General features: G+C 45.9%; 1 protein-coding gene across 1 annotated transcript; it reads right to left on the bottom strand.

The window, feature by feature from the left end:
* Positions 1–15,250: 15,250 nt before the first annotated feature.
* Positions 15,251–93,252, bottom strand: ahnak (AHNAK nucleoprotein). Its single transcript, XM_078428214.1, has 5 exons — positions 93,130–93,252; positions 43,641–43,747; positions 40,966–41,119; positions 39,195–39,385; positions 15,251–37,339 (listed from the first exon to the last, which is right to left on the bottom strand). Exons 3-5 carry the CDS (start codon positions 41,117–41,119, stop codon positions 16,652–16,654), a joined length of 21,033 nt encoding a protein of 7,010 aa, XP_078284340.1. The 5' UTR covers positions 43,641–43,747; positions 93,130–93,252; the 3' UTR covers positions 15,251–16,651.
* Positions 93,253–144,179: the final 50,927 nt, after the last annotated feature.

Below are 144,179 nucleotides of genomic sequence, written 5' to 3' on the forward strand. Positions count from 1 at the left end.
GAACAGCACCTCATATTTCGCTTGGGCAGCTTTACACCCCAGCGGTATGAACATTGACTTCTCTAACTTCAAGTAACCCTTGCGTTCTCTCTCCATCCCTCCCCCTTCCCAGTTCTCCGACCAGTCTTACTGTCTCCTACTACATGTTTTCTCTGTTGTTACTTTCTTCCAGCTAACAATGATCTATCTATTCTACATTTTTCTTGATCTCTATTCCCTTTGTCCTATTTTCATACCTTACACCTCCTCATCTATGTATCTCCCTCTCCCCTGACATTAATCTGAAGAAGGGTCTCGACACGAAACGTCACCCATTCCTTCTCTACAGAGATGCTGCTGAGTTACTCCATCATTTTGTGGCTACATACAAATGTCTATATAAATATATATATATATATATATGTATACACACACACACACACAGATATCTCTAACTACATGTAACCCTTGCATCCCCTCTCTCTCTCCATCTCCTCCCTCCCACACACACACTCACACAGCCAATTAACCTACAAACCCTGTACGTCTTTGGAGTGTGGGAGGAAACCGACGATCCATGAAAAAACCCTATGCAGTCACAGGGAGAACGTGCAAACTCTGTTCAGAACAGCACCCATCGTCAGGTTCAATCCCGGTTCTCTGGCGCTGTGAGGCAGCATCTCAACCGTGCTGCCCTCATTACAGTCATCCAAGCATTCGTCCCGGCGACAGGAAAAGGCCGAGCAAGGTAAGCGGCATCTAATGCAGAGAATGCAAAAGGTTTAGGAAAATGTTCAAAATTCAGCGACGGTTTCTTCCCAGCTGTTATCAGGCAACTGAACTATCCTACCAACAACTAGATAGCAGTCCTGAACTACCATCCTCATATTGGAGACCCCTGGACTATCATTAATCGGACTATACTGGCTTTATCTTGCACTAAACATTTACGATATTCCCTTTATCATGCATCTGTACACTGTGGATGGCTCGATTGCAATCATGTATAGTGTTTCTGCTGACTGGATAGCATACAACAAAAGCTTTTCACTGTACCTCGGTACACTTGACAATAAACTACTGACTAGGTTTAGTTTTATTATTGTCACATGTACTAAGGTATAATAAAGAACTTTGTTTTGCTTGCCATCCAAGCAGATCAGATATACCATACATAAATACAGTCAGCTCAACCTCAAGTTTAGGCCAGTGAGCTTAACATCTGTAGTTGGAAAGTTTCTAGAGAGTAATCTAAGAGATAGGATATACAGGCATTGAGATGGACAAGGGCTGATTGGGGATAGTCAGAGTGGTTTTGTACTTGGGAGAACGTATTCTCACAAATCTGATTGAGTTTTTTGAAGACGTGATCAAAAAGGTCGATGAGGGCAGAGCTGCAGTTGCATAGCATTCGACAAGGTTCTGCATCGTTGGCTGCTCTGGAAGGTTAGATCATATATGGGATCCGATCCAAGGAGAGATAGCTGAATGGATAGAAAATTGGCTTCATGGAAGGAAGCAGAGGGTGATGTGGAAGGTTGCTTTTTGGACTGGAGGCCTGTGACTAGTGTTGTGCCTCAGGGATCGGTGCTGGGCCTGATACTGTTTGTCATCTATATCAATGATTTGGATGAGAACATTCAGGGCATGATTAACAAGTTTGCCGATGATACAAAAGTGGGTGGTTTTGCAGATAGTGAAGATGGTTGTGAAAAATTGCAGCAAGATTTTGATCGATTGGCCAGGTGGGCTGAGGAATGGTTGATGGAATTTAATACTGTACTGAGAAATGTGAGGTATTGCATTTTGGGAAGTCTAACATGGGCAGGACTTCACAGTGAATAGTAGGCCTCTGGGGAGTGTTGTAGAGCAAAGAGATCTAGGTGTGCAGGTGCATGGTTCCTTGAAGGTGGGGTCGCAGGTAATTAGGGTGGTCAAAACGGCTTTTGGCACATTGGCCATCATCAGTACAGAAGTTAAGAGGTCATGTTGCAGTTGTATAAGACGTTGGTGAGGCTACATTTAGAATATTGTGTTCAGTTCTGGGCATCATGTTACAGGAAAGATGTTGTCAAGCTGGAAAGGGTACAGAGAAGATTTGCGAAGATGTTGCCAGGACTAGAGGGGCTGAGCAATAGGGACAGATTGGGTAGGTTAGGACTCTGTTCCTTGGAGCGCAGGAGGATGAGGGGTGATCTTACAGAGGTGTACAAAAGCAGAGGAATAGATCGGGTAGATGCACAGAGTCTCTTGCCCAGAGTAGGGGAATCGAGAACCCAGAGGGCATACGTTTAAGGTGAGGGGGGAAAGTTTTAATAGGAATCTAAGGGGTAACTTTTTCTCACAAGGCATGGTGGGTGTATGGAACGAGCTGCCAGAGGAGGTAGTTGAGGCAGGGACTATTCCAACATTTAAGAAACAGTTAGACACAAAAAGCTGGAGTAACTCAGCGGGACAGGCAGCATCTCTGGAGAGAAGGAATGTGTGATTTTTCGGGTCGAGACCGCTCCTCAGACTAATCTTGACCCGAAATGTCACCCATTCCTTCTCTCCAGAGATGTTGCCTGCTGAACAGCTTTTTGTGTCTATCTTCGGTTTAAACCAGCATCTGCACTTGCTACACATTTAAGAAACAGTTAGAGAGATACATGGATAGGACAGGTTTGGAGGGATATGGACCAAATGCAGGCAGGTGGGACTAATGTAACTGAGACATGTTGGCCGGTGTGGGCTAGTTGGGCTGAAGGGCTTGTTTCCACTCTGTATCACTCTAATACTGTAAGTGCAATCGATCGGAAAACAGAGAAGATACAGAGAGCGGAATATAGTTCATAGGAGCAGAATTGAGCCATTCGGCCCATCGAGTCCGCTCTGCCTTTCAATCATGGCTGATCTGTTTTCCCCACTCAACCCCATTCTCCTGCCTTTATTATCAAAAACTTATCAATCTCCGCTTTAAAAATCCCCAATGACTTGGCCTCCTCCACCGTCTATGGCAAAGAATTCCTCAGATTCACCACCCTCTGGCTAAAGTAATTCCTCTTCTTCTCATATGTCCTTTTATTCTGAGGTTGTACACTCTGGTCTTAGACTCTCCCACTACTGGGACCATTCTCAGCATTACCAGTTCAAGAGACAAAATCCAATGTCCGCAGTGGGGTAGAGTTGAATCGGACAGTACCCTGGCTTATTGAAGGACCGTTCAGAAACCTGATAACAGACGGGAAGAAGCTGTTCCTCATCTGGTAGTTTGAGCTTTCAAGCTTCTGTACTTTCTGCTGGACGGTAAGGAGGAATTTAAAACGTATGGTATCGCAGAAGAATGGGGCCATATCGTGACTGATTTTTATGTCTGAAGAAGGGCTTATTAATGTCCTCCAGAGATGCTGCCTGACCCGCTGAGGTACTCTAGCACTTAGTGTATATTTTACATTCTGACTGCAATGGAATCACAAGGATTGAAGATTAACCCCATGGCGTGTAACCCAGTAGGTGATCGTGTATTCATGTGCCTGCGGAACGTATTCTTCAATGTGGTAAAGGTTAAGGAGGTGCGTGCTACCAGTGAAGCCAAGATAAATAACTCAAGTGACATATGTAGTCAACACGTATGCTGCCTCCAAAACACGTTGGTCGTGGCTGAAATGCTAACACGTACCAGCAAAGTACTCCTGATAAGTTACTGTGGCAGCATGCCCAAGGAGCATGGTATTATTGTGACCATCTTCATGATAGGCTGCAGGTCCAATTGCATTAAGCACAGAGTGGTCGATATAATGGTTAGAAGCACTTTGCTACAATCCCTTTGCAGTATTTTATTTGAAGAAAGGAAACTAACCGCTCACGTTACTACACGTGTGTCATATGAGGAAAGATTGGAAACACTAGGCTTGTATTCACTGGACTTTAGAAGAATGAGAGGGGATCTTATAGAGACGTATAAAATTATAAAAGGACCAGGCAAGCTAGATGCAGGAAAAATGTTCCCAATGTTGGGGGAGTCCAGAACCAGGGGATACAGTCTAAGAATAACGGGGCGGCCATTTAAAACTGAGAAGAAACTTTTTCACAATACAATGGGCGGCACGGTAGCGCAGCGGTAGAGTTGCTGCTTTACAGCGAATGCAGCGCCGGAGACTCAGGTTCGATCCTGACTACGGGTGCTGCACTGTAAGGAGTTTGTACGTTCTCCCCGTGACCTGCGTGGGTTTTCTCCGAGATCTTCGGTTTCCTCCCACACTCCAAAGACGTACAGGTATGTAGGTTAATTGGCTGGGTAAATGTAAAAAATTGTCCCTAGTGGGTGTAGGATAGTGTTAATGTACGGGGATCGCTGGGCGGCACGGACTTGGAGGGCCGAAAAGGCCTGTTTCCGGCTGTATATATATGATATGATATGATAATACAATACAATACAATATATCTTTATTGTCATTGTACCCAGGGGTACAACGAGATTGGGAATGCGCCTCCCATACGATGCAATAATTTAAGTAATTTAGACAACAGCAACCCAACGAAACGAAACAATTGTGACAGTTTTAGACAGGGTAAAGTGCAAGTTGATCTATGCGTTGTGGCCATCCGGCTCAGCAGGACCGGTTCATAGCAGCTATGGCCCTGGGGATGAAGCTGTTCCTGAGTCTGGAGGTGCGGGCGTAGAAGGCCTTGTATCGTCTGCCCGATGGAAGGAGATCGAACAGACTGTTGCAGGGGTGTGAAGAGTCTTTGTGGATGCTGGTGGCTTTTCTGAGGCATCGTGTGTTGTAGATGCCCTCCAAGTCTGGTAGCTGTGTTCCGTGGAATTCTCTGCCACAGAAGGCAGTGGAGGTCAATTCACTGGATGAATTTAAAAGCGAGTTAGATAGAGCTCTAGGAGCTAGTGGAATCAAGGGATATGGGGAGAAGGTAGGCACAGGTTACTGATTGTAGATGATCAGCCATGAATGGCGGTGCTGGCTCGAAGGGCCAAATGGTCTCCTCCTGCACTTATTTTCTATGTTTCTAAAGCCACGTGTCTTTCTTCTTCACCCTTTCTACCTGTGATGCCACTTCAAGAGTCAAGAGTATTTAATCGTCCTTTATACGAAAATTGAACAATTAAAGTCTTACTTGCAACAGCATAACAGGTCTGTAAACACAGTAGTCATTAGGATCAGAATTAGGCCATTTAGCCCATCGAGACTATTACACCATTCAGTCATGGCTGATCTATTTTTACCCCTCAACCCCATTTTCCTGCCATAACCTTTTAAGTCCTCACTAATCAAGAACCTAGCAAACTGCTTTAAAAATACACAATTACTTGGCCTCACAGCCATATTTTGCAATAAATTCCAAGATCCACCACCCTCTGGCTGAAAAAATTCCTCCTAATCTCCATCCTAAGAGTAAGTTCTTTTATTTTGAGCCTGTATGCTCTGGTCCTAGACTCTCCCTCTATTGGAAACATCCACTCTATCCAGGCCTTTCATTATTTGGTAGGTTTCAATCAGACTCTCCCTCATCTCCCTATATTCCAGCGGATACAGGCTCAGGTCAAACGCTCCTCATACGTTAACCCAATCATCCCTGGGATCATTCTCGTAAACCTCCTCTGGACCCTCACCAACGCCAGCACACCCTTCTTCAGACATGGGGCCCAAAACTGCTCACAATAATCCAAATGACTACACCTTGTTACGCTGTATTACATTTGCCACTTCTGTGCTAACTCTCCCAATTGTCTGAGTCCTTCTACAGACTCCCTACTTCCTCAATACTACCTGCCTCTCCACCTACTTTTGTATCATCCACAAACTTGGGCACAAGCCATATAACGTCAAAAATAACAAACCCAACACCGACCCTTTTGGAACCCCACTAGTCATTGGCAGCCAACCAGAAAAGACCATCTTTATTCCCACCCTTTTGCCTTCTGTCAGTCAGCCAATCTTCTACTCCTATCTTCTTTAGCAGCCTCATGTGCGGCACCTTTTCAAAGGTCTTCTGAAAGTCCAAGCAACATCCACTGATCTTGCGAATCTATCCTGTTTGTTACTTCCTCAAAGAATTCCAACAGATTTGTCAGGCAAGATTTCCCCTTAACAAATCAAGCTGACATTGGCCTATTTTATCATGTCCTTCCAAGTATCTAGAAAGCTCATAATAATAATAATAATAATAGATTCTAAAATCTTACCAGCCACTGAAGTCAGGCTAAATGCCCTGTAATTTCCTTTCTTTTCCCTTGCTCTCTTAAACAGTGGAGTTACATCTGTGATTTTCCAGTCCTCTGGAACTATTCCTGACTCTAGTGATTCTTGAAAGATCATTACTAATGCCTCTCTAATCTCTATCCTGCTTGCTTTTACAAAACTCTGGGGTGTAATGCACCTGGCCCAGTTGACTTATCCACCTTCAGACCTTTGGATCAACTTTGGCCAGCTCCTCCCTAATGCCTCTGTAGTTACCTTACTCAATAGTAATATTGATACATTTGACTTCAACTTCTTCCCAAACCACAGGTTGAATTCTATCATATTATGATCACTCTCTCCAAGGGATTCTTTCACCTTTAGCTCCCTGATCAAATCAGGTTCATCACACAACACCAAACCCATAATTACCATGTCCCTAGTGGGCTTGACCACAAGCTGCTCAAAATAGCCGTCTCACAGGCATTCTACAAATTCCTTCCCTTGGAATCCAGTACTAACCTGGTTTTCCCGCCTACTTGCACATTGAAAGTCACCAGGATAATTGTAACATTGCCATTCTTGCATTGCCTTTTCTATCTCCTGATGTAATTTGTACCCTTCATCATGTCTACTATTCAGAGGCCTGTATATATCTCCCATCATGGTCTTTTTATCCTTGCAGTTTCTTTACCCACAAGATTCTACATCTTCTGATCTTATGTTGTTTCTTGTTAAGGATCGAATTTCATTCCTTACCAACAGAGCCACCCCTCCGCATCTTTCTACCTACTTGCCTTTTCGATAAGATATGTAGAGTTGCTGCTTTACAGCGAATGCAGCGCCGGAGACTCAGGTTCGATCCTGACTACGGGTGCTGCACTGTAAGGAGTTTGTACGTTCTCCCCGTGACCTGCGTGGGTTTTCTCCGAGATCTTCGGTTTCCTCCCACACTCCAAAGACGTACAGGTATGTAGGTTAATTGGCTGGGTAAATGTAAAAAATTGTCCCTAGTGGGCGTAGGATAGTGTTAATGTACGGGGATCGCTGGGCGGCACGGACTTGGTGGGCCGAAAAGGCCTGTTTCCGGCTGTATATATATGATATGATATGATATGAATCCTTAGATGTTCAGCTCCTAGACTCTGCAATGTCCACAACGTTGTACCCGCCAATTTCTAGCCATGCAAAAAGTTCATCCACCTTGTTCAGTATACTGCGTGTATTCAAATACAATATCTTCAGTTCTAGATTCACCACCCTTCCTCTCAAATTGAGAGGTCATGTTGCCTGATTTAGACTCATCCCTTTCTAAACTTTCTGTTCATTCCTTATTCTGGGGACTTCAGTAATTACTCATGTGCTTTCCTTCTCTTTAACTTTATACATACTGATCCAATCTGTTGAAACCCCCCCACTATTTAGTGTAAATCCCTATCTAGATTTTTTAGATTTAGAGATACAGCGCGGAAACAAGCCCTTCGGCCCACCGGGCCGGAACCGCCCAGCGATCCCTGCACATCAACACTATCCTATACACACTACCTGTACGTCTTTGGAGTGTGGGAACTGCGCCACCGTGCCGCCCTCAACCCTAGCCATGCGATTTGCCAAGACCCTGGTTTCAACAGGGTTCAGGTAGAATCCGTCACAGTGGAACAACTCCCTAATTCCCAATGCTGATGCCAACGTCCCAATAAATAACATCACTTTATAGATAACATAATAAGTGGTGTTTGAAGTGTTCAATAGCTTTGATGGTTGTCGGGAAGATTCTGTTCCTGATCCTGGAGGTCACAGTTTTTCGAGTCATATATCTTCTTCCCGAACTATGTATTTGTACTCCTAGCTCCCTCTTCTCTTCAACTCTCCCTGGGGCCTACAAATACTATGAAAGTCCTAACTTAATTCGACCTCACAAATTGTTGCACGTCACACATCTGAATTTACCTAGCCATTCGATATTGCTCTATAATTTTTGATAATATTCTTCACTATCTATGATACTACCTATTTTAGTGTCATCTGCAAACTTATTAACTATGCCTAGTACATTCTCATCCAACTTATTTATATAAATGACGAACAACAATGGGCCCAGTATCGATCCCTTTAGCATACCACCAGTCACAGGCCTCTAGTCCAAAAAACAACCATCCACCATCACCCTCTGCTTCCTTCCATGAAACTAATTATGTATCTAAGAAGCTCTCTCTCTTTGGATCTCATGTGATCTAACCTTCCAAATAACCTAACGGGGATCTAATCAAACGACTGGCTCAAGTCCATATAGACCACATCCACTGGTCTGCCTTGATCAATCCTCTTGGTTAGCTCTTCAAAAAACTCAACAGATTTGTGATGCACGATTTCACGCACACGAAACTGTGTTGACTAACCCTAATCAGTCCATGCAAATGCTGAGAGATCCCGTCACTTGGAATCCTCTCCAGTAACTTACCCGTCACTGAGGTCAGACTCACCAGCCTGTAGTTCCTTGGTTTCTCCTTGCTGCCCTTCTCAATAACAATGCAATATTAGCCATCCTGCGTTCTTCATTAGTCAGGATGTTGAGTTTAGGGGTTGGGATGTTATGCTACAAATGTACAGGACGTCGATGAAGCAACAATTGAAATATTGTGTAGGAGTTCATCCATGTTATCTAGAGATGCTGCCTGAACTACTGAGTTACTCCAGCACTGTGTCCTTTTATGTTTTTTCAAGTTGTTATTCAGATATAATATAAATGTGGTGAGGGTTTCTGTCATAGAGAGTCCCAAATCCCTACCAGTTGGTGAATGAAATAACTTATTTTCAGCTTCCCTCTTCTACCAATTAACTTAAATCTCTGCCTCAGTTGCTGACATTACACTAAGGGAAATTAATCCTTTCGATTCATCCTGTCTAGACCTCTTACAATTTTATACATTCAGTTAAATCTTTCCTCGGTCTCATTTGTTCCAGCATTAACAAATGTGGCCAATCTGGCCTCATAACTATAGTTTTGCAGCTCTGGCAGCTTTCTCATAATACTTCTCTGCACCCTTTCTCATTTCATAATGAATAGCCAGCAGAGGTTTTGTGTGTTCCCTTTTAAAAAGTTCTGTTGAATCTTTATCTACCATATGGAATCCAAAACACCTCATTAAAGGAAGGATGTAATGGTTTTGAGAGGATGCAGCATAGGCTCAGTAGAGTGGTTTTGGAAAAGGAGAGACTTCAATGAATGGACTGGAGAAGTTGGGTTGTCTACCTTGGAATAGAGTAGTCAAGTCAAGTCAAGTCAATTTTATTTGTATAGCACATTTAAAAACAACCCACGTTGACCAAAGTGCTGTACATCTGATTAGGTACTAAGGAAAAAAAATGAAACATACAGTAGGACGCAAACAGTTCACAGCGCCTCCGCAATGAGCCTCAAACGCTAGGTTGAGAAGCAATTTGATGGAGGTGCCAAAATCATAAAAGATTGAGACAATTGAATAAAGAGAAATCTATAGATTGGAGGAAGGATAAAACAGCAAAGGATTCAAATGATTGGCAAAAGAGGTAGGCGAAAAAATATTTCTGCAGCAAGCAGGCATCGCTTAGTGCTCACGGAGTAATGATACATATTTGACGGAAAAATATTCCAGGGCACCATCAGAAGATGTGGACAATTAGACTGACTCCATTGCTGTTGCCAGAAGCCAGGTTAGTTTGATTAGCAGAATGCTGTAACCCTTCTCTGATTCTTAGGATAAGATGAAGGTCCAAGATCATTTGTTAGAACTGGGAACAAGAAAAATACAAGTTAGTTTACATTTATAAAATAGATTGGGAAGAAATGGGTGAGACAAAGTAAATATCTGCTGGAGTAAGACTGAAAAAGATAATGTGGCATCTAGAAGTTGACAATGTTTCTATGTTTATGTTATGTGTTACTAATAGCAGGGCTCGGGGAGAGTGCTGGAAAGGCCCCAGCAGGCCATACTACATGTAAGGAAATTGAGCAACCGAGCCAAAAATGACAGATTTTGGCTGAATTGGCCATTTCTGATACAAACAGAAAGACCAAGGATGGAGAATTTGATATATTGAATCCAGAAAGATGCATTGTGCCCAGATGAAGATGAGGTGTTGTTCCTCAAGCTTGCCCTGGGCCTTGTAACAGTAGAGGCGATTGCAGACAGAGGTCAGAGTTTTGTGGATGATATCCAATTTCTCCGCAGAGCAAGTACCCAATCTGCATTTAGTTTCTCATTTCGTGTGAATTCTGGGTAGAGCACACAAGATTGGAAGAATTATTGGTTTGCCTGGAATAATTTTATTTTTTTTAGATTTAGAGATACAGTGCAGAAACGGGCCCTTCGGCCCACCGGGTCTGCGCCGCCCAGCGATCCCCGCACATTAACACTATCCTACACCCACTAGGGACAATTTTTACATTTGCCAAGCCAATTAACCTACAAACCTGTACGTCTTTGGAGTGTGGGAGGAAACCGAAGATCTCGGAGAAAACCCACGCAGGTCACGGGGAGAACGTACAAACTCCGTACAGTACAGCACCCGTGGTCAGGATCCAACCTGAGTCTCCGACACTGCATTCGCTGTAAGGCAGCAACTCTACCACTGCGCCACCGTCCCGCGAATTATTTGGGTCCCCCAGGTAATGGGGAAGAAAGAGATGTTGCATCATCTGTGTTGCATCATCTCTGCTTGCAGGGGAAAGTGCCACAAGATGGGGAGAGGATGGTGGAGATGGAAGAGCAGACCAACGAGTTGAGAAATGAGTAATCCCTTTGAAATGCAGAAAGGAGAGAAGTGTCAGGTGATGGAATCTTGTTTGAACTGGTGAAAATTGTGAAGGATGATCTGTTCAAGATGTGGTTGGGGAGATAGAAGATAAAATCCAGGGAACTCTGTTCTTGCTCTGTCCAGGAGGAGAGTTGAGAGCAGAAATGCAGGAATAGATGTGATGTAGTCCATTTGTGGTTCAGGAAGAAGTGTACCTGTGTGGAAAATCTCAACATTGAAACAAATACACTGGAGATGGAGAACTTGGAAATTAGAATGTGGAATCCGCTTTTGTTTCGATGATGAAGTTTCACAACCTAAATCCCTTTATTCAAAATGGTTGATCCCTAATTTTGAAACTATGCCACCCTGGTCCTAGTTCCACCATAAGGGAATACAACCTCTTGGCATCTATCCTGTTGTTATCTCAAAATTATATTTCATAAGGAGTTAGTGGTGGACTTTAAGAGGAGAGGAACTCCCCTGTCCCCTGTCTCAATCAAGGGTGTGGATATGCAGTTTACAAAGGAGTACAAGTACCTTGGAGTTTACCTGGGTGGCACCATCAGCAATAGCAGCCTCGCCAACAGTCTGTCTGTCTTTTCGTCTTTTTTGTTATTTTTAATGTGTTTTAAATGTTTGTGCTAATGTTCTTGTTTTTTTTTGTGTGAGGTGGGGGAGGGGGGTCGGGGGAAACCTTGACGGTGATGCAATTGTTTTCCGGATCGCCGCGGGGCCGTGGACTTACCATCGGAGCCTGCGATCCATTGCCTGGGATCGACGCTCCAACTGCGGCCTGCGGATTTCACCATCGAGGAGCTCACAGTCTCGGGTAGAGACCGATGTCGGGAAGTTCCAAAGTCGCAGGAGGTTCGACGAGCCCCGACCCGGGGTCAGATCGCCCGGCGCGGGGCGGTGCGATTCCCCCCGATGCGGGAGCTTAATCGCCCCGACGCGGAGGGCCCGACCGCTGGCTACGGGAGCCAAGATCGTCCCGTCAACAGAAGGCTCGAGGCCCCCGACCGCGGGTGAACAAAGAAGGGAAGAGATTGAACTTTTTTTCACCTTCCATCACAGTGAGGAATGTGGAGGAGTCACTGTGGTGGATGTTTATGTTAAAATGTATTTTGGATGTTCTGTTGCTTTTTATTGGTGTGACTGGCAAATCAAATTCCTCGTATATTGCAAAACATACTTGGCTGATAAAGTATGATTATTATTCTGATTATGAACAGGACTGGTCCAGGAACGCTGAAGCACTGTATAAGGGACAGAGCTGTCTACTTTCTGAGGAAGCTCCGCTCTTGCAACGTCTGCAGTAAGATGCTGCAGATGTTCTATCAGTCGGTGAAGGCCAGTGCCATCTTCTTCGCTGTCGTGTGCTGGGGCAGCAGGGCGAAGGCCGCGGACATCAACAGAATTAACAAGCTCATCAGGAAGGCTGGCTCTGACCTGGGGGTGGAATTGGATTAACTGGAGGTGGTCTTGGAGGGGAGGATGGTCCTCAAACTGCGGAGCGTCTTGGACAATATAGCTCGCCTCCTCCATGACATACTGGTCAGCCTGATGAGCACCTTCAGCAACAGACTAGTTCCACCAAGAAGCAGCACAGAATACCACAGGAAATCCTTTTTTCCCTGTGGCTATCAAGCGGTACATCTCCTCCCCCTTCTGTCATGGGGTAGACTGACCCTCCCCCCCCCCCCCCCCCCCTCTCCAATCTTTGTGCATTCCCAATCCTGGACTTTTCACTTGTCACTTTAATTTCATGTTTCATGCATCTTGTTGTGTTTTCTGACTGTTGTCAGACTAATTTCCCTCCTTGGATAAATAAAGTTCTATCGTATCGTTATCAATAGCGTCACCTCAGGAATCAACCTAGTGAATGTTGACACAGTAGAAACAACGAACTGCAGATGCTGGTTCACACAAAAGCACACAAAATGTTGGGGTAACAGCAGATCAGGCAGCATCTCTGGAAAACAAGGGGAGGTGTGGTTGTGGGTCAGGACCTTTCCTCAGACTGATTGTGTGGGGGGGGGGGAGCTGGAAGAGAGGAGAGGCAGAACGAAATATGGCAAATAATAGGTAGACACAAGGAAGGAGAGGTTTATTGATCGGTAGATGGTTGGCCAGAGATAAAAGCAGGAGGTGTGAGATAGATGGATTGAAGAGATGGACAAAGACGGGTCCCGACCTGAAACATGGCCTATCCACGTTCTCCAGAAATATTGCCTGACCTGCTGAGTTATTCCAGCACTCAGTTTCTTTTTTTTAACCTCGTGAATGTTCTCTGATTAACTTTTAAGTGTTAAATTCTTGCTATTGAGGGCGTGCAGCATAGGTTTATTAGGTTAATTCCCGGAATGGCGGGACTGTCATATGTTGAAAGACTGGAGCGACTAGGCTTGTATAAACTGGAATTTAGAAGGATGAGAAGGGATCTTATCGAAACGTATAAGATTATTAAGGGGTTGGACACGTTAGAGGCAGGAAACATGTTCCCAATGTTGGGGGAGTCCAGAACAAGAGGCCACAGTTTAAGAATAAGGGGTAGGCCATTTAGAACGGAGATGAGGAAAAACATTTTCAGTCAGAGTTGTGAATCTGTGGAATTCTCTGCCTCAGAAGGCAGTGGAGGCCAATTCTCTGAATGCATTCAAGAGAGAGTTAGATAGAGCTCTTAAGGATAGCGGTCAGGGGGTATGGGGAGAAGGCAGGAACGGGGTACTGATTGAGAATGATCAGCCATGATCACATTGAATGGCGGTGCTGGCTCGAAGGGCCGAATGGCCTACTCCTGCACCTATTGTCTATAAATTAACCCTACTCACAGGAAGCCCAAACTGTTCATGGTACCTCAAGAATGGCATAACCAATAAATGGTTGTCCTTTACAACATCTCCAGTTGCATATTACTTCATCATGAATCTGGCATTCTTCAGACATGAGAGTGGAATATTGAAATCGCTAGTGCAGAGTGGACAGAATATATCAATGAGTAGAGGGAGGGGTGTGCAAAGATTGATTTAGCAGGGCTTGTAATTGGGTAATTTAGTCTGGAATGTGTAGGTTTTTCTTGTACCCGCTTTGTGTTTGGAATGTAAGTAGTAGTGTTCATAAGGGATAGGAGCAGAATTAGGCCATCATCTACTCCACCATTCAATCATGGCTGATCTACCTTTCCCTCTTAACCCCATTCTCCTGCCTTCTCTCCATTACCCGACACCCGTATTAATCAAGAATATATCTATCTATGACGGTCTCCATAGCCTTTTGTGGCAAGGTGTTTTATTCCAAGCTTCGAAAGTTCCAAGCGGCCACGGTGGCACAGCGGTAAAGTTGCTGCCTTGCAGTGCTTGCAGCGCCGGAGACCTGGGTTCAATCCCAACTACGGGTGCTGTCTGCATGGAGTTTATATGTTCTCCCCGTGACCGCGTGGGTTTTCTCCGAGATCTTTGGTTTTCTCCAACACTCCAAAGACGTACTGGTATGTAGGTTAATTGGCTTGGAGTATGTGTGTAAATTGTCCCTAGTGTGTGTAGGATAGTGTTAATGCGTGGGGATCGCTGGTCAGCGCGGACTTGGTCGGCCGAAGGGCCTGTTTCCGCGCTGTATGTCTAAACTAAACTTAAAAAAGAGTTGCCACATTTACATCTGGCCCCTTTTACTCCAAACACCCCTCATCTCCTCTACCTGCCATCGCTGCTGAGAGTTTGAATAGGATTGACATAGGACCATTCAGAATGTCAAAAGTGATGATTGCAGGAAGGTTTCCAGGAACCTCAGGGCCCAAGTCTTGGAAGGTTAGTTGGACGTGAAAAATCAGTCAAACCAATGTTTTCCTCGACTAATATAAACATTGAACTTGCCTGGGACAGCACGGTGGCGTAGCAGAACTACTGTCTTACAGCGCCAGAGACACAGGTTCAATCCTGACTATGGGTGCTGCCTGTACATAGTTAGTACGTTCTCCCCATGATCACGTGGGTTTTCTCCGAGATCTTTGATTTCTTCCCACACTCCAAAGATGTACAGGTTTGTAGGTTAATTGGCTTGGTATAAATGTACAATTGTCCCTAGTGTTAATGTGCTGGTCGGTGCAGACTCTGTGTTCCGAAAGCCCTTTTCCGTGCTGTATCTCCAAACTAAACTAAATCTCCGAGAATAAAAGGGATCAGGATCCTGCCTAAATTATTTTCTATACCTCAGCCCCAATGCCAGTTGGAGCTTTCCGAGTGTTCCAATGTATTGGCCGAGGCTTTTGGTTGTTAAGTTTTATAAAATTGAGGAAAAAGACCAACCTTTAATTCAGGGTAATGAACGATTTATTTGATTTTTACAAGGTACACACTTGTCTTACATTCCCATCGTCTATTTGCCGCAGAAGTGCAGACAGAATTATGAAATAGAATTTTATTAACATTTTTGAGTGAAACAATGAAATGATAAGAAAAATATCTGGCAAAGTCACCATTCTCGCCATTCATAACAAAAGGAAATTGCTTATTATGTTACAAGGATATTAGGTGCTTTCTGTGAACTCAGCAAGGCGTTGCTTTACTGTGAGACTTCATTATGCATGTAGGGAAGATATACTCTTGTATTGTGCTTCGCAATGCAAGGAAATTGAATGTTCCAAACTCATCAACAGCATACCTACACGATCAGCTAATTTGGCTCAGACTGGTCAATCCAATCTAAAATCTTGAACTTAGGCTGTTCCGCATGAGGCAGTGCACTTCTCAACTGAGCCACACCGGATTGTAGGGATAGAAGGTAGAGTGGCTTTGAGAAGTCGCGGAGGAGATGGGAAGTTTAAAGTGCAACCAAACTGGATATATGATGGTTGAGTAGTGAGTAATTCACTCTTGTGAAAGAAGGATATGGAAATAAAAGATTACAACAGCAGCAGCATCACCACAAATGTGTGGCTCGGGTCAGGGAAGCGATGGTGGTGTTAATGTACTAATTCACAGTAGAAATACGCCCTAACTAGTTCCACAGACCACACTTACACATTTACAAAGCTGAAGAATTTAAACTACCCAGAACAGAATGTCATCTTTTATTGCAGTCCTAATAATTTACGGAGAAAAGATACAGACCAAACTGATTGTTGTTGGATCCTGACAATACGACTTTTATGACAGGGTGAATTGAGGTTATTTTGGCTTTTTGCCAGATTTCACCTTACGTGGGTAAGCAATCATCTATTTGTCTAAAGACAGCTTAAATTCTTCCTCTACCAATGTCTCTGTGTGTTTTCATCAGAAGTCAAATTTCAGTAAAACCTCTCATACATTAGCTGCAACTCTATTGAATAAAGTAAGCCAGAGAGAGCACCAGTGATTACATGTCTTAACACCTCCATTTTACCAATATATGAAAATAATAAACTGCTACATAGAAAATGTATCAAAATAGGTTTTATTTTTTTTCCTGCTAGTAAGCTATTGCTCTCAGCTTGTAGTAATAGAACTTTAGTTTGAATTTTAGCTGATACAGAAGTGTACTGAAATATCTGCAGGTCAGGTCTGACATGATTCTATTCCTTGCATTAAAGAAAAAGGAATTCAACACTTTAAATATTCCATCCTACTTTTGACCTGCAAATGAGATAGGGATGAAGTCTAATGGATCTCCATGCCTTGGCTTTTCCATGAAAAGTAATGCAGTTAATTTCTATTTACAGTGACTCGGGCATATTTACATAATTATTATTTTTTCTTATTGATATTTAGTTCTACTTTAGGAAAGCGTAATCCTGATTTAGATCCGCTGTCACTGCTAGACGTGGAAGAGATACGGGATTTTTTGGAAACCAGAGAGATTCCACTGCCCTCTACTTCCGCTTCGCCTTCATTGAGATTGACCTCATAGGAGCCCTTTGATTTAGCTCCTAAGCCTCCAAATGTTCCAAATTTCAACTTAGACTTTTTGCCTTTTGCACCCCCTTCTTCAAATTCTAATTTGCCCTTAGGAGAAGAAGGGGAGAGTTCATGCTCATCACTCAGAGATGATGATCTGTGACGTTCTGACCTTTTGCCTTTAAATAAAGAGAAATCTAGAGTTCTTGACTTCCCTTTAGGGGAAGTGGCAATGTCCAAGCTAGGATCCTTCCCAGCTATTGATATTTCCGATGTCTCCACCTCAATATCACCAAAACCGGGGCTTCCTTTAGAGCCCTTAATATCAATCTTTGGTCCAGATGCACTGAAATCCCCCTCTAATCCTTCATAACTACTTTTCCCCTTTGACTTGGAGAAATTAAATTTGGGCATTTTAATTTTACCCTTTTTAACTTTGACCCCTGTACTTTCCATCTCACCTTCTGGCAGGTTGACACTGGCCTGTGGTCCTTTGATGTTGATACCTGGACCGTGTGCAGCAATTTCAGGAACTCTGCCACCCACTGCCATTCCTGTCTCTTCTAAATTTGGGCCTTTAATTTTAAATTGAGAAGGCTTGAATTTTGGTATTTTCATTTTGTCCAGTGGAACATCTAATTCAATTGTTCTGATATCTGCACTTATTCCAGGTGCCTTGACATCTAACTCTGGATCATAAAGACCACTTTTGGAACTGGATACTCCAATGCCTCCTTTTACTGGTACTTCAGCACTTAAACTACCTCCTTCAAACTTTGCCCCGGAAAATTCAATATTGGCTTTTGGTGCAGCACTGGGGAATTTTTCTTTTAGACCACCAACATTGATGTCTGCTCCACCCAGTTTCATACTTGGCCCTTCAATTTCCACTTTCGGGGATTTTATGTCAACGTCCATCTTTGGTCCAGATAATTTAGTACCTAGTGTAGGCCCCTTCACATTAACGTCAAAATCAGATGCGGAAATTCCAGACCCTGAAAAGTTTTCACTTTTCACCTTCAGTCCTGCAATGTCAGTATCAACTTTTGGAATGTTGATCTGAGGCATCTTTACTTTTCCACTTTTAATGTTGAAATCTCCCCCATCAACATCAATACCAGGACCTTTCACATCCAAAAGTGGCTCTTTAAAGATTCCTTTGATATTTGGACTAGGGAGGTTGATGCTGCCTTTGAGTTGTGGATCCTTTAAATCAACACTTACATCAGGTGCTGAGATATCAATTTTTGGGCCTTTGATTTTGCCATCAGCATTTATATCCATGTCAGGCGCGTCAACAGTCAGACCTAAACCCGGTGTCTTCAAGTCACCTCCAAAATTCAGACCAGACCCTTGGACTTTACTATCAGTAATGTTCAATTCAGGCATGTTCAGCTTTCCTTCAAGACCCCCAAAACGAATTTCTGGAGACTCAAGATTCAATTTTGGTGCACTAATATTGGTATCAGTTGATGGTATATCAATGTCACCTTTGAGTTTTGGACCTGAAAATTCTGCTTTTGGAAGGTTAACAGCAACATTTGTATCTATTTCTCCTGCTTTGCTATCCACTCCAAAACTCGGTAATTTCAGTTTAGGCATTTTTAACTTTCCTCCTGCACCACCTGATGTATCTAGGTTTACATTTGGTCCTGAAACAGTAACATTTGGCTTCTTCATTTTCATTTTTAATTTACCTTCTGGTTTTTCAATATCAACATTTGGAGCATCAACGTCAAAATCTATTTCTGGTCTCTTTATGCCAATTGTTGGCCCTTCTATGTTTCCTGATGCTTCACCTTTCAGGTTTGTACCCTTCAAATTGATATCCACATCTGTATCAGCCATTTTGGGTGATTTGATGTTTATGGAAGGAAATTTTAACTTGGAGCCTTTTTCTTTAATGCCAGGCCCTTGTAAGTTTGCATCTGTATTGACATTTATTCCAGGTGCTCTCATGTCAATATGGGGACCTTTCATATCATCTGATGAAAAATTAATATCAGGTACTTGTAAATCTCCTTTGGCCTTTGCGTTAGGTAACTCGCCTTTCACTTTTGGTGATGCCAAATCAAATTCAATATCAAGAAATGATAAATTTACTTTTCCAAAACGTGGTTTCTTTAGTTTTGATGACTTAATATTTAACTGTCCATCAGATGATCCAAGACTTGCATTTAGATCTGGAGATTTAATATCTACATCTGGTCTGGATAAATCAAGGTCACTTTTCGGGACAGTCGCCTTCAAGTCTCTTCCAGGTTTTTTTGACTTGATGTTGAGTTTAGGCATTTTAAATTTGCCCTTTTTCCCCTTTGTTTTAACACTAATGTCTGGAGAATCAACATTAACATCTACATCTGGACTTGTTACATCCAAAGAAGGAGCACTTAAGTCTCCTTGTCCTTTAACTCCAAATCCAAATTTTGGTTTCTTCATCTTTGGCATTTTTAGATGTGCTCCCCCTTCACCACCTACATCTATTTTGGGTGCATTTAAATCAATACCAAAACCAGGGGATTTAATGTCAGCAGTGCCTTTCAAATGTTGATCTTTCAAGCCAATGTCCAATGCAGGTGTTGAAAACTTGTGTCCATCTCCTTTTAAATCAGGTCCCTCAATGTTAATTTCACTCCCCACAATATCTACCTTGGGACCTTTCATTTCAAACTCTGGGCCTTTGATGTCACCTCCCATATTAATGTCAGGGACTTCAGCACCACCTTTTAGTTCTGGGCCTTTTAAACTAACATCTACATTAGGACCTTTAAATTTGGGTAACGAGATATTGAACCCTGGCATTTGAAATCCAGAACCTTTGATTTTACTGTCTGCATTCAAATTTATTTCAGGTACATCAACCCCATCAATTTTAACATTTGCTTTAGGAACACTGGCATCAATGTCTACATCAGGCTCTTCTATTTTTGTCCCACCCATTTTGAACTTGGGCATTTTAATCTTTGGCATATGGAAATGTCCACCTGTACCCTCCAAGTCAACATCAGGTGCTTCTATGTCTATTTTTGGCCCTTTCATTTCTCCACCAATGTTTGGGGAAGAAATGTCAATATCCTGACCACCTTGCAATTTCGATCCCTTGAAACCCAAATCAAAGTCTGGTGTCTTTATGTGAGGTAGATGTACAGAAGGGAGTGAAATCTTGGGCCCACTTGCTTTTACATCTGGCATTTTAATATCAACTTTCGGAGGTTTCATATTAAAATTTGGGCCTTTGATGTCACCCTCCATATTAAGATCAGGGGCATCAATGTCGCCTCCCAATATCGGGCCTTTGAGCTCCAAATTAAAATCAGGCTTTCCTATTTTGGGTGCTGAGATACCAAGTTCTGGCATTTTTAATTTCGGACCTTTGATTTTAGAACCTCCTTCAACATCTAGATTAACATCAGGAATTTCAACACCAGCTACCTTGGGACCAGAAATCTTACCGCCTACCTCAGGAAGATTGGCATCAATGTCCATATGTGGACCTTCAACATCTCCTCCTACCTTTGGACCTTTGAGCTCCAGATTAAAATCAGGCATTTCTACCTTGGGCGTTGAGATCTTGAATCCTGGCATTTTGAATTTTGGGCTCTTTGTTTTACCCGCTCCCCCAACATCTATATCTACATCCGGAATTTTAACATCCCCTTCTACATTGGGACCAGATAGTTTAACATCTGCATCAGGAAGATGAGCATCAAGGTCCACATCTGGACCTTCCATTTTAGACCCACCCAGATGGAATTTAGGCATTTTTAATTTTGGGAAGCTGAATTTTCCAGAGCCTCCTTCAGCATCAATCGCTGACACATCAACATCAACTTTAGGTGCTTTTATGTCTCCCTCTATCTTTCCAGAAGGCACATCTATCTCATGGTCACCTTTTGGGCCTTTGAATTTCAGATCAATATCTGAAGCTTGTAAGCTGGGTAATGAAAACTTGCCCCCACGTCCTTTTAAATTAGGTGCTTCAATCTCAACATTGGGGCCTTTAATATCGACATGTGGGCTCTTAATGTCACCTTCCAAATTGACATTGTGAACATCAACACCTCCTCCCATTTTTGGACCTTTGAACTCAAGATCAAAATCAGGTATCTTGGGTGCTGAGAAATTGAAACCTCCCACTTTGAATTTTGGGCTCTTGAATTTGCCAGATCCCTCAACATCTACATCAGGTATTTTAACATCGCTTTCCACCTTGGGTCCAGCTAATTTAATATCTGCCTCTGGAAGTTTAGTATCAAAGTCCGCATCTGGACCTTCCACTTTAAAGCCAGGCATTCCTATATTGAATCCTGGTATTTTGAATTTTGGGCTCTTGTATTTACTGGCTCCCCCAACATCTACATCCACATCTGGCGTTTCAACATTTCCTTCCATCTTAGGTCCAGATAGTTTGATGTCAGCAGTAGGAACCTTAGCGTTCATGTCCACATCTGGACCTTCCACTTTAGGCCCTCCTATTCGGAATTTGGGAAATTTAAATTTTGGGAAGCTGAACTTTCCGGTGCTTCCTGCAGCATCAATCCCTGGCACATCAACATCAACTTTAGGTCCTTTTATCTCTCCTTCCATCTTTCCAGAAGGCACATCAATTTCATGGTCACCTTTCACTTTTGGGCCACTGAAATTTAAATCTATACCCGGAGCGTGTATCTTAGGCAAATGCATGGGTTTAATATCAGGGCCTTCAAAACTTCCCCCCATTTTTGGATCCTTGAGGCCCAGATTTAAATCAGGCATTTCTAATTTGCGTCCTGAGATATTGAATTTTGGCATTTGTAATTTAGGTCCCTTAATTTTACTGCCACCCTCAATGTCTAGATCTACATCAGGCATTTCAACACCTCCTTGTATCTTAGGTCCGGATAGTTTAACGTCAGCCTCAGGAATATTTGCATCAATGTCCACATCTGGAACGTCTACTTTAGGCCCACCCATGTGGAATTTAGGCATTTTAAATTTCGGCAAGCTGAACTTTCCACCCATTCCTACGTCACCCTCTGGCACATCCATATCAACATTAACGTTAGGTGCGTTGATCTCTCCCTCTAACTTTCCAGAAGGCATGTCAACATCATAGTCTCCTTTCAGGCTTCGACCTTTCAAATTCAAATCAATATCTGGTGCCTGAAACTTAGGCAAGTGGAAGGATGGTAATGAAAACTTGCCCCCACCTCCTTTTACATCTGGTGTCTCAATATCAACTCTGGGGCCTTTTATGTCGACATTTGGACCCTTAATGTCACCTTCCAGGTTAACATCAGGAATATTAACATCTCCTTCCAATTTTGGACCTCTGAGGTCTAGATTAAAATCAGGCATCTTGGGTCCTGAGATATTGAATTTTGGCAAATGGAATTTAGGTCCCTTAATTTTACTGCCACCCTCAATGTCTAGATCTACATCAGGCATTTCAACACCTCCTTGTATCTTAGGTCCGGATAGTTTAACGTCAGCCTCAGGAATATTTGCATCAATGTCCACATCTGGAACGTCTATTTTAGGCCCACCCATGTGGAATTTAGGCATTTTAAATTTCGGCAAGCTGAACTTTCCACCCATTCCTAGGTCACCCTCTGGCACATCCATATCAACATTAACGTTAGGTGCGTTGATCTCTCCCTCTAACTTTCCAGAAGGCATGTCAACATCATAGTCTCCTTTCAGGCTTCGACCTTTCAAATTCAAATCAATATCTGGTGCCTGAAACTTTGGCAAGTGGAAGGATGGTAATGAAAACTTGCCCCCACCTCCTTTTACATCTGGTGTCTCAATATCAACTCTGGGGCCTTTTATGTCGACATTTGGACCCTTAATATCACCTTCCAGGTTAACATCAGGAATATCAACATCTCCTTCCAATTTTGGACCTCTGAGGTCTAGATTAAAATCAGGCATCTTGGGTACTGAGATATTGAATTTTGGCATATGGAATTTAGGTCCCCTAATTTTACTGCCACCCTCAATGTCTAGATCTACATCAGGCATTTCAACACCTCCTTGTATCTTAGGTCCGGATAGTTTAACGTCAGCCTCAGGAATATTTGCATCAATGTCCACATCTGGAACGTCCACTTTAGGCCCACCCATGTGTAATTTAGGCATTTTAAATTTCGGCAAGCTGAACTTTCCACCCATTCCTACATCACCCCCTGGGACATCTGCATCAATGTCTACCTTTGGTGCTTTGATCTCTCCCTCTAACTTTCCAGAAGGCATGTCAACATCATAGTCTCCTTTCAGGCTTCGACCTTTCAAATTCAAATCAATATCTGGTGCCTGAAACTTTGGCAAGTGGAAGGATGGTAATGAAAACTTGCCCCCACCTCCTTTTACATCTGGTGTCTCAATATCAACTCTGGGGCCTTTTATGTCGACATTTGGACCCTTAATGTCACCTTCCAGGTTAACATCAGGAATATCAACATCTCCTTCCAATTTTGGACCTCTGAGGTCTAGATTAAAATCAGGCATCTTGGGTCCTGAGATATTGAATTTTGGCATATGGAATTTAGGTCCCCTAATTTTACTGCCACCCTCAATGTCTAGATCTACATCAGGCATTTCAACACCTCCTTGTATCTTAGGTCCGGATAGTTTAACGTCAGCCTCAGGAATATTTGCATCAATGTCCACATCTGGAACGTCCACTTTAGGCCCACCCATGTGTAATTTAGGCATTTTAAATTTCGGCAAGCTGAACTTTCCACCCATTCCTACATCACCCCCTGGAACATCTGCATCAATGTCTACCTTTGGTGCTTTGATCTCTCCCTCTAACTTTCCAGAAGGCATGTCAACATCATAGTCTCCTTTCAGGCTTCGACCTTTCAAATTCAAATCAATATCTGGTGCCTGAAACTTAGGCAAGTGGAAGGATGGTAATGAAAACTTGCCCCCACCTCCTTTTACATCTGGTGTCTCAATATCAACTCTGGGGCCTTTTATGTCGACATTTGGACCCTTAATGTCACCTTCCAGGTTAACATCAGGAATATCAACATCTCCTTCCAATTTTGGACCTCTGAGGTCTAGATTAAAATCAGGCATCTTGGGTCCTGAGATATTGAATTTTGGCATATGGAATTTAGGTCCCCTAATTTTACTGCCACCCTCAATGTCTAGATCTACATCAGGCATTTCAACACCTCCTTGTATCTTAGGTCCGGATAGTTTAACGTCAGCCTCAGGAATATTTGCATCAATGTCCACATCTGGAACGTCCACTTTAGGCCCACCCATGTGTAATTTAGGCATTTTAAATTTCGGCAAGCTGAACTTTCCACCCATTCCTACATCACCCCCTGGAACATCTGCATCAATGTCTACCTTTGGTGCTTTGATCTCTCCCTCTAACTTTCCAGAAGGCATGTCAACATCATAGTCTCCTTTCAGGCTTCGACCTTTCAAATTCAAATCAATATCTGGTGCCTGAAACTTAGGCAAGTGGAAGGATGGTAATGAAAACTTGCCCCCACCTCCTTTTACATCTGGTGTCTCAATATCAACTCTGGGGCCTTTTATGTCGACATTTGGACCCTTAATGTCACCTTCCAGGTTAACATCAGGAATATTAACATCTCCTTCCAATTTTGGACCTCTGAGGTCTAGATTAAAATCAGGCATCTTGGGTCCTGAGATATTGAATTTTGGCATATGGAATTTAGGTCCCTTAATTTTACTGCCACCCTCAATGTCTAGATCTACATCAGGCATTTCAACACCTCCTTGTATCTTAGGTCCGGATAGTTTAACGTCAGCCTCAGGAATATTTGCAACAATGTCCACATCTGGAACGTCCACTTTAGGCCCACCCATGTGTAATTTAGGCATTTTAAATTTCGGCAAGCTGAACTTTCCACCCATTCCTACATCACCCCCTGGAACATCTGCATCAATGTCTACCTTTGGTGCTTTGATCTCTCCCTCTAACTTTCCAGAAGGCATGTCAACATCATAGTCTCCTTTCAGGCTTCGACCTTTCAAATTCAAATCAATATCTGGTGCCTGAAACTTAGGCAAGTGGAAGGATGGTAATGAAAACTTGCCCCCACCTCCTTTTACATCTGGTGTCTCAATATCAACTCTGGGGCCTTTTATGTCGACATTTGGACCCTTAATGTCACCTTCCAGGTTAACATCAGGAATATTAACATCTCCTTCCAATTTTGGACCTCTGAGGTCTAGATTAAAATCAGGCATCTTGGGTCCTGAGATATTGAATTTTGGCATATGGAATTTAGGTCCCTTAATTTTACTGCCACCCTCAATGTCTAGATCTACATCAGGCATTTCAACACCTCCTTGTATCTTAGGTCCGGATAGTTTAACGTCAGCCTCAGGAATATTTGCATCAATGTCCACATCTGGAACGTCTATTTTAGGCCCACCCATGTGGAATTTAGGCATTTTAAATTTCGGCAAGCTGAACTTTCCACCCATTCCTACGTCACCGTCTGGCACATCCATATCAACATCAACGTTAGGTGCTTTGATCTCTCCCTCTAACTTTCCAGAAGGCATGTCAACATCATAGTCTGCTTTTAATTTTGGGCTCTTGAGACTGAAATCAACATCTGGTGCATGTATCTTGGGCAATTGTTTGGATGGCATTGACAACTTGCCTCCACTTCCTTTTATGTCAGGTGCCTCAATATCAACTTTGGGGCCTTCAATTTCTATATCACGACCTTTCACTTTAGACCCACCAACATGGAATCTGGGCATTTTAAATTTTGGGAAGTTGAACTTTGCAGAGCCTCCTTCAACATCAGCCCCTGGCATATTAACATCCAGTTTAGGTCCTTTGATCTCACCCTGTACTTTTCCAGAAGGTACATTAATATCATAATCCCCTTTCACTTTTGGACTTTTCAGACTAAAATCAACATCTGGACTCTTTAAGTTGGGCAAATTAATGGAAGGCAATGAAAACTTTCCTCCACTTCCTTTTATATCAGGTGCCTCAATATCAACTTTGGGGCCTTTAATATCGACCTTTGGGCCCTTAATGCCACCTCCCAGACTGATATCAGGGACATCAATATCTCCTCCAACCTTTGCCTCCATCTTGGGTCCAGATAGCTTAACATCAGTTCCAGGAACATTTGCACCTAGTTTCACGTCAGGGCCTGCCTCCTTAGACCCACCAATTCGGAATTTGGGCATTTTGAATTTTGGGAAGTTGAATTTTGCACTGCCTCCATCTGCGTCCACTCCAGATACGTCCCCAACAATTTGAGGTGCTTTAATTCCTCCCTCTATGTTTGCAGAAGGCACCTCAACATCATAGTTACCTTTTACTTTTGGGCCTCTGAGACTGAAATCAAGTTCTGGTGCCTGAATCTTGGGCAAGTGGATGGAAGGCATTGAAATCTTGCCTCCACTTCCCTTTATATCAGGTGCTTCAAAATCTACTTTGGGGCCTTCAATGTCGACATTTGGGCCTTTAATGCCACCTTCCAGGTTCACTTCAGGGACATCAACATCTCCTCCCACCTTTGCACCTTTGAGGTCTAGATCAAAATCTGGCATTCCTATCTTGGGTGCTGAGATATTGAATCCTGGCAATCTGAATTTAGGGCCCTTGATTTTACCAGCTCCTTCAACATCTACATCTACATCAGGCATTTCAACATCTCCTTCCAGTTTGGGTCCAGATAGTTTAATGTCACCACTAGGAATATTCGCATCAATGTCCATATCTGGGCCCACCACTTTAGACCCACCCATTCGGAATTTGGGCATTTTAAATTTCGGCATGCTGAAACCTCCACCGCCTCCTTCCACATCACCCCCTGGCACATCCACATCAACCTTGGGTCCTTTGATCTCTCCCTCCACCTTTCCAGAAGGTACATCAATGTCATACTTTCCTCCAACTTTTGGACCTCTGAGATCCACTTTAAAATCAGGTATTTGTATCTTTGGTGCTGAGACATCGAATCCTGGCATTTTGAATGTTGGGCCTTTACCAGCACCCTCTACATCTACATCTACATCTGGCATTTTAACATCTCCTTCTACCTTAGGCCCAGAGAGTTTAACATCAGCCTCAGGAAGATTCATGTCAACTCCCACATCTGGACCTCCTTTTGAACCACCCATGTGGAATTTGGGCAATTTAAACTTTGGCAAGCTGAACCTTCCACCATCTCCTTCAACATCAACTCGTGGCACATCCACATCAACCTTAGGTCCTTTGATTTCACCCTCCACCTTTCCAGAAGGCATGTCAACATCATAGTCTCCTTTTAGTTTTGGACCTCTGAGACTGAAATCAAGTTCTGGTGCCTGAATCTTGGGCAAGTGGATGGAAGGCATTGAAATCTTGCCCCCACTTCCTTTTACATCTGGTGCCTCAATATCAACTTTGGGGCCTTTAATATCGACCTTTGGGCCCTTAATGTCACCTCCCAGACTGATATCAGGGACATCAACATCTCCTCTCACCTTTGGACCTTTGAGGTCTAGATCAAAATCTGGCATTCCTATCTTGGGTGCTGAGATATTGAATCCTGGCAATCTGAATTTAGGGCCCTTGATTTTACCAGCTCCTTCAACATCTACATCTACATCAGGCATTTCAACATCTCCTTCCAGTTTGGGTCCAGATAGTTTAATGTCACCACTAGGAATATTCGCATCAATGTCCATATCTGGGCCCTCCACCTTAGACCCACCCATTCGGAATTTGGGCATTTTAAATTTCGGCATGCTGAAACCTCCACCACCTCCTTCCACATCACCCCCTGGCACATCCACATCAACCTTGGGTCCTTTGATCTCACCCTCCACCTTTCCAGAAGGAACATCAATGTCATATTTTCCTCCAACTTTTGGACCTCCGAGGTCCACTTTAAAATCAGGCATGTGCATCTTGGGTGCTGAGACATTGAATCCTGGCATTTTGAATGTTGGGCCTTTACCAACACCCTCAACATCTACATCTGGCATTTTAACATCTCCTTCTACCTTAGGCCCAGAGAGTTTAACATCAGCCTCAGGAAGATTCATGTCAACTCCCACATCTGGACCTCCTTTTGAACCACCCATGTGGAATTTGGGCAATTTAAACTTTGGCAAGCTGAACCTTCCACCATCTCCTTCAACATCAACTCGTGGCACATCCACATCAACCTTAGGTCCTTTGATTTCACCCTCCACCTTTCCAGAAGGCATGTCAACATCATAGTCTCCTTTTAGTTTTGGACCTCTGAGACTGAAATCAAGTTCTGGTGCCTGAATCTTGGGCAAGTGGATGGAAGGCATTGAAATCTTGCCCCCACTTCCTTTTACATCTGGTGCCTCAATATCAACTTTGGGGCCTTTAATATCGACCTTTGGGCCCTTAATGTCACCTCCCAGACTGATATCAGGGACATCAACATCTCCTCTCACCTTTGGACCTTTGAGGTCTAGATCAAAATCTGGCATTCCTATCTTGGGTGCTGAGATATTGAATCCTGGCAATCTGAATTTAGGGCCCTTGATTTTACCAGCTCCTTCAACATCTACATCTACATCAGGCATTTCAACATCTCCTTCCAGTTTGGGTCCAGATAGTTTAATGTCACCACTAGGAATATTCGCATCAATGTCCATATCTGGGCCCTCCACCTTAGACCCACCCATTCGGAATTTGGGCATTTTAAATTTCGGCATGCTGAAACCTCCACCACCTCCTTCCACATCACCCCCGGGCACATCCACATCAACCTTGGGTCCTTTGATCTCTCCCTCCACCTTTCCAGAAGGAACATCAATGTCATACTTTCCTCCAACTTTTGGACCTCCGAGGTCCACTTTAAAATCAGGCATGTGCATCTTGGGTGCTGAGACATTGAATCCTGGCATTTTGAATGTTGGGCCTTTACCAACACCCTCAACATCTACATCTGGCATTTTAACATCTCCTTCTACCTTAGGCCCAGAGAGTTTAACATCAGCCTCAGGAAGATTCATGTCAACTCCCACATCTGGACCTCCTTTTGAACCACCCATGTGGAATTTGGGCAATTTAAACTTTGGCAAGCTGAACCTTCCACCATCTCCTTCAACATCAACTCGTGGCACATCCACATCAACCTTAGGTCCTTTGATTTCACCCTCCACCTTTCCAGAAGGCATGTCAACATCATAGTCTCCTTTTAGTTTTGGACCTCTGAGACTGAAATCAAGTTCTGGTGCCTGAATCTTGGGCAAGTGGATGGAAGGCATTGAAATCTTGCCCCCACTTCCTTTTACATCTGGTGCCTCAATATCAACTTTGGGGCCTTCAATATCGACCTTTGGGCCCTTAATGTCACCTCCCAAACTGATATCAGGGACATCAACATCTCCTCTCACCTTTGGACCTTTGAGGTCTAGATCAAAATCTGGCATTCCGATCTTGGGTGCTGAGATATTGAATCCTGGCAATCTGAATTTAGGGCCCTTGATTTTACCAGCTCCTTCAACATCTACATCTACATCAGGCATTTCAACATCTCCTTCCAGTTTGGGTCCAGATAGTTTAATGTCACCACTAGGAATATTCGCATCAATGTCCATATCTGGGCCCTCCACCTTAGACCCACCCATTCGGAATTTGGGCATTTTAAATTTCGGCATGCTGAAACCTCCACCACCTCCTTCCACATCACCCCCTGGCACATCCACATCAACCTTGGGTCCTTTGATCTCTCCCTCCACCTTTCCAGAAGGAACATCAATGTCATACTTTCCTCCAACTTTTGGACCTCCGAGGTCCACTTTAAAATCAGGCATGTGCATCTTGGGTGCTGAGACATTGAATCCTGGTATTTTGAATGTTGGGCCTTTACCAACACCCTCAACATCTACATCTGGCATTTTAACATCTCCTTCTACCTTAGGCCCAGAGAGTTTAACATCAGCCTCAGGAAGATTCATGCCAACTCCCACATCTGGACCTCCTTTTGAACCACCCATGTGGAATTTGGGCAATTTAAACTTTGGCAAGCTGAACCTTCCACCATCTCCTTCAACATCAACTCGTGGCACATCCACATCAACCTTAGGTCCTTTGATTTCACCCTCCACCTTTCCAGAAGGCATGTCAACATCATAGTCTCCTTTTAGTTTTGGACCTCTGAGACTGAAATCAAGTTCTGGTGCCTGAATCTTGGGCAAGTGGATGGAAGGCATTGAAATCTTGCCCCCACTTCCTTTTACATCTGGTGCCTCAATATCAACTTTGGGGCCTTTAATATCGACCTTTGGGCCCTTAATGTCACCTCCCAAACTGATATCAGGGACATCAACATCTCCTCTCACCTTTGGACCTTTGAGGTCTAGATCAAAATCTGGCATTCCTATCTTGGGTGCTGAGATATTGAATCCTGGCAATCTGAATTTAGGGCCCTTAATTTTACCAGCTCCTTCAACATCTACATCTACATCAGGCATTTCAACATCTCCTTCCAGTTTGGGTCCAGATAGTTTAATGTCACCACTAGGAATATTCGCATCAATGTCCATATCTGGGCCCTCCACCTTAGACCCACCCATTCGGAATTTGGGCATTTTAAATTTCGGCATGCTGAAACCTCCACCACCTCCTTCCACATCACCCCCTGGCACATCCACATCAACCTTGGGTCCTTTGATCTCACCCTCCACCTTTCCAGAAGGAACATCAATGTCATATTTTCCTCCAACTTTTGGACCTCCGAGGTCCACTTTAAAATCAGGCATGTGCATCTTGGGTGCTGAGACATTGAATCCTGGCATTTTGAATGTTGGGCCTTTACCAACACCCTCAACATCTACATCTGGCATTTTAACATCTCCTTCTACCTTAGGCCCAGAGAGTTTAACATCAGCCTCAGGAAGATTCATGTCAACTCCCACATCTGGACCTCCTTTTGAACCACCCATGTGGAATTTGGGCAATTTAAACTTTGGCAAGCTGAACCTTCCACCATCTCCTTCAACATCAACTCGTGGCACATCCACATCAACCTTAGGTCCTTTGATTTCACCCTCCACCTTTCCAGAAGGCATGTCAACATCATAGTCTCCTTTTAGTTTTGGACCTCTGAGACTGAAATCAAGTTCTGGTGCCTGAATCTTGGGCAAGTGGATGGAAGGCATTGAAATCTTGCCCCCACTTCCTTTTACATCTGGTGCCTCAATATCAACTTTGGGGCCTTTAATATCGACCTTTGGGCCCTTAATGTCACCTCCCAGACTGATATCAGGGACATCAACATCTCCTCTCACCTTTGGACCTTTGAGGTCTAGATCAAAATCTGGCATTCCTATCTTGGGTGCTGAGATATTGAATCCTGGCAATCTGAATTTAGGGCCCTTGATTTTACCAGCTCCTTCAACATCTACATCTACATCAGGCATTTCAACATCTCCTTCCAGTTTGGGTCCAGATAGTTTAATGTCACCACTAGGAATATTCGCATCAATGTCCATATCTGGGCCCTCCACCTTAGACCCACCCATTCGGAATTTGGGCATTTTAAATTTCGGCATGCTGAAACCTCCACCACCTCCTTCCACATCACCCCCTGGCACATCCACATCAACCTTGGGTCCTTTGATCTCTCCCTCCACCTTTCCAGAAGGAACATCAATGTCATACTTTCCTCCAACTTTTGGACCTCCGAGGTCCACTTTAAAATCAGGCATGTGCATCTTGGGTGCTGAGACATTGAATCCTGGCATTTTGAATGTTGGGCCTTTACCAACACCCTCAACATCTACATCTGGCATTTTAACATCTCCTTCTACCTTAGGCCCAGAGAGTTTAACATCAGCCTCAGGAAGATTCATGTCAACTCCCACATCTGGACCTCCTTTTGAACCACCCATGTGGAATTTGGGCAATTTAAACTTTGGCAAGCTGAACCTTCCACCATCTCCTTCAACATCAACTCGTGGCACATCCACATCAACCTTAGGTCCTTTGATTTCACCCTCCACCTTTCCAGAAGGCATGTCAACATCATAGTCTCCTTTTAGTTTTGGACCTCTGAGACTGAAATCAAGTTCTGGTGCCTGAATCTTGGGCAAGTGGATGGAAGGCATTGAAATCTTGCCCCCACTTCCTTTTACATCTGGTGCCTCAATATCAACTTTGGGGCCTTTAATATCGACCTTTGGGCCCTTAATGTCACCTCCCAAACTGATATCAGGGACATCAACATCTCCTCTCACCTTTGGACCTTTGAGGTCTAGATCAAAATCTGGCATTCCTATCTTGGGTGCTGAGATATTGAATCCTGGCAATCTGAATTTAGGGCCCTTGATTTTACCAGCTCCTTCAACATCTACATCTACATCAGGCATTTCAACATCTCCTTCCAGTTTGGGTCCAGATAGTTTAATGTCACCACTAGGAATATTCGCATCAATGTCCATATCTGGGCCCTCCACCTTAGACCCACCCATTCGGAATTTGGGCATTTTAAATTTCGGCATGCTGAAACCTCCACCACCTCCTTCCACATCACCCCCGGGCACATCCACATCAACCTTGGGTCCTTTGATCTCTCCCTCCACCTTTCCAGAAGGAACATCAATGTCATACTTTCCTCCAACTTTTGGACCTCCGAGGTCCACTTTAAAATCAGGCATGTGCATCTTGGGTGCTGAGACATTGAATCCTGGCATTTTGAATGTTGGGCCTTTACCAACACCCTCAACATCTACATCTGGCATTTTAACATCTCCTTCTACCTTAGGCCCAGAGAGTTTAACATCAGCCTCAGGAAGATTCATGTCAACTCCCACATCTGGACCTCCTTTTGAACCACCCATGTGGAATTTGGGCAATTTAAACTTTGGCAAGCTGAACCTTCCACCATCTCCTTCAACATCAACTCGTGGCACATCCACATCAACCTTAGGTACTTTGATTTCACCCTCCACCTTTCCAGAAGGCATGTCAACATCATAGTCTCCTTTTAGTTTTGGACCTCTGAGACTGAAATCAAGTTCTGGTGCCTGAATCTTGGGCAAGTGGATGGAAGGCATTGAAATCTTGCCCCCACTTCCTTTTACATCTGGTGCCTCAATATCAACTTTGGGGCCTTTAATATCGACCTTTGGGCCCTTAATGTCACCTCCCAGACTGATATCAGGGACATCAACATCTCCTCCCACCTTTGGACCTTTGAGGTCTAGATCAAAATCTGGCATACCTATCTTGGGTGCTGAGATATTGAATCCTGGCAATCTGAATTTAGGGCCCTTGATTTTACCAGCTCCTTCAACATCTACATCTACATCAGGCATTTCAACATCTCCTTCCAGTTTGGGTCCAGATAGTTTAATGTCACCACCAGGAATATTCGCATCAATGTCCATATCTGGGCCCTCCACCTTAGACCCACCCATTCGGAATTTGGGCATTTTAAATTTCGGCATGCTGAAACCTCCACCACCTCCTTCCACATCACCCCCTGGCACATCCACATCAACCTTGGGTCCTTTGATCTCTCCCTCCACCTTTCCAGAAGGCATATCGATGTCATAATTTCCTCCAACGTTTGGACCTCTCAGGTCCACTTTAAAATCAGGCATGTGTATCTTGGGTGCTGAGACATTGAATCCTGGCATTTTGAATGTTGGGCCTTTACCAACACCCCCAACATCTACATCTGGCATTTTAACATCTCCTTCTACCTTAGGCCCAGAGAGTTTAACATCAGCCTCAGGAAGATTCATGTCAACTCCCACATCTGGACCTCCTTTTGAACCACCCATGTGGAATTTGGGCAATTTAAACTTTGGCAAGCTGAACCTTCCACCATCTCCTTCAACATCAACTCGTGGCACATCCACATCAACATCGACCTTAGGTCCTTTGATTTCACCCTCCACCTTTCCAGAAGGCATGTCAACATCATAGTCTCCTTTTAGTTTTGTACCTTTGAAATCCAAATCAAGATCTGGTGCATGAATCTTGTGCAAGTGGATGGATGGCAATGAAAACTTTCCTGCACTTCCTTTTACATCTGGTGCCTCAATATCAACTTTGGGGCCTTTAATGTCGACATTTGGGCCCTTAATGTCACCTTCCAGACTGATATCAGGGACATCAACATCTCCTCCCACCTTTGGACCTTTGAGCGCAAGATTAAAATCAGACTTTCCGATCTTGGGCGTTGAGATATTGAATCCTGGCATTCTGAATTTAGAGCCCTTGATTTTGCCAGCTCCTTCAACATCTACATCTACATCAGGCATTTCAACGTCTCCTTCCAGTTTGGGTCCAGATAGTTTAATGTCACCACTAGGAATATTCGCATCAATATCCATATCTGGGCCCTCCACTTTAGACCCACCCATTCGGAATTTGGGTATTTTAAATTTCGGCATGCCAAAACCTCCACCGCCTCCTTCCACATCACCCCCTGGCACATCCACATCAACCTTGGGTCCTTTGATCTCTCCCTCCACTTTTCCAGAAGGCATATCGATGTCATAATTTCCTCCATCGTTTGGACCTCTGAGGTCCACTTTAAAATCAGGCATTTGTATCTTGGGTGCTGAGACATTGAATCCTGGCATTTTGAATGTTGGGCCTTTACCAACACCATCTACATCTACATCTGGCATTTTAACATCTCCTTCTACCTTAGGTCCAGATAGTTTAACATCGGCGTCAGGAAGATTCATGTCAACTCCCACATCTGGACCTCCTTTTGAACCACCCATGTGGAATTTGGGCAAATTAAACTTTGGCAAGCTGAACCTTGCACCATCTCCTTCAACATCAACTCGTGGCACATCCACATCAACATCGACCTTAGGTCCTTTGATTTCACCCTCCACCTTTCCAGAAGGCATGTCAACATCATAGTCACCTTTTAGTTTTGGACCTCTGAGACTGAAATCAATATCTGGGCCCTCCACTTTAGTCCCACTCATTCGGAATTGGGGTACTTTAAATTTCGGCATGCTGAACCTTCCACTGACTCCTTCCACATCACCCTCTGGCACATCCATATCAATATCTACCTTAGGTTCTTTCATCTCTCCCTCCATTTTTCCAGAAGGTACATCAACATCAAAGACCCCTTTCAGTTTTGAACCTCTGGAATTCAAATTAATGTCTGGTGCCTCTATCTTGGACAAATGCGTAGATGGCAGTGAAAACTTAACTCCTCTCCCCTTTACATCAGGTGTCTCGATATTAACTTTGGGGCCTTTAATATCGAGATTTGGGCCCTTGATATCACCTTCAAATTTAACATCAGGGACTTTGATTTCTCCTATTTTTGTACCTTTGTGGTCCAGATTAACATCAGGCATTTCTCTCGTGGGTGCTGACAGATTGATTTTTGGCATTCTGAATTTAGGGTCCACGATTTTTCCAGCTCCTTCAACATTTACAGTAGGCATTTCAACATCTCCTTCTAGCTTAGGTCCAGATAGTTTAATATCACCACCGGGAATATTTGCATCAAAGTCCAAATCTGAACATTGCACTTTAGACCCACTCATTTGGAATTTGGGCATTTTAAATTTTGGCATGCTGATGTTTCCACTGACACCTTCAATATCTCCCCCTGGCACATCCATGCCAACATCAACCTTAGGTGTTTTGATCTCTCCCCCCACCTTTCCAGAAGCCAAGTTAACATCATAGCCCCCTTTCAATTTTGAGCCCTTTATTTTACCAGCTCCTTCAACATCTACGTCTCGTATTTTAACATCTCCTTCCAGCTTTGGTGCAGAGAGTTTAACGTCAGTGCCACGGACATTCCCGCCCATGTGGACAATTGGAACTTCCACTTTGGACCCATCCATGTGGAATTTGGGCAGTTTATGTTTTGGCAGACCAAACTTGATACCTCCTGCTCCTGATTCGTCCACATCAACATCTACCTGAGGTCCTTTGAGCTCTTCCTTCACCTTTCCCGAAGGTGCACCAATACCATGATCCCCTTTCAGTTTTGGGCCTCTGAAATTCAAATCAATTTCAGGAGCCTGAATCTTGGACAAGTTCATATGTGGCATTGAAAACTGGGCTCCACTTCCTTTTACATCAGTTTCCTCAATTTGAACTTTTGGGCCTTTAACATTTACTTTTGGGCCCTTAATGTCACCTTTCAGATTTACATCAGGAACTGCAATATCTCCTTCCGCATTTGGACCTTTGAGGTCCAGATTATAATCATACATTCCTGTTTTTTTAGGTGCTAAGACACTGAATCCTGGCATACCAAATTTTGCTCCCTTGATTTTACCGGCTCCCTCAATATCGACATTTGGCATTTGAACTTCTCCTTTTAACGTGGGTCCCTTTAGGTTAACATCTACCTCAGGAAGATTGGCATCAATGTTCAAATCTTGACCTTCCAGCTTCAACCCACTAGTTTGGAATTTGTGTGTTCTGAATTTTGGCAAATTGAACATTGTACTGCCCCCTTCAATTTTAGCGTCTGGCACATCCACATTAGGACCTTTGATCGTCACCTCTGTATTTGCAGGTATTTTAATGTCATATTCTCCTTTCACCTTTGGGCCCTTGAGACTCAAATCAAAGTCTGGAGCCTGTTGTTTGGGCAAATGTATAGATGGCGCTTCAAACTTGAGGCCACTTTGTTTCATAGCAGTTGTCTCAATATCAACTTTGGTGCCTTTAATATTCACATTTGGAACTTTAATGTCATGCTCAAAAGTGATCTTTGGGGCGTCAAGATCTTCTGTCACTTTTGTATGTTTGATTTCCAGATCTGGATCAGAGATATGATATTTTGATTTTGAAACATTGACTCCTGAAATCTTAAAATGTGGTTTTCCGATTTTACCAGAAGCCAGATCTGTATCATGCATTTCAACATTACCTTTGATCTTGGTTCCAGTTGCTTTTATATCGCCTTCTGGGAATTTGTTTTCAATGTACATTTCAGAAATAGTACATGCTGGCATCTTGATTGAATGCATGTTGATGTTTCCATCTGAATCTTGCATACCTGTTGTAACTGTTGGGTCTGAAAAGTCAATACTTGTCTTTGGGAGACTGACATCAACATTTGGTGCAGATCTACCCATATCTGTATTTGCAAATTTGACATCAAGGTTGGATGTTTGCACTGTTCCGCCTGCTAAGTTGATTTGCGGCATGTGGAAGGTAGTTTGGCCATGTTCTGTATCTGGTCCAGTTACCTCTACAACTTTTGTTTTCACAATGTGCATGGTGTGTGTTGTCCGTTGACCATCTCCCATTTGAAATTTTAAACCTTCAGTGCCCGTGACATCCACATCCATCTCTGATGATTCCAGCTTTGGTCCTGATCCTTCAATACTGACTTGCTCATGCCGTGGAACTTTTATTTTAAATTCTGGACTGTGGATGTCTACATCTGTCATCATTGTGGGGTTAGTCACATGAACTGTGCGTGTAATGACCTTTCTGGTGATATGTACACTAGAAGATTTGTCATCTTGATCTGATGCCTCTGTGCCATCTTCCGACTTCAGATGGGGCTTGATTTTCTTTCTGAAAATTCTCTGATAGTCTTCATCATCTCCACTCTAGAGGAAATAAAAATCTGTATCATACCCAGCTCTGTGTCTTTTAATAATTAACAAAATCCTTGCAGGCCAGAGAAGTCCTCGATTCAGCCTGCATTGATAGTTCACCCAGTATGATTGTAAGAAAGGAAATTCAAGATGCTGATGGTTTTTAAAGATAAGATCAAATTTAATTACCATCTTTGGTAAACAGTCTAGATTCACTCTCTCCACCATCCTGTGCCCTATTGTGTTCGGTGCCCAATTTCAACTGAATCTTCTCCATCTCCTGTTCTAAAGGAGCCTTCCATGCTTTGGGGAAGAACCTTTGGGGACGTCTCTCACCGTAACTCTCCTTTTGCACCCTGCTTCTTGCTACTTCTCTGCGCATGTTAAAATATTCGACACCAATATTCAGTCTCTTGCCCAGAGTGAGGGAATCGAAAACCAGAGGGCATACGTTTAAGGTGAAAGGGAAAAGATTGTATAGGAATCTGAGAAGTGGGTGTATGGGTGGGTGTAAGGAACGAGCTGCTGGAGGCAGGGACTATCGCAATGTTTAAGAAGCAATTAGACAGGTACATGGATAGGACAGGTTTAGAGGGATATGGGCCAAATGCGGGCAGATGTGCAGATGGGACATGTTAGTCGGTGTGGGCAAGTTGGGCCGAAGGGCCTGTTTCCACACTTCTCACTCAGCTCTTCCTAATTCTCCTGCTGCTACACAGCATACAAGTTCCCTTTTGTGAAATGTGTGGGTGACATTTTCTAGATGTAATGTAGCATGTAGCTACTGATTATTTAAGAATCATAATTGGGAGTGAGAATCATAAGCTATGAAAGGTGGGGAGAAAATATGTTCAGAATTTATTCCTAAAGAAAAATAAAGGAAACTGGGTAATACACATGATGCAACAACTCTGTTGATTGGAGGATAACATTTCTATTTTAATATTGATATAATATTTTGGTCATTAGGATAGTGATTAAGATGGAATTGGTCAGGGATATTTTTGGAGGTGTATGAAAATGCTATGTATTATACTTTGTTACCTTTTTGTGGTTTGTACTTGTTGTCCTCTAGTTTTGTTATTCCCGTTTCAACCAGGTACTTTAGATATCCGTTCTAATTTTTGGTGCTAAAATCAATGCAGCCATATCTTTACGAAGTTCAAGGGAATATTTAGGATGACGTTAGCTTCATGCACTTTCGTCTATTATTTTTCTCATAGCTTTTCTTCCCTTCTCCTTTTGAGGAGTGGCTGTATTTTCTTGGTGATCATCTGTTATCTGACACAAGGGACCAATTAATCTTGTCTGCCAGCTAAGCGGACTATTCCGTGCTTGGCTGTGTGGAGTTTGTATGTTCTCCCCTGCGTGGGTTTTCTCTGGGAGCTCTGGTTTCCTCCCATACCCCAGAGACATACAGATGTATCTCTAAACTAAACTAAATTCTACTGTGGAACAAAACGGAAAATGCTGTAATTACCTATCAGATCAGTCAACATTTGTGAAGAGAGAAGAGTAGCATTTTAGGTCAATCTTTCTCCAAAAATGCTGCCTAACCGGCTAAGTGGTTACATTTTCTGTTTTTATTTTAGATTTCCGGTTGCTTGCAGCATTTGCTATCCAAGTGTGGATGCCATCGTAGCCAAGCCCAATCAAGTTGATGTGCAGTGTGCGCATTTCAAATAGCAATATGAACCGTGGCCATTTTTGTCTTCTACAATGCAAACTGCTGAGGTTTTGGAATATTTCAGATTCATTCTATTTTGAAGCATTTCTGCAATAGGAAATTAGCATCAGCCAGTAATTCCAAACCATAAAGCAAAAGTTCCCATTTACATGACTTTACTTAATCCTGTACGACACATACCAATACAGCATCTGGACTCGTGGCCCCAAATCGATCTGGATCCCAGGAATAACTTCCCCCAGGAGAAAGCCTTTCTCCTTTCCGATGTAACTTCAGTCCCACTGTGTGTCGATCCACTGTTTGTAGAATTTTCTGTGCTTCTTCATACCCCATTTCATCAAAGTAAATAGTTGCACTTACGATTTGGTCACCTGGGTATGGGATCAAGAATTTATATTTATAAAGAAGCTTTCAGGTTCTGAAATTTAAGAGTTATAAGATTCTAAAGTATACGTTACAGAACTGAAGGTAAAGGATTGGTAAGTTGGCTGTGCCAGTGGGAGCCAAAGTGTATGGGATAATGGACAGGAAGGATCTCTGCTTGTAAGGATATGCAAGGGCATCAAACTATTCATAATAAACAACTTAGATGATGAAAAAGAAAGATACAAATCCATATTTTAAAGGCAGCAATATTGCAAACTGTGCAGATGGAAGTGTTAAATTTGTTGTAATTTAAAAAAGGAGCAAAGAGCTTAATAGAATGCAGATTTTTACTGAACACACTCTCTAGTAGTCTCAGGGGATGGCACTTCAAAATTACATTGAGGTGATTTAAAAAAAAAGAAATGTGGAAGCTGGTTACTAAGTTATATATTGTGTTATGTGCACATGACCAAGGACAAATCTTTACTTCAGTAAAGAAAATTAGGCTTGTAAATGAAGGTGCCGCAATGTGTTTATTGTCCTTTGTTTGTGAGCATAACTTATCGTTAACTGATTAACTAATGATAATTATTATTTAATTAAATTATTAATTAATTAACATGAAGACCAATGTACAAAGCAATGTAATTGTGATATCTATCTATGAGGCAGACCTTATGCCTGACTAACATATTTCAAAATTTCCTAAAACATCAGGTCAACTTTGATTGTTCTCATTCACAAAATGCTGGAGTAACTCAGCAGGTCAGGCAGCATCTCAGGAGAGAAGGAATGGGTGACGTTTCGGGTCGAGACCCTTCTTCAGTCTGAAGAAGGGTCTCGACCCGAAACGTCACCCATTCCTTCTCTCCTGAGATGCTGCCTGACCTGCTGAGTTACTCCAGCATTTTGTGAATAAATACCTTCGATTTGTACCAGCATCTGCAGTTATTGTCTTATACTACTTGATTGTTCTCATATTGCATGAACTTATTGTTTAATAGAATTTCCAGATTGATAGGGGCAATGATGCTGGATTAAAATAATGCACTATGTAAAATGAAATGATAGTTCTGTTCTTATAAACCAATCATCACCGATTTGCAGTCATCATAACCACTAGAAAAAAGAGCCAAGATTGTAGAGCTTTGAGATGCAGGGGGAAATGGGTGACCAAAAGCATATTGCACAGGGGCGCAGCGGTAGAGTTGCTGCCTTACAGCGAATGCAGCGCCGGAGACTCAGGTTCGATCCTGACTACGGGCGCCGTCTGTATGGAGTTTGTACGTTCTCCCCGTGACCTGCGTGAGTTTTCTCCGAGATCTTCGGTTTCCTCCCACACTCCAAAGACGTGCAGGTATGTACGTTAATTGACTGGGTAAATGTTTTGTTTTTTAATTGTCCCTAGTGTGTGTAGGATAGTGTTAATGTGCGGGGATCGCTGGGCGGCGTGGACTCGGTGGGCTGAAGGGCCTGTTTCCGCACTGTATCTCTAAATCTAAAAAAAATCTAAATCTAAATTAGCCAAAGGCTAATAATTTGCAAGGAATTAGGAAAACTAGCAGTTGAGGAGCCGAAACCATACCTTCTTTCATTACTCCACTCTTTCCAACTGGGGAGCTTTCTACCACATCCTTGATGAAGATGCCATCATCACTGCCACTTATAGTGAACCCATGTGCAGCAGCTCCCGCCCAGTTTGGGAGCAACACATCAAGGTCATCCTCTTTCTTGGCCATCTGCAGAAACAAGAGGGGACAGAGTATTAGTCAAATACTTATTCACTGTACAGAGAATGCTGACTGGAAATTTATTGTTTGGCACTAGATCTGTACAAGAGGACTGCTGGTTAGTATTGGCCTTGATGCGTGGTTTACTGTTCAACAAAGAAAAGTAGCAGGTGATTCATTTTGATTGGAAAAATGAGAAGAAATACAAGTTAAACCGTACACTTCTAAAGAAAGCACAAGACCGAAAAGGCATGGGATTGTGTACGCAATAGTTGGCAGAGCATTTAATGAAGTAGATAGAGAATCTCAGATTTGTAAACAGAAGCACCGATATAGTAAAACAATAATTAAACTTCAGCTTAAAGTCTGGCCAAGGAATTCTAGCACAGCCATAAGGGTGTACCAGATGAGCATTGTAACAGGGAGCCAATGATCACTTGGATCGCTTGATGTACATTTTCTAATTATCATGATCATATTGAATGGCGGCGCTGGCTCGAAGGGCCGAATGGTCTACTCCTGAATCTATTTTCTATGTTTCTATGTGAAAAATGTGCCACCTGAAATTTGTTCTGAGCCCAGAGTCAGTATATCTACTAACTATGTACCTGATTGAACCTCTGCAGTGACTGAAGGACAAGTGTGTCGTGGTGGTAGGAAAGCAATATGGATTCTGAAGTTCAGTGGAGGAGAGGAACATCAGAGGCCTCAAACGTTGGGTAAGGTGTAAGAGTGTACTAACTGTTCTTGAGGCCTTGTTTTCATTTGACATCTTATAGAGGTGTACAAAATCATGAGAGGAATAGATCGGGTAAATGCAGTGTCTCTTGCCCAGAGTAGAGGAATCAAGACTAGTTAATACTGAGGGGGGGAAAGATTTAATAGGAACCTGAGGGGTAACTTATTTTACATAAAGGGTGGTGGGTGTATACAGAATACAGAACTTTATTTGTCATTCGGTACCGAGGTACCGAACGAAATTACGTTACCAGCAGTCACACAAAAAAAGAAACACAAGACACATAACCCCAACACAAACATCCATCACAGTGACTCTAAACACCCCCTCACTGTGATGGAGGCAACAAAACTTCCGCTCTCTTCCCCACGCCCAAGTCCCCGCGGCCGAGCCGCACCGGGCGCTGAAACATCCCGCGGCCGAGCCGGGCGATGGAAGGCCCCGTGCGCAGCTAAGTGGGACGAGTATGGAACGAGTTGCCAGAGGAGGTAGTTGAAGCAGGTACTATCGCAACATTTAGACAGGTACACGGATAGGATAAGTTTAGAGGGATATGGGCAGGTGGGACTAGTGTGGATGGGACATGTTGATTGGTGTAGCAAGTTGGGTCGAAGGGCGTGTTTCCACACTTTATGACTCTATCTGCCCATTCAGGCTTCTTCTTGGTCTGGCTAGGCTGGACGGAATAGTTTGGAATGGAGTCAGCAAGATTAGTACATGGATGTTTGGGCCATAAATGGAGTTGATGGTGCTGAAGATTCTGCACACATTATGGTTATGACGACATTGCTGGTCTTCCTGCAACACATCTGCTGTTACTTTAGATTATGGGCATCCTGTTGGATACTGGCCTTCAGATATCTCTACAGCTGTTGCGTTTCAGGTGTGACATGGTAGAATGTTTGGACTGCAGTAATATAAAATAGATTGGGTAGAGTCTGGCAAAAGTCTCTTGCCCAGAATAGGTGAATAGAGGACCAGAGGACATAAATGTACGGTGAAGGGAGAAAGGTGGTGGGTATATGGAACGAGCTGCCAGAGCTGGTAGTAGAGCCTGGGACTATCCCAATGTTTTAGAACAGTTAGACAGATACATGGATAGGACAGGTTTGGAGGGATATGGGCCAAATGCGGGCAGGTGGGACTAGTGTAGCTTGGACATGTTGGCCAGTATGAGCAAGTTGGGCGGAAGGGCCTATTTCCATGCTATGTGACTCTATAACTCTACGCAGTTTATTATGTCTGCATCTCCTGGTCATACTTACAAATGAACCTGGTATTTTCTAGTAGAAAACTCAAGAGTCTCTTTGGGGATGTTATTTATGGGGGACCTCAGGGCATTCTGATGCTCCATTTGGATGGGAGCTCTCGGATTGACTTTGAGAAACTATCTGACATTAGCTTCCTTTGGAGGATCCTTGAGCAGATTAATAATCCTTTATAATTCAACTCCTATTTTTAATGAAAGCTTTTATCCTTGCTTTGTAAGATTTTGTATTATAACTTATAAAGCATGTATGTAGCATGTAGCATGAAACGTCGCCCATTCCTTCTCTCCTGAGATGCTGCCTGACCTGCTGAGTTACTCCAGCATTTTGTGAATAAATACCTTCGATTTGTACCAGCATCTGCAGTTATTTTCTTACACTAGCATGTAATGATGTTGGTTTGTAAAGTTGTCTAAAGCTGTACATCACATATCGAAATGATACATACAACTATTTTAAACAAATTCATCTCTACATTACTGCACCTTTGAGGTCCAAAGCAGGACATGCTGAAGGGACATACCTTTGTGTAATTTCTTTGCCTCTTAAAATAGGAAACAAAATCGCTGCCACTTCCTTGGCTGGTAATGGGTCTTTTACTTCACTCGTGCTTGCTTCAGGCTCACGGCACTGGAAGAGAAGGAGCAGGAGTCAAACTCAAAGTTCAAAAGCTGGGATGTTTATTCCATGCCCTGGACTGATGGTGCAATAGAACAAGAAAACAAAATACCATAAAACATCTGGACTGTCTTAGCAACCCAACTTTTTCAGGGAAGGGAACCTGCCATCCTTACTTGGCCTGACCTACACGTGAATCAGTCTCATTTTCTTGGTGCTTTATGTGGTGGCCCAGCGAGCCCAGTTAGGAAACACTATCAATCACTTGTAGACTATAAATTGTGTATCTAATTCTCTGCTGGAGTAGTCATAATGCCTACCCTCCACCACACCACCCCATTTCACCTTTTTGATGTTGTGATCAAATGAGCTAAGAAGCCCAGAAAAATACCACTATTACACAATCAAGGATGAGTCGCACACCCTGGCCACTCCCACTTCTCTCCTCTTCCATCAGGCAAAAGGTATTGAAGTGTGAAAATGCATACCTCCAGATTCAGGGAGTTTCTTCCCAGCCATTATCAGGCTACTGAATCATCCTACCATAATCAGAGAGCTAAGCTGAACTATCTACCTCTTTGGTGACCCTCGGACTATCCTTGATCGGATTTTTCTGGCTTCACCTTGCACTAAACGTTATTCCCTTAACATGTATCTACACTCTGTAAATGGATCGATTGTAATCATGTATTGCTTTCTACTATTCGGGTAGTATGCAACAAAAGCTTTTCGCTGTACCTTGGTACACATGACAATAAACTAAGCTGATTCAATGAATTCAGTGCTTAGACTCGCAATAGTCTAGGGAAGGTCAAATAATCATCTGAATAATATTTTTACAGAGTCGTAGAGAGGTGCAATTTGGAAACTGGCCCTTTGGCCAACGGAGTCCTTACTGACCATTAAACATCCCTTTTCCTACCCTAATTGAACCGTAACCCATTTTATTCTACCAACATTCCCATCAATTCACCTCCTCCAACATTCTACCACTAAACCACGCACCATTGCCAAATAACCTGCCAATCCATACGATTTAGGATATGGGAGGAAACCAGAGTACCCAGAGCAAGCCGATGTGATGAAGGGGGGACAAGGTCATTGATCAGGCTCGAAAGCACCATTGGTAGCTGGAACCATGAAGCAATATCTACAGATGCTCCCTGACTTACGATGCTTCGACTTACGATATTTCGACTTTACGATGGTGCAAAAGCTGGGCAGTGGCAGCGAGCCGCTGCTCGCTTCCGGCCACGTGATCAGGTGTATTAAATACACTTCGACTTACGATATTTTCAGTTTACGATGGGTTTATCGGAACGTAGCCCCATCGTTAAGTTGAGGAGCACCTGTGCTAATAGCCACGATGCGCTGGCTGCTTCGACCAGTATGATCATCAGCTAAGAACAGGACACGGCTCAGCCTCAACTGTCACCATGTTTATTTGTAGGCTTGCTGCCACTCAAGAGACTTTTAAAAGCCCAGGTTCACAGAACAAGATGTCCAAGAAATAATTTACCAACAGCAAACAGAACCTTTGGGAGATGTTCATATTGGGAAGAGGGGAATAACATTCCAAATTAATTTTACTGAACTACCTGATTTGCAAAACTCTTGCAAATTTTCTGTTTCTAATGCTTTAAGTGAAAATGTTTTCCCAGGATTGGAATTCTCACACCTTGATAAGCACTGAGCTTCAAAAGGGATTCAAGACCAGAACAATTCACTTTGAAGACAATTAATTTTTGCATCAGTTGTGTTCTAAGGCATAAAAGATTGTGTTTTGACAGCTGTGAGGGAAGTATGGCTTTCAATGGGCTGAAAGCAGTTGCGACTTTTCCATGATACACAGCAAGCTGGGGCCAGTCTCGTGTTACTGCCCACATTAAGCTCTGATATGACAAAAATGTTTTGATCTGATTAAAACATCCCCAGTGATAAGAAGAAAAGGAATAATTTATTAACAACCTGTGAGTACGCAGTCTTTCAGACAAGCTTCTGGTTTAATTCTGTTTGCCTCATTCTCCTGTTCAATGCATAACGTTCACCCCGAGCTTAATATAGAATAGTACAGCACAGGAACAGGTCTTTTGGCCCACAATGTTTATGCCTGCACATGATGCCTAGCTGAACTGATCTCGCCTGCCTGCACATGATCCATATCCCTCTATTCTTTGCATTTGCATGTGTCTATCCAAAAGCCTCTTAAACGCCACTATCGTAACTGGCAACCTTATCCATTCAGGTTAGTGACCTGTTTGAAAACCATCCCCTGTGAGGATCGGTCTTTTCAGGAGGAATTCTTATACTCAGTGCCAACATTGTTCATTCAATTCAATCCCACCAGATCTGAAACACAACCTCTGTGCATCCGTGGTCACGCAAGTTTATTTTCAAGCTTACTGGCAGGAGTGTTGAAACTGTTGCCTGAAAAAATAAATATGAAATCATCCGCAAAAGGATTTGCTCCCTCGTGCACTACTCGGTTTTGGAAGTGGTCATATAGACCAGGAATTATTTGTGATTCCCACTGCTTTAGTTTAGTTTAAAGATACAGCGCGGAAACGGGCCCTTCAGCCCACCAAGTCCGCACTGACCAGCGATCCCCGCACATTAACATTATCCTACATATAGCAGGGACAATTTATAGTTATACCAAGCCAATTAACCGGCTAATCTGTACATCTTTAGAGTGTGGGAGGAAACCAAAGATCTTGGAGAAAACCCACACGGTCACGGGGAGAACGTACGAACTCCGTTCAGACAGCGCCCGAGTCGGGATAGAACCCGGGTCCCCGGTGCTGCAAGCGCTGTAAGACAACTCTGCCGCTGCGCCAGCGTGCCGCCCTGATCTCCTGATCACTCATTGATGTGGGTGAGGGGCAGCAGAGGTTCAAGTTCAGCTCAGTCACTCTACCTTGCAGGCAAACAGTAATACCAGCGTTCAACATCTAGGGCTATTTGTGCGCAACTGGTTGAGGTACAAAGAGGGCTTCCCATGGATGCGCACCATCGACATAAGAAGAGAAAGTGGCTTTGAATGAAATCTTTGAAAGGTTCAAAACTTTTTTGTCATTAAAAGAGCTGGCATGCATTAAAACAAATAAGTAAACATGGTTTTGTGTCTGAGCTAGCCAGAATCCTGTGCCCAATGACTTTAGGAATGGTGAGTTATTTTTTACTTGTTACCAATAAGGGAGGCCACCTAAAACCTAGCTGACACTGTTTGCTTTTTTGTTGTCAGCCTTGGCTGAATAAAAGCACAGTCATTGGTGACTCAGAAAATATGGGTTCAAATCCCATTCCAGAGACTAAAACCCATTTCCTATTTTGACATTGCAGCAGCATACTGAGGAAGTCATTTTTCAGATGAGAAGTTAAGCTGTTGAGAATAAAACCAAAGATCACATTGCACCCAACATTTTTAATTTATTGGTTGTTTAGAGCTTGGAAATACCCCAAAACGGTGACAAAATCCTACATAACACAAACTATTTATTATGTTTGTTTGTTCAGCCTTGACAAAGACTTCAAGAATCAAGAGTGTTTTATTGCCATGTGTCCTAAATCGGAACAATGGAATTCTTAATTTCAGCTGCGCAACAGATACATAAACATAGTACTCTGTAAGCACTAACTCTTTAAGCTCTGTAATTAACCACAAAATGTTCAAAACACACACACACACAATAGTGCAAAGACAAAAACAATGGCCCCAAGTCTATGTATTTTAGATGTAGTTTGGAGATACAGCATAGAATCAGGTCCTTTGACCCACTAAATCCAAACCCACCACCGATCACCCGTTCACACTAGTTCTATGTTATCCCACTTTCTCATCCACTCCCTAGAGTAGAGGCAATTTACTGAGGGCCAATTAACTTATAACCTCATGCATCTTTGGGTATTCGGAGGAAAACGGAGCACCCGGAGCAAAGAGGTCCTTCTGCAGTTGTACAGGGCCCTAGTGAGACCTGGAGTACTGTGTGCAGTTTTGGTCTCCAAATTTGAGGAAGGACATTCTTGCTATTGAGGACGTGCAGCGTAGGTTTACTAGGTTAATTCCCGGAATGGAGGGACTGTCGTATGTTGAAAGACTGGAGCGACTAGGCTTGTATACACTGGAATTTATAAGGATGAGAGGGGATCTTATTGAAACGTATAAGATTATTAAGGGGTTGGACACATTGGAGGCTGGAAACATGTTCCCAATGTTGGGGGAGTCCAGAACCAGGGGCCACAGTTTAAGAATAAGGGGTAGGCCATTTAGAACGGAGATGAGGAAAAACTTTTTCAGTCAGAGAGTTGTAAATCTGTGGAATTCTCTGCCTCAGAAGGCAGTGGAGGCCAATTCTCTGATGCTTTCAAGAGAGAAGGCCATTCGGCCCTTCGAGCCAGCACCGCCATTCAATGTGATCATGGCTGATCATTCACAATCAGTACCCCGTTCCTGCCTTCTCCCCATACCCCCTGACTCCGCTATCCTTAAGAGCTCTATCTAGCTCTCTCTTGAATGCATTCAGAGAATTGGCCTCCACTGCCTTCCGAGGCAGAGGATTCCACAGATTCACAACTCTCTGACTGAAAAAGTTTTTCCTCATCTCAGTTCTAAATGGCCTACCCCTTATTCTTAAACTGTGGCTCCTTGTTCTGGACTCCCCCAACATTGGGAACATGTTTCCTGCCTCTAACGTGTCCAATCCCTTAATAATCTTATACGTTTCGATAAGATCTCCTCTCATCCTTCTAAATTCCCGTGTATACAAGCCTAGTCACTCCAGTCTTTCAACATATGAGTCCTCTAGGCTTCCTCTAGGATATTATCAATGAGCTGGGTCGAGAACAGAACTTCAATCCAGGAATTTGAAATTTTTGACTCTCTCCACCACCGTTCCATGGATGAAGATAGATTTATGGATCCTCGACCCTCCTCTTCCAAATCAGTTCCTTGGTTTTACCGACATTGAGAGCAAGGCTATTGTTCTGGCACCATTTGGTCAGTCGATCGATCTCCCTCTTATACTCTGACTCATCACCATCTGTAATTCGTCCAACAACAGTGGCGTCGCGCCGTTGGTGAACTTGAAGATGGAGTTGAAATTCGTGAGTGGACAGTAAGTAGAGGAGGGGGCTGAGCACGCAGCGTTGAGGTTCCCCTGTGCCGATGGTTATCGAGGAAGAAGTGTTGCTGCCAATTTGTGCAGATTGTGTTCTGTTGATGAAGACGTCAGGTCTACCTGCTTTTGTACAATTTCATTTTGTATGCCCCACAGCCTAAAACCCTTCCAAATCATATTCCAACAGTATGACAGAAGCATTAAAGAGCTTTAGTTAGACAGCTGCAATAATAAATGATCTCAGTGGAACGTTAGAGATGTAGCAGCTGCAAATGGGCTATTCCATCCACAACAAGGCAAAGACAAAAAACCCCACCTCCTTTTACTGGGACATGTCAACAAGCCAAAGGATGACTCACAAATGTGTCCAGTCCGATATGCAACCACAAAGAATGGGAATGCCCCCAAAATCCTTCACCTGGAGATGTGGAGAGGATGTTTTTCACTAGTGGGAGGACTAGAGGTCATAGCCTCAGAATTAAAGGACGTCTTTTAGGAAGATGAGGAGAAATGTCTTTAGTCAGAGGGTGGTGAATCTGTGGAATTCTTTGCCACAGAAGGCTGCGGAGGCCAAGTCAGTGGATATTTTTAAGGCAGAGATAGAGTCTTGATTAGGCCGGGTGTCAGAGCTTATGGGGAGAAGGCAGGAGAATGGAGTTAGGAGGGAGAGATAGATCAGCCATGATTGAATAGCGGCGTAGACTTGTTGGGCCGAATGGCCTGATCCTACTCCTCCTTATGTCCTCATCTGCGCCAAGCTAACGCTCCCGACTCAAATGAGCAATGGTGGAGAGGCTGTAACAGTATTCTTCTGATCTGTAAATGAAAGGGCTTCACAACTCATCACTGAATCTAGTGACTCCAAGACATGATGGTCATTGCACAGATTTGGGCAATGGCACAAGCAGACAAAAGTTTATTTTTATTTTTTAAAGACACTAAAGCGCCGGAGTAACTCAATAGACAGTAGACAATAGGTGCAGGAGTAGGCCATTCGGCCCTTCGAGCCAGCACTGCCATTCAATGTGATCATGGCTGATCATTCACAATCAGTACCCCGTTCCTGCCCTCTCCCCTGACTCCGCTATCATTGAGCTCTATCTAACTCTCTCTTGAAAGCATCTAGAGAATTGGCCTCCACTGCCTTCTGAGGCAGTGAATTCCACAGATTCACAACTCTCTGACTGAAAAAGCTTTTCCTCATCTCCGTTCTAAATGGCCTACCCCTTATTCTTAAACTGTGGCCTCTGGTTCTGGACTCCCCAAACATTGGGAACATGTTTCCTGCCTCTAGCGTGTCCAATCCCTTAATAATCTTATATATTTCATTAAGATCCCTTCTCATCCTTCTAAATTCCAGTGTATACAAGCCCAGTCGCACCAGTCTTTCAAAATACGAGTCCCGCCATTCCGGGAATTAACCTAGTGAACCTACGCTACACTCCCTCAATAGCAAGAATGTTGTTCCTCAAATTTGGAGACCAAAACTGCAATCTAAGTCATTAATGTATATTGTAAATAGCTGCGGTCCCTGCACCGAGCCTTGCGGTACTCCACTAGTCACTGCCTGCCATTCTGAAAGGAACCCGTTAATCCCTACTCTTTGTTTCCTGTCGGCCAACCAATCTTCTATCCTTGTCAGTACCCTACCCCCAATACCATGTGCTCTAATTTTGCCCACTAATCTCCTATGTGGGACCAAATCAAAGGCTTTCTGAAAGTCCAGGTACACTACATCCACTGGCTCTCCCATGTCCATTTTTCTTAGTTACATCCTCAAAAAATTCCAGAAGATTAGTCCAGCATGATTTCCCCTTCATAAATCCAAACTGACTCGGAACGATCCTGTTACTGCTATCCAAACCGCTCAGCGGTTAACTTTGTGTCTAGAGTTTATTTTATTCATGCAGTCAGATATCCAGACAAGAATAAATATACACAAACGAACAGGGATGAAGTATGAAAATGCAATAAAGAATAACTTATTTTGGGACTTTCTGGATTCATTGCCTCTGGGCTGAAATATAATCCATTTCATTGTGTAAAGTGGGTGTTGGCTGGAAGGCAATATACACGTAGGCATACCACAAACCAACTATGAAAAACATAGGTTGCTATTGAGCAACTGTTCAGACAGGTATAAACATCTCTTGTTGATCAAAGATAAACAGAGTAGGAATTTGGAGATAGGCCGTGTGTCAACAAGAACAAAGAAAAATAAATGAAACACCTAGCTAGAACAAGCAAAATCACGCACAATGGTGAGATCTCCATTAATGTGATCAATTTACCTCTCCCCATGTGTAGTCATACTTATTCACTAGAATAGCAGGGCAGGCAAAGGCCTCCATGTTCAAACTGGATCTCCTGAGATGGTTTTGCCCAAAGATACTAGAGGAGCAAGATGAACCGTCAAAATCGCCTACACTGAAGTATAGTACGCAAAGGAGCGTAACGTCCACCATTTTAGTAAGCAAAAACCCGCCGTTCGCTATGCCTCTCGCAGTGTAATCAGTGTTTTGGGTGATGATACCATAAAAATGCAGAATATATCTCATCTATCAATTCACAGATTTTTGTTATTTTTCTTTAAAAATGTTTCTGCAAGTTTCTGCCTACTAAAATGCTACGTTTTTTAGGATCGAGTGGTCTATCTTGCTCTATTATCTTTGGTTTTGCCCTATTGGGACATGACAAATGACCCAAAACATTTTCTGGAGACTCCTAGAAAATGGGTGACATTAAAAAAAAAGACCCCATCTCTCAGTTAAATTGCCTTCTGCCCAGAAAATGAAATTATGACTCAAATGAGAGATCAATTTAAATGTTCACACCCTGAGGGGTAACAGAACTGTGGAGTAAATTACCAAATGGGCTTTGGTTGAATATATTTAGCAGGTTGCCACCATAGACCGCAGAGAAGGCAAGGATGCACCTCTGCGCAGGCACGTAGGACTAGTGTAGATGGGGCACCTTGATCGGTATGGGCAAGCTGGGCCGAAGGGCTTGTTTCCTCGGCAAATTTGCCGATGATACAAAGCTAGGTGGCAGTGTGAACTGTGAGGAAGATGCTATGAGGTTGCAGGGTGACTTGGACAGGTTGTGTGAGTGGGCGGATGCATGGCAGATGCAGTTTAATGTGGATAAGTGTGAGGTTATCCACTTTGGTGGTAAGAATAGGAAGGCAGATTATTATTTGAATGGTGTTAAGTTAGGAAAAGGGGATGTACAACGTGATCTGGGTGTCTTGGTGCATCAGTCACTGAAAGGAAGCATGCAGGTACAGCAGGCAGTGAAGAAAGCCAATGGAATGTTGGCATTCATAACAAGAGGAGTTGAGTATAGGAGCAAAGAGGTCCTTCTGCAGTTGTACAGGGCCCTAGTGAGACCGCACCTAGAGTACTGTGTGCAGTTTTGGTCTCCAAATTTGAGGAAGGATATTCTTGCTATTGAGGGCGTGCAGCGTAGGTTTACTAGGTTAATTCCCGGAATGGCGGGACTGTCCTATGTTGAAAGACTGGAGCGACTAGGTTTGTATACACTGGAATTTAGAAGGATGGGAGGGGATCTTATCGAAACGTATAAGAGTATTAAGGGGTTGGACATGTTAGAGGCAGGAAACATGTTCCCGATGTTGGGGGAGTCCAGAACCAGGGGCCACAGTTTAAGAATAAGGGGTAGGCCATTTAGAACAGAGAGGAGGAAAAACTTTTTTAGTCAGAGTTGTGAATCTGTGGAATTCTCTGCCTCAGAAGGTAGTGGAGGCCAATTCTCTGAATACATTCAAGAGAGAGCTAGATAGAGCTCTTAAGGATAGCGGAGTCAGGGGGTATGGGGAGAAAGCAGGAACGGGGTACTGATTGAGAATGATCAGCCATGATCACATTGAATGGCGGTGCTGGCTCGAAGGGTCGAATGGCCTACTCCCGCACCTATTGTCTATTGTCTTGTCCGTGCAGTATGACTCTATGACTGCCATCAAGGATGAAACAGAACTGCAGAAACGATAAACATAGTGACTTATAGCAAAATTAAAATTAGGACAGAAATTAGTTTAAAATTAGCTTCAAACTTAATGGCTAGGACAACAGGATAGTGAATACAATGGCAGTTCAATCCACCAGTGCTGTTTCTTTAATCAATACAAAAAGAAATTCCCCTATATTTATGTGTTTTTCAGGATCCTGGCATTGCTGGCTTGGCAAACACTTATTGCCATCCATAAATGCCCTTGCATTCGCCTTCCTGACCGCTGTAATCATTCTGGTGAAGGTTCCCCCACAGCGCTATTTGTAAGAGATTTCCTAAATTTAGAAAGTGAAAGAATGATGATATACCTCTCAGTGAGAATGGTGAGCAATTTGGAATGGCACTGGTGGTGTTCTTAGGCCTCTGATAAAGGGAATAAATGTTCCGGGCAGTTAGTGCGGTACTAATCAAGCAAGCTGCTTTGTATTGGATGGTGTCAAGCTTTTTTGAGTTATGGGAACTGTACTCTTCCAGACAAATGGAGAGGAATCCAGTACTCTCCTGATTCGTGTTTTGTTAGTACTGGAAAGGCTCTGTGGCGCTAGCTGATGAGTCACCCATTGCAAGATACCCGCCCTCGGACTTGCCATTACGAGTCCAGGAGTGCTTCTGGTCAATGGTGATGGTAATCTATTGGACTACAAGTGGCAGCAGGACTTGGTGATGGTAATGCCACTGAGTGTCAAGGTTAAGTGGTTACACTCTCTTGTTGGAGATGTCTTTGCTTGGCACTTCTGGGGCATACATTTTTACTTGCCACTGATCAGCCAATCACTCAATCTTGCCCAAGTCTTCTTGCACACAGTCATTCAGGCGCTTAATTTACAGAGGAGTCCGTGCTGACCAGCGATCCCAGCACATTAACACTATTCTACACACATTAGGGACAATTTACAATTTCACCAAGCCAATTAACCTACAAACCTGTACGTCTTTGGAGTGTGGGAGGAAACCGGAGCTCCTGGGGAAAACCCACGCAGGTCACGGGGAGAACGTACTAGCTCCGTACTGACAGCACTCAGTAGTCAGGATCGAACCCGGATCTCTGTCGCTGTAAGGCAGCAACTCTACCGCTGCGCACCGTGCCGCCCTACCGTGTGTTGAACATGGAATTAAGCATTGTGCAATTATTAGGGAACATCTACTCTTCTGATCTTGTGAGTGAAGAAATGCCATTGATGAAGTAGCTGAAGATGGTCAGGCAAGGACTTTGCCTTGAAATGATCACAACCATTTTAGATTTAGATTTAGAGATACAGCGCGGAAACAGGCCTTTCGGCCCACCGTGTCCGCGCCGCCCAGCGATCCCCACACATTAACACTATCACATTTTTGTGCGAGGCATGATTCCAACCACTGAAGTGTAAGAAAATAACTGCAGATGCTGGTACAAATCGAAAGTATTTATTCACAAAATGCTGGAGTAACTCAGCAGGTCAGGCTGCATCTCAGGAGAGAAGGAATGGGTGACGTTTCGGGTCGAGACCCTTCTTCAGACTGAAGTGGCATGAAGTGACTGAAATGCGAGGCATGATTCCAACCACTGAAGTGGTTTCCCCTTTGATGCTTATTGACTTAAGTTTTGTCATCAACATCAGACTCAATCAGGTACAGTCACTCTCATTTCATCCCTGGAATTCAGTCCTTTGGTGTCTGATTGGAATAAGATTACAATTGGATCTGGAGCCGAGTGATTCTGGCAAAACCCAAACTGGCATCCATGAGCAGGTTATTACCAAGTGATGCTTGGTCACACTGCTGATGACCTGTTCAATTAAGTACCTGTTCACTGATCAGATTAGATTAGATTAGATTAGTTTATTCTCATGCACAACAGGAAGCAATGAAATTCTTTATTCACATGAGGCTCAGAGTACACAGCATACATGATGATACATGATGGCAGTACAATGACAAATGCAGTGCAATCTGAAACCGCTGCAGCTGCACGTCGGGAGCCATGACCGACCGCCCGACGTGCAGCGACAGCGTCTTCGCCCGCCCCGAATCGCGAGGCTTGGGTCGGCCCGCTGCGGACCTTTCACCGTCCGGCGCGGCCTGGAATGTGGCAACTTCAACAGCCTGACCGCGGGAGAAGACGGCAGGGGAAGAGAAAAGACATTCTGGCCTTCCATCACAGTGAGGAGGTGACTTGGAGGAGACTCACTGTGTGATGGATGTTTCTTTTTTTGTTTTGTGTTGGTTTGTGATTGTGTGTGTTATTGCTTATTGTTATTGCTCTTATTGTTGGACTGTGGGTAACGGAATTTCGTCCAAAAGACTTGTTTTTTTGGATGACAATAAAGGCTATTCTGATTCTGCAATCTGAAACACTGCAAATTAATACTAAAGTGAAGAAGGGTCTCGACCCGAAACGTCACCCATTCCTTCTCTCCTGAGATGCTGCCTGCCCTGCTGAGTTACTCCAGCATTTTGTGAATAAATACCTTCGATTTGTACCAGTATCTGTAGTTATTTTCTAATACTAAAGTGCAATAATGGAATAACTTAATGAGGTAGAGTTGAGAGTGAGAGCACATGACAGCATCTCTGGAAGTGGGGTGAGATTGAGGTGATAGGTTCAGGAATTTGATAGCATTGGGGAAGACTTAAGACTGGACATCCAAGCTTGCAAGCTCCTCTATCTTCTCCATTAAGGTGGAAGAGGGAAAAGGCAATGGCCAGGCACCCTTGACAATAGTTCCACGTTTTCCGTTGCAACGCACCGAGATGATGGATTACATGAATGGAAGTGATGAGTCATGTCATAAGTGATAGGAGCAGAAATAGGCCATTCGGCCCATCAAGTCTACTCCGCCATTCAATCATGGCTGATCTATCTCTCCCTCCCAACCCCATTCTCCTGCCTTCTCCGCATAACCCCCGACACCCATACGAATCAAGAATCTATCCAACCATGCCTTAAAAATATCCATTGACTTGGCCTCCACAGCCTTCTGTGGCAACGAATTCCACAGATCCACCACCCTCCGATTTAAGAAATTCCTCCTCATCTCCTTCTTAAAGGAACGTCCTTTAATGCTGAGGCTATGACCTCTGGTTCCAGATTCTCCCACATCCAGTCTGTGGTGGACTGGCTGTGTTCACCACTCAGGGTCAGGTAGTCAGCAGCAGCAGAACAGTTGCCGTATCAGGCTGAGATGCGCTTTACAGCGAATGCAGCGCCGGAGACTCAGGTTCGATCCTGACTACGGGTGCTGCACTGTAAGGAGTTTGTACGTTCTCCCCGTGACCTGCGTGGGTTTTCTCCGAGATCTTCGGTTTCCTCCCACATTCCAAAGACGTACAGGTTTGTAGGTTAATTGGCTGGGTAAATGTAAAAATTGTCCCTAGTGGGTGTAGGATAGTGTTAATGTACGGGGATCGCTGGGCGGCACGGACTTGGTGGGCCGAAAAGGCCTGTTTCCGGCTGTATATATATGATATGATATGATATGATATGATGATATGTCTGTAGAGGTTCGAGATAATCATTGTGGATGGAACATACTGAACAGTGTCGTACAGAAACACGGTCTTTAGCCTACATGTCTGAGCCAAACATGATGTCAAGTAAACTAATCATATCTGCCACATTACTCTATTCCCTGCACATCCATATGCCCATCTTAAAGCTTCTTAAATGCCACTATCATGTATGCTTCCACCATCACCACAAGCAGTAGAGAAAAATGCTTGCCCTGTACATCAAACTTTCCCCCTCTGACCTTAAAGCTATGCCCTCTCGTCCTTGACATTTCCACAATGGGGAAAAAGGTTCTGACTGAATACCCTATCTATGCCTCTTATAATGATCTATTCCATCAAGTCCCCCCCCTCAACCTTCGATGCTCCAGAGAAAACTACCCAAGTTTGTCGAACCTCTCCTTATAGCTAATGTCATCTTATCGAACCAGCATTCTGGTAAAACTCTTCTGCATCTCTCCAAAGCCTCCACATTCTTCCTGCAATGGGGCAACCAGAATGGCAAAGAATACTCCAAAAGTGGCCTGACCAAAGTTTTATAAAGCTGCAATAGGACTTCCTTACTTTTATACTCAACGTTTGATGAAAGTATAACATATGGCTTTTTTTCCCCCAATCCATCTAGTTGTGTTGCCATTTTCAGGGAGCTATGGATATAGACCCCAAGATCCCTGTGTACATCAATGCTTTTAAGGGTCTTTCCATTAACTGTATACTTTCCCCTTATATCCAACCTCCCAAAGTGCAACACGTCACTTGCCGTTTCCTCTCAGATCCCTAGGCAAGTAATTCTGCTGATGGGGTTTATTGATCACTGCATCAGTGCGAAGGGAACAGGGTTCGGCTGTTGTTGATATGGATGCCAGTAAGTTGTAAGTCGCTGGATTGGAGTTTTCCTAATTATTTTGGACAGGGGGCAGACCTGAGCCAATTTTCCACATTATCCCAAACTGTGCAGCTCGTTCTAGAGTACAGATCTTTGTTATAACAACCGGGATATTGTCCAGTGTCATGCCATTTACTGCATCCAGCAACGTTTCATGAAGTAAATCGAATTGGCTGAAGGCCGGTTTTTGTGACGGTAGGAATCTCAGAGTGAATCTGGAATGGATCATTTGCGCTGAATACGGTCACGAATACTTTAATGCTTTCTTTAGCACTTTAGCACTAACATCGCTGCTGGACAACGACTCTCACCCCATGTAGGACACTGTCACTGCACTGAGTAGCTCTTTCAGTGACAGACTCCTTCACCCCAAGTGCGTGAAGGAAAGATATAGGAGGTCCTTCCTTCCCGCTGCTGTGAGACTGCACAACCAGCACTGCTCCCAGCAGACGCGTCAACAATAACAGCTAAGAGTGGGGATAAATAGGTTCCTTTCAGAATGGCAGGCAGTGACTAGTGGGGTACCACAAGGCTCGGGGCTGGGACCGCAGCTATTTACAATATATATTAATGACTTGGATGAAGGGATTAAAAGTAACATTAGCAAATTTGCAGATGACACAAAGCTGGGTGGCAGTGTAAACTGTGAGGAAGATGCTATGAGGGTGCAGGGTGACTTGGACAGGCTGTGAGAGTGGGCGGATGCATGGCAGATGCAGTTTAATGTGGATAAGTGTGAGGTTATCCACTTTGGTGGTAAGAATAGGAAGGCAGATTATTACCCGAATGGTGTCAAGTTAGGAAAAGGGGACGAGATCTGGGTATCCTAGTGCATCAGTCACTGAAAGGAAGCATGCAGGTACAGCAGGCAGTGAAGAAAGCCAATGGAATGTTGGCCTTCATAACAAGTGGAGTTGAGTATAGGAGCAAAGAGGTCCTTCAGCAGTTGTACAGGGCCCTGGTGAGACCGCACCTGGAGTACTGTGTGCAGTTTTGGTCTCCAAATTTGAGGAAGGATATTCTTGCTATTGAGGGCGTGCAGCATAGGTTTACTAGGTTAATTCCCGGAATGGTGGGACTGTCGTATGTTGAAAGACTGGAGCGACTAGGCTTGTATACACTGGAATTTAGAAGGATGAGAGGGGATCTTATTGAAACATATAAGATTATTAAGGGGTTGGACACGTTAGAGGCAGGAAACATGTTCCCAATGTTGGGGGAGTCCAGAACCAGGAGCCACAGTTTAAGAATAAGGGGTAGGCCATTTAGAACAGAGATGAGGAAAAACTTTTTTCAGTCAGAGAGTTGTGAATCTGTGGAATTCTCTGCCTCAGAAGGCAGTGGAGGCCAATTCTCTGAATGCTTTCAAGAGAGAGCTAGATAGAGCTCTTAAGGATAGCGGAGGTAGGAGGTATGGGGAGAAGGCAGGAATGGGGTACTGATTGAGAATGATCAGCCATGATCATGGTGAATGGTGGTGCTGGCTCGAAGGGCCGAATGGCCTCCTCCTGCACCTATTGTCTATTGTCTAAGAACACACAGAAAACTGATGACAATTTATGTATCTTTTATTTATAATGAATGATCTCTTGCTCTCTTGCTGTCCACTTTGCTGCTGTAACACGGTAAATTTCCCCGGTGTGGAACGAATAAAGGAATATATTATTATTATTATTATTATATGCGGAGCCCAGTCAGGAGTGATAACGGGAATGTTTTTGGAAACTTTTCCCTGTCAGCCGTTTAATTGTCCCCCACCTTCGTGACTAGGTGTGATAGGACCACAGAGGTTCAGCCCAAGCCTCTACAAGGTTACTCAGCTCTATATCAGGCTACAGCATGACTTAGTCTTCCAAAATGGCCTCCAAATGTTTACACCAGTCCCTGTCCATTTGTTGCAGGACTCTGCAAGATAAGCTTCGCCACGTCCGAATTCAGTATTTAGTTCAATACCAGGCAGCCCTTCTGGTTTTATACTTTCTCTAATGCAACATAACAGTGACTTACCAGGCAATTTCAACAAGGATTTATGAGTCAACATGTAATAAATGGGCCAGACTTTATACAGACAGTAGATTTCACTCCCCAATGAGCATAAATGAATCAGATAGATTTTCATAATAATCATGGTCATCGTCTTTAAGACTACACCTTTCTCGCAATTGCCATGTTTGTTTTAACTGAATGTAAATTATATTGCTGATATGAACCACGCCCTTTGGTTTGTTAATTTAGGCTTCTGAATTACTAATCTGGCATTTTAATTGCTACTTCACTACAACCCAAGTAGTAATTTAAAATATATTTTCACTGAAGTGGTCTGACTGAATTTTTTCTCCCTTTAAGTTTTCACTTTGAGTTCTTGCCTCTCTTCCAATCCTGAAAGTGCCAGGGGTGTGACTTAATACCGGAATGCTTCTAGCGATTGTGGCCAATGTCATTTTCATAGCCAAGTCTAGGTATATCAGTGGAACACTGCAATGTCCAACCTCAAGCTATAAACATTACAACAGTATGATTGTGTTTTTCCATACCTAAGTCCATCTCTACAGAGGGGGATTCTAACATTTCCAACTAATTGGTTTGAAAGGAGAGGATGCCAAATTCTCAACTGTTTAAATGGATATTTGCTGAGGCAAGGAACAATACGCAGGTCTAATCATTCAATGCTGTCTTCTTATATCTAGTAATTACCAAACACATTAATTACACAGGATTCCTCCGGTTTTCTACCATATCCCAAAGACTTGTAGGTTAATTGGCCACTGTAAAAATTGCCTCCAATGTGTCGGAGTGGAGATGAAGGGGTGATCAATATGAACTAATATGAATGGGTGATCAATGTTCAGCAGCGACTTTAATCACACGTAGTTCAGTGGAAATTCTGAGCTTTTATCTGAAATAAACCACAAAACCAAGATTTAAAAAAAAAACACTATTATACAATGGGATTTCATTTGTTGGGATACAATCCTGTGGCAAACTTTATAGAAATGGTTGTTCCTTATAGACACAAAATGCTGGAGTAACTCAGCGGGACAGGCAGCATGGGATGGGTGACGTTTTAGGTCGAGACCCTTCTTCAGACTGAAATCCCTCTGGGCCATGAACCTTCAACTCTTTTAAGAGTGAAGTGTTACAATTAGGCAATTGGTTAACAGTATCTCACACCAATTACTGTAATGCTCTGATATACACCACACCTCTCATTGTAACAGAACAATGTAATCACATTTCTTGTTGCAACACTATCTTAAATATATATATATACCATCGGATATACTCCACACCGTTAACTCTGATATATCCAAACACCCTTTGCTGTTAAACTATCCAGTTAATCTCTCGCTATTCATTGTCTAATACAACCCATAGTATGTGACACGCCCCTGTATGCCCCACTTAGTAAATATTTTATTACTTTCCTTTATATCACTTTAAGTCTGTTTTTGCTCTCTTCGTGTTATCAGTCACTGGATGCACTGTAACACAAAAGCACTACGCATGTTGAAGAAACATTACACCACAAACGAGAAGCACTCTTTAAAGGGTTTAAAAGTAGGAATTGGGAATAAAACCTTCACTAAGAGAAGGGTAACATTACATCAGGTAGATATTGGATAATAAAACTACACTTCTCGATTTGTAAGGGCGTCGGAAGTTACTCAGAGAAGCCAGGAGAATAGGGTTGAGAGGGAAAAATAGATTAGCCACTGACAAATGTGGAGCAGGCTTGATGGGCCAAATGGCTTAATTCTGCTCCTATGTCTTATGGTCTTACACACAGTGAGAATAAAAAACACACCAAGATACTGGAGAATCAGATGCTGAAGTACAAGGGTTCAGAGAGGTAAAATAAAAAGGTTTTTCCTCCCTTAGTATGTGAAACCTCAAAGAACTTCCACCCAAAGTGTTAGCTCTGTTAGCTCTTCCTACTAGGGGTGCCAACTATCTCACTCCCAAATACGGGACAAGGTGACGTCACCGCCCCGCGCCCCACGTGACCTCACCGCCCCGCGCCCCACGTGACCTCACCTAGCCAGCGGCCACGTGCTCCCACTCCACCAATGGCGGCCGGGAGGCGGGTAGCTACGCAACCTCCGTTAGGCAGCGCCCGGGCCTCCACTGTCCGGAACAGATTTTAACCAGCATCTGCAGTTTTTTTCCTCCAGCGTCTGGGCCTACAGCGCCCCCGGGCCTAATGGGGGACAAGGGCTGTTCCGAACGGGACAAGCCAATTTAGCCCAAAATACAGGATGTCCCGACTAATAGGGACAGTTGGCAACCCTACTTCCTACGGATGTAGCCTGACCTGTGGAGTATTTTACAAATTACACCTTCACCCAGAATAGGGGAATCAAGAACCAGAGGACATAGGTTTAAGGGGAAAGGGGAAAGATTTAATAGGAACCTGAGGGACAATGTTTTTCCACACAGGGTAGTGGGTACATGGAACGAGCTGCCGGAGGAGGTTGTTGAGACAGGTACTATAACAACGCTTGAAAGATATTTGGACAGGCACATGGATAGGAAAGGTTTAGTTTAGTTTAGTTAAATTTAGCAATACAGCGCAGAAACAGGTCCTTTCAGCCTGCGCCGACCAGCGATCCCCGCACATTAACATTATCCTATACCCACTAGGGACAATTTTTACATTTACCAAGCCAATTAACCTACAAACCTGCACGTCTTTGGAGTGTGGGAGGAAACCGGAGATCTCAGAGAAAACACACGCAGGTCTCGGGGAGAACGTACAAACTCCGTACAGACAGCACCCGTAGTCGGGATGGAACCCGGGTCTCCGGCGCTGCATTCACTGTAAGGCAGCAACTCTACCCCTGTGCCATTTGGTGGGATATGGGCCAAATGTGGGCAGATGGGACCAGTGTAAATGGGGCATCTTCTTCGACATGGGCAAGTTGGGCTGATGGTCCTGTTCCCATTGCTCTATGAATCTGTTTCCAGAATTTTCTTCAATCATTTCACATTTACAGTATCTGCAGTTTGTTTTCTGATTTTCACTATAACACAATCAGCAGAAACAGGGAGAAAAGCAGATATCATAGATAGATAAAGAAATATGGTAAATAGATAGTAAGAGAGCAAAGGCATCCACACTGGCAGAAGCAGAAACTTCAACAGAAGTAGAAGGCAGGATAAAGCCAAGCAGATAAACAAGGGGTGCAGAGAATGGGGGGAAACCATAAATACTAAACAGTGAAGGTATTTATTCACAAAATGCTGGAGTAACTCAGCAGGTCAGGCAGCATCTCGGGAGAGAAGGAATGGGTGATGTTTCGGGTCGAGATCCTTCTTCAGTCTGAAGAAGGGTCTCGACCCGAAACGTCACCCATTCCTTCTCTCCCGAGATGCTGCCTGACCTGCTGAGTTACTCCAGCATTTTGTGAATAAATACCTTCGATTTGTACCAGCATCTGCAGTTATTTTCTTAAACAGTGAAGGTAAGTGAGAACAGGAATATCAACAGCGATTGCAGGAGGGGAGGTGGTAAAGAGTGAAGGCAGATACAGAAGTTGACAGGGATGTTTTCTGAGCTGAAAAAACACGAGTTAACAAAATCAAGCTTTTGTTTGATAGATCCCATATGGTGATTAATTATTATAATTGGGTTTAAGATCTCATTATTCTGATTAATCTCATTTTGTTTCACTGTGTCCTATAAAATTGTCCACATTAGCTACTCTTGGGGGTAACATAGAGGCCAACTGTCAAAACGGAGAGCCATTTATTCTGGAAAAGTCATTAGAACAACAGCAGGCTTAACCGGATAATGTCATCTTTTGTTAGCAGTTAATTCGTTGAATTTAATTTGTTTTATTCCAGCCTATACTTTTCTTTATAAACAGGACATGTATCCCTGAATTCAACATTCGGCACAGTGTTATGCCCCTTTACCTCCTCCAAAATCACTGATCACAAGCCAGCAGTCAAGTCAGAACTGCAAAAAAACCTGCCGATGCTGGACATAGATACATCCAGAACTCCGCTGCCCGTTTACTCACCCACTCCCCGACCCGTGACCATATCACCCCCGTCCTCTACAAGCTCCACTGGCTCCCCATCCCCCAGAGAATCCAGTACAAAATCCTCCTCATGACCTACAAAGCCCTCCATAACCTGGCCCCATCCTACCTGACTGACCTCCTCCACAGACACGCTCCCACCCGCACCCTCCGCTCTGCTGCTGCTAACCTCCTGTCCCCCCCCCCCATCCGGACCAAACTCAGATCCTGGGGGGACAGGGCTTTCTCCATCGCTGCTCCCACCCTCTGGAACTCACTACCTCAAACCATCAGAGACTCCTCCTCACTCACCACATTCAAAACATCACTTATGACTCACCTGTTCAACACTGCCTTCAACCACTGACCGTCGCTTCTCCTTATCCTTCCTTTTTTGTTCGTTTATTTATTTATTTTTATGTTTTACTTACTTTGTAAAGCGTCTTTGAGTTTCCAGAAAAGCGCTATACAAATGAAATGTATTATTATTATTAAATCGAAAGTAGACGCAAAATGCTGGAGTGACCCAGCGGGTCAGGCAGCACCTCGGGAGAGAAGGAATGGTGACGTTTCAGGTCGAGACCCTTCTTCAGACTGATGTCAGGGGAGGGGGCGGGACAAAGATAGAATGTAGTCGGAGAAAGGAAGACTAGTGGGAGAACTGGGAAGGGGATGGAGAGGGGGAGCAGGGACTATCTGAAGTTAGAGAAGTCAATGTTCATACCGCATCTCTAACTTCTAATATCTCTAACTTCAGATAGCTCTCACACCCCCCACTCATCCCCTCACAATATCTCCCGAACCCCCCTAAACCACTCTAACCGCCACCCCACGACCCCAGTCATGTTTTCAAGAATAGTCTTAATGAGGTACTGGAGAAATAACTCCTAATCTCTGTAAAGCGTCTTTGAGTATATGAAAAGCGCTATATAAATAAAATGTATTATTATTATTATTATCTTGCCTGCTACACATTCAGGGAAGTATTTTTTAAATAAATGAATATTTTGGTAGGATACTGTGATTAAGTGGACCTGGAATCTTAGTTTATCTTGTTATGCTCAAGATAGAATGATTTTGCGGTTAGAATGATCCCAAATCACGCATTAACTTCAGATTTAACATATTTTTATCAGGAGGACCTCAAATGAACTCGAATGACCTTGTTTCCAAAGGTGGAGGTTGGCGTCTTTTTAATTGGACCTCTTTCCACCAGTTTTCTAATTCCACCCTCTTGTAGGGAATTGATAGGATGTTAACAATTGACAATAGGTGCAGGAGGAGGCCATTCGGCCCTTCGAGCCAGCACCGCCATTCAATGTGATCATGGGTGATCATTCTCAATCAGTACCCCGTTCCTGCCTTCTCCCCATACCCCCTGACTCCGCTATCCTTAAGAGCTCTATCTAGCTCTCTCTTGAATGCATTCAGAGAATTGGCCTCCACTGCCTCCTGAGGCAGAGAATTCCACAGATTCACAACGCTGACTGAAAAAGTTTTTCCTCATCTCAGTTCTAAATGGCCTACCCCTTATTCTTAAACTGTGGCCCCTGGTTCTGGACTCCCCCAACATTGGGAACATGTTTCCTGCCTCTAACGTGTCCAACCCCTTAATAATCTTATACGTTTCGATAAGATCCCCTCTCATCCTTCTAAATTCCAGTGTATACAAGTCTAGTCGCTCCAGTCTTTCAACATATGACAGTCCCGACATTCCGGGAATTAACCTAGTAAACCTACGCTGCACGCCCTCAATAGCAAGAATATCTTTCCACAAGGGTGTTCAGTGTAGCCAAACGTCTGATTAAGACCTTCCTTTCTGCAATCTGTGATTTTCCTCTCTGCAATCGCTTCCTGTGTGGAGAGGGCCATTAACTTTAAAGAAAATCAGCAGACCCAAACACAGCACTCCGGAACATTCTCTGCTGCATTCCACACATTCTTGGGTCCGTCTGAAGCTTGCCACAGGCAGATGGGACTCTCTCCCTTGTACACTTCACAGCTGCAGGTAAATATAATCCCATCAACACAAAAACCTCCTCTACTCTTCAATCCTATCACCATTTATAGGAAATATATTGTCAAGCTTGAAAGGGTTCAGAGAACATTTACGAGGATGTCGAGGGTCTGAGTTACAGGGATAGGCTGGGTCTCTATGCCTTGGAGCACAGGAGGGTGAGGGTGATCTTGTAGAGCTGTATAAAATCATACGAAGAATAAATCGGGTAGATGCACAGAATCTCTTGTCCATGGTAGGGGAATAGAGGACCAGAGGACATACGTTCAAGGTGAAGGGGAAAAGATTTAATAGGAATCTGAGGGGTAACTTTTTCACACAAAGGGTGGTGGGTGTATGGAACAAGCCGCCAGAGGAGGTAGCTGAGGCTGGGACTATCCCAATGTTTAAGAAACAAACAGGTACATGGACAGGACAGGTTTAGTGGGACATGGGCCAAACGCAGGCAGGTGGGACTAGTGTAGCTGGGACATGTTGGCCAGTGTGGACAAGTTGGGCCGAAGGGCCTGTTTCCCCACTGTATCACTCTATGACTCTAATCCCTGGATGGCACTGGCTGTCACTGGCCCTCCATCGCCTCATGCACAAATTTAAAGTGTTCAATCCTGTGCTTGCTGCCCTAAATTTACCTATCTCTAGCTCTTTAACCTCCCCTCCCCCTAAGCCTGAAAATTATTTGCAACGTCATTAAACCACCGAATCAGTTTGTTCCACTGAACCTGGTCCTCTACAACACCTTTCTTTTCCTCCAATATTTCAGCTGTGTCTTCAGCTTTGTAGACTCCACACTCTGGAATTACCCCTCCTCCCCCTGCCCCTGCTTTAGACACTCTTTGAAGCCCACCTCAATGACTAAAGTGTAGGAAGGAAATACAGATCCTGGTTTAAACCAAAGATAGACACAAAAAGCTGGAGTAACTCAGCGGAACAGGCAGCATCTCTGGAGAGAAGGAATGGGTAACATTTCGGGTTGAGACCATTCTTCAGACTAAATTGCTCCTGCAATGACTAAAGTGCTCTCGTTGACACCCTCTTCTTGTTTCTTTACACTTATGTGGAATCTCTTTCTACAGATGCTTATGGAAAAACATTTTATTGCTTAGGAATAGGCACGTCAGTGCAGGCCAACTCATTTAATTGAGACTGTTCCACCATTTCGTGAGTTCATGACTAGTCAGTTGCATAACCCCAAACACCCATCTTCACCCTGCATTCTTAATTCTTTCAGTTTAGAAAAAAAAAATCTTTTGATCTACCTAAACATTGGGTGATTCTTCACCTAATGTTTAGATAGATCAAAAGATTTTTTTTCTAAACTGAAAGAATTAAGAATGTAGGGTGAAGACGCGAGCCTTTTGTGCTGCTTGCAGTATGTTTACATGCACACACACAGATCCGATGATGGATTATTGCATTTGAGATGTTTGTCTATTATGTACGATAACCACGGCAAAATGAGTTCCAAGGATAATGCCTGTCCGTGTTTGTGGAAATGCACAGATGTCAGTCTGTTAGCAGGAGATTTAAACTGCAGCTGTCACCCCTAACGTTCACAAATACCACTCATCCTAAAACAATAAAACTTTTCTATTAGAAGAAAAAGTTTGTCACTACACTAACTTATGCATCAAGAAACATAAACACTAAAGCTGACTACAGGCCTCGTGTGACTGTCAGCGTAGTGACGATTCACCCTTTTTAGAACTCTCAGACAATCTTCGACAAGCCTAAAGCACAACTCGAGATTGTGCTCACAAAGGCCTTTGGAGCTATCATACCACGACAGGAGAGACATAGAAAGATCACATTGCTAGTGGGTTAAATATTCGTCCCAAAACTAATTTTCATACTATAATAATAATAATAATAATGCATTACATTTATATAGCGCTTTTCTAAACACTCAAAGACGCTTTACAGGATTTACTAAACCATAGAAAAGAAAAGAAATAGATAAATAAGTAAACGAACAGAAAAGGAAAAAGAAGGTGAGGTGACGGTCAGTGATTGAAGGCAGTGCTGAACAGGTGAGACTTCAGTGATGTTTTGAATGTGGTGAGTGAGGAGGAGTCTGACGGTTTGGGGTAGTGAGTTCCAGAGTGTGGGAGCAGCGATGGAGAAAGCCCTGTCCCCCCAGGATCTGAGTTTGGTCCGGATGGGGGGGGACGGGGGACGACGACAGGAGGTTAGCAGCAGCAGAGCGGAGGGTACGGGTTGGAGTGTGTCTGTGGAGGAGGTCAGTCAGGTAGGATGGGGCCTAGTTAATACACTTAATATGCAGCTCACTTTAACAGATTCAGTCTGAAGAAGGGTCTCGACCCGAAACGTCACCCATTCCTTCTCTCCAGAGGTGCTGCCTGACCCGCATTTTGTGTCTACCTTCATTTTAACAGGATTGTTGACCGCTCCCGAATTCACTTCAGAAAGTCACTGACATGGTTCACTTCTTACAAAATATGCATGCTTCAGGAGGCTGGTCAGGGGCAAGTGGATGATTATCAACAATTCTCGCCTTTTAGGAAGTCAAATTTGGAATGGTTGTTGTGGTTGCGGCCTGCAACCACAACAACCTGACCGCGGGAGAGGACAGCAGGAGAAGGGAAAGACATTGTGGCCTTCCATCACAGTGAGGAGAGGACTGGAGGAGACTCACTGTGATGGATGTTTCTTTGATGGATGTTTCTTTTTTTGTGTGTTTTTGGGGTTGTGTAATTTTAATGCCTATTTAATGCTTTTATTGTTGGACTGTGGGTGACTGAATTTCGTCCAATATTGGATGACAAATAAAGCTATCTTGAATCTTGAAAAAAAAAAAAAAAAAAGAAAATGATAAGAAAAATCTTGAATTTCACCTGGGACAGGTATAATTCCAGTTCTGTGCATGAGAAAAAAAAGTGAAAAGGAACCCAAAGTAATAAACTCCAGAGATTAAAAAACAACTTTCTTTTTTGATTCCTCGGAATTGCAAACTCCTTCCCTGCCAGTTTCCTAAGCTGCCGTGAAAGGGATGGCAAACTGCACTCCTCCAGTTAATATCAACAGGACTTTGTGAGGTGAACCCAAGTAAAATAACACAGTCTTGTTTTCAGTTTAGCTGAGCCACAGACTCCCCTGACCTTCATCAACTTGCAATAGGGCAGCGACTTATTATTGATATTGGTTATTGTCACGTGCACAAATATACAGTGAGAAACTTTGTTTCATATGCTATCTAGGCAAGTCATAAGTGCAAGAGGCAATGCAAAAGAGAAAATAAACAAGAGTGCAGAATATAGTTTTACAGCTACAGAGAAAGCATAGATTTTTTTTTTTAAAGTGCAAGGGTTGCCGTGAGGTAGATTGGAGGATCGTAAATTCATCCTCAACATACGAGAGATCCGTCAAGAGCTTGATAGCAGCAGGAAAAAAAATGTTCTTGAACCGGTGGTACGTGTTTTCAAGCTTTTAAATCTTCCGCCTGATGGGTGGGGGAAGAAGAGGGAATGGCCTGGGTATGATCGGTCCTTGATTATGTTGGTTGCTTTCCTGAGGTAGTGTGAAGTGCAGTTGGAGGTTAGTTTACGTGGTGGAATGGGCTGTGATCACAACTCTGCAATTTCTTGCAGACTTGGGCAAAGCAATTGCCAAAGCAAACAGTGAGCATGTAGACAGGAATTGGCAAGAGTCATTGAAGGCATACTGAATTTCCTTAGCCTTCTGAGGTATTAGAGGGGTTGTAGTGAAGGAAAATAACTGCAAACGCTGGTTCAAATCAAAGGTATCACAAAATGCTGGAGTAACTCAGCGGGTCAGGCAGCATCTCAGGAGAGAAGGAATGGGCGACGTTTCGGGTCGAGACCCTTCTTCAGACTGATGTCAGGGGAGGGACAAAGATGGAATGTAGTGAGAGACAGGAAGACAGTGGGAGAACTGGGAAGGGGAGGGGAAAGGGAGGGACAGAGGAGCTACCTGAAGGCGTTGTAGTGTTTTTTTGGCCACATCATCAAGTGGTTGTACCAGGACAAATTGCCTAGGCACTTGAAGGACTGAGGGGTATCGACCCAAAACGTCATCCATTCCTTCTCTCCAAAGATGCTGCCTGTCCCGCTGAGTTACTCCAGCTTTTTGTGTCTATCTTTGATTTAAACCAGCATCTGCAGTTCCTTCCTATACACTTCTCAACCGTCTCTACCTCAGTGCCATTGTTGTGGACTGGGGCGTGTGCTCCACTCCGCTTCCTGGATGATGTTTTGTAATTAGCTAAATTATATCAATAAAATGCAATCTGCCTTGTGAAGGCACATGTTCTTAACAAAATTTCGTTCTGTCAGCCATCTCCCAGTGCACCATCACAAAACAATATCGCTATTATCCTATAACTGTGAAAGCACATTGTTTGCAAATTGGCCTCGATGTTTCCTATATCAAAATGGCTGTCATCTTTCCAAACAACTTAACTGTAAGGAGTTTGGGATAGACTTTGATGGTGAGTGACATTCTGAAATACTAGTCCTTTATTTGACACGTGCTTTCAGGTTGGCAAGGACTCATGATTCTTTTGGGGTTAATTCCTGAATTTCTATCAGGCGCTTGGACTCTGAGTTCGATCATCACCACAGTTACACTCATTTTGATGGAGACAAGGGAGTAGTACTTTGCCCTTCTCTTCCACATGAAAGCTTTGGAAGATGAAAGAAGGGGTGGCATGGTGGCGCAGCGGTAGAGTTGCTGACTTACAGTACTTGCAGCGCCAGAGACGCATGTTCCATCCCGAATACGGATGCCGTCTTACCAGGGTTTGCATATTCTCCCAGTGACCTGCTTGGGTTTTCTCTGAGATCTCCGGTTTCCTCCCACTCTCTAAAGACGTACAGGTTAATTGACTTGGTATAAGTGTAAATTGTCCTAGTGTGTGTAGGGTAGTGTCAATGTGCGGGGATCGCTGGTCGGTGCGGACTTGGTGGGCCGAACGGCCTGTTTCCGCGCTGTATCTCTACAGCGAATGCAGCGCCGGAGACTCAGGTTCGATCCTGACTACGGGCGCTGTCTGTACCGAGTTTGTACGTTCTCCCCGTGACCTGCGTGGGTTTTCTCCGAGATCTTCGGTTTCCTCCCACACTCCAAAGACGTACAGGTTTGTAGGTTAATTGGCTGGGCAAATGTAAAAATTGTCCCTAGTGGGTGTAGGATAGTGTTAGTGTGCGGGGATCGCTGGGCTGCGCGGACCCGGTGGGCCGAAGGGCCTGTTTCTGCGCTGTATCTCTAAATCTAAATCTAAAATCTAAATCTAAACTAAATCAAACCAAACTATATTAAAGTAGGACAAAATAATATATCAAATTAGTCACATGAAAATATTGTGCAGGAAAAAAACCCTGCAGATGCTGGTTTAAATTGAAGGTAGATATAAAATGCTGGAGTAACTCAGCGGGTCAGGCAATGTCTCAGGAAAGAAGGAATGGGTGACGTTTTGGGTCAAGACTCTTCTTCAGACCGAAAATATTGGGCACTTGTGTAGGCAACGGCAGGGTGACTAATATTCTCAGAAGCCTGACAAGAGGCAACAGCTGCACAGGTAAACAGAGTTTAGTTTATTGTCATGTGTACCGAGGAACAGCGAAAAGCTTTTTTTGCGTACAAACACATCTTTATTGAACTGCAAAGTCTGTCAGTGACAGACGTGAAAATATGCAGTAAAATAAGCACAGAAAATATGCTCCGTGGAAATATTTGTAAGCAACTATTCAGATAGTTTACATCTTAGCAGGTCATTCTTTTCCTGTGCCTCAGCACCAAGGAGACTCTGCCAAGACATTCAAAGCAGCAACAGCCAAATGGCCACTTTGTTTTCCCACAAAACCTTTCAAAAGCTCTTAAACAGACCCACATACAAGTCTCAGATTTTAAAACAAGATGAAGGGGATGGTGATTGCTGGCTAATGAATCCCTTTTTTTTTTTTAAGTCAAAAATATTTATTAAAATATATACAATATAATAAAACCAAAACAGAACCTACCACCATAATGTAAGACAAACAATAAACTATTATACCACTACCTTACACTCCTTGTCAAGAATGTATTCAACCCTCCGCAGTGCCAAGCGGTCCCGGAAATCCCCCAGGGTGCCAATGGACAGCACGTGGTCCCTCTCTAGTACCACCCGGGTGCGGACGTAACCCCGGAAAAGGGGCAGGCAGCCGGCTCGGGCAGAGCCCTCTTCTGCCTGGCACCGACCGGATGGCCAGCTTGGCCAGGCCCAGGAGCAACCCAACCAGGACATCTTCGGCCCTACCCTCTCACAGGGGCTAATGAATCCCTGGCTGGGATTCAACTGAGGATGCACACTGGTCCTTCTCCAGATCATTGAACAGGCACCAATGCTTATTTTTGTATGTGAGAGATAACCCCTGTGGAGGTTAAAAAAAGATGCCCGACACCTAACCCTAACCCAAAGAAACAATTATGAAAATGGCAGGATTATCAATGGAAATCTCCAGGTTTCCTTCAAGTCATCCATTACTCTTACTTAGATTTGTAACACACTTAATATATTGATATTGGTTTATTCCTGTCACGTTTACCAAGGTACAGTGAAAAATCTTGGTTTGCATGTTATCCAAGCAAATCATACCATACATAGCATCATGAGTGCAAGAAAGAGAAAGCAACAGGATGCAGAATATAGTGTTTAAAGTTAGAGAGAAAGTGCAGATATAAAAAGTGCAAGAGCCACATTGAGGTAGATTGGGATATTGGGAATTCACCCGCAGCATTTGAGGGGTCCATTCAAGAGTCTGATGACAGGGTGAAAGAGGTTGTTCTTAAATCTGGTGTTACGCGCCTTTTAAGCTTCTGTGCCTTTTGCCGATGGGAGAGGGTTAGAAGACGGAATGGCAGGGGTGTGGGTGGTGATTGATTTTGTTGGCTGCTTTCCCAAGATGGAGTGTAGAGGGAGTCAATTGGGGGGGAAGACTGGTCTGCATGATGGATTGAGTTGCTTTTACAACTCTTTTGTGGTCTTGGGTGCAGCAGTTGCCTTTCCAAGCTGTGATGCACCGGGACAGGCCTGGATAGAGAGGATGTGGAGAGGATGTTTCCACTAGTGGGAGAGTCTAGGACCAGAGGTCATGGCCTCAGAATTAAAGGACGTTCCTTTAGGAAGGAGATGAGGAGGAATTTCTTTAGTCAGAGGGTGGTGAATCAGTGGAATTCTTTGCCACAGACGGCTGTGGAGGCCAAGTCAGTGGATATTTTTAAGGCAGAGATAGATTCTTGATTAGTACAGGTGTCGGGGGTTATGGGGAGAAGGCAGGAGAATGGGGTTAGGAGGGAGAGATTGAGTAGCCATGATTGAATGGCAGAGTAGACTTGATGGATTGAATGGCCTAATTCTGCTCCTATCACTTATGAACTTACGACAGTAAGCTTCTCCCCTCTCCCGTCGGGCAAAAGGCACAGAAGTGTGAAAACGCACACCTCCAGATTCATGGACAGTTTCTTCCCATAATGCTGAACAACTATCTACCTCATTGGTGACCTTCAGGCTATCCTTGACAGCAGTCTTTGCTGCCGTTATTCCCTTATCAAGTATCTATACACTGTAAATGGATTGATTGTAATTGTGTATTGTCTTTCTGCTGACTTTGGTGGTAAGAATAGGAAGGCAGATTATTATCTGAATGGTGTCAAGTTAGGAAAGGGGGACGTACAACGTGATCTGGGTGTCCTAGTGCATCAGTCACTGAAAGGAAGCATGCAGGTACAGCAGGCAGTGAAGAAAGCCAATGGAATGTTGGCCTTCATAACAAGAGGAGTTGAGTATAGGAGCAAAGAGGTCCTTCTGCAGTTGTACAGGGCCCTAGTGAGACCACACCTGGAGTACTGTGTGCAGTTTTGGTCTCCAAATTTGAAGAAGGATATTCTTGCTGTTGAGGGCGTGCAGCGTAGGTTTACTAGGTTAATTCCCGGAATGGCGGGACTGTCATATGTTGAAAGACTGGAGCGACTAGGCTTGAATACACTGAAGTTTAGAAAGATGAGAGGGGATCTTATCGAAACGTATAAGATTATTAAGGGGTTGGACACATTAGAGGCAGGAAACATGTTCCCAATATTGGGGGAGTCCAGAACCAGGGGCCACAGTTTAAGAATAAGGGGTAGGCCATTTAGAACAGAGATGAGGAAAAACTTTTTCAGTCAGAGAGTTGTGAATCTGTGGAATTCTCTGCCTCAGAGGGCAGTGGGGGCCAATTCTCTGAATGCATTCAAGAGAGAGCTAGATAGAGCTCTTAAGGATAGCAGAGTCAGGGGGTATGGGGAGAAAGCAGGAACGGGGTACTGATTGAGAATGATCAGCCATGATCATATCATCATATCATATCATATCATATCATATATATACAGCCGGAAACAGGCCTTTTTCTATCTTCGAGTTCGGAGGCATCGCTGGAGGAGTTTTGGGTCGGGACTTCTTCAGCTGTGTGTTGGGGGGAGGGGGGGGGGGTAGAATACTGCTTTAGCCCATTCATTTGGCTAAAGCAGCCAAATCTTTAGGATGGTCAGCCATGATCACATTGAATGGCGGTGCTGGCTCGAGGGGCCGAATGGCCTACTCATGCACCTATTGTCTATTGACTGGTTAGCACGCAACAAAAAGCTTTTCGCTGTACCTCAGTGCAGGTGACAATAAACTAAACCGAACTCTTCATGAGCATCTATCACCATACGGAGAGCATAAAGGAAGTAACTGTAGGGAGCACTTTGGCTACTAGGGGTAGGAGAGGAACCGTCTGCCCTTCCTCAAGGCAACTGGCGATACCTGTAATAGTCTTTCGACTTCTGGTGAAGAAATTATTCTTTTAATAAATGCCAATAGACTTGACATATCCGCAGAAAGTGAACATTCAACATTCAAGCCACGTATCCCATTCCAGCAAAACAGGGCAACAGCGTCTGGGACAATCCCAAACACCTTCTGCTGAATGGTTTCCAAGTTAGCCATCTTCTCAGTCATTAAATATACAAATAGAAACATAGAAAATAGGTGCAGGAGTAGACAATGCGGCCCTTCGAGCCTGCACCACCATTCAATATGATCATGGCTGACCATCCTAAAGATTTGGCTGCTTTAGCCAAATGAATGGGCTAAAGCAGTATTCTACCCCCCCTCCCCCCAACACACAGCTGAAGAAGTCCCGACCCAAAACTCCTCCAGCGATGCCTCCGAACTCGAAGATAGACACAAAAGGTTGGAGAGAAGGAATGGGTGACGTTTCGGGTCGAGACCCTTCTTCAGAATCTGACGAGACCCTTCTTTCCAGAATGAAGAAGGGTTTACACCCGAAACATCACCTAGCTTTTTGTGTCCACCTCCGGCCCAACTTGTCCATGCTGACCAAGATGCCTACCTACATTAGTCCCACCTGCCCGCATTTGGCCCATATCCCTCTAAACCTTTCCTATCCATGTAACTGTCCAAATGTCTTTTAAATGTTGCAAAAGTCCCAGCCTCTACTACCTCCTCTGGCAGCTCGTTCCATACACCCACCACCCTCTGTGTGAAAATGTTGTCCCTCAGCTTCCTATTAAATCTTTACCCTCTCCCATAAATGGTCTTTGAATGTTCTTGAGCCTCCCGTGGTAGAGTAGTCCATTGTTAAAAATTAATCTCTGGAAATTTGTCTTTTGTGCAGGTACAAAAGTTCCTTGGACCTCAGATACACAAGAGTGCTATTCTTCATTTTTTAGTTGAGGTATGTCAGGGGAGACAGCAGAGGTGAATAGATTTTCTTTCTGCACCCACACAAGGGCTGCAGGCAGTAATCAGGAATAAAACTCTGAAGGAGTTCATTAGCCAGGTGGTCCTTTACTCTATATTTAACTTTCAACTATTCGAAGCGCATGGTCTTTCTATTCTGGGCATCTGGAGCCAGGGTGAATGCGGGCGTCCCAGTCGCATGTAAATAATTTAATGCAATCTGCAGAAAATGGTCTTGCTATTTATTACGAATCCTTTGTGTCATTAGTTGAATGGGACATTGTCAGCACTTACAGGTTTTGCTTTTCAAGATTTGTTGCCACACTGCGTCGGTATTTCAAGGGAGCTCCCAGGAAGAAGTCCCTGGGTGTGTGTTGTTTGTGTGCATGCGAGCATTTACTTGCAGGCGAGCCACTATTTGAAATGACCAGCTCCTTTGCAAAACTAAGGTTACGAACGCGCCACCGTTGTACAGCCCGTCCATTTGATCCGAGTGTTTGGGAGACCGGCGGGGATGGATTTGCCAGCTGTTGCAGGGTAGCACCGGCTATTCTTGACACCAGCTGGAATTTTGCCACATCAAACTCAAGAAAGAATACATTCCAGTTAACACGTTGTGTGTAGGAAGGAACTGCAGATGCTGGTTTAAGCTACAGACACAAAAAGCTGGAGTAACTCAGTGGGACGGGCAGATTCTCTGGAGAGAAGGAATGGGTGATGTTTCGGGTCGAGACCCTTCTTCAGACTAAATTGTTCCTGCAATGACTAAAGTGCTCATCATTGACTCATCCTCTTCTTGTTTCTTTCCACTGATGCAAAATGCCATGGAATCTTTTTCGACAGATGCTTATGGAAAAACATGTTATTCGGAATAGGCACGACAGTGCAGGTTAACTCATTTAATTAAGACTGCTCCACCATTTTGTGAGTTCATGGAAGTAGAGGCGTTGTAGTGTTTTCTTGGCCACATCGTCAATGTGGTTGAACCAAGACGAATTGTTGATAACGTTTACATCTAGGCACTTGAAAGACTGAAGAAGGGTATTGACCCAAAACGTCACCGATTCCTTCTCTCCTGAGATGCTGCCTGTCCCACTGAGTTACTCCAGTTTTTTGTGTCTATCTTCTACTTATCACGTTGTTATCCATTTTGTAAATCCTATCTAGTGACACGCCATCTGGCCCAGCAGCAATGTTCTTTTAAAATCGTTAACGGCGTTTGAGACCTCATCTTTAAATTGGTGGCACAGCGGTAGAACTACTGCCTTACAGCGCCAGAGACCCGGGTTCGATCTAGACTATGGGTGCTCGTCTGTATGGAGTTTGAACATTCTCCCCCGGACCTGCATGTGTTTTCGCAGAGATCTTTGGTTTCCTCCCACACTCCAAGGACGTAAAGGTTTGTAGGTTAATTGGCTTGGAATAAATGTAAAAAAATGTCCCTATTGTGTATACCTGTGCACGAACATTATCCTACACACTAAGGACAATTTACAATTTTTATTGAAACCTATTATCCTACAAACCTGTACACCTTTGGAATGTGGGAGGAAACCGGAGCACCTGGGGAAAACCCACGAGTTTGTACGTTCTCACTGTGACTGCGTGGGTTTTCTCCGGGTGCTCCGGTTTCCTCCCACAATCCAAAGACGTACAGGTTTGTAGGTTAATTGGCTTCGGTAAAATTGTCCCTAGCGAGGATAGAACTAGTGTACTGGGTGATCACTGGTTGGCACCGACTCGGTGGGCCACAGGGGCCGTTTGCACACTCTATCTCTAAAGGCACAAGGAGCTGTAGATGCGCACATTTCTCCCACTAGGACTGGATAGACTCGGCTTGTACTCGCTGGAATTTAGAAGATTAAGGGGGGATCTTATAGAAACTTACAAAATTCTTAAGGGGTTGGACAGGCTAGATGCAGGAAGATTGTTCCCGATGTTGGGGAAGTCCAGAACAAGGGGTCACAGTTTAAGGATAAGGGGGAAGTCTTTTAGGACCGAGATGAGAACGTTTTTTTTCACACAGAGAGTGGTGAATCTGTGGAATTCTCTGCCACAGAAGGTAGTTGAGGCCAGTTCATTGGCTATATTTAAGAGGGAGTTAGATGTGGTCCTTGTGGCTAATGGGATCAGGGGGTATGGAGAGAAGGCAGGTACGGGATACTGAGTTGGATGATCAGCCATGATCATATTGAATGGCGGTGCGTACAGGCTCGAAGGGCCGAATGGCCTACTCCTGCACCTATATTCTATGTTTCTATGCCTCCCCCATTTCCCCATCCCCACGTCCTCTTCCACTTATACCCCTTCCTCTGGCTTTATCTTTCATTCCTCTTCTCTCCCTATCTTACAACCTTTCGTTTCCTTTTCACTTCTAGCCTTTGCTCACCCAAGTGCCAAACGAACCCCCCCCCATCTGTATCCAACTATCACATGTCAAGCTTTGTCCCGTCTTCACCTCTTTTCCAGCTTTCTCTCCCGTACTACAATCAGTCTGAAAAAGACACAAAATGTCATCTACGAGATGCTGCCAGATCCACTGAGTTACTCCAGCATTTGTTTGTGTTTTCCCTTCTGAATTGGATGTGTTTTGTGAACAAAGCACAAACACTGGCATGGGACTGTTGGGCTGAACGGCCTATTTCTATGCTGTAAATACATTGGAATATTAAAAGTATTACTGGCATGCACAATTCCGGTCAGTCGCCAAATTGCTTAAAATTATTCCACGAAGGACTCCGCATGATATAAATTATTTAATTATTAGCGAGTTCGAATTAATTATCGTGCCAGGTTTCTGCTCACCATAAACTGCATTGAGATATTGCACAACTTTTTTAACACTGCATTGATCCAGCACCTTATTTAGTCTCGGGAACTTGTTTTACGAGTTCCTTTTGAAAAAGAGTCATTGGTACGCAAATAAATCATGGCAGCCATTTTGTGAACATCACAAACAGTCATAAAATGAATGGCCAGTTCTTCTGCGTTTGATGGTGTTTGTTGAGCGAGGAATCTTGGCCTGAATAACACTCGTACGCCCCTGCTGTTCTTCCAGAAGTGTTGTGGGAGCAAAAACAATACCAGATCCAGCAGAATATTAATGTTTCATCCAAAACTGATGGTGCAATACTCCTTCAGCACATCGTAGAGTGCCAGCCTTGATTTACAGGCGCCAGTATTTTAGACAAACCGATTTATATATTCTCACTTCAGCACAGTAATAATGAATTTGTCCGTACCATGCACATTTTTTTGGATCATTGAAACTAAAAGAATATTAAGCTCATCATCCGTTTAAGCACCGTAGACACAAAATGCTGGAGTAACTCAGCGGGGCAGGCAGCACCTCAGGAGAGAGGGAATGGGTGACGTTTCGGGTGGAGACCCTCCTTCAGTCCGAAGAAGGGTCTTGACCCGAAACGTCACCCATTCCTGCTCTCTAGATTTAGATTTAGATTTTTTTTAGATTTAGAGATACAGCGCGGAAACAGGCCCTTCGGCCCGCCGAGTCCGCGCCGCCCAGCGATCCACTAGGGACAATTTTTACATTTACCCAGCCAATTAACCTACATACCTGCACGTCTTTGGAGTGTGGGAGGAAACCAAAGATCTCGGAGAAAACCCACACAGGTCACGGGGAGAACGTACAAACTCCGTACAGACGGCGCCCGTAGTCAGGATCGAACCCGAGTCTCCGGTGCTGCATTCGCTGTAAGGCAGCAACTCTACCGCTGCGCCACCGTGCCATCCAGAGATGCTGCCTGTCCCGCTGAGTTACTCCAGCATTTTGAGTCTCTCCGGTTCAAACAAGCGTCTGCAGTTCCTTCCTACACATCCGATTAAGCACCTCCTGGTGACCACGGCTCACTTGACGTTTTTCTTAACCTGTCCAGTAATATCACCACAGCCCAACCCCCGCTGTTAGCCACTGCTCTTGTGGGTGTTTTCAATGCATCTCTCTCTCCCTGCTCCTCGCCTGTAAATGCTGACTCTTGGTTAGTATATAGATAGGTTCCTGGAGTTGTACTCGCTGCTACCTCTCCCTAAGAGCCAGTTCTTTGGGGTAATCATCATTTCTCAACGAATGTAAACAAGCTGCCAAACTGAGAATGACGTCACAGTCCTCTTCTTGTCTCGTATTCACTTACCCGCATGTCCTGCTGCAGTTGCCAGACCGGCAAGAGGGAGCACCTCCCCCTAAATTCCAGTTCATGCTATGCCTGGGCAACTGTACCTAGACTCATTGCTGAAGGGTTAGGGCGAAGTGAACAGAATCCTCCAAGGTCCAGCCTTGATTGTCAATGACTCCTGGTGCAAAATATGCCCAATTTGGAGGGGCAAATCTGGAGATGCAATCCCCATGTGTAGGAATGAACTGCAGATGCTGGTTTACACCAAAGATAGACACAACATGTTGGAGTAACTCAGCAGGACAGACTGTGTTGTAGAAACATAGAAAATAGGTGCAGGAGGAGGCAATTTGCCCCTTTGAGCCAGCACCGCCATTCATTGTGATCATGGCTGACCATCCACAATCAGTAACCCATGCCTGCCCTCTCCCCATATCCCTCGATTCTGCTAGCCCCTAGAGCTCTATCTAACTCTCTTTTAAATTCATCCAGTGGATCGGCCTCCACTGCCCTCTGCAGCAGAGAATTCCACAAATTGACAACTCTCCGGGTGAAAAAGTTTTTCTCATCTCAGTTTTAAATGGCCTCCCCTTTATTGTTAGACTGTGGCCCCTGGTTCTGGACTCTCCCAACATTGGGAACATTTTTCCTGCAGACATGTGGCTGAATAGTATTTTAGGGGTTACATATTAAAGTTGGACTGTATCAAAGAGCGACTGGTACCATGGAATAGCACCCAAATTAGGAAATTAGTGGGAAAGGCATTTAAAAAATAAATTGTTGACAAAATAAACAGTCTAATTTTGTTGAATAATCATTTCACAAAAATCACCAAATGTCCACAAGTGCCACTTAGAGTAGTAATGACCACAATAAGAAATATTTAGAGTTTCCCCACACTCTCTTCACAGTGCAGGGTGGGAAGTAAGCAGGAAAACTGCTTGTGGTTAGATTGGGACTCTCTTCCCTTGATCCAACCACATTCACTGCCCTGGCTGCCCTAATGAAGTGGTTTACAGGCAACCAATGCTTAAATTCTCGGCTCAAAAATGGGAGAGATACTGGAACAAAATGGAGCCTACATCTTGAAAGTAACACCATTTGAGTGAGCAAGCTGTGTATCACAGCTGGACAAAATCCTGCCACTGACCTCCAATTTAAGTCGATTTCACCTCTGATCTGTTTCAATCTCATTTTTACTTTGTGTGAACTTATATCTGAATCCCATATACGATTATTCTCAGTCCGTAAAAATATTTTTACATGAGAAAATCAATGCACGGTGGCGCAGCGGTAGAGTTGCTGCCTTACAGCGAATGCAGCGCCGGAGACTCAGGTTCGATCCTGACTACGGGCGCCGTCTGTACGGAGTTTGTACGTTCTCCCCATGACCTGCGTGGGTTTTCTCCGAGATCTTCGGTTTCCTCCCACACTCCAAAGACATACAGGTATGTAGGTTAATTGACTGGGTAAATGTAAAAATTGTCCCTAGTGTGTGTAGGATAGTGTTAATGTGCGGAGATAGCTGGGCGGCGCGGACTCGGTGGGCCGAAGGGCCTGTTTCCGCGCTGTATCTCTAAATCTAAATCTAAAATTGTAAATTGTCCCCAGTGTGTCTGGGATAGTGTTAGTATGCGGGGATCGCTGGTCGGCGCAGGCTCGGTGGGCTCGAAGAGCCTGATTCCGCGCTGTACCTCCAAACTAAACTAAACCAGATTTTAAAAGTCTAGAAAAGATGCAGGAGGAGCAAAAGGAAAGCAGAGAGAACAATGATGATTTGCAACTCACTGCCTAGAGTGTGGAAAAAAAGTTAGGGATTCAGATGGGAACTGGATGACCACTGTCAGTCTGAAGAAGGGTCTCGACCCGAAACGTCACCCATTCCTTCTCTCCTGAGATGCTGCCTGACCTGCTGAGTTACTCCAGCATTTTGTGAATAAATACCTTCGATTTGTACCAGCATCTGCAGTTATTTTCTTATACCTAAAGGAGAATGATTTGCAGGGCCATTGGGAAAGAACAGTGGAATGAGGACGACATGCTCGTTCTTCAGGGGGGCAGTTTGTAATCGACGGACCGAATGGCCTCCTTCCACACCAGACTGATTTCATAAATCACATTACCGTCAACTCCCACTGAATGTAGCAAGTCTGACATATCTCTTCGCCAGGAACCGACAGTAAATATTTATAAATAGTTTCCCACAGTCAGAGTTTGAAAATATTCTCAAGCAATGTCCTATTTTAAAAAACAAAAGAATGTATTTTTTTAATTGACAACTCCTCTGAGAATCTGGTTGATCACTACATTCCTGACAAATTCTGAAATGCCCAGCTGTGGATCCTAACGCTCTGTTTATTTTCTTTAACCTACTTCCACACCCTCCACCCCACCCAATATGCATTGTCACATCTCCAAATCACTTTGTTAAACCATCTTCTCTTTCAACACTAATTTACTTTTAAGAAACTTCTGGCATCCAAACAGCACCTCATTGGACACCCAAGAGATACAAAAGTGTATAAATTGTCTGATAAATTGTGTGTAATATTGATTAACACAACAGCTATTTGGCAATGTAGCAGTCAAAGCTAAAGCAAAAGTTGACCTTATCTTGAGAAACTGTCCCAAGGCACTTTACAAAAGCTTAATCAAAAATTGACACTCAACCAAATTCACTGAACATTTCCAGCAAGATAAATAACCACTAAATCTGGTTTTAGTGATGTTGGTCAAAGAATGAGTGTTGACATAGATACCAAGAAAACAAGGCCACTCTTATTAATTAGTCCAATATGATCTCCAGCATTCACTTAAATAACAATTTGGCTTAAAATGACCCCAAAAACAAAGTGGATCCATTCCGTATTGAAGCAGGAAGTTCAGTTTAGTTTAGTTTAGAGATACAGCGCGGAAACAGATCCTTCGGCCCACCGGGTCCGCGCCGACCAGTGATCCTCGTTTATTAACACTATCCTACACCCACCAGGGACACATTTTACATTTACCAAGCCAATTAACCTACATACGTCTTTGAAGTGGGGGAGGAAACCGAAGATCTCGGAGAAAACCCACGCAGGTCACGGGGAGAACGTACAAACTCCGTACAGACAGCACCCGTAGTCGGGATGGAACCCGGGTCTCCGGCGCTGCATTCGCTGTAAGGCAGCAACTCTACCGCCGCGCCACCGTGACCGCCCAAAATGCTTTGTCGTGCATCAACTTCATTCAAATACATTTACACACTTATATGGCAGTCAAGATGTTCTCTCGTCAACCATCTGCCCGATTGAATCCTAATTTATGTGAGTAAAGATTTACTTCTTATTTTGAGAAAACAAAGGGATGCTGTGAATCGTTATTTAAATTATGTAATGACAGAAATGTTAATGGATCTGATAGAAACATACAATATTCTTCAGGGATTGGACAGGCTAGACGCAGGACATTTTTTTCCTGATGTTGGGGGAGTCCAGAACCAGGGGTCACAATTTAAGAATAAGGGGTGGGCCATTTAGGACTGAGATGAGAAAAAAACGTTTTTCACCCAGAGAGTTGTGAATCTGTGGAATTCTCTGCCACAGAAGGCAGTGGAGGCCAATTCACTGGATGTTTTCAATAGACAATAGGTGCAGGAGGAGGCCATTCGGCCCTTCGAGCCAGCACCGCCATTCAATGTGATCATGGCTGATCATTCTCAATCAGTACCCCGTTCCTGCCTTCTCCCCATACCCCCTGACTCCGCTATCCTTAAGTGCTTGATCTAGCTCTCTCTTGAATGCATTCAGAGAATTGGCCTCCACTGCCTTCTGAGGCAGAGAATTCCACAGATTCACAATTCTCTGACTGAAAACGTTTTTCCTCATCTCAGTTCTAAATGGCCTACCCCTTTCAAGAGAGAGTTAGATATAGCTCTTAGGGCTAACGGAATCAAGGGATATGGGGGAAAGCAGGAACGGGGTACTGATTTTGGATGATCAGCCATGATCATATTGAATGGTGGTGCTGGCTCGAAGGGCCAAATGGCCTAATCCTGCACCTATTTTCTATGTTTACATTCATTTAGTCACTGACAATGTTCAGTCTTTTTATTCATTCCCGGCTTTTCAACTTTGTAAAATTGGCATCATCAGTACTTTAATCCTCTACATATTTCACTGTTGTTCTGTATCTTTCAGTATCCAATTCTCTGTATTTTAAGATATTTGTACTTCAAGTATCAGTGCTGCAGAGTTTGACTGATGTTTGTTTGTGGCTTGTGGATCATCCAGTTTGCTGTCTCATTCCCTTCCCCTGTGTCCATGTAGCTGTTTTTTTCAATAGTGCTGTGCCTGTCGTTATTATTTCCCGTCATATAGTCTAAGAAGAGATATAGCATGGTAACAGGCCCTCCGGTCTACCGAATCCATGTGGACCATCAAGCGGCCATTTTCACACTAACCCATTTTATTCTTCCAACACTTCCCGTGATTTTACCACTCAGCTGTGCATTAGGGCCAATTCACAACAGTCAGTTAACCTAACAAACCACACATTTCTGGGACATAAAAAAACACAAAGTGCTGGAGAACTCAGCGAGTCAGGCAGCATCTCTGAAGAACGTGGATAGATGGCATTTTGAGTGGGACCCTTCTTCAGACTGAACACTACAGTCTGAAGAAGGGTCTCGACCCAAAACGTCGCCCATTCCTTCTCTCCCGAGATGCTGCCAGACCTGCTGAGTTACTCCAGCATTTTGTGAATAAATACCTTCGATTTGTACCAGCATCTGCAGTTATTTTCTTACACTACAGTATTAATCAGTCTGAAGGATTCCGAACCGAAACGTCACCCATCAAGGGCGGCACGGTGGCGCAGCAGTAGAGTTGCTGCTGCCTTACAGCGAATGTAGCGCCAGAGACCCGGGTTCGATCCCGACTAGGGGTGCTGTCTGTACAGAGTTTGTACGTTCTCCCCATGACCTGCGTGGGTTTTCTTCGAGATCGTCGGTTTCCTCCCACACTCCAAAGACATACAGGTTCGTAGGTTAATTGGCTTGGCATAAATGTAAAAATTGTCCCTAGTGAGTATAGGATAGTGTTAATGTGCGGGGATCGCTGGTCGGCTCAGACCCGGTGGACCGAAAGGGCCTGTTGCCGCGCTGTATCTCTAAACTAAACTATATCAGTGTGTTCCCCAGAGATGCTGCGTGACTCCCCGAGTTACTCCAGCACTTTGTGCCCTTTTTTTTTTGTAAACCAGCATTTGCAGTTCTTTGTTTCTCTCTTTCTTACACTTTTTTGGGACACAGGACGAAAGTGGAGACAGAGGAAACCCGTGTAGTCAAAGGGAGGACATGCAAACTACACGCAGACAGCACCAGAGGTCAGGATTGAACCAATAGACAATAGGTGCAGGAGGAGGCCATTCGGCCCTTCGAGCCAGAACCGCCATTCAATGTGATCATGGCTGATCATTCTCAATCAGTACCCCGTTCCTGCCTTCTCCCCATACCACCTGACTCCGCTATCCTTAAGAGCTCTATCTAGCTCTCTCTCTTGAATGCATTCAGAGAATTGGCCTCCACTGCCTTCTGAGGCAGAGAATTCCACAGATTCACAACTCTCTGACTGAAAAAGTTTTTCCTCATCTCCGTTCTAAATGGCCTACCTCTTATTCTTAAACTGTGGCCCCTGGTTCTGGACTCCCCCAACATTGGGAACATGTTTCCTGCCTCTAACGTGTCCAACCCCTTAATAATCTTATACGTTTTGATAAGATCCCCTCTCATCCTTCTAAATTCCAGTGTATACAAGCCTAGTCGCTCCAGTCTTTCAACATATGACAGTCCCGCCATTCCGGGAATTAACCTAGTAAACCTACGCTGCACGCCCTCAATAGCAAGAATAACCGTCCTCAAATTTGGAGACCAAAACTGCACACTGTACTCCAGGTGTGGTCTCACTAGGGCCCTGTACAACTGCACACAGTACTCCAGGTGCGGTCTCACTAGGGCCCTGTACAACTGCACACAGTACTCCAGGTGCGGTCTCACTAGGGCCCTGTACAACTGCACACAGTTCTCCAGGTTGGAGAGAGGTGTGATGCAGGGGCTCTACTGGCTGCTCTGCTGTGCTACCCTTGTATTTAAGTGTCTGTCAATGTCCCTTTGACGTTTGTCCCCAAAACAAACCACGTGCTAGTTGGTGCCTTTCAATGCCTGCGTGTCTCACTGTGTCTCTGCACTTCACGTCCGCCTGCTTTTAATTATCTTGCATTGCTTGCTCTTGCAAAAGTTTTCTGTTTTCAATCTTAAAAAGTTAATTTTTCGGTGCCGGGGAACGAGGCTGAAATTCCTCTGCACACTGACAAACGAATCAAGCCAGAGTCTAACTCAGTAACTTTTCTCAGAATTTCCTGGAACTGGCCAGACTGTGGGCTGCCAACACCAAGAGCTCAGAAATACGAGCACTGTAGACCATGGCTCTCAATGCTCGGCGATGTTTATACGTATTTAATCACACAAATAAGAAATTCATCAACTCATCATCAAGGGTACTTAAAGCGTGTTTTCAATGCCAATGCTTAGTTTAGTTTAGAGATACAGCGCGGAAACAAGTCCTTCGGCCCACCGGGTCCGCGCCGACCAGCGATCCCCCCATATTCATATCATATATATACAGCCGGAAACAGGCCTTTTTCGGCCCTCCAAGTCCGTGTCGCCCAGCGATCCCCGCACATTAACACTATCCTACACCCACTAGGGACAATTTTTACATTTACCCAGCCAATTAACCTACATACCTGTACGTCGTTGGAGTATAGGAGGAAACCGAAGATCTCGGAGAAAACCCACGCAGGTCACGGGGAGAACGTGCAAACTCCATACAGACAGCGCCTGTAGTCAGAATCGAACCCGGATCTCCGGCGCTGCATTCGCTGTAAGGCAGCAGCTCTACCGCTGCGCCACCGTGCCTCCCATTGTTCTCAATGTATTTACATTTAAAGATTTGCATCTTTAAAGTCCTGTCACTTCACTTGTGATTGATAGTATCCATGTCAACTTATAATGCTATCACCACTCTAGCTGGTAGGGAGAGGCACATCTTTGCCCTGGCATTGTACTTATAATGCAAGGCAATTTTATAGACTTGTTTCTGGATGTCAGGGTTTATAATGGAAACCAAGGGCAAAATCTATGATTTTAAAATCATAGTCAATCATAAAAGACGAAATTGCTGAGCATTTGGATAGCAGTAACAGGATCATTCCGAGTCAGCATGGATTTACGAAGGGGAAATCATGCTTGACAAATCTACTGGAATTTTTTGAGGATGTAACTAGGAAAATTGACAGGGGAGAGTCAGTCGATGTGGTGTACCTCGACTTTCAGAAAGCCTTCGACAAGGTCCCACATAGGAGATTAGTGGGCAAAATTAGAGCACATGGTATTGGGGGTAGGGTACTGACATGGATATAAAATTGGTTGACAGACAGAAAGCAAAGAGTGGGGATAAATGGGTCCCTTTCGGAATGGCAGGAAGTGACCAATGGGGTACCGCAAGGTTTGGTGCTGGGACCCCAGCTATTTACGATATACATTAATGACTTAGATGAAGGGATTAATAGTACCATTAGCAAATTTGCAGATGATACTAAGCTGGGGGGTAGTGTGAATTGTGAGGAAGATGCAATAAGGCTGCAGGGTGACTTGGACAGGTTGTGTGAGTGGGCGGATACATGGCAGATGCAGTTTAATGTAGATAAGTGTGAGGTTATTCACTTTGGAAGTAAGAATAGAAAGGCAGATTATTATCTGAATGGTGTCAAGTTAGGAAGAGGGGATGTTCAACGAGATCTGGGTGTCCTAGTGCATCAGTCACTGAAAGGAAGCATGCAGGCAGTGAAGAAAGCCAATGGAATGTTGGCCTTCATAACAAGAGGAGTTGAGTATAGGAGCGAAGAGGTCCTTCTACATTTGTACCGGGCCCTGGTGAGACCGCGCCTGGAGTACTGTGTACAGTTTTGGTCTCCAAATTTGAGGAAGGATATTCTTGCTATTGAGGGCGTGCAGCGTAGGTTCACTAGGTTAATTCCCGGAATGGCGGGACTGTCGTATGTTGAAAGGCTGGAGCAATTAGGCTTGTATACACTGGAATTTAGAAGGATGAGGGGGGATCTTATTGAAACATACAAGATAATTAGGGGATTGGACACATTAGAGGCAGGAAACATGTTCCCAATGTTGGGGGAGTCCAGAACAAGGGGCCACAGTTTAAGAATAAGGGGTAGGCCATTTAGAACGGAGATGAGGAAGAACTTTTTCAGTCAGAGAGTGGTGAAGGTGTGGAATTCTCTGCCTCAGAAGGCAGTGGAGGCCAGTTCGTTGGATGCTTTCAAGAGAGAGCTGGATAGAGCTCTTAAGGATAGCGGAGTGAGGGGGTATGGGGAGAAGGCAGGAACGGGGTACTGATTGAGAGTGATCAGCCATGATCGCATTGAATGGCGGTGCTGGCTCGAAGGGCTGAATGGCCTACTCCTGCAACTATTTGTCTATTGTCTAAAAAAAGAACTGACTTGTCCCAACGAGGGGCATAATCCAACACCGACATTTTGTCGTAACTCCTTTTGTGCACTACATGACAGACTGACTGGTATCTCTTGCGTAGGAAGAAACTGCAGATGCTGGTTTACACCGAAGGTAAACACAAAATGCTGGAGTTACTCAGCGGGTCGGGCAGCATAGAAGGAATGGGTGACATTTCAGGTCGAGACCCTTTTTCAGACTGAGGGTCAGAGTCTCTTGATGCTGGAAGGTGAGGTGCATTGCTGAATTACAATTAAAATTGATTCTTATAGAAACATATAAAATTCTTAAGGGATTGGACAGGCTAGATGCGGGACAAATGTTCCCGAAGTTGGGGGAGTCCAGAACCAATGGTCACAGTTTAAGAAAATGGAGGCCATTTAGGACTGAGATGAGGAAAAACTTTTGCACTCAGAGAGCTGTGAATCTGTAGATTTCTCTCCCACAGAGACCAATTCACTGGATGTTTTCAAGGGAGAGTTAGATATAGCTCTTAGGGCTAACGGAATCAAGGGATATGGGGAGAAAGCAGGGACAGGGTACGGACTTTTGGATGATCGCTCATATTGAATGGCGATGCTGGCTAAGGGACGAATGGCCTACCCCCTGCACCTATTTTCTATGTTTCTCTGTTTCATCTTGGATAAGACTGTTTGTTTTGCATGTTCATCAAAGAGTGGATGGAGTTGTGCAGACCCAGCTTTGACTCACGGATCTCTTGCCCGTCAGCGCTATTTTACACAGGCAGACTCATGAGAGGGCGGTTTAACAGGACCTCCCAGACACAAGCCAGCTCACAACTGAGACAGGCGACTCATCCCCCAATTAATTTTGAAATCTCAATCGTTTTGCAAGAACAGATCAGCCTCCCTATTCCTCCCCCGCATTTAAGATTTGGATGTGGAACTCAAGCAAAGCACAAACATTACTCAGTTCAAGAAGATGTACAAAAAAATTATTTTCCAAAGGTATAAGAATGAGGAAGGGCTGTGATGATGGTTAAGTTTTAGTTTATTGACACCGTGTGATATTCGCGTTGTACATAGAATTTGGATAACTGTTTATAAACTCCATATATGTATGTTTGCGTGTGTGCATATATGTGTATATATGTATGTGGCTTATGGATATATAGAAAATAGGTGCAGGAGTAGGCCATTCGGCCCTTCGAGCCTGCACCGCCATTCAATATGATCATGGCTGATCATCCAACTCAGTATCCCGTACCTGCCTTCTCTCCATACCCCCTGATCCCTTTACGTGTATGTTTGTGTATGTGTATATATATGTAGACGAGATAAAGTTTATGAATTAATTGATGAGTAGTGAAGGGGTAGGAATAAATAAGTGTATATTTCCTCCTCTTCCTCTTCGAACATGTAATATTTAATTAGTGTTGTTTATGAGAATTTATTCATTGAGTTGTGTACAGGTTAACACAAAATGCTGGAGTAACTCAGCAAGTCAGGCAGCATCTCAGGGGAGAAGGAATGGGTGACGTCTCAGGTCGAGACCCTTCTTCAGACTGATCTGTGTACAGGTTTATCGTTCATTTCATGTTATTGTTGTTTTGTCTTGTTTTTATCTTTTTTGATTTAGATGTTCGAAATAAAATATATTTTAAAAAAAGAGGCTTTGAGGTTGGCGCATGGATATGGACGGATGTGAATCACGAGCTGCAGAGGCGATTAGTTTAACTTGGCCTCATGTTTGGCAGCAACATTGTGGGCTGAAGGGCCAGTTCCTGTGCTGTGCTGTTTCCACGGTTCATCCTGAATTTCATCTGCTCCTGCAGACGAGCGTGTCTCGAGGGGTTATATCTCCATCGGTGCACCACCTGGGAGGCCAATCCTCCTGCAAGTTGTTCAGTATGCAGTGCTTGGGGTACTTGGAAAATAGTTGCCTTAAATAGTCCAGAACCAGGGGCCACTGTTTAAGAATAAGGGGTAGGCCATTTGGAACGGAGATGAGGAAAAACTTTTTCAGTCAGAGTTGTAAATCTGTGGAATTCACTGCCTCAGAAGGCAATGGAGGCCAATTCTCTGAATGCATTCAAGAGAGCTAGATAGAGCTCGAGGATAGCGGCGTCAGGGGGTATGGAGAGAAGGCAGGAACGGGGTGCTGATTGAGAATGATCAGCCATGATCACATTGAATGGTGGTGCTGGCTCGAAGGGCCGAATGGCCTACTCCTGCACCTATTGTCTATCAGTGCCCCTCGGTCTCGTGTGGATATAAAGTGGCAAAGAGGATAATGTACCTGATCACCAGAGACCTCTCTGTTGACGTGCTTGTACAGAGAGAAGGTATTTATGCACAAAATGCTGGGGTAACTCAGCAGGTCGGGCAGCATCTCGGGAGAGAAGGAATGGGCGATGTTTCGGGTCGAGAAAAAGGGTCTCGACCAGGTGCATTATCCTCTTTGCCACCTTATATCCACACGAGACCGAGGGGCACTGGTCTTAGTTTTAGTTTACCGTCACGTGTACGGAGGTACAGTGAAAAGCTTCAGTTGTGTGCCATCCAGTCAGTGGAAAGACAATACGTGATTACAATCGATCCATTGACAGCGTGTAAGATGGGGCGGTCACGGTGGCACAGCAGTAGAGTTGATGCCTTACAGGAAATGCAGGACGTTCGTTCAGTAGCCCGATTACAGCTGGGAAGAAACAGTCCCTGAATCTGGAGGTGTGCATTTGTTTTCACACTTCTATACTTCAATCTTGTACCACGATTTTCTACCACGACTGTGCCAATTATGGAATAGTCATTTTAAATATATATATTTGGTGTGGGGGGAGAGAAGAGCCATATCAGAGTGAGTCTCGAATTGAGTCGACTTGTTCTGTACAGCTCAGCACCATGAACATAATGGGCGGTCACGGTGGCGCAGCGGTAGAGTTGCCGCCGTGCAGCCCCGGAGACCCGGGTTCGATCCCGACTACGGGCGCTGTATGTACGGAGTTTGTACGTTCTCCCCGTGGGTTTTCTCCGAGAGATCTTCGGTTTCCTCCCACACTCCAAAGACGTGCGGGTTTGTAGGTTAATTGGCTCGTGTATAAATGTAAAAAATGTCCCTAGTTGGTGTAGGATAGTGTAGGTGGGCTGAAGGGCCTGTTTGCCCGCTGTATCTCTAAACTACACCAACCCATGCATCGTTCCACCGATCCTCTGCTAATGTGTTCTTCTTGCCCATTTTAAATACCGACCAGCCAACGCCTCAATCACGCATAGTACCAAAATAATGGGGGTCAGGGGCAAGGGCAGGAGCTTTCCGTAGGAGTGGAAACCCACCACGTCGCAGTCGAGTCTTCGTTGCAATTCCACCCACCCCGACCCCCAGTCAGAATGGAAGAGGTTAACGAACACAACAAAAAACGCACTCCATCTACAGATTGCGTTTTACTCCACACAACAGCCGCACCCAAAGTATTAGCTCGCTTTGCATTTCTCACACTCCGAGGGGGGTTCACCAGGTTTACTGCTTTGCGAATGACTCTTCCACAGCCCATCCTCTAGGGTTTGGGATGGGATGGGGTGGGGTGGGGAGAGAGCAATCTCAAACTGCGACACAACAAGAGTTGGCGTGGCCACTCGGAACCCATTTCATAAGCTTCTCAAGACAACAAGCCCCCAAAACATTTCCCAGGGTCGAGTGTACTGCAGATAAAGTTGACAATATTTTAATCTGACAACTGCTTGACTGTAAACAGCCAAATTCCAGTCTGGATTCTGTTACCACTCTGCATTTGTGGAAAAATTTAATAAAAGCATTTTGGATTGGGGGAAAAAAAACAAACACATTTCCCAGCCATGCATAATTTTTTTAATTGGAAAACTGATCAACACTAGTTGGGAGTTTCAGAGACGGTTCGTTTTTCTTTTCTTTTAGGGTGAAAAAGAGCTATCATGACTGGGGTGGGTCACACTTAATTGCACAATCCATTCTCTCAGCACGGTTACTCAAGCGAAGCTTACAAGGCGCACATGCCCTGTGTGACACGCCCTTGCACATCGAAGCTTTGCTCTCTTTGCAAACTGGTGCCTTGTGCCAGTCTGCTTGTGCCTTGTGTTTTTTGCTTGGTGCTTTATTTTTAATGGCCAAGTTTATACAAGGCGCAGATGCCCCCTTAAAATGAAGTGTGCATTTTTTTTTTAAACCCCCTTTTACATTTTTTTTTTAAAGAGTGCTATGCATTAACCCACATTCTGCCGGGGCTGCAATGTGAATCAACAAGCCGATTGCCCTGCAGATGGACGCAACAGAAATGTTGGTGTAACTCAGCGGGGCGGGCAGTATCTCTGGAGAGAGAAGGAATGGGATGAGACCCTTCTTCAAGACTCTCCGGAGACGCAAATGCCCGTCCCGCCGAGTTACTCCAGCACGCTGTGTCTACCTAAGGTTTACTGCATCTGCAGTTCCAACACGGGGTTTAACCAAACACACACAGTCAACGCCCAAACTGAGATTCTGCACCGCTTAAACCTGAACCATTCGACAGCAAGAGCCCCCCAACCCCACACACACACAACCTATACAAATAACACTCGGCCAACCCTCCGAAAGTCTCACAATTCGAGATGATTCCTGCGAAAATGTTCATCGTCCGAGAAAACTTCGCCACACCCACTCGAAATCGTGTTTTTCTTTTCACTCCCAACTCGCCCACCTTTAAAGTCACCTTTTTTCTCTCTCCTTCGTTCCTTGCACAAGGTCATGGTAATACATAGGTCTCTCCCTGCCTCCCTCCCCTTCTTCTCCAGTCTGCTTTAAGTTACCCAGTGTTTCCAACCACAGCCACAAATTCCAAGGTTTAGACTCTGGCTCGGTGCCCAGAACCAGGGCGAGGAAAGGAGAGGGTTTTTTTTCCTCGTTCTCCCACACCCATATCTAGCACGATGCAAAATAAAAAAAACCTTCAAAATTTAAAACCTTAATCCTTTGCCAATCAATATCCCTCCCTCCCCCCCTTCCATATATATTTTTTAATCAAATCCTCTTAACACCTGGATTTTTCTTCTGGCATTCTCAAAACTTTGGGAGTTCTGCAACTTTCAACAAAAAAAAACCTTTCTTGAGCTGTTTACAATTTCAAATGTTTCGGATTGAGATATCCGCCCAACTTTCTCTTGTGTTTTGATCCAACCATGCACAAGACAGTCAAACGAGAAAAAAAGGCTTGAAAGAATCCACTCCCACATCCAAACTTTCTTCTATCAAACGTAGCAGGCAATAAACAGCTGGAAAACACTTTATCGTGTTTATCGAAAAATAAACTTTTGCAACTCCTCAGCCGATCACTGATTACAAAGTTTTTAAAAAAATCTCCGAACCAAAACTTCAAACGAAGTATGCACGTATTATTATTTTTTTAAATAGTAATTCTCAATGGTTTTACCTGGTGGGCAGCGATTTGCAGACTAAAGCCTCCGCCGCCGCATCGTGCCGGGGCACTCCGATCCCTGATGCGAAATAGCCCCCCGTTACTGAATGCAGCACTTTAGTGTAGCTCAAGTCTCCAGATCTCGGTAATAAAGCTCGTCTGTTGCAGGGCTGGGCTCTTGTACACAGCTGGGTGTGTCCATTAGGGGTGGAGACTCGTGTCGTGTTGAGGGAGAGGGAGAGAGAGAGAGAGAGAGAGAGAGAGGAAAAAAAAATCCAAATTTACATCCAGGGCTGTCATGTGCCGTGGGCAAGTCAACATCAACAAGAGAGCAAAGAAATATGCAGAGGCCGCGTTACTGCCCAGGTCCTGCTGTCTACCCAGAGCAAAGAACACACAAGGCAGCCTCCTCTCTATCAAAGAAAAGGGCACAATATAACCATCATCATCATCGGCGGTCACTCAATAGACAATAGGTGCAGGAGGATGCCATTCGGCCCTTCGAAGCGAGTATGGCTGTCCTCTCCATAGGGTCGGACGCCTGTGCGTGACTTTGTTTAACATGGGAAGACTGATGCACAGACAACCGCCTGACATATCTGGGTCAGGATCCAACACGACCGGGGACCCTTTCCTACTGCAGCCTTCATCCGCCTTGCCAGCCGTTGTGACGCTCTACTGAAGTCAGCCATCATCCTCCGCCTGTTCCACCATTGACAATAGACAATAGGTGCAGGAGGAGGCCATTCGGCCCTTCGAGCCAGCACCGCCATTCAATGTGATCATGGCTGATCATTCTCAATCAGTACCCCGTTCCTGCCTTCTCCCCATACCCCCTGACTCCGCTATCCTTAAGAGCTCTATCTAGCTCTCTCTTGAATGCATTGAGAGAATTGGCCTCCACTGCCTTCTGAGGCAGAGAATTCCACAGATTCACAACTCTCTGACTGAAAAAGTTTTTCCTCATCTCAGTTCTAAATGGCCTACCCCTTATTCTTAAACTGTGGCCCCTTGTTCTGGACTCCCCCAACATTGAGAACATGTTTCCTGCCTCTAACGTGTCCAACCCCTTAATAATCTTATACGTTTCGATAAGATCTTCTCTCATCCTTCAAAATTGCAGTGTATACAAGCCTAGTCGCTCCAGTCTTTCAACATATGACAGTCCCGCCATTCCGGGAATGGTCCTGGTTGGATTGCTCTTTGTCAGGGACCTCCCCCTCGACCTTACCGCCATGGGTGACCCTACCAGGAGCGTAACTCCAGACGGCATCGCTCTCAGGATCTCAGGACCACACAAGCTTCTCCACCACGACAAGGCGACAATCCACGGAGTAGACAGGACAACCACCACCCTCATGTCCACACTGCTGAGGCTCTGTGTGACCCATGTATCCACAACTCTACCAATGCAGGTGGTACAGGACAATCTACAGTCACCCTAACCCTTTCCCTTCCCGAAGGGATATGGGGAGAAAGCAGGAACCGGGGTCCTGATTTTGGATGATCAGCCATGATCATATTGTATGGCGCTGCTGGATCGAAGGGACGAATGGCCTACTCCTGCAGTTATTTTCTCTGCTTCCATGTTTCTCTATCAGACCAGGAAATATGGCAAAGCCTGTGTCTCCGTAGCTCTGCTAATTTTAGATTTAGAGATACAGCGTGGAAACAGGCCCTTCGGCCCACCGGGTCCGCGCCGCCCAGCGATCCCCGCACATTAACACTATCCTACACACACTAGGGACAATTTTTTTTACATTTGCCCAGCCAATTAACCTACAAACCCGCACGTCTTTGGAGTGTGGGAGGAAACCGAAGATCTCGGAGAAAAACCACGCAGGTCACGGGGAGAACGTACAAACTCCATACAGACGGCACCCGCAGTCAGGATCGAACCTGAGTCTCCGGCGCTGCATTCGCTGTAAGGCAGCAACTCTACCGCGGCGCCACCATGCAGAATTAGCCTCATGCCTCGGACTATCTTTGATCGAACCTCACTGGCTTTACCTTGCACTAAATGTTATTCCCTTATCATGTAATCTATACAGTGTAAATGGCTCGATTGTAATCATACATTGTCGTTCCACTGACTGGTTAGCACACAACTAAATCTTTTCACTGTCCATCTTAATTATGAGGCCGATATGCATCGCAATAATCTCCCACAAGCACCTAGGTGATAATGATCAGATTCAGACCTTTTTTAATGATAGAAGGTAGACGCAAAATGCCGGAGTAACTCAACGGGACAGGCAGCATCTCTGGAGAGAAAGAATGGGTGACGTTTCGGGTCGAGACCCCTCTTCGTCAGAGGGTAGGAGGAATCACAGAGGGGGAGTGGCTTTTGTTCGTGATGTTATCGATGGTAACTATTGTTTGTTTGTCTGTTTATATTTTATTTTGAACATGTAAAACAAAAAAAATAAAAACAAAACAAAATAACAATAAAATGAAATGAACGATAAACCTATACACAACTCGATGAATAAATTCTCATAAACAACACAAATTAAATCTTACATGTTCAAAAAGGAGTAGGAGGAAGTATACACTTATTTATTCCTACCCTTTTTCCACTACTCATCAATTAATTCACAAACTTTATTTCATCTACATATATATATATAGGTAGACACAAAATGCTGGAGTAACTCAGCGGGTCGGGCAGCATCTCAGGAGAGAAGGAAAGGGTGTGACGTTGCGAGTCGAGACCCTTCTTCAGACTCCAGCATTTCGTGTCTACCTTCGATTTGAACCAGCATCTGCAGTTATTTTCCTATACACATATATATATATATGTACACACACAAACATATACATATATATCCAAAGACGTACAGGTATGTAGGTTAATTGATTGGGTAAATGTAAAAATTGTCCCTAGTGTGTGTAGGATAGTGTTAATGTGTGGGGATCGCTGGGCGGTGCAGACTTGGTGGGCCGAAAAGGCCTGTTTCCGCGCTGTATCTGAAATATGAAAAATATGAAATACATACATAGATATATCCATACATATGCCACATACATACATATATACACATATATGCACATGCGCAAACATACATATATGCAGTTTATAAACAACCAGACCAAGTGGACCCGTTGGGCCCAAACCCCTTCTGCATGGGTACACCACCCTCTCCTCACTCCCTCCCCTCTCCCTCCTCCCTCCCCTCCCCCTCCTGCCCTTCCCCCACTCCATCCCCCTCAACCTTCCTTATCCTCCCTCCTTCCGCTCCCTCCACCCCCCCCTCCCCCCTAGGAGATAGATTTAAACTTTAAAATATGAATAACTTTAAAAATATAACACCGATTTCAATGAAACTTCTTCCATTAGCACCAAAGGGACGACGGTGAGTAACGTGGGGCTAAAATTGTCACGCTATCGTGTACCGTTTTGGCTGTAGTTCAGAACAAACAAACAAACAAACGAGAATTTTAGTATATAGATTATCCAAATTCTATGTACAACGCGAATATCACACTGTGTCGATGAACTAAAACGTAACCGTCATCGCAGCCCTTCCCCATTCGTATACTTCTGGAAAATAATTTTTTGGTACAGAAGAATTCAGAATAGAATAGCCTTTATTGTCATCCAAAAAAAACAAGTCTTTTGGACGAAATTCCGTTACCCACAGTCCAACAATAAGAGCAATAAAAATGAGCAACAACACACACAATCACAAAACCAACACAAAAGAAAAAAAAGAAACATCCATCGCAGTGAGTCACCTCCACACTGTGATGGAAGGCCAGAATGTATTTTCTCTTCCCCTGCCGTCTTCTCCCGCGGTCAGGCTGTTCAAGTTGCCACGTTCCAGGCCGCGCCAGACGGCGAAAGGTCCGCAGTGGGCCGACCCAAGCCACGCGATCCGGGGCGGGCGAAAACGCTGCCGCTGCCGGAGCTCCCGATGTCGGCCCCCACCCAGGGCAGGGCCGGGCCTGCGGGCTTCCGATATCCACGCGGCCGTAGCCTCCGGAGGCGAGTCGCAGCCGCTCCCGCAGCGCCACCACCGTCTCCGAAGGCAGCCAGCTCCGCAGGTGGTAAGTCCGGTCCGCGGGCTCTGTGAACCAGAGCCCAGGTGGTGCCAGGTGGAGGCCGCCAGCTCCAGGTGTTTGGCCGATGGTAGGCCGCAGCGGGAACGGAGACACCACCCAGAAACAAAGGTCGGGTCTCCGTTCGGAAGGGACAATTTTACAGTTCCCCCCCCCCCCCCACACATAGCACACAACCACAAAAAACACTACATCACATCTAAACACTACAATTAAGACAAAAAAAACAACAAAAAACACAAAAGTCAAACGGACTGCAGGTAAGCCGCTGCTGCTTGCGCTGCGCCGCCACTTCTTTGCCACTACATCGTCTTGAACTGAGTCATTTAGATTTAGATTTAGAGATAAAGCACGGAAACAGGCCCTTCGGCCCACCGAGTCCGCGCCGCCCAGCGATCCCCGCACATTAACACTATCCTACACACACTAGGGACAATTTTTTACATTTACCCAGTCAATTAACCTACAAACCTGCACGTCTTTGGAGTGTGGGAGGAAACCGAAGATCTCGGAGAAGACCCACGCAGGTCACGGGGAGAACGTATAAACTCCGTACTGACGGCGCCCGTAGTCGGGATCGAACCTGAGTCTCCGGCGCTGCATTCGCTGTAAGGCGGCAACTCTGTGCCACCGTGCTGCCGACGTTTGTGCTTCGCTTGAGTTCCACATCCTAATCAACCCACAATTTACATTTGGCCAGAACACCAACGAGAGCTCCCATGGTGACCACACAACACGAGCTGGGAATCTTTCTCATTCACCTGTGGGTGGGTGGCCATTAAAGTTTAAATCTCACCCAGGAGATGACACATTCAATTGTGTAGCACTCCCTTTTCACTATCACTGAGACTCGTTGACAGATCACGTACTCAACTGTGTGCAATCAAACCTGGATTCACCCCGGTCTCGTTGCTCAATACCAGTGGAGCCATCAGGGTGATGCATTAATAGAGTCATCGAGCCACAGAGTGATACAGGAGAGGGAACAGGCCCTTCGGCCCAACTTGCCCACGCCGGCCAACATGTCCCAGCTACACTAGTCCCACCTGCCCGCATTTGGACCATATCCCACCAAACCTGTCCTATCTAACCGTTTCCAAGCGTTGGGATAGTCCCAGCCTCAACTACCTCCTCTGGAAGCTCATTCCATACACTCACCACCCTTTGTGTGAAAAGGTTTCCCCTCAGATTCCTATTAAATCTTTTCCCCTTCACCTTGAACCTGTGTCCTCTGGTCCTCGATTCACCTGCTCTGGGCAAGAAGAAGGGTCTGAAGAAGGGTCTCGACCCGAAACGTCACCCATTCCTTCTCTCCCGAGATGCTGCCTGACCTGCTGAGTTACTCCAGCATTTTGTGAATAAATCGATTTGTACCAGCATCTGCAGTTATTTTCTTATACTACTGGGCAAGAGACTCTGTGCATCTACCTGATCTATTCCCCTCACGATCTTATACGCCTCTATAAGATCACCCCTCATCCTCTTGCGCTCCCAGGAATAGAGTCCCAGCCTGCTCAACCTCTCCCTGTAGCTCAGACTTATGGCCCATAATGGTATGCCAAAGGGCACTAGTCAAGCGAAGCTGGGTGACTCTCTGGTTATGAATGGGACCAAAGGTCAGAGGGGCAGGCTGACGATATCATTATCCTACACATCTAACCAACAAGCACATCATCCATGGAATGCAGTGCATCAGGCTTGAAGAATGTGAGGCTGATAAACTGGAGACCACCAATGTGATTGCCTTCAAGGTGAGAACGTTTGCTATTTTTAATGGGCTGCTTTCGTCTTCCATTAGATATGAGTATGATCATTACACACAGGTTAATAAGGCGCCTGCCTCTCCTTCCCCGACAGGGAATTCCCTACAGGGAGATGTTGTCTTACAGCGAATGTAGCGCCGGAGACCCGGGTTCCATCCCGACTACGGGTGCTGCCTGTACGGAGTTTGTACGTTCTCCCCGTGACCCGCGTGGGTTTTCTCCGGGTGCTCCGGTTTCCTCCCACACTCCAAAGACGTACAGGTTTGTAGGTTAATTGGCTTGGTAAATGTAAAGATTGTCCCTAGCGTGTGTAGGATAGTGTTAGTGTGCGTGGATCGCTGGTCGGCACGGACCCGGTGGGCAGAAAGGGCCTGTTTCCGTGCTGTATCTCTAAACTAAACTAAACTAAACTAAACTAAAATAACCTGACGCAGCAATCTGAAGAAGGGTCTCGACCTTAAACGTCACCCGTTCCTTCTCTCCAGAGATGCTGCCTGTCCCGCTGAGTTACTCCAGCGTTTTGTGTCTGCCCGCAGCTAGGGCAGCTGAACATTTCTGAAATGAATAGTTTTTTTGGTATTAGTCATAGAGTTATAGAGTGATACAGTGTGGAAACAGGCCCTTCGGCCCATCTCGCCCACACCGGCCAACAATGTCCCAGCTACCCTAGTCCCACATGCCTGCACTTGGTCCTGCACTGTAAGGAAAGGATCTGAAGATTTCCCGAACCAAGGCTGGTAGATAAGAGTTTCCATTGCAGATCTGACGTGACATAGGAATATAGAAACAAAGAAAATAGGTGCAGGAGTAGGCCATTTAGCCCTTCGAGCCAGCACCGCCATTCAATATGATCATGGCTGATCATCCAAAATCAGTACCCCACTCCTGCTTTCTCCCCATATCCCTCCAAACCTGTCCTATCCATGTACCTGTCTAACTGTTTCGTAAATGTTGGGATAGTCCCAGCCTCAGACTGGAGCGACTAGGCTTGTATACACTGGAATTTAGAAGGATGAGAGGGGATCTTATCGAAACGTATAAGATTATTAAGGGGTTGGACACGTTAGAGGCAGGAAACATGTTCCCAATGTTGGGGGAGTCCAGAACAAGGGGCCACAGTTTAAGAATAAGGGGTAGGCCATTTAGAACGGAGATGAGGAAAAACCTTTTCAGATAGAGTTGTGAATCTGTGGAATTCTCTGCCTCAGAAGGCAGTGGAGGCCAATTCTCTGAATGCATTCAAGAGAGAGCTAGATAGAGCTCTTAAGGATAGCGGAGTCAGGGGGTATGGGGTGAAGGCAGGAACGGGGTACTGATTGAGAATGATCAGCCATGATCACATTGAATGGTAGTGCTGGCTCAAAGGGCCGAATGGCCTACTCCTGCACCTATTGCCTATTGTTTATTGTCTATTCAGGCGGTCTGAGTGAAGGTGTTCCGCCAAACGATCGGCCAGTCTGCATTTTGTCTCGCAGATGTATGTCAGAATTGGGCAGGAGGAGAGAGAAGGCAAGATAAAAAGGAGCGAGACTCGGGAAGGGAAATGGGCCTAGCATTTGGATGCACCAGAATGTGTAACGAGCTCTGCCCTGCTTTAATAAGCAACAGTCTGTAATCATAAAAGGACAGGGTCTGCTTCAGTCCTTCACATATTTGCCAAACCACAAACTGAGTGATTTCCTGACATATTTTATCCTTGTTCGGGAGACAGGGCTGCTGCTAGGGTTGCCAATTGTCCCGTATTAGCCGGGACATCCCGTATATTGGGCTAAATTGGTTTGTCCCATACAGGACCGCCCTTGTCCCGTATTAGTCCCGGGGGGCGCTGTGGGCCTGGACACTGTAGGTTCGGACAGTGTAGGCCCGGACACTGTAGGCCCGGACAGTGTAACTCCGGACACTGTAGGCCCGGGGGCCGCTGTAGGCCCGGAGGCCCGGGCGCCGCCTAACGGAGGTTGCATAGCAACCCACCTCCGGGCCCGGGCAGCCACCATTGGTGGAGCGGGAGCGCTCGTCCGCTGGCTGGGTGAGGTCACGTGGGGCGCAGGGTGGTGACGTCACCTTTTGTTCCTTATTTGGGAGTGAGAAAGTTGGCAACCCTAGCTGCTGCCCTCATCTGGGTCGAAACGTCAAAAGACTCAAATGCATGGAAACATGCCCTTTGGCCCATGCTGACCGTCGATCTCCCGCTCGCACAGATTTCACACGATCCCACTTTCTTACCCGCTCACTCTCACACTGGGGACAGGTTGCAGTGGCCAATTGACAAATCTGTAAGTCTTTGGCATGAGAGAGGAAACTGGAGAACCCAGAGGGAAATCCACACACAGTCACAGGGAGAACGTGCAAATTCCACACACATACACACACACACACACACACACACACACACACACACAGACAGCACCCGAGGTCAGGATCTACCAGGGTCTACCTTCCATGCCACTGTGCCAATGGGGTTTGGCAAGAATATTGGGGTGGTAGGTTCAATGGGATTGTAAGAGGATGCCCGGGTGGCGCGGTGGCACAGCGGTAGAGTCGCTGCCTCACAGCGCCAGAGACCCGGGTTCCATCCTGACCACAGGTGCTGTCCGTACGGAGTTTGTACGATCTCCCCGTGACCTGCATGGGTTCTCTGAGGGAGCTCCGGTTTCCTCCCACACTCCAAAGACGTACAGGTGTGTAGGTTGACACAAAAAGCTGGAGTAACTCAGTGGGACAGGCGGCATCTCTGGAGAGAAGGAATGGGTGACGATTCGGGTCGAGACCCATCTTCAGACTGAAGAGAGGTCTCGACCCGAAACATCACCCATTCCTTCTCTCCAGAGATGCTGCCTGTCCCGCTGAGTTACTCCATCTGTTTGTATCTATCTTCGGTTTAAACCAGCATCTTGCAGTTCCTTCCTACAGGTTTGTAATTATCTTCACGGAAAAAATTGTAAATTGTGCCTGGTGTGCAGGACACTGTCAGTGTAAGGGGATCGCTGGTCGGCGCAGACTCGATGGGCCGAAAGGCCGGTTTCCACGCTGTACCTCTACATAAATCTTAATGAGTAAATGTAGACGGTCACTGTGGACATGCTTGGCGGAGAGCCTGATTACACATTGTGTGGCTCATTCCAGGTGACTGGCAGCACCTTGCAATTATACCGCGTCTTCTGTGTGCTCGGGCTGCCCTGAGGGCGAGTTTTTTGCAAGAAAAATGTTCCCAGTGTTGGGGGAGTCCAAAACCAGGGGCCACAGTCTAAGAATAAAAGGGAGGCTATTTAAAACTGAGGTGAGAAAAAACCCAGAGAGTTGTGAATTTGTGGAATTCCCTGCCACAGTACGCAGTGGAGGCCAATTCTCTGGATGAATTTTAAAAGTTAGATAGAGCTCTAGGGGCTTGCGGAATCAAGGGATATGGGGAGAAGGCAGGCACGGGTTACTGATTGTGGATAATCAGCCATGATCACAATGAATGGTGGTGCTAGCTCGAAGGGCCAAATGGCCTCCTCCTGTACCTATTTTCTATGTAACATCTTGTTTGGAAGAGATACCACCAACAACAAAGGACTTTGTAGCCTAAATTAGAAAACAAAATCTTGAACCTATGTTTTAGACTTTAGAGATACAGTGCAGAAACAGGCCCTTCGGCCCACCGTGTCCATGCCTGCACACTTGGGACAATTTACAATTTTACCAAAGCCAATTAAACATGTTCCCGATGTTGTGGAAGTCCAGAACCAGGGGTCACAGTTTAAGAATAAGGGGTAGGCCATTTAGGACTGAGATGAGGAATTTTTTTTCACCCATAGAGTTGTGAATCTGTGGAATTCTCTGCCACAGAAGGCAGTGGAGGCCAATTCACTGGATGTTTTCAAGGGATAGTTAGATTTAGCTCTTAGGGCTAACAGAATCATGGAATAAGAGAGAAAGCAGGAACGGGGTACTGATTTAGGATGATCGGCCATGATCATATTGAATGGCAATGCTTGCTCGAAGGGCCGAACGGCCCACTCCTGCACCTATTTTCTGTTTCTAATTAATCACAAAATGCTGGAGTAACTCAGCGGGTCAGGCAGCATCTCAGGAGAGAAGGAACGGGTGACGTTTCGGGTCGAGACCCTTCTTCAGACCATGGATGTCCAGTCACTCTACACTTCCATCCCCCACATGGATGGTCTCGAAGCCCTCCGTTTCTTCCTCGGCCGTAGAACCAGCCAATCCCCATCTACCAACACTCTCCTCCGCCTAACAGAGCTGGTTATTACCCTTAACAACTTTGGGGCTTGCCTTCTATGTTTCTATGATCAGTCCCCTGGCTATTCCTGCTGCTTCTCTGTCTGTTCACAGCAAACCAGCAGCTCCATGGAAAGATTAGCACGGTATGGAAAACGCATTTCTCCCTGTCTGCTGGGAATATAAAACACATAAGTCAGGCTGTTCGTCAAGCACTGCTCAGCCTTCAACACCCACCATCGCCTCCAAACCTGTTACCAGGCTCGGCGGACCGTGTCTCTGTGCATCCTACTGCAACTGGATCCTCGACTTCCTCATCAACAGAACACAATCAGTGCGAATTGGCAGCATGACTTCCTCTTTGATAACCTCCAGCACAGGCGGCACTTCAAGGTTGTGTGCTCAGTCCCCTGCTCTACCAAGTCAAGTCAATGGCCCTGCAGAGAGTAGTGGGTTCGGCAGAACGCACCATGGGAACTACACTCGCCCCCCTGCAGGACCTATACATCAGGAGGTGTAGATCGAGAGCAAGCAAGATTATGAGGGACCACTGCCACCCCAGCAACGGACTGGTCCAGATGCTACGGTCAGGCAAACGCCTCCGCTGTCACGCTGTGAAAACAGAGAGGATGAGACGGAGTTCCTTCCCACAGGCCATCAGGACTGTTAACTTTTATAACTCCAGGGACTAATTTTTGTCTTCTCTGTATTAACTGTATTAACTTTATTTATATGCTGTAACTGTAATTCTTTTTTGTGCACAATCCGCAGGCGTTGCCACTTTCATTTCACTGCACATCATGTATGTGCATGTGACAAATAAACTTGACTTGACTTGACCCGCTCTGTACCCATGACAGTGTAGCTGGATACGGTTCCAATTCCTTTAGTTTAGTTTAGTTCAGAGATATGGCGCGGAAACAGGCCCTTTCGGTCCACCGGGTCTTTGCCAACCAGCGATCCCCACACATTAATACTATCCTATACCCACTAGAGACAATTTTTAAAAACATTTACCAAGCCAATTAACCTACAAACCTGTACGTCTATGGAGTGTGGGAAGAATCCGAAGATCTCGGAGGAAACCCACGCAAGCCACGGGGAGAACGTACAAACTCCATACAGACAGCGCCCGTAGTCAGGATCGAACCCGGGTCTCCGGCGCTGCATTCGCTGCAAGGCAGCACCACTGCGCCACCGTGCCGTCCTGTCCTTCTTTAAATCCGCCAACAACACCACTGTTGCTGGCCGAGTTAAAGCACTGAGTCAGAGTACAGGAGGAAGATCGATTGAGTGAACAGTGCCTGAACAGCAACCTCGGCCTCAACATCTGTTAGGACTAAGGAGTGATTGTTGACTTTAGAAGAGGAAGGATGAGGACCCATGAACTTGTCCTCATTGACAGGTCAGCGGTGGAGAGAGTCGAGTTGAGTATACGAGCAAAGAGGTCCTTCTGCAGTTTTACAGGGCCCTAGTGAGACCGCACCTGGAGTACTGTGTGCAGTTGTACAGGGCCCTAGTGAGACCACACCTGGAGTACTGTGTGCAGTTGTACAGGGCCCTAGTGAGACCGCACCTGGAGTACTGTGTGCAGTTTTGGTCTCCAAATTTGAGGAAGGATATTCTTGCTATTGAGCGCGTGCAGCGTAGGTTTACTAGGTTAATTCCCGGAATGGCGGGACTGTCGTATGTTGAAAGACTGGATCGACTAGGCTTGTAGAGGAGATCTTATCGAAACGTATAAGCGGTTGGACACGTTAGAGGCCGGAAACATGTTCCCAATGTTGGGGGAGTCCAGAACAAGGGGCCACAGTTTAAGAATAAGGGGTCGGCCATTTAGAACTGAGATGAGGAAAAACTTTTTCAGTCAGAGAGTTGTGAATCTGTGGAATTCTCTGCCTCAGAAGGCAGTGGAGGCCAATTCTCTGAATGCATTCAAGAGAGAGCTAGATCGAGCTCTTAAGGATAGCGGAGTCAGGGGGTATGGGGAGAAGGCAGGAACGGGGTACTGATTGAGAATGATCGGCCATGATCACATTGAATGGCGGTGCTGGTTCGAAGGGCCGAATGGCCTCCTCCTGCACCTATTGTCTATTGTCTATTGTCGACAATTTCAAGTTCCTGGGGATATATCGTGTCTAACGTCGGTGGACTTTAACATCGTGAAGCCCACGGTCTCTGGTAAGAAGAGGCTGACTCGGGAGCTTCATGCTAAGGAGAGTGTTTCAATCCGTCCTGACGTGGGGAGGTTCGATCATCCTGACGCGATGGCTTCGGACAGTCGGCAGCGGCCACTGCGGATGGTTCAACAACCCCGACCGCGGTTGAACACAAAGGGGAAGATGATTGAACTTTATTACCTTCCATCACAGTGAGGAATGTGGAATCCGCTGTGTTGGATGTTTATGTTAAATTTTATTTTATGTGGCTGTGTGTCTTGTTGCTTTTCACTTAGTATGGCCTTAAGGTAACTCAAATTTCACTGTACCTTAATTGGTACATGTGACAATAAATTGATCTTTAAATCTTGGTGTAAACCAGCACCTGCAGTTTCTTCCCACAAATTCTGTCTGCTTCACTGCGAAATCTCCTCTAGGTAAGCCTACTTTGAAGAAGTTCTCCTGCCCCACGAGAGGTCTGCAAACACCTTCTCTCGTTGATCCCCCTGTGTGCTCCACCTATGTTTGCCAACTATCTCACTCCCAAATAAGGGACAAGGTGACGTCACCGCCCCACGCCCCATGTGACCTCACCCAGCCAGCGGCCACATGCTCCCGTTCCACCAATGGCAGCCGTCCGGGCCGGGAGGCGTGTTGCCACGCAACCTCCATCAGGCGGCGCCCGGGCATCCGAGCCTACACTGTCCGGACCGACAGCGTCCGGGCCTACAGCGCCGTCCAGGCCTACAGCGTCCGGGCCTACAGTGTCCGGACCCGCAGCGTCTAGGCCTACATCGTCCGCGCCCTGAGCGCCGTCCGGGCCTGCAGCGTCCGGGCCTACAGCGACCGGGCCTACAGTGTCCGGGCCTGCAGCGTCTGGACCTACACAGTCCGGGCCTACAGTGTCCGTACCTACACTGTCCGGACCTACTGTGTCCGGGCCTGCAGCGTCCGGGCCTACAGCGCCGTCCGAGCCTACACTGTCTGGGCCTACAGTGTCCAGACCTACAGTGTCCGAGCCTACAGCGTCTGGGCCTACAACGTCCAGGCCTGTAGCGCCGTCCGGGCCTACAGCGCCCCCCGGGCCTAATACAGGATAAGGGTGGTCCCATACGGGACAAACCAATTTAACCCAAAACACAGGATGTCCCGGCTAATACGGGACAGTTGGCAACCCTAGCTCCACCCTTCCTTGGTCACCTGTTGCCGCCCCGATTTGGGCAGGCCTTTGTCCTACCTCCAGTTTCCCCTCCTCTACTTTCAATCTGAATAGGGTTCTGACCCAAAACGTCACCTATTCCTTTCCTCCTGAGATGCTGCCTGCCTGACCCGCTGATTTACTCCAGCAATTTTTGTTCTATCTTCTCTGAAGATCTGTTCTGTGCCCAGCATATTAATGCAATCATAAAGCAAGCCCATCAATGCCTTTACTTCCTTCAAGGATTGAGGAGATGCGGTCGAAAGGGCCGAATGGCCTCCTCCTGCACCTGTTTTCTACGTTTCGTACTGTGTAGGAAGGAACCACAGATGCTAGTTTACACCGAAGATAGACACAGAAGATGGATGACAAACAGAGATGATTTCACACAGAAATTCCGCCGCCTTGATTGCAGCAACTATAAGGGTGGTCACGGTGGCGCAGCAGTAGAGTTGCTGCCTTACAGCACTTGCAGCACCCGAGACCCGGGTTCGATCCCGACCAAGGGCGCTGTCTGTACAGAGTTTGTACGTTCTCCCCATGACCTGCGTGGGTTTTCTCCGAGATCTTCGGTTTCCTCCCACACTCCAAAGACGTGCGGGTTTGTAGCTTAATTGTCTTGGTAAATGTCAAAAAAAATTGTCCCTAGTGGGTATAGGATAGTGTTAGCGTGCGGGGATCGCTGGTCGGCGCGGACCCGGTGGGCCGAAAGGGCCTGTTTCCGCGCTGTATCTCTGAACTCTAAAAACTGTAAAACTCTAAACTAAACTATAACGTAACATGGAAAAAGTCCCTAGACGCTTCATGTGTAGTGAATTTGCACTGGGCTCTTACACTGAGATATTACCGCAGTGGAGGGCGGCACGGTAGCGCAGCGGTAGAGTTGCTGCTTTACAGCGAATGCAGCGCCGGAGACTCAGGTTCGATCCTGACTACGGGTGCTGCACTGTAAGGAGTTTGTACGTTCTCCCCGTGACCTGCGTGGGTTTTCTCCGAGATCTTCGGTTTCCTCCCACACTCCAAAGACGTACAGGTATGTAGGTTAATTGGCTGGGTAAATGTAAAAATTGTCCCTAGTGGGTGTAGGATAGTGTTAATGTTACGGGGATCGCTGGTGGGCCGAAAAGGCCTGTTTCCGGCTGTATATATATGATATGATATGATGATATGACATAGAAACATAGAAAATAGGTGCAGGAGTAGGCCATTCGGCCCTTCGAGCCTGCACCGCCATTCAATATGATCATGGCTGATCATCCAACTCAGTATCCCGTACCTGCCTTCTCTCCATACCCCCTGATCCCTTTACCAACAAGGGCCACATGTAACTCCCTCTTAAATATAGCCAATGAACTGACCTCAACTACCTTCTGTGGCAGAGAATTCCACAGATTCACCACTCTCTGTGTGAAAAAAAACGTTCTCATCTCGGTCCTAAAAGACTTCCCCCTTATCCTTAAACTGTGACCCCTTGTTCTGGATTGACCCCAGCATTGGTTCAATGAGATAGATTTAGAGGAACGATTTAAAGGGACAAAGCGATGGAAAAAGACAGAAAGTGACATCCACTAAAGGTAGACACAAAATGCTGGAGAAACAGGCAGCACCTCTGGGGAGAAGGAATGGCTGACGTTTCAGGCCGAGATGAGGAGGGTGGTGAATCTGTAGAATTCATGACCACAGAAGGCTGTGGAGGCCAAGTCAAGGGATATTTTTTAAAGCAGAGATAGATAGTTAGATTCTTGTGTCGGAAGGAACTGCAGATGCTGGTTCAAACCAAAGATAGACACAGAAAGCTGGAGTCTTGGTGAAAAGCAATGCCAAGTTTAATCACTGCTATTGTGCAATTTAGCCCTGTGTAACCCATAGCAACAGCCGGGAGGGAAAGCAAACATTCTTTGCAATGCAAAAGATAGACACAAAATAGACATGGAATAGACAGATAGACATGGAGTAACTCAGCGGGACAGGCAGCATTGAAGGAATGGGTGACGTTTCGGGTCGAGACCCTTCTTCATTCCTTCTCTTCTGAGATGCTGCCTGCTGCCTGCCCTGCCTGGTTCAGTGTCTGCTGCTGTTGCTGACTCCCTCTACTTTACCCTCCGGTTTTCGGGGTGAGCAGGGGCCGGGCTCTGTGACTTCCCTCTCCCGGCTCGGCGGCGGGCGTGCCAGGACTATGGTATGACCGCAGCTCACTGGGACCTTCGTCCTCACCTTTAACATCTGATGAACACCCACCGAGTTTCTCCAGTACTTTACTACGGCCACACTAGCCTGAAACCGCCCGAAAACGGAAGCTAAGCAGGCTCAGTCCTGGTTAGTACTTGGATGGGATACGGCCTGGAAATACCAGGTGCCTGCCGTAGGCTAGAGGGCAGCATGGTGGCGCAGCGGTAGAGTTGCTGCCTCACAGCACCAGAGACCCGGGTTCGATCCCGGGTCACGAGGAGAACGTACAAACTCCATACAGACAGCACCCGTAGTCAGGATTGAACCCGGATCTCTGGTGCCGTGTGGCAGCAACTCTACCGCTGCCCACTTCCGCTACCTCTTCAACATTGTACACTCCTGATAACTCGTTTAGTTTCTTCTTTCTGCAGAAATGCTTCTCACTTTCCCAGTAAATTCCAGAAATTGTTCTATTTTTATAGCAGGAATCTTACATCTGCTGCATTGCAATCATGTTAACAACTTTAACCTGGTAAAGAGCCCTGTAGGCATTACTCAGAAACATTAGCAGAAAGGTAGTGAAAATCTTGATGCAGTGGTGAGATGTATAGAAACATAGAAAATATGTGCAGGAGGAGGCCATTTGACCATTCGAGCCAGCACCGCCATTCATTGTGATCATGGCTGATCATCCACAATCAGTAACCCGTGCCTGCCTTCTCCCCATATCCCTTGATTCCGCTAGCCTTTAGAGCTCCATCTAACTCTCTTTTAAATTCATCCAGTTAATTGGCCTCCACTGCCTTCTGTGGCAGAGAATTCCACAAATTCACAATTTTCCCCACCTCAGTTTTAAATGGCCTCCCCTTTATTCTTAGACTGTGGCCCCTGGTTCTGGACTCCCCGACATTGGGAAAATTTTTCCTGCATCTAGCTTGTCCAGTCCTTTTATAATTTTATATGTTTCTATAAGATCCCCTCTCATCCTTCTTAATTCCAGTGAATACAAGCCCTGTCTTTCCAATCTTATCTCATATGACAGTCCCGCCATCCCGGAGATTAACCTGGTGAACCTACGCTGCACTACCTCAATAGCAAGGATGTCCTTCCTCAAATTAGGAGACCAAAACTGCATACAGTACTCCAGATGCGGTCTCACCAGGGCCTGGTACAACCGCAGAAGGACCTCTTTACTCCTATACTCAAATCCTCTCGTTATGAAGGCCAACATGCCATTTGCTTTCTTCACTGCCTGCTGTACCTGCACCTGTGTGTAGGAAATAAATGCATGGGCTGACAGCATGGCTGCCAACAGTGCAGTAACGACAAGTGACCAGGGGAGCACACAACTAGCTTAGGTGTAGGACGGAACTGCAGAAGCTGGTTTAAACCGAAGGTGGACACAAAGTGCTGGAGTAACTCAGCGGGACAGGCAGCATCTCTGGAGAGAAGGAATTGATGACGTTTCGGGTTCAGACCGAAGAAGGGTCTCGACCCGAAACGTCGCCCACTCCTCTCCAGAGATGCTGCCTGTCCCGCTGAGTTACTTCAGCAATTTGTGTCTATCTACACAAATCTCTGAGTTGCTCGTGGGACGGGCAAGAGAGACACTGTGGTTCAATGGTTCAATGAAGCTTTTATTATCACATGTGCGAAGTGCTAACACAGTGGCGTCCTTTTTCTTACAAACAGTCCAGTACAGTATTGCCATACTCGATTAGCAAATGCACAGTAATAGTCTGCTGAGCCTGCAAGCTCGTGGCACCATGTTTTGGTGCCATTTTCAAAGCCCACACCCTAGTTTCAAATAACTTTTATACAATCCTTATTGAGAATACACTCCACCCCCCGCGGTGCCCTGCGGTCCCGGAGATCCCCCAGGCCCGTGGACAGCGCGTGGTCCCTCTCCAGTACCACCCGGGCACGGACGTAACCCCGAAAAAGGGGCGGCCAGCCGGCTCGGACAGAGCCCTCTTCCGCCTGGCGCCGTGACTCACGGATGGCCAGCTTGGCCAGGCCCAGGACCAGTCCGTCTTCAGCCCCCCTACCCTCTCCCCCTACGCACAGGGTGTCCAAAGATGAGGACGCTGGGTCGAGTGGGTCATTCAGCCCTTCGAGCCAGCACCGCCATTCAATATGATCATGGCTGATCATCCAAAATCAGTATCCCGTTCCTGCTTTCTCCCCGTACCCCTTGATTCCGTTGAATCTAAATCTCTCCTGAAAACATCCAGTGAATTGGCCTCCACTGCCTTCTGTGGCAGAGAATTCCACAGATTCACAACTCTCTGGGTGAAAAGGTTTTTCCTCATCTCAGTCCTAAATGGCAGCACGGTGGCGCAGCGGTTGTGTTGCCGCCTTACAGCAAATGCAGCGCCGGAGACTCAGGTTCGATCCTGACTTTGGGTGCTGTCTGTACGGAGTTTGTACGTTCTCCCCGTGACCTGCGTGGGTTTTCTCCGAGATCTTCGGTTTCCTCCCACACTCCAAAGACGTACAGGTATGTAGGTTAATTGACTGGGTAAATGTAAAAATTGTCCCTGGTGTGTGTAGGATAGTGTTAGTGTGCGGGGATCGCTGGGCGGCGCGGACCCGGTGGGCCGAAGGGCCTGTTTCCGCGCAGTATCTCTAAATCTAAAAAAATCTTTTCCTGCATCTAGCCTGTCCAATCCTTTAAGAATTTTATATGTTTCTATAAGATCCAGTTATCTCACAATTCTCTTGGTGAAAAAAAGTTTTTCTTCATCTCAGTCCTAAATGGCCGACCCCTTATTCTTAAACTGTGACCCCTGGCTCTTGGGAGCATTGAAAACTTGCAAGGATTTGCGGATTTTAATAACTGCCCATCAGGGGTTTAGGGACTGAATTAATTAAATAAACCAGCCATCACGCCCTAGATAATGTGTAGGATAGAACTGCAAATGCTGGTTTAAATCGAAGGTAGACACAAAATGCTGGAGTAACTCAGCGGGTCAGGGAGCAACTCTGGAGAGAATGAATGGGTGACGTTTCGGGTCGAGACCCTTCTTCAGACTGATGTCAGGGGAGGGAGCGGGACAAAGATGGAATGTAGTCGGAGACAATAAGACTGGTAGGAGAACTGGGTAGGGGGAGGGGATAGAGAGGGAGAGCAGGGACTATCTGAAGTTAGAGAAGTCAATGTTCAAACCGCTGGGGTGTAAACTACCCAAGCGAAATATGAGGTGCTGTTCCTCCAATTTGCGCTGGGCCCCTGACATCAGTCTGAAGGGTCTCGACCCGAAACGTCACCCGTTCCTTCTGTCCTGAGATGCTGCCCGACCCGCTGAGTTACTCCAGCATTTTGTGTCTATGTCCTAGATAATTCTATCTAATCCATTTTATCTCAACAAACAAGAAGAGCTACATGTGAGCAGCTCAGATGGAAAACTGTTGCAGTTTACATTCACAAATTAAAACAGCCTTAGGGCAATTTTCTATCCTTGACATAAAAGGAGCAAAACCATAGTTGTCCTATTAGGAGAATGTTAAGGGTGTGTCGCACAGTTGGTGTAGGCATAGAGGGAGTGGATGTGGAAAGGATCATCGTAAAGATATATTGTATTGTATTGTTCCTTCTCTCCAGAGATGCTGCCTGACCCGCTGAGTTACTCCGGCATTTTGTGATACCTTCGATTTGTACCAGCATCTGCAGTTATTTTAGATTTTTTTTTAGATTTAGAGATACAGGGCGGAAACAGGCCCTTCGGCCCACCGAGTCCGCGCCGCCCAGCGATCCCCGCACATTAACACTATCCTACACACGCTAGGGACAATTTTTACATTTACCCAGTCAATTAACCTACATACCTGTACGTCTTTGGAGTGTGGGAGGAAACCGAAGATCTCGGAGAAAATCATAATCATAATCATGTATAGTAGGAAAATCCCGGAGACTCAGATTCGATCCTGACTACAGGCACCGTCTGTACGGAGTTTGTACGTTCTCCCCGTGACCTGCGTGGGTTTTCTCCGAGATCTTCCCAGTCACTCCAGTCTTTCAACATACGACAGTCCCGCCATTCCGGGAAACAGTCCCGCCATTCCGGAATTAGACAGGCAGACTGTAGGCGAGGCTGCCATCGAAGAGCCACCCTGTTTCCACTGGTGGAATAGACCAGGTCCAGAGGTCATAGCCGCAGAATTAAAGGGCGCTCTTTTAGAAAGGAGGCGAGGAGGAAGTTCTTGTTAATTCAGGATGATTAATAGTTAATCATCTCTAGCGTGTAGGATCACGCTAGTTTACAGGGATACACTAACACTATCCTGCACACACGGGACAATTTACGCAATACTCCAGGTATATACGCTATATTCAGATTCAGATCTTATCGTACAAAGTCCATACAGACAGGAACCGTAGTGTGCGCTGGTCAGTGCGGGCTTGATGGGCCGAAGTGCTTGTTTCAGTGCTGCATCTCTAATCTAAACTAAACTAAACGGACAATAACAAACCAATACCAATATTCCAACACCACAGCATTGGACCCATCTGACTGGTGGACTGCCGAACCCTAGCCTTTTCCGCAAACCTCCCCATCCCACGGTGACAGAGACCCAGGTTCGATCCTGACCACAGGTGCTGTCTGTATGGAGTTTGTACGTTCTCCCCGTGACATGCGTGGGTTTTTCCCGGCTGCTCCGGTTTCCCCCCGCACTCCAAAGACATAAACTTTAGTCTGAAGAAGGGTCTCGACCCGAAACGTCACCCTTTCCTTCTCTCCTGAGATGCTGCGTGACCTGCTGAGTTACTCCAGCATTTTGTGAATAAATTTTAGTTTATCAGTTTAGAGATACAGCACGGAATCTGGCCCTTCGGCCCACCGATTCCGTACTGACCAGCGATCCCTGCACACTAACACTATCCTACACACACTAGGGGACAATTTACATTTATACCCAAGCCAATGAACCTACAAATCTGTACGTCTTTGGAGTGTGGGAGGAAACTGAAGATCTCGGAGAAAGCCCACGGGTAGAAACATAGAAACATAGAAAAATAGGTGTAAGAGTAGGCCATGCGGCCCTTCTATCTTTGACAAACTCATGGTATACAGAAAACAAAGTACTTCCTGAAGCCCTGTCTCTCTTGTGATGTGGGAAATTTGGCAGAAGGTTTGCAGGCTCTCAATAAACAACAATATGATAAATGGCCGGATTCCTTAAGAGGAAAACTGAGGAGGGATAAACATTGGCAGGAATTCCCCAGCTTATCTTTGAAATAGTGCCTGGGATTATTTACATGCACTCGTGAAGCCAATTTAATACTCCATTTGAAAGACATTGTTTCCTGTCAGCAGCCTCAGTAATATGGGCCCTCGTTTTGGAGATACAGCACGGGAACAGGCCCTTCGGCCCACCCAGTCCGTGCCCGCACATTAACACTGTCCGACACACACCAAAGCCAATTAACCTACAGACATTTAGGGCGGCACGGTGGCGCAGCAGTAGAGTTGCTGCCTTACAGCGCTTACAGCGCCAGAGACCTGGGTTCGATCCCGATTATTGCGCTGTCTGTACGGAGAAAAACACATGAAACATGAAATTTAAGTGATGAGTGGAAAGGATTGGGGATGTGCAAAGATTGGGGGGGGGGGGCAAGTCAGTGTACCCCACGACAGAAGGGGGAGGAGTTGTACAGTTTGATTGCCACAGAGAAGAAGGATGTCCTGTAGGCATTTAGAGGGATATTGACCAAACGCAGGCCGGTGTGGGACTAGTTTAGTTTAGAGATACAGCGCAGAAACAGGCCCTTTTGGCCCACCGGGTCCGCGCCGACCAGCGATCCCCGCACATTAACACTATCCTACACCCACTCGGGACCATTTTTACATTTACCAAGCCAATTAACCTACATACCTGTACGTCTTTGGAGTGTGGGAGGAAACCGAAGATCTCGGAAATACAGCGTGGAAACAGGCCCTTTTCGGCCCACCGGGTCCGCGCCGACCAGCGATCCCCGCACACTAACACTATCCTACACCCACTTGGGACAATTTTTACATTTACCAAGCTAATTAACCTAGTGTGGAGTGTGGGAGGAAACCGAAGATCTCGGAGAAAACCCACGCAGGTCACGGGGAGAACGTGCAAACTCCGCACAGACGGCGCCCGTAGTCGGGATTAAACCCAGGTCTCCGGCGCTGCATTCACTGTAAGGCAGCAACTCTACCGCTGCGCCACCGTGACCACTTGTGCAGATGGGACATGGTGGCCAGTGTGGGCAAGTTGGGCCAAGGGGCCAGTTTCCCCCGCTGCATGACTCTAAGGCACCATCTTTCCCTCATCTATGGCAGAACCAGTGGATCCTGCAATGCTCACATCTGTCACCTACACAGCCCAGAGAACCCAAGTGAAAGCAAGTAACCATCTTTCCCTCAGCTTCAATGGACTCCCTAATAATATAATAATAATAATAATAAGCATTTATTTTATATAGCGCCTTACCAGAAGCTCAAAGCGCTTTACAAAAACAATCATAACATAAAAACCAACAGACAAACTATCCTAACGGAGAGGCGGCGAATAAACAGCGCCAGCGTCCTCTCACGTCAGGGTCCGGCAGTAGACAACAAAAAGCACAGGACACACAGATACCATTTTTACACAAACAGCCATCACAGTGATCGCTCCAGGCACACCCTCACTGTGATGGAAGGCAAAGAAAAGTCTTATCTCCTCCTCATTCTTCTCCCGTGGTGCCACGAGGTGATCGAGGCTCCCGACTTTTTGAAGCCCCCACCGGGCGATGGAAAGTCCCAGGGCCAAGCCGAGCCGAGCAGGCCGATGAAGGTCCTGAGCCCCCACCGGGCGATGGAAAGTGCTGCGGCCGAGCCACGCAGGGCGATGAAGGGCCTGCGAGCGGGTCGATCGTACCTCGCGCTTCGGGGCGGTCGAAGTTGCTACGGCTGGGGCTCCCAAAAACCGGTCGCCAGCCAGGGACCTGCGAGCTCCCGATGTTGCGGTCTGCAATCACTAAGACATCTGCATGAATAAACATCGAAACATAGAAAAATAGGTGCAGGAGTGGGCCATTCGGCCCTTCGAGCTAGCACCGCCATTCAATATGATCATGACTGATCATCTAAAATCAGTGCCCCGTTCCTGCTTATTCCCCATATCCCTTGATTCCGTTAGCCCTAAGAGCTAAATCTAACTCTTGAAAACATCCAGTGAATTGGCCTCCACTGCCTTCTGCGGAAGAGAATTCCACAGATTCACAACCCTCTGGGTGAAAAGGGTTTTTCCTCATCTCAGTCCTAAATGGCCTACCCCTTATTCTTAAACACGGTACGGTAGCGCAGCGGTAGAGTTGCTGCTTTACAGCGAATGCAGCGCCGGAGACTCAGGTTCGATCCTGACTACGGGTGCTGCACTGTAAGGAGTTTGTACGTTCTCCCTGTGACCTGCGTGGGTTTTCTCCGAGATCTTCGGTTTCCTCCCACACTCCAAAGACGTACAGGTATGTAGGTTAATTGGCTGGGTAAATGTAAAAATTGTCCCTAGTGGGTGTAGGATAGTGTTAATGTACGGGGATCACTGGGCGGCACGGACTTGGTGGGCTGAAAAAGGCCTGTTTCCGGCTGTATATATATGATATGATATGATATGATAAACTGTGTGGCCCCTGGTTCTGGACTCCCCCCAACATCGGGAACATTTTTCCTGCATCTAGCCCGTCCAATCCTTTAAGAATTTTGTACGTTTCTATAAGATTCCCCTCTCATCCTTCTAAATCCCAGTGAATAGGGAAGATGAAGAGGCAGTGTAATTGAAATGCTTGAGATAATTAAAGGCAGCAAAGGAGTAGACAGAGGGAAACTATTTCCGCTGATGGGACGGGTGCAGGAGGAGGTGTGGTCTCAAAATTGGAGCCAGGCTGGAAGAAATGACTGCACGCAGCAGAAAGCTAGAACAACAACAACCCCATTCTCCTGCCTTCTCCCCATAACCCCCCCTGACACCCGCTGTGATCAAGAATCTATCTATCTCTGCCTCAAAAATATTCATTGGCTTTGCCTCCACAGCCTTCTGTGGCAAAGAGCTTTCAGTCCACCAGTCAGATGGGTTGTCTGACCCGAAACGTCACCCGCTCCTTCTCTCCAGAGATGCTGCCTGTACCCGCTGAGTCACTCCAGCTTTTTGTGTCTGGCTTGGGTTCAATGCTGTGGTGTTGGAGTATTGGTACTGGTTTATTATTGTCAGTTTAGTTTAGTTTAGTTTAGTTTAGGTTAGAGATATGCCGCGGGATATTTCTCTGCTGGGCGGGGGCTTCAATGTCGGGAGCCACGACCGCTCCGACGTGCAGCAACAGCGGCAGCAGCAGCGTGTTCGCCCGCCCCGGATCGGACTTATCATCGGCGGAGCCGGCCGTTTTTCGGAGGCTGCGGGAGCGGCTGCGACGCGACGCGCCTTAGGCTCGGGCCGCTGTGGACCGTCCGGTGCGGCCTGCAACCACAACAGCCTGACTGCGGGCGAGGACAGCAGGAGAAGGGAAAGACATTGTGGCCTTCCATCACAGTGAGGAGAGAGAGGACTGGAGGAGGAGGAGACTCACTGTGATGGATGTTTCTTTGATGGATGTTTCTTTTTTTGTGTGTTTTTGGGGTTGGGTAATTTTAATGCCTATTTAATGCTTTTATTGTTGGACTGTGTTTTGGGGGTTTTGGGGTTGTGTAATTTGAATGCCTATTTAATGCTTTTATTGTTGGACTGTGGGTGACCGAATTTCGTCCAATATTGGATGACAAATAAAGCTATCTTGATCTTGATCTTGATCTTGATACAGCACGGAACCAAGCCCACTGAGTCCGCCTTGACTAGCGATCACCCGCACACTACGGGTGCTGTCTGCATGGAGTTTGTACGTTCGTCCTGTGACCGCATGGGTTTTCACCGGGTGCTCCGGTTTCCTCCCGCACTCCAAAAACGCATAGGTTTGTAGGTCAATTGGCTTCGGTAAAAATTGAATTGTCCCTAGTGCAGAACCTGGTGGACTGGTGCTCTGATAACAACCTGTCCCTAAATACCACCAAGACCAAGGAGCTGATCATCAACTTCCGTAGGTCACATAACGGGGAATACGCCCCGATCTTTATCAACGGGGACAGTGTGGAGAGAGTGTCCAGCTTCAGGTTTCTGGGCACTCACATTTCGGAGGACCTCACATGGTCCAATAACACCGCTGCGCTGGTCAAGAAGGCACAGCAACGACTGTTCTACCTGAGAACACTGAAAAAGTCTGGTCTACCCCAACAGCTGTTGACGACATTCTACCGCTGCACCATAGAGAGCATCCTAACGCATGGCATCCCTGTGTGGTACCTCAGCTGCACGGAGGCAGAAAGGAAAGCTCTTCAGCGGGTAGTCCATAGAGCTCAGAGGACCATCGGAACACAGCTACCAGCCTTGGAGGGCATCTACAACACACGATGCCTCAGAAAAGCCACCAGCATCCACAAAGACTCTTCACACCCCTGCAACAGTCTGTTCGAACTCCTTCCATCGGGCAGATGATACAAGGCCTTCTACGCCCGCACCTCCAGACTCAGGAGCAGCTTCATCCCCAGGGTCATAGCTGCTATGAACCGGTCCTGCTGAGCCGGATGGTCACATCGCACAGTGAACCGGCACAGATCTACTTGCACTTTATTCTGTCTTAAAACTGTTACAATTTGTTTTGTTGGGTTGTTGTTATTTAAATTAATACTGACTAGCTAATTAAATTATTGCATCGTATGGGAGGCGCATTCCCAATCTCGTTGTACCCCTGTACAATGACAATAAAGATATATTGTATTGTATTGTATTGTAGTGCGAAGGACAGTGTTAGTGTTAGGGATGATCGCTGGTCGGTGCGGACTCGATGGGCTGAAGGGCCTGTTTCCGCGCTGAATCTCTCAAGTCTAAAGCGTGATCCACAGGCCATTCCACACAACAAACATGTGGAGAAAGGAGAGATTAACCAGGAAAGTGCAATTTAGAAACATAGCAACATAGGTGCAGGAGTTGGCCATTCGGCCCTTCGAGCCAGCACCGCCATTCCATATGATCACGGCTGATCATCCAGAATCAGTACCCCATTCCTGCTTTCTCCCCATATCCCTTGATTCCTTTAGTCTAATGAGCTAAATCTAACTCTCTCTTGAAAACATCCAGTGAATTGGCCTCCACTGCCTTCTGTGGCAGAGGATTCCACAGATTCACAACTCTCTGGGTGAAAGAGTTTTTCTTCATCTCAGTCCTAAATGGCCTACCCCTTATTCTTAAACTGTGACCCCTGGTTCTGGACTTCCCCAACGTGGGGAACATTTTTCCTGCATCTACTCTGTCCAATCCCTTAAGAATTTTATATGTGTCTAACAGATCCCCTCTCATCCTTCTAAGTTCCAGTGTATACAAGCCCAATCGAACCAGGCTGTCATCATATGTGTAAGAAGAAACTCCAGATACTGGTTTAAACCTAAGATAGAAACATAGAAAATAGGTGCAGGAGTAGGCCATTCGGCCCTTCGAGCCTGCACCGCCATTCAATATGATCATGGCTGATCATCCAGCTCAGTAACCTGTACCTGCCTTCTCTCCATACCCCCTGATCCCTTTAGCCACAAGGGCCACATCTAACTCTCTCTTAAATATAGCCAATGAACTGGCCTCAACTACCTTCTGTGGCAGTGAATTCCACAGACTCACTACTCTCTGTGTGAAGAAATGTTTTCTCATCTCGGTCCTAAAAGACTTTCCCCTTATCCTTAAGCTGTGACCCCTGGTTCTGGACTTCCCCAACATCGGGAACAAGCTTCCCACATATCATATCATATCATATCATATATATACAGCCTCTCCAACCCCTTAAGAATTTTATATGTTTCTATAAGATCCCCCCTCAGTCTTCTAAAATCCAGCGAGTATAAGCCTAGTCTATCCAGTCTTTCTTCATATGAAAGGCCTGCCATCCCAGGGATCAATCTGGTGAACCTTCTCTGTACTCCCTCTAAGGCTAGAATGTCTTTCCTCAGATTAGGAGACCAAAACTGCACACAATACTCCAGGTGCGGTCTCACCAAGGCCCTGTACAACTGCTCCTATACTCAAATCCTCTTGCTATGAATGCTAACATACCATTCGCTTTCAAGATAGACACAAAACACTGGAGTAACTCAGCGGGACAGGCAGCATCTCTGGAGAAAAGGAATGGGTGACGTTTCGGGTTGAGACTCTTCTTCAGACTTCTTCAGAGTTCAAGTCTGAAGAAGTGCCTCGACCCGAAACATCACCCACTCCTTCCCTCCAGAGATGCTGCCTGACCCGCTGAGTTTCTCCAGCATTTTGTGTCTACCTTTGATTAAAAACCAGCATCTTGTAGGTTCTTTCCTACAAATCAATATTCATACCACTGGGCTGTGAGCTGCCCAAGCGAAATATGAGATGCTGTTCCTCCAATTTGTGTTTAGCCTCACTCTGACAATGGAGGAGACAGGGGACAGAAAGGTCTGTGTGGGAATGGGAAGGAGAATTAAAGTGTTTGGCAACCGGGAGATCAGGTAGGTTCAGGCATATGTCAGTCCTGCCTTGGTTCTGGAAATTAATCATAATCATAATCAGAATCATACTTTATTAGCCAAGTATATTTTGCAACATACGAGGAATTTGATTTGCCATACAGTCATACCAATAAAAAGCAACAAGACACACAAAATACATTTCAACATGACATCCACCACAGTGACTCCTCCACATTCCTCACTGTGATGGAAGACGAAAAACAGTTCAATCTTCTACCGTTCTTTGTCCCCGCGCGTTTGGGGGGCCTCGAGCCTTCCGTTGGCGGTACGATCTTGGCTCCCTTAGCCGGCGGTCGGGCCCCCTGCGTCGGGGCGATCAAGCTCCTGCATCGGGAATGAATCTCAGCTCCCCCGCGCCGGGCGATCTGACCCCGGGTCGAGGCTCTTGCGACTTTGGAGCTTCCCGACGTCGGTCTCTACCCGAGGCTGCGAGCTCCTCGATGTTGAAGTCTGCAGGCTGCGGCTGGAGCGTCGATCCCAGGCAAGGGATCGCAGGCTCCGATGGCAAGTCCACGGCCCCCCGGTGGGGCTCAAAGTCAGTCTCAAGCAAGGCCGCCAGCTCCACGATGTTAGGCCGCAGAGCGACCGGAGATACGATCCGGAAAACAATCGCATCTCCGGCAAGGCAAGCGATTGAAATTTCGATGCACACCTGGGTTGGGCACTTAATCTGCAGTTAACAGCCACTCCCATCAGAACCAAGCCCTGCCAAGTGCCCTTTCACAATGGCACTTGTGTCTGAAACCAAGCCCAGCCCATCGAGGCAGCTCCCAGCGCTGGCAAGTAAAGAACTTTATCCAATGTTTTGGAAAATCCAAGTAAACAGTAATTTGTCCGCCACCCTGTTTAATCTCATAGGTAAAATTGGCTTACTTCAAGCTGAGTGATCCGTCTGACAGCACTTTTCTTTCAAAGCTTGTCATGGCCGTTTTGTCGAACAGCTTTAAACCTTTTGTCTCGTGATGCGTGATAAAATAACTCGGCTGTGGTTCCCAAGCTGATCGTCCCATGTTTTGTTCCACTAACAGGGCTGAACGTAATCTTTTTTTAAAATATTTTATTTTTATTTTTATTAGCAAGGAAGAAAGAGAATTACAAATATAAAGGTTATGGGGATAGATCCGGGAGATGATGAGTATAGTTGTACATCCAACCCTAAACTCAAGTTTTAACTTTAGTTTTAAATTATATCATATCATATATCATATCATATATCTACAGCCGGAAACAGGCCTCTTCGGCCCACCAAGTCCGTGCCGCCCAGTGATCCCCGTACACTAACACTATCCTACACCCACTAGGGACAATTTTTACATTTACAATTTTTACATTTATAGTTTTGTGTCTTTCTTTTTTTTTTTCCTAATCAGATGTGCAGCACTTTGGTCAACGTGGGTTGTTTTTAAATGTGCTATACAAATAAAATTGACTTGACTTGACTTGACTTTTTTTTTAATTCAATAAATGGAGACCAAATTTAAAAAAAATAGATCTGGTTTGTCAATTAGACAAACCTTATTTTTTCCAAGTGCAAGGTGTCAGTCATTTCCGTAACCGACATTTTAATTGTGGGGGTTATTGTTTTTTTTCCAAAATTTAAGTATTAATTTTTTCGCAGTTATTAAACTGTAGTCAAGAAAATGTCTCTGACTTATCGTAAAGTTTGTAATGTGATCTGATACATAATCATGATGTGGCTGAATGTAATCTTGCCCGGCGGTCTGCCTCACAGCGCCAGAGACGTGTGTTTGATTCTGAGTACGGGTGCTGTCCTTGCAGAGTTTGCACGTTCGGTCCGGTCCGATGGTAGTGGCTCATCGTTGATATTTGCTTGCATGATAATGTTCTCTGGTTTGTTTTATGTGGGGGGTGGGCGGGGAGGGGGAGGGGGGGGGGAGGCGGGGGAAACCTCTCTTGCCTTGCCGGAGATGCGATTGTTTTCCGGATTGTATCTCCGGTCGCTCTGCGGCCTAACATCGTGGAGCTGGCGGCCTTGCTTGAGACTGACTTTGAGCCCCACCGCGGGGCAGTGGACTTGTCATCGGAGCCCTGCGATCCCTTGGGATCGGGACTTTGACCCCCGCCACGGGGACGTGGACTTGCCTGGGATCGACGCTCCAACCGCGGCCTGCGGACTTCAACATCGAAGAGCTCGCACTCTCGGGTAGAGACCGATGTCGGGAAGCTCCAAAGAACGCAGAAGGTTCGACTGGCCCCGACCTGGGGTCAGATCGCCCGGCGCGGGGGAACTGAGATTCATCCCCGATGCAGGAGTTTGATCGCCCCAACAAGGAGTGCCCGACAGCCGGCTACTGTAGCCAAGATCGGCACGACAACGGTAGGCTCGAGGCCAACAAAAAGAAGAAGGGAAGAGATGAACTTTTTTTCGCCTTCCATCACAGAGGAATGTGGAGGAGTCACTGCAGTGGATGTTCATGTTAAAATGTATTTTGTGTGTTCTGTTGCTTTTTATTGGTATGACCATATGGCAAAAGAAATTCCTCGTATGTTGCAAAACATACTTGGCTAATAAAGTATGATTAAGATGATGATTATGATGAAAAGTTAAATCCAAGGAAGAGGCACATAAATTGTCCAGAGGAAGCAACAAACCAAAGCACTGAAAGAAATTTAGAACTCAACAGAGGAGGACAAAGGGGTTACATAGATACATAGACAATAGGTGCAGGAGGAGACCTTTCGACCCTTCGAGCCAGCACCGCCATTCAATGTGATCATGGCTGATCATCCACAATCAGGGGCGGCACGGCGGTAGAGTTGCTGCCTTACAGCGAATGCAGCGCCGGAAATTCAGGTTCGATCCTGACTATGGGCGCTGTCTGTTTATACGTTCTCCCCATGACCTGCGTGGGTTTTCTCCGAGATCTTCGGTTTCCTCCCACACTCCAAAGACGTACAGGTTTGTAGGTTAATTGGCTGGGCAAATGTAAAAATTGTCCCTAGTGTGTGTAGGATAGTGTTATCGCTGGGCGGCGCGGACCCGGTGGGCCGAAGGGCCTGTTTCCGCGCTGTATCTCTAAATCTAAATCTAAAATCAGTACCCAGTTCCTGCCTTCTCCCCATATCCCTTGATTCCGCTAGCCCTAAGAGCTCTGTCTAACTCTCTTAATTAAGAGGGGGAAAGAAGAGCATGAAAGAAAGCTTCGGGGAATATAAAAACGGACTATAAAACCTTCTTTAGATATGTAAACAGGAAAAGGTTAGTGAAGACAAATGTAGGTCCCTTACAGTCAGAGACAGGTGAATTTATAATGGGAAACAAGGAAATGGCAGAACAGTTAAAAGACTATTTTGGTTCTGTCTTCACTAAGGAAGACCCAAACAATCTCCCAGAAATACTAGGGGACCGAGGATCTAGTGGGAGGGAGGAACTGAAGGGAATCCACATTAGTCAGAAAATGGTGTTAGTTAAACTGTTGGGATTGAAGGCAGATAAATCCCCAGGGCCTGATGGTCTGCATCCCTGGGTACTCAAGGAGGTGGCCCTAGAAATTGTGGATGCATTGGTGATCATTTTCCAATGTTCTCTCGATTCTGGATCAGTTCCTGTGGACTGGAGGGTAGCCAATGTAACATCACCTTTTAAGAAAGGAGGGAGAGAGAAAACGGGGAATTATAGACCAGTTAGCCTGACATCGGTAGTGGGGAAGATGCTGGAGTCGATTATTAAAGATGTTATAGCAGCACATTTGGAAAGCAGTGATGGGATCGGTCAAAGTCAGCATGGATTTATGAAGGGAAAATCATGCTTGACTAATCTTCTGGAATTGTTTGAGGATGTAACAAGTAGAATGGATAAGGGGGAGCCAGTGGATGTGGTGTATCTGGACTTTCAGAAAGCCTTTGACAAGGTCCCACACAAGAGGATAGTGTGCAAAATTAGAGCACATGGTATTGGGGGTAGAGTATTGACATAGATAGAGAACTGGTTGGCAGACAGGAAGCAAAGAGTAGGAATTAACGGGTCCTTTTCAGAATGGCAGCCAGTGACTAATGGGGTGCCGCAAGGCTGGGTGCTGGGACCCCAGTTATTTACAATATACATTCACGATTTAGACGAGGGAATTAAACATGACATCTCCAAGTTTGCGGATGACACAAAGCTGGGTGGCAGTGTGAACTGTGAGGAGGATGCTATGAGGCTGCAGGGTGACTTGGATAGGCTGGGTGAGTGGACAGATGCATGGCAGATGCAGTCTAATGTGGATAAATTAGGTTATCCACTTTGGTAGCAAAAACAGGAAGGCAGGTTCTTATCCTGAATGGTGTCAGATTAGGAGAAGGGGAGGTGCAACGAGACCTGGGTGTGCTTGTACATCAGTCACTGAGAGTAAGCATGCTGGTACAGCAGGCAGTGAAGAAAGCTAATGGCATGACGGCCTTCATTGCGAGAGGATTTGCCTTTAGGAGCAAGGAGGTCCTATTGCAATTCTACAGGGCCCTGGTGAGACCACACCTGGAGTATTGTGTGCAATTTTGATCTAATTTGAGGAAGGACATTATTGCTATTGAGGGAGTGCAGCTTAGGTTCACCAGGTTAATTCCCGGGATGGCGGGACTGACATATGATGAAAGAATGGGTCGACTGGGCTTGTATTCACTGGAATTTAGAAGGATGAGAAAGGATCTTACAGAACCATGTAAAATTCTTAAAGGTTTGGACAGGCTAGAAGCAGGAAAAATGTTCCCGATGTTGGGGGAGTCCAGAACCAGGGGCCACAGTTTAAGAATAAGGGGTAGGCCATTTAGGGCTGAGATGAGGAAAAACTTTTCCACCCCAGAGAGTTGTGAATCTGTGGAATTCTCTGCCACAGAAGGCAGTGGAGGCCAATTCACTGGATGTTTTCAAGAGGGAGTTAGATTGAGCTCTTAGGCCTAAAGGAATCAAGGGATATTGTCTATTGTCTATTGTCTATTGTCTATTGTCTATTGTCTATTGTCTATTGATATGGGGGAAAAGCAGGAATGGGGTACTGATTTTAGATGATCAGCCATGATCATGTTGAATGGCTGTGTTGGCTCGAAGGGCCGAATGGCCTACTCCACCTATTTTACTATTTCTCTATGTTTTCTATGTTTCCCCGTGACCTGCGTGGTTTTCCTCCGGGTGCTCCGGTTTCCTCCCACATCCCAAAGACATGCTGGCTTGCGGGTTAATTCGCTTCTGTAAATTGTCCCTGGTGTGTCGGGTGGAACTAGTGTGCAGGTGATATCGTTGGTCGACGTGGACTTGGTGAGACGAAGGGCCTGTTTTCACGCTGTATGTCTGAACCCAACTAAATTAAACTGAACTAATCTAATCGAAAGTAAAGTCGACTAAACTAAACTAAACTCCAGTCTGAAGAAGGGTCTCGTTCGACCCGTCACCCGTTCCTTCTCTCCGGAGATGCTGCCTGTCCCGCTGAGTTACTCCAGCTTTTTGTGCCTATCTTCGACCCATTCTGTACGGCGGTTTCTCCTGTGGAAAACCATGAGACGTTTCTCCATATGAAAGGCAAGTCGTGGGAGCCAAAACAGCCATTGAAAACACTGCAGGGGATGTTGTCAGGGGCTGAAGCAAGATGTGATTCATTTTTCTTCCCTGATTTGAAGCATTGCAGTGTTTCCCTCCCTCCCCCCCACCCGCCCCCCCCCCCCCCACATCAGGGAACTAAATCCTCAAATTGTTACATTCCAAACTTACATAAGTGCACAATCTCTTTCAAGTTCAAAAATATACCCAAGCATAAAAGTTTCAAATGTGGATAATGCAGAACATTCAATTCAACATTTTCGTCACAAGTCATGTTACTCCAATTACTTAATGTTAGCGTGACATCTGTTATCTATTATAACACTCGGGCAGGCAGTCCATGGGATTTTCAGCGCAAATACCAGCCACTAGCTGTGCAATGGCGAGAGAGCCTTAAAACACGTCTTTTCCTCCGCAGTTGTTGCATGACTGTCACTGCATCCCTCAGCATGCAGTTCTGCACCAGCTCACAATGATCTATCCTACATCTGAAGAAACATAGAAACATAGAAAATAGGTGCAGGAGTAGGCCATTCGGCCCTTCGAGCCTGTACGCACCGCCATTCAACACGATCATGGCCGATCATCCAACTCAGTAACCTGTACCTGCCTTCTCTCCATACCCCCTGATCCCTTTAGCCACAAGGGCCACATCTAACTCCCTCTTAAATATAGCCAATGAACTGGCCTCAACTACCTTCTGTGGCAGAATTCCACAGACTCACTACTCTCTGTGTGAAGAAATGTTTTCTCATCTCGGTCCTAAAAGACTTCCCCCTTATCCTTAAACTGTGACCCCTTGTTCTGGACTTCCCAAACATCGGGAACAATCTTCCTGCATCTAGCCTGTCTAACCCCTTAAGAATTTTGTAAGTTTCTATAAGATCCGCCCTCAATCTTCTAAATTCCAGCGAGTACAAGCCGAGTCTATCCAGTCTTTCTTCATATGAAAGTCCTGCCATCCCAGGGATTAATCTGGTGAACCTTCCCTGTACTCCCTCTATGGCAAGAATGTCTTTCCTCAGATTACGAGACCAAAACTGTAAGAAGGGTCTCAACCCGAAACGTCACCCATTCCTTCTCTCCGGAGATGCTGCCTGTCCCACCGAGTTACTCCAGCATTTTGCGTCTACCATTTATTCTACCAGTTCCTTGACCTCTGTTCCCTTTGTCCTATTTTCACACCTTACACTTCCTTATCTATGTATCTCCCCCTCCCCTGACATCTGTCTGAAGAAGGGCCTCGACCTGAAACGTCACCCATTCCTTCTCTCCAGAGATGCTGCCTGTCCCGCAGAGTTACTCCAGCGTTTTGCGCCTAAACCAGCATCTGCAGTTCCTTCCCACACATTGTTCTGCACCACAGAACGTGACAGCTTGTAGCATCTTGCATGGAAAGAACAGCGGCGGCAGAGTTGCTGCCTCACAGCGCCGGAGACCCGGGTTCGATCCCGACTACGGGCGCCGTCTGTACGGAGTTTGCACGTTCTCCCCCGTGACCTGCGTGGGTTTTCCCCGGGTGCTCCGGGTTCCTCCCACACTCCAAAGTCGTGCAGGTTTGTAGGTTAATTGGCTTCAGTAAAAAATTGTAAATTGTTCCTAGTGTGTGTAGGATAATGCTAGTGTGCGGGGATCGCTGGTCGGCGCGGACTTGACCCGTTTCGTGCCGTACCCCTACGCTAAATAATGAGTTTCACGCAGAACAGAGACCGCACTTTTCACTGCACCTCATATTATAGACAATAAACAATAGAAAATAGGTGCAGGAGAAGGCCATTCGGCCCTTCGAGCCAGCACCGCCATTCAATGTGATCATGGCTGATCATTCTCAATCAGTACCCCGTTCCTGCCTTCTCCCCATACCCCCTGACTCCGCTATCCTTAAGAGCTCTAACTAGCTCTCTCTTGAATGTATTCAGAGAATTGGCCTCCACTGCCCTCTGAGGCAGAGAATTCCACAGATTCACAACTCTCTGACTAAAACAGTTTTTCCTCATCTCTGTTCTAAATGGCCGACCCCTTATTCTTAAACTGTGGCCCCTGGTTCTGGACTCCCCCAACGAAACGGGTCAAGCCCGCTTGGGGAGCTTGCAATGGGTGGCACGGTGGTGCGGCGGTAGAGTTGCTGCCTTCCAGCATACAGAGCGTACAAGAGCTGGCTGCTCTCGGAAAGGAGACACAGTCCTCTTCCTTACAGTTTGGCTTTCTGCCCAACCAATTGTTCAAGCACTTTTGATTGCAACATGCGCCTTAAATTAGGTCAACAAAGAAACTGACAAGTTACTAAAGAACTTGCGCCGGAGTACAGCGCCGGAGACCCGTTCTCCCCGTGACCTGCGTGGGTTTTCTCTGAGATCTTCGGTTTCCTCCCACGCTCCAAAGACGTACAGATATGAAGGTTAATTGGCTGGGTAAATGTAAAAATTGTCCCTAGTGGGCGTAGGATTGTGTTAGTGCGCGGGGATCGCTGGTCGGCGTGGATCCGGTGGGCCGAAGGGCCTGTTTCCGCGCTGTATCTCTAAACTCTAAACTTAAGCACACTTAAGTTAGTTTAGTTTATTGCCGCGTGTTCTGAGGTACAGTGAAAAGCATTTGTTGCGTGCTGACCCAGTCAGCAGAAAGATAATACACGATTACAATCGAGCCGTCCACAGTGTACAGCTACATGATAATGGGAATGATGTGAACGCTTCTGTACCACTTGCCCGATGGGAGAGGGGGGGAAAGAGGGATTGTCCGGGGCGGGACTGGTTCTTGATTGTGCTGCTGGCCTTGCCGAGGCAGCGTGGAATGTGGATGGAAGGGAGGTTGGCTTGTGTGATGGTCTGGGCTGCATCCACAATTCTCTGCAATTTCTTGAGATCTCGGCTGGAACTGGCCTTGCTGCTCTAGAAGCATAGAAACATAGAAAATAGGTGCAGGAGTAGGCCATTCAGCCCTTCAAGCCAGCACCGCCATTCAATATGATCATGGCTGAATCAGTACCCCGTTCCTGCTTTCTCCCCACATCCCTTGATTCCGTTAGCCGCAAGAGCTGTATCTAACTCTCTCTTGAAAACATCCAGTGAATTGGCCTCCACTGCCTTCTGTGGCAGAGAATTCCACAGATTCACAAATCTCTGGGTGAAAATGTTTTTTATCATCTCAGTCCTAAATGGCCGACCCCTTATTCTTAAACTGTGTGATCCCTGGTTCTGGACTCTCCCAACACGGGGAACATTTTTCCTGCATCTAGCCCGTCCAATCCCTTAAGAGATTCAAATGCTTCTATAAGATCCCTTCTCATCCTTCTAACTTCCATTGAATACAAGCCCAGTCGACCCATTCTGTCATCGTATGTCAGTCCCGCCATCCCGGGAATTAACCTGGTGAATCTACGCTGCACTCCCTCAATAACAAAAATGTCCGTCCTCTCTCTATTTATCCTTGGGAACAGTTTAGGGTTGCCAACTGTCCCGTATTAGCCGGGACATCCCGTATTTTGGGCTAAATTGGTTGTTCCGTACGGGACCGCCCTTGTATCGTGTTAGGCCTGGGGGGGCGTTGTAGGCCCGGACACTGTAGGCCTGGACACAGTAGGCCCGGGGGCCGCTGTAGGCCCAGACAGTGTAGGCCCGGTGGCCTACGGAGGTTACGTAGCAACCCGCCTCCCGGCCCGGGCGGCCGCCATTGGTGGAGCGGGAGAACGTGGCCGCTGGCTGGGTGAGGTCACGTGGGGCGCGGGGAGGTGACGTCACCTTTTGCCCCTTATTTGGGAGTGAGGAAGTTGGCAACCCTAGAACAGTTGCACTGCAGCGTAACAAACACCACTACAACTCCCGCTAGGCCCTGGCCGCACGTGCCAGTTTTCTGGCACGTCAGCAACGGAGAGAGATAATATTTCGAATTCCTGGCTGTTAACATCTCGGATGACCTGTCCTGCATTCACCAGGTTGATATACGATGCGATACGATACGATACACCAGAACTTTATTCATCCCAGGAGGGTAAATTGATCTGCCAACAGCCATAAAAACACAAGATACATGAAACATGAAATTAAAGTGTCGAGTGGAAAGGATTGAGGATGTGCAAAGATTGGGGAGTGGGGTTTGGGAGGAGGAGTATTGGTGTAGTCTCAGCCTATCCCACTGCAGAAGGAGGAGGAGTTGTACAGTTTGATAGCCACAGGGAAGAAGGTTAATCGGCTTGCGATACGTGTAAATTGTCCCCTAGTGTGTGTGTAGGATAGTGTTAATAGAAAATATGTGCAGGAGGAGGCCATTTGGCACTTCGAGCCAGCACCGCCATTCATCGTGATCATGGCTGATCATCCACAATCAGTAACCCGTGCCTGCCTTCTCACCCATATCCCTTGATTCCATTAGGCCCTAGAACTCTATCTAATTAGGGGCCTGTCCCACTTAGGCCTTTTTTTAGGCGACTGGACCCCCCCCTAAGAAAACGTCTACGACAAGCGACAACAACCTACCACCTAGTCGACGTCAAGCTACGGCAAGCTACCGATGACCGGCGACCCAATCATCGCGACGTAGGACGTTCCACCTACGACCGCATCTGCGACAACCTATGACCACACAGGCGGTAACCTACGACAACCGAACTCAACCTACGTCTACCCGCAGCGGTCGAGTTGCCGCCTTACAGCGAATGCAGCGCCGGAGACTCAGGTTCGATCCCGACTACGGGCGTCGTCGGTACGGAGTCTGTACGTTCTCCCCGTGACCTGCGTGGGTTTTCTCCGAGATCTTCGGTTTCCTCCCACACTCCAAAGACGTACAGGTATGTAGGTTAATTGACTGGGTAAAATGTAAAAAAATTGTCCCTAGTGTGTGTAGGATAGTGTTAATGTGCGGGGATCGCTGGGTGGCGCGGACTCGGTGGGCCGAAGGGCCTGTTTCCGCGCTGTATCTCTAAAAGAAAAGCTACGACAAGCTACGACCGTGTCAGCGACAACTGAAGACAATCTACGTTAGTTTGGCCTCCAGTTTTAACCCCTGTCGCCGGTTGACATAGGTAGTCGCCGATGGAATTCAACGAAGTCAGCACCGGTGACAACCCACGTCACCTGGCGGCAACCTGGCGACAACCTACGACAGCGCCCACGTCAGGAGACTACGTCAGCGTCCACGTCAGGAGACGTCAAGCTACGATCATTGGCGTCAAACCAACAGTCGGCGAAAATTCTTAGACATTTCAAAATCCAGCGGCGACCAGAAAAACGCTGGAATTCGTTGAATTCCATCACTACGACTCTTTGGAGACGACTCACGACCATACAGGTGACACCCCGGCAACCGTGTGGTCAAGGCCTAGTCGCCCGTAGTCGCCTAAAAAAATCGCCTCAGTGGGACAGGGGTTTAACTCTCTTTTAAATTCATCCAGTGAATTGGCTTCCACTGCCTTAGACAATAGACAATAGACAATAGGTGCAGGAGGAGGCCATACAATACAATATATCTTTATTGTCATTGTACAGGGGTACAACGAGATTGGGAATGCGCCTCCCATACGATGCAATAATTTAATTAGCTAGTCAGTATTAATTTAAACAACCCAACGAAACAAATTAGAACAGTTTTAGAATAGAATAAAGTGCAAGTAGATCTGTGCCGGTTCGCTGTACGATGTGACCATCCGGCTCAGCAGGGCCAGTTCATGGCAGCTATGGCCCTGGGGGTGAAGCTGTTCCTGAGTCTGGAGGTGCGGGCATAGAAGGCCTTGTATCGTCTGCCCGATGGTAGAAGTTCGAACAGACTGTTGCAGGGGTGTGAAGAGTCTTTGTGGATGCTGGTGGCTTTTCTGAGGCATCGTGTGTTGTAGATGCCCTCCAAGGCTGGTAGCTGTGTTCCGATGGTCCTCTGAGCTCTATGGACTACCCGCTGAAGAGCTTTCCTTTCTGCCTCCGTGCAGCTGAGGTACCACACAAGGATGCCATGCGTTAGGATGCTCTCTATGGTGCAGCGTTAGAATGTCATCAGCAGCTGTTGGGGTAGACCAGACTTCTTCAGTGTTCTCAGGTAGAACAGTCGTTGCTGTGCCTTCTTGACCAGCGCAGCAATGTTATTGGACCATGTTAGGGCCTCTGAAATGTGAGTGCCCAGAAACCTGAAGCTGGACACTCTCTCCACACTGTGATCATGGCTGATCATTCTCAATCAGTACCCTTGTGCGGGGGTCGCTGGTCGGTGCAGTCTCGGTGGACTGAAGGGCCTGTTTCTGTGCTGTATCTCTAAATTAAACAAAACTAGATTAAACCATTCAACAGTCAACCAATTAACCCATCCCCTGAAGGGCTCTACTGACATTTCATGCTCACCACATATTGATTGGAGAATGCCTCACAATCTATGTACTAAAACTCTCGTTTGTTTGTTTGTTTGTTTGTTTGTTCCTAAACTACAGCCAAAACGGTACACAATAGCTCGACAATTTTAGGCCCACCTTACTCACCGTCGTCCCTTTGGTGCTAATGGACGACGTTTCATTGAAATCGGTGTTATATTTTTAAAGTTATTCACATTTTAAAGTTTAAATCTATCTCCTAGGGAGGGAGGGAGGAGGAGGGAGGATAAGGGGGGGGGGGTTGAGGGGCATGGAGTGGGGGGAAGGGGCAAGGGGGGAGGGAAAGGAGGGAGGGGAAAGGGGGGAGAGGGAGGGGAGTAGAGGGAGGGGAGGGGAGGGGGAGGAGGAGGGGAGGGGATGGGGATGGGGAGGGGGAGGGGAAGGGGGGAGGGGTGTGGGAGGGGGGAGGGGAGGGTGCTGCACCAATGCAGGAGAGGTTTGGGCCCAACGGGTCCACTTGGTCTAGTATTTAATACAGCTGGTTGGTTTATTCATCTTTTAGGCAGGCAGTCAATGGACAGCCACTTCGCTGTGGGCTACCTGGACCAGGTAAAGATGCTGAGCAGTTACAGTGACCCTTGTTCAATCCTGACCCCCGCCACTGTCTGTGTGGAGGTTGCAAGATCCATTTGTGAAAGATTGCAGCAGGATCTTGATCGATTGGCCAGGTGGGCTGAGGAATGGTTGATGGAATGTAGTTTAGTTTAGAGATACAGCGCGGAAACAGGCCCTTCGGCCCATCGGGTCCGCGCCGACCAGCGATCCCAGCATATTAACACTATCCTACACACACTAGGGACAATTTTTACATTTACCAAGCCAATTATTAAGGGGTTGGACACGTTACAGGCAGGAAACATGTTCCCAATGTTGGGGGAGTCCAGAACCAGTGGCCACAGGTTAAGAATAAGGGGTAGGCCATTTAGAACTGAGATGAGTAAAAACGTTTTCAGTCAGAGAGTTGTGAATCTGTGGAATTCTCTGCCTCAGAAGGCAGTGGAAGCCAATTCTTTGAATGCATTCAAGAGAGAGCTAGATAGAGCTCTTAAGGATAGCGGAGTCAGGGGGTATGGGGAGAAGGCAGGAACAGGGTACTGATTGAGAATGATCAGCCATGATCATATTGAATGGTGGTGCTGGCTCGAAGGGCCGAATGGCCTACTCCTGCACCTATTGTCTATTGTCTATAATTAACTTACAAACCTGTACGTCTTTAGAGTGTGGGAGGAAACCGAAGATCTCGGAGAAAACCCACGCAGGTCATGGGGAGAACGTACAAACTCTGTACAGATAGCACCCGTAGTTGGGATCGAACCCGGGTCTCCGGCGCTGTATTCGCTGTCGGGCAGCAACTCTACCGCTGCGCCACCGTGCCGCCCAATTTAATACTGCATTTTGGGAAGTCTAACATGGTCAGGATCTACACAGTGAACTGTAGGCCTCTGGAGAGTGTCGTGGAGCAGGGGGGTCGAAGTGTGCAGGTGCATGCTTCCTTGAAGGCGGAGTGGCAGGTAGATCGGGTGGTCAAAATGGCTTTTGGCACATTGGCCTTCATCAATCAGAGTATTGAGCAAAGAAGTTGGGAGGTCATGTCGCAGTTGTCTTAAACTTTGGTGAGACCGCATTTAGAGTATTGTGTTCAGTTCTGGGCACCATGTTGTAGGAAAGATGTTGTCAAGTTGGAAAGGGTACAGTGAAGATTTACGTGGATGTTGCCAGGACTTGAAGGCCTGAGCCACTGGGAGAGGTTGAGAAGGCTAGGATTTGATTCCTTGGAGTGCAAGAAGATGAGGGGGGTGATCTTATAGATTTTCTTTTTAGATTTAGATTTAGAGATACAGCGCGGAAACAGGCCCTTCGGCCCACCGGGTCCGTGCCACCCAGCGAAGCGATCCCTGCACATTAACACTATCCTACACACCCTAGGGACAATTTTTACATTTGCCCAGCCAATTAACCTACTTACCTGTACGCCTTTGGAGTGTGGGAGGAAACCGAAGATCTCGGAGAAAACCCACGCAGGTCACGGGGAGAACGTACAAACTCCGTACAGACGGCGCCCGTAGTCAGGATCGAACCTGAGTCTCCGGCGCTGCATTCGCTGTAAGGCGGCAACTCTACCGCTGCGCCACCGTGCCGTCATGTGTAACATGATGAGACGAATAGATCGGGTAAACGCACCGTCTCTTGCCCAGAGTAGGGGAAACGAGAGCCAGATGACATAGGTTTAAGATGAGGGAGGATAGTTTTAATAGGAATCCGAGGGGTAACTTTTTCACACAAAGGTTGGGAGGTGTATGGAACAAGCTGACAGGGGGGATACTTGAGTCAGGTACTTTCAACGATGGTTAAGAAACATTTAGACAGGTACATGGATAGGGCAGGTTTCGAGGGTTATGGGCCAAACGCAGACAGGCGGGACTAGTGTAGATGGGACATTTTGATCGGTGTGGGCAAGTTGGGCCGAAGGGCCCGTTTCCATGACTCTATGTCTCTCGGCTACTTACAGTAGTTACTGTAAATCATCTCTAGTTTAAGTAGATGAAGTTAATGGGCACGGTGGCGCAGCGGTAGAGTTGCTGCATTACAGCACTTGCAGCGCCGGAGACCCGGGTTCGATCCCAACTATGGGCGCTGTCTGTACGGAGTTTGTACGTTCTCCCTGTGACCTGCGTGGGTTTTCTCCGGGTGCTTCGGTTTCCTCCCACATTCCAAAGACGTACAGGTATGTAGGTTAATTGGCTTGGGTTTGTAAACTTTGTGCATGTGTAAATTGTCCCTAGTGTGTGTGCAGGCTTGTGTTAGTGTGCGGGGATCGCTGGTCGGTGCGGACTCGGTGGGCCGAAGGGCCTGTATCCGGACTGAGCCTCGAAACTAAACTAAAGTAAACAGATAGATTACAAGAAAAGAATTGAGTGGTATTTCTTGGAGAACTGGCATAGGCTCAGTGAGTTCCTGTCATGTTGCGAAGAAAGATGAGAGGGATGATAGATTACAGGTTTGTTCCAGCTGCCCATTCATCTACGGTGAAAACAACGTACTTAATTTCTGTATTAGAACAATGTCTCTAATAAGTTTAGTTTAGTTTTGAGATACAGCGCGGAAACAGGCCCTTCGGCCCACCGGGTCCGCACTGACCAGCAATTCCCGCGCACTAACACAATCCTACACACACTAGGGACAATTTTTGCATTTTACCCAGCCAATTATCCTACAAACCTGCACGTCTTTGGAGTGTGGGAGGAAACCGAAGATCTCGGAGAAAACCCACGCAGGTCACAGGGCGAGCGTACAAACTGCGTACAGACGGCGCCCGTAGTCGGGATCGAACCCGGGTGTCCGGTGCTGCAAACGCTGTAAGGCAGCAACTCTACCGCTGCGCCACCGTGCCGCCCTGAAAGTTCTGAACTGCACAGACATTGGTTTTGACTTTTTGCACAATTATTGTTAGTTTGTTTGTTTGTCATACGTGTGTGTGTTTATGAATGTACGTATGAAAATAACTGCAGATGCTGGTACAAATCGAAGGTATATATTCACAAAATGCTGGAGTAACTCAGCAGGTCAGGCAGCATCTCGGGAGAGAAGGAATGGGTGACGTTTCGGGTCGAGACCCTTCTTCAGCAGACTGAAGAAGGGTCTCGACCCGAAACGTCACCCATTCCTTCTCTCCCGAGATGCTTCCTGACCTGCTGAGTTACTCCAGCATTTTGTGAATAAATACCTTAAAAATCTATATGTGTGTATGTGTAGCGTGTTGATAAAGGCAAGGAGCCAGGTATTTTGGGAAGGTATATTTATTGGTTCGTGGGTCTCAGACGGGTCTAGTCTGCCGGAATGGCTTGGCGCCCAAACCTTGCCCTTATATACCTGAGTCCAGGACCGCCTCCCGGGACTGGTCCATTCCCGTGCCGAGGGGTCGGTAGTAGTATGGCCCGACCCTTGGGAGCCGCCACATATGTATATATATATATAAAAAGAAGATAGACACACAATGCTGGAGTAACTCAGCGGGACAGGCAGCATCTCTGGAGAGAAGGAATGGGTGACGTTTTGGGTCGAGACCCTCCCAGAGAGTTCTGTGCGCTGCTGCAAGTAAAAATTTCATTGTTCTGTTTGGAACATATGGCAATAACGCACTCTTTGTACAAGTACAAGTGCAGATGCTGGGAATTTTTGAAATAAAAGAGTAACAGAAGAGTTAAATATTTCAGTTGGATGATCTTTCATCAGAACTTGGGAAAAAGTTAGAAAACAAGCATGTTTTGAATTGCGGAGAAGGGGGAGGGGTGGAGAGAACAAAGACAATGTCTGTGGAAGGGTGTGGACTGAGGGAGTTTGGATGACTTCCATGTTGTTGATGCCAGCCGCCAGAGGTGGCAGGGGCTTGTTCACTGCTGATCAACAGTCTGACGTTGATGTGAACGGAAGATGAACGAAGAACCCAGCGTAGGTTCACTAGGTTAATTCCCGGAATGGCGGGACTGTCGTATGTTGAAAGGCTGGAGCGATTGGGCTTGTATACACTGGAATTTAGAAGGATGAGGGGGGATCTTATTGAAACATATAAGATAATTAGGGGATTGGACACATTAGAGGCAGGAAACATGTTCCCAATGTTGGGGGAGTCCAGAACAAGGGGCCACAGTTTAAGAATAAGGGGTAGGCCATTTAGAACGGAGATGAGGAAGAACTTTTTCAGTCAGAGAGTGGTGAAGGTGTGGAATTCTCTGCCTCAGAAGGCAGTGGAGGCCAGTTCGTTGGATGCTTTCAAGAGAGAGCTGGATAGAGCTCTTAAGGATAGCGGAGTGAGGGGGTATGGGGAGAAGGCAGGAACGGGGTACTGATTGAGAGTGATCAGCCATGATCGCATTGAATGGCGGTGCTGGCTCGAAGGGCTGAATGGCCTACTCCTGCACCTATTGTCTATTGTCTATTGTCTATTGTCTATTGAAGGAGAGAAAAACGACGACACGGAGCTGGAATCACGAGATACCAAGCACTCAAATAAAAGAGAATTAAAATCGAATATACCCAACAAGCTGGTTCGGATATAGATTTTTTAGATTTAGAGATACAGCGCGGAAACAGGCCCTTCGGCCCACCGGGTCCGCGCCGCCCAGCGATCCCCGCACATTAACACTATCCTACACACACTAGGGACAATTAAAAAAAAACATTTGCCCAGCCAATTAACCTACAAACCTGTACGTCTTTGGAGTGTGGGAGGAAACCGAAGATCTCGGAGAAAACCCACGCAGGTCACGGGGAGAACGTACAAACTCCGTACAGACGGCGCCCGTAGTCAGGATCGAACCTGAGTTCCGTTGGCTTTCTTCACTGTGAAGAATATTATTGTGATTGTGATTGAGATGCTGGAATCTGGAGCAAATTACCAGAGGAACTCGGCGGTTTTAATAGCGATTTTGTGGGGGGTAGGAGAGAGGGATTGTTGACATTTAGAGTCAAGGCTCTGCATCAGGACTGAGGGTGAAGAGAGAAGAGAGCCGAAGTGAATTGAATTGATTGAATTGAATTAAATTGAATTGAGCTGAATACTTTATTGTCGCATGTGACAAATCACAGTGAAATTCTTTGCTTGCCTTCGATTTGTTTGCACACGCTAGGGACAATTTACAATGTTACCCATGTACCGGTTTCATAGAAACATAGACACATGGAAAGTAGGTGCAGGAGTAGGCCATTCGGCCCTTCGAGCCGGCGCCGCCATTCAATATGATCATGGCTGATCATCCAAAATTAGTACCCCGTTCCTGCTTTCTCCCCACATCGAAGATAAACACAAAAAGCTGGAGTAACTCAGCGGGACAGGCAGCATCTCTGGAAGAAGGAATGGGTGACGTTTCGGGTCGAGACCCTTCTTCAGACATATCCCTTGATTCCGTTAGCCCAAAGAGATATATCTAACTCTCTCTTAAATACATCCAGGGAGTTGGCCTCCACAGCCTTCTGTGGCAGAGAATTGCAAAGATTCACAACTCTCTGGGTGAAAAAGTTTTTCCTCATCTCAGTCCAAAATGGCCGTCCCTTTATTCTTAAACTGTGACCACCTGGTTCTGGACTCCCCCAACATGGGGAACATTTTTCCTGCATTCTAGCCTGTCAAATCCCTTAAGAACTTTATATGTTTCTATAGGATCTCCTCTTATCCTTCTCAACTCCAGTGAATATAAGCCCAGTCGATCCATGTAGTTTAGTTGAGTTTAGTTTAGAGATACAGTGCAGAAACAGGTGCTTCGGCCTATCGGATCCGTGCCGACCAGCAATCCCCACATATTAACACTATCCAACAATCACCCGTGTACTTGTTCTATCCTACACACTAGGGATGATTTACACAAACCAATTCTCTCCTTCTTCTCCTAATTTGAGGAAGGACGTCCTTACTATTGAGGCAGTGCAGCGTAGGTTCACGAGGTTAATCCCCGGGGTGGCGGGACTGTCATATGAGGAAAGATTGGAAAGAATGGGCTAGTATTCACTGGAGTTTAGAAGGATGAGAGGGGATCTTATAGAGACGTATAAAATTATGAAAGGACCGGACAAACTAGATGCAGGAAAAATGTTCCCAATGTTGGGGGAGTCCAGAACCAGGGGCCACACACAGTCTAAGAATAAAGGGGAGGCCATTTTAAACTGAGGCGAGAAAAGACTTTTTCACCCAGAGAGTTGTGAATTTGTGGAATTCTCTGCCGCAGAAGGCAGTGGAGGCCAATTCACTGGATGAATTTAAAAGAGAGTTAGACAGAGCTCTAGGGGCTAGTGGAATCAAGGGATATGGGGAGAAGGTAGGCACGGGTTACTGATTGTGGATGATCAGCCATGATCACAATGAATGGCAGTGCTGGCTCGAAGGGCCAAATGGCCTCCTCCTGCACCTATTTTCTATGTTTCTAAGTTTCTAATTAACCCACAAACCTGCACGTCTTTGGGAACGTGGGAGGAAACCGGAGTGCCCGGAGAAAACCCACGCAGGTCGCAGGGAGAACGTGCAAACTCCACACAAACACACACACACACACACACACACACACACACACACACACACACACACACACACACACACACACACACACACACACACACACACACACACACAGCACCCGAGGTCGGGATCAAACCCGGGTCTCTGGTGCTGTGAGGCAGCAGCTCTACCCGCTGCGCCATTCTGCTGCCCATCTGATTGAATTACATTGAGTTTTTTTGAGGCGCTGCCTAAAAAAGGCTGCCACTGATCAACAATGCAGGCCACCTTGGACACACTCTCATTTCACCCCTACCACCAGAAAGAAGAAAGTTAATGCCGAGAAATGTTGGTTTTTGAGAAGTCTAACATGGGCAGGACCTACACAGTGAATGCTAGGGCTCTGGGTAGCGTTGTAGAGCCGAGGGATCTAGGAGCGCAGGTGCATGGTTCCTTGAAGGTGGAGTCGCAGGTAAATCGGGTGGTAAAAAAGGCTTTTGGCACATTGGCCTTCATCAGCCAGAGTATTGAGTGTAGAGGTTTGGAGGTCATACTGCCTAGTGTGTGTTAGACGTTGGTGAAGCCATATTAAGAGTAATGTGTTCACTTCTGGGCACCGTGTAATAGGAAAGATGTTGTCAAGCTGGAAAGGGTACAGAGAAGATTTACGAGGATGTTGCCAGGACTAGAAGGCCTGAGCTACAGGGAGAGGTTGAGCAGGCTGGGACTTCATTCTTTTGTGCGCAGGAGGGTGAGGGGTGATCTTATAGAGGTGTATAAAATCATGGGAGGAATAGATCGGGTAGATGCACAGAGTCTCTTGCCCAGAGTAGGGGAATCGAGGACCAGAGGACATAGGTTTAAGGTGAAAGGGTCTAATAGGAATCTGAGGGGTAACTTTTTCACACAAAGGGTGGTGGGTGTATGGAACAAGCTGCCAGAAGGGGTAGTTGAGGCAGGGACTACCCTAACATTTAAGAAACAGTTGGACAGGTACATGGATAGGACAGGTTTGGAGAGATATGGACCAAATGCTGGCAGGTGGGACCAGTGTAGCTGGGACATGTTTGCCGGTGTGGGCAAGTTGGGCCAAAGGGCCTGTTTCCACACTGTATCACTCTATGACTGCCTGTACAGAGTTTGTACGTTCTCCCCGTGACCTGCGTGAGTTTTCTCCGAGATGTGGATGATCAGCCGTGATCACATTGAATGGCAGTGCTGGCTCAAAGGGCCGAATGGCCTCCTCCTGCACCTATTGTCTATTGTCTATTGTCTATTATCTTCGGTTTCCTCCCACACTCCAAAGACGTACAGGTATGAAGGTTAATTGGCTTGGTAAATGTAAAAGTTACCCCTAGTGGGTATAGGATAGTGTTAGTGTGCGGGGATTGCTGGTCGGCGCGGACCCTATGGGCCGAAGGGCCTGTTTCCTCGCTGTATCTCTAATCTAAAATGACTCTATGACTCTAAGGTGTAGGAGCCTGAAAACTAGGGTTGCCAACTATCTCACTCCCAAATAAGAGACAAGGTGACGTCACCGCCCGGTGCCCCACATGACCTCACCCAGCCAGCGGCCACGTGCTCCATCTCCACCAATGGCGGCCGCCCAGGCCGGGAGGCGGGTTGCTACGCAACCTCCGCTACTCCGAGCCTACACTGCCTGGACCTACAGTATCCGGGCCTACAGCGTCCGGGCCTACAGCATCCAGGCCTACAGCGTCTGGGCCTACAGCGTCCTGGCCTACAGCATCCAGGCCTACAGCATCCAGGCCTACAGCGTCCGGGCCTATAGCATCCGGGCCTACAGCGTCCGGGCCTACAGCGTCCGGGCCCACAGTGTCCGGGCCTACAGCGTCCGGGCCTACAGAGTCCGGGCCTATAGAGTCCGGGCCTATAGCGCCCCCCCCTGGGCCTAATATGGGACAGGGGCAGTCCCATACGGGTCAAACCAATTTAGCCCAAAATGCGGGATGTCCCGGCTAATAAGGGACAGTTGGCAACCCTACTGAAAACTGTGACCACCAACTTCAAACATAGAAACATAGTTTCTTCCCAAAATCCATCAGGCTCTTGAACACCACATATCATGACTCTAATTAACTATGATCTTCTAAGGACTCTCTTTATTTGCTGCAAGGACTTTGGTTTTTTTTGCACTAGTATCGCGGTTACTAATTTATTGAAATTTTACAAAATGTTATAGATAATCTGTGTGCATTGCCATTTGGGCTCGTTAAGCTGTTGCGAGTAAAAAAATCTTCATTGTGCCACTGTCAGCACATCAGACAATTAAACCTGTTTCACTTGACTCTTCATCACAGTCCTAAATATCCCTGGGATAAATAAAGTTCGAAGGCTGAGTGTACGCTCCCTGCTGTAAAGTATTAAGGGTGTCCAGGATGGCGCAGCGGTAGAACTGCTGCCTCACCACGCCACAGACCCGGGTTAGTTCCTGACTGCCTGTACGGAGTTTGCACGTTCTCCCCGTGCGTTTTCTCCGGGTGCTCCGGTTTCCTCCCACGCTCCAAAGACGTGCAGGCTTACAGGTTAATCGGAAAAATTGTAAATCGGTCCCTAGTGTGTGCGTGTGGGGCAGTGCTAGCGTGAAGGGCCGGCACGGACCTGGTGGGCTGAAGGGCCTGTTTTTCCACACCGCAATTCTAGAGTCATCGAGTCATAGAGGAGATACAACGTGGAAACAGGCCCTGCAGCCCAACTCGCCCACACCGGCCAACATGTGCCAGCTGCACTAGATTTTCTTTAGATTTTAGAGATACAGCGCAGAAACAGGCCCTTCGGCCCACCGGGTCCGCGCCGCCCAGCGATCCCCGCACATTAACACTATCCTCCACCCACTAGGGACAATTTTTACATTTGCCCAGCCAATTAACCTACAAACCCGCACGTCTTTGGAGTGTGGGAGGAAACCGAAGATCCCGGAGAAAACCCACGCAGGTCACAGGGAGAACGTACAAACTCCGTACAGACGGCGCCCGTAGTCGGGATCGAACCTGAGTCTCCGGCGCTGCATTCACTGTAAGGCAGCAACTTTACCGCTGCGCCACCGTGCCGCTAGTCCCACTTGCCTGCGCTTGGTCCGTAACCCTCCAAACCCGTCCTATCCGTGTACCTGTCTTAACTGTTTCTTAAACGATGGGATAGTCCCGGCCTCAACCACCTCCTCCAGCAGCTCGTTCCGCGCACCCACCACCCTCTGTGTGGAAGAGTTACCCCTCGGATTCCTATCAAGTCTTTTCCCCCTTCACCTTGAACCCTATGTCCCCTGGCCCTCGGTTCCCCTAACTCTGGGTAAAAGACTCCGTGCGGTCTATTCCTCTCATGATTTCGTAAAGTCTAAAGTTGTCAAGGCACTGCAGCCCAGGGTGGCAGCTTCTCACCGTCCACAGCATCGAGCCGTTCCAGAATTTGACACGCTCCAGTGAGATCATCTCTCATTTTCCTAAACTCTGGAGCCTATACTGGAAGGGGGAGGGGTGGGGAAGTGGGAGTGGGAGTGGGGGGGGAGTGCAGATGTATTATGGAAACGGTTACATTCCGACATGAATTCCTGCGTACAAAAACCACTCCCCCCTGAGCCGTGCAGCACTCTGCTCTCAAGTTTCCCCCCACTGCCCGCTGACAGAATCCAGTTGTACATTCCTGGATTCTGAGTCAGAGGGGCAGGGAGGGGTCGGAATGAGCCAGTTTCCTTCGGTGAGTCAGTGGAAAGCGGTCTGTTATCTGCCTTCCTCAGGGTTTTAGTCGCTCGCATTTCCTTCGCGAGTCAACTTTTTTTTTCCCCTGCTCGGGCTGTTGGCACGGCGCAGAAAGGCAAAAAAAAAAAATCCTTCCCCCAACCCCCACTCCCGAGGAATGCCAGCCAGTCCCAAAATTGCGAAACTCTCAAAAATTAACAGCTCCTCCCTCCCCCTGCAAATAAACAGATAGCGTGTTCTCTCCATTTGCGAAGAAGACATTTTTCTTCCCCTCCTCCTCTCTCTCTCTCTCTCTCTCTGCACCCTGCAGATGTTGACTTGCTCGGGGTAAACAGGTTCGCAAGTTATCCCAGCAGAATTTAGGCCATTCGGCCCATCGGGTCTGCACCGCCATTCAATCGTGGCTGGACACAAAATGCCGGAGTAACTCAGTTGGTCAGGCAGCATCTCGGGAGAGAAGGAATGGGTGACCTTTCGGGTCGAGACCCTTCTTCAGACTGATCGGTCTGATCTGAGGAAGGGTCTTGACCCGAAACGTCACCCGTTCCTTCCCTCCCGGGATGCTGCCTGACCCGCTGAGTTACTCCAGCATTTTGTGTCTACCAGCATCTGCAGTTTTTTTTCCCATTCAATCGTGGCTGATCTTATTAACGACTTAGATGAGGGAATTAAATGTAGCATCTCCAAGTTTGCAGATGACACAAAACTGGTGCGAGCTGTGAGGAGGATGCTATGAGGCTACACGGTGACTTGGATAGGTTGGGTGAGTGGGCAGATGCATGCCAGATGCAATATCACGTGGATAAATGTGAGGTTATCCACTTTGGTGGCAAGAACAGGAAGGCAGATTATTATATGAATGGTGTAGAAAGAACTGCGGATGCTGGTTTAAATGGAAGGTAGATACAAAATGCTGGAGTGACTCAGTGGGGCAGGCAGCATCTCTGGAGAGAAGAAATGGGTGACGTTTCGGTTCGAGACCCATCGTCAGATTAGGAAAAGGGGAAGTGCAACAAGACCTCGGTGTGCTTGTACATCAGTCACTGAAAGTAAGCATGCAGGTACAGCAGGCAGTGAAGAAAGCTAATGGCATGTTGGCCTTCATAACGAGAGGATTTGAGTTTAGAAGCAAGGAGGTCCTACTGCAGTTGTACAAGGCCCTGGGTGAGACCACACCTGGAGTATTGTGTGCAGTTTTGGTCTAATTTGAGGAAGGACATTATTGCTATTGAGGGAGTGCAGCGTAGGTTCACCAGGTTAATTCCCGGGATTGCAGGACTGACACATGATGAAAGAATTGGTCGACTGGAATTTAGAAGAATGAGAGGAGA

This window comes from Rhinoraja longicauda, chromosome 34 (assembly GCF_053455715.1).
Source record: "Rhinoraja longicauda isolate Sanriku21f chromosome 34, sRhiLon1.1, whole genome shotgun sequence".
In the NCBI taxonomy this organism is placed as follows: Eukaryota; Metazoa; Chordata; class Chondrichthyes; order Rajiformes; family Arhynchobatidae; genus Rhinoraja; species Rhinoraja longicauda.

Bases quoted from the DNA above. Each gene is read 5' to 3' on its own strand.
- ahnak (XM_078428214.1), bottom strand. From the start codon at position 41,119: ATGGCCAAGAAAGAGGATGACCTTGATGTGTTGCTCCCAAACTGGGCG. The intron at 39,386-40,965 runs GTATGGTTTCGG...TCCCATACCCAG, and splicing joins GAGTGGAGTAATGAAAGAAG to GTGACCAAATCGTAAGTGCA. The intron at 37,340-39,194 runs GTATGTGTCGTA...TATTTCCTCTAG, and splicing joins CGAGTCCAGATGCTGTATTG to AGTGGAGATGATGAAGACTA.